Genomic DNA, 144,179 nt, shown 5'->3' on the forward strand with positions numbered 1-144,179 from the left:
CAGGATAAGGCTGTTGTGCAAGTGTTCTCAAGTGCAGGACAAGCAATTCTTAATTATAGTTTTTCATACTGGTAGACTTCTCTGAAGTCCAGGGCACACACTCATGAATTAATCCTCCTACACTGCCTGCCAAAAATGCAAGCCCTAGCAATCTGGCTTCTCAGATGAAACAAGTGAGGTAGAGAAGTCAAATGACCTGATCAAACCACGGATGCAAGTGGGTGTTACACTCAATTTGAAAAGGCTGCTCTTTGCATGGCAATAAACCAGATGTCTCTCAGTCCCTACTAACCACATGGTTCAGTCCCACTGCAGGTAGTCACATACATGAAATTAGACAGACACACAACTACTTTATAAAACCAGGACCAAAATATCACATATTCACATACACATTTTTAGACACTGGTCAAGAACTGTGCTGACGAATGAGCCCCAGTTCATTTACTACATCTGAAGTGGTCACAAAATAGCCCCAGCCCAGCTGCCTCAGGAGTGAGCTCTGCGGAACTGAGACATCAAGGAGGGCCTGAATTTCCCCAGGTTGCCTGATCCTGAGCTGTTGGAACTGGGTGGAAAAAGAAGAGAATGATATTCTTGAGGCGCTCAGGTTTGTTCCTCTGTTCTCCTACTTGAATGGGGGAAACCTTTCAATCGGTGACCTCAGATTAATAAACCTGACTCACATCTTGGATTTGAGTTTGAGGGGATTTTCTGGGTTAGATGGAAGATTTTTGCCTCTTTTTGCAAGTCAGTATTTGTCAACGTGTTAGCAGCTTCCTTGATACCAACAGAAGACCACTGTTTTCTGTAAGTAAAATATAAAGGTTCAGTTTCTCCAAATAATTCATTCAGCAGTTCTTTAGACACACCTATGGAAGGCAGACAGATCTGCACTGGATATTAGTAACAGCCAAGGCTAGAATGGAAAACCCTCCTACTTCCCATAATGGAAATGTGATTATTGCTAAAATAGCTTGCTTAAATAATGGACTTGCTTAAATAATGGCTTTGATTTCTAAAGAAAACAAATACTGCAGTCTTATGATGACACAAAACTACCATAATCATCTGGTGGCATGACAGTGATCCTTTTTGCATTTCCTGCATTCTCTCTGTATTTCCTGCAGGGAATGCATTTTTTGAATGGAACATGTACCTCCCAAAGGTAATCTCTGTACTGAGGCTATGGGCCTCAAGCCATACAGCTGCATTTGATGCAGCCTGAGGATTTGCAAGTACCTCACCAAGGGTCTCTTCTGGATATGAAACATTCAAACACGTGGAAAGACTCGTTGTGCTATGTGCACTGAGGTAACCTGCCAAAAAGAGATTGTCTGAGGTCTTTTTTTTCTCTTTAGGAAGCCATGTTTGAATTGAATAAAGCCAGAAGAGCTCTGGGACCCAAGGGATACTTTACAGGAATTGGCAAGGGTTGGGCATAGACTCCAGCATTTTACCTAGGTGTGTGGCTACGAATCTAGTAGAGGAAGATAGTGGAATTGAACAGAGTGGCACAATCTGTCTTAACAGCCACCACAAGCTTAAGTTTTCCTATAGGTCAGAGCCCATAAAAGGTGTGGGAGATCACAGTAAGCACACCACACAACTATGTCTACAACTAATGGATCTCAAACCACCAAGATCTTCTCTAAAGATGCCAAGACAAGCCACCAGTAAAAAGCTCCCTGCGAGATCTGTGATCATCCTTAGGGGATGGCACTGTGTAATTCAAATGATGTTGCAGTGACAGACTGGATGGGGGAAAACGCATATCCTTGGAGTGGACTGGATAATGAAAGCCATCCTGAAGATGAACACAGTGGAATGCTTTCAAAGGCTGGAGCATATTGCAGAAAATAAGGTACAGTACGGACCACCCAAAACTGTTAATATAAGTACTGCTTATCCCATGGGAGAGACCAGAATGTGGAAGATGCTTTATAAGCATTGCTTCTTACTCAGAAAATTCACAGTTCAATCTAAGTGATATTTTTTTAAAAGTTGATATTCAGCTTTTAAAATATCGATGAATCACATGACAAGGAGGCTAATAAAGGTGCCCTAGAAGGAAATACTTTGTAATGACATTCTGTATGTGTTTCCTCAAGCAGTCTGCTTGAGGTGCAGGCTTTCTCTTGAGTGCATAACTTGACCAACTCACAGGCAGCAACAGTTTGATTAAACAGTTCTTGGTTTACCTGAGTTCTCTAAAAAAACAAGAGCTTACAGAGTTATGCTACATGTTATCTCTTCGTTTATCTCTATTCTTCCCATTAAATTTTCTGAACCAGTTAGCTAATTTTTAAAGAAAAAGTAGGACAGAGGTCTCAGGGAAAATTAAGGTATTGGAAACCAGCACCTTATTAATGTTTGTTCCAAGGGAAAGACAGGGAGAAGCACATCCCTTTGGGCAGCAGTCAGCATTGGCAAGTGGTCCACTCATCTAGGTACTTTTTAAACCTGCCAGAGGTATCCACCAGGACACAAGTGGGAGATGGAAAATACTGATATGAGTGCATGAAGCATGCCCAAAAAAAGTGAATCTATAGGAAGAGAGACTACACAAAACATTGTACTTTTTGTTACCATTGGTGGAACTTCCTTGTGATTCATGTGCCCTGCTAGTAGGCAAACAAAGCCACAGTTTTCTTGGTGATTCAACAGTAACACAGTTGGTCCCTTTCAAATTCCGCCAGCTCTAACTAGAGCAGTCCTTCATTTTCATTTTCTTTTTCCTTGCTAGCAGAGGGAAGAGCTCCTGATTACCAAAGGGTAGCTCTTTGGTGAACACCCAGGGTGCTGCATCAACATCACAGACAGAGAAGCAATTATGAAAACAACAGCAGAGCTAAGTTATGACATGGCATTCACCCTTCTCCATCCTTTCCTGAGTCTGGATCATTCCCAGAAAGAACTCCTCTGTGGTGTGTAGGGGGCAGAGCTACATTGCAACATTTAATCCTGAGGCATCCTTGGTTGTTTTGGTAGTCACTCAAAATGTATAAGACTCAGGGAAAAAGGACTGGCTATTGGCAGAAGCTGCTTATCAGCCAATCTTCAGGAATAAATAAAAGTTACTTTCTCACAGAAATTGACAGTATCTTAGACAAGATGTCTGAAGGAAACCTGCAAAGTCAAGTAGTCAAAAATGTCACAACCTTCTTTAATTAGGAAAGAAAAGGCTATAAGCCATTAAGCATTACAGAATCTGAAGGTGATTAACAGTGATTTTTAGTTCTGTGTGTGGATAAAATGATGATGAGAATAGATAAGGCAAAGGATCCTAGGTATATTTTGATCAGTCCAGTGTGGATGGTGGTTGAGATTTTAGTTGCTTTGAGTTGAAGGGTTGCTAGTCCTTCGAGGCCTATTTTTTTGTATCCAGATAAGTCAATTAGGTGGGATGTGATTACTTAGCATTTGGTCAGTGTTGATCAAGGTTTTACAAAATGGTATTTTTGCCCCCAACAAGTCAAATAATCCATTGGAGCAGGGGTCAGAGGTCTGCCACATCCCTGCTGGGTGTGGACTCAGGGGTATCTTCAGATTGTTTTTCCATTGCCCTTGCATGCTGCCCTGTATGTGTTATGGACTGTTAGTCTGTGGTCCATATGTCACAGGTTAAAGATGCTAATCTAGCCCATACCAGCTGTGTGAATGCATGAACACCATTTGAACTGTCCCTATTATTTTCGAGCCTGGGTATTCTACTTTCTTCTGTGGACTCTTTTCAAATGTTTCACTATCTTAAGAAGTGGAAAACATACAGTCTAAATTTGCCTTCCTGTAATTTCAGCCAGCTGCGTTCATCTTATCCACCATGGTCAGAGAGAACAGATTACACCTTTTTCTCCTGAAGCACTCCTGTAATTACATTAAAAAGGATCGTATGACCCCTGAGTTGCCTCTTCTCTAAATTAAACACTGGCTTTTGTTCAGTGTTACTTGTAAGTCCTGCTGCATGTGTAACTTGTTTGTTTTGAGACAGGCCTACCAGCCAGATAAAGCAAAAATGCAACAGCCCACCTTCTCATTGGAACTGAGCGGTGATTACTACAGCTACCTGTCACCAAGTGTGAAGAAAATGTTCTGGGCTTGTAGACCATAAATGTCTGGGACATGGAGCTAGGAGTACCTAGATTCAAACCCAAGTTCTGCTGCTGCCAGTCTGTCTGATCCTGGGCAAACTGAATCTCAGTTCACAGCTTCTTCTCTTGACAGACATGCCTAGAAATAACAACAGGTCTAGAAACAGCAACTTGCTTTACTTAGCACAGGATGGCCAAGGTAATATAAAGTTGGAGATTGTGCAGATGTTGTAAAGTCTGGTGGAAGAGCTCACTGTTATGACAGTCTTCCATGTGAACAGGTGTCCTCTCTTGGAAGTTATTTTAAAAATTTTGTTCTGAAATATTCCAGGTGTTTTTGAAAATCAAAGTTTTTCAAGAGTGACTACATCAAACTTCTGGGATATCAGTAGCTTCCAAGTAAACATGGGAAATTGCAGGACTTCAGAATACCAGGAACCCCATGTGTAAGTATTGACATTTGAAGCCCTTCAAGTGAATGATTAAACTGATCTGCCTAATGTTGCTGTGACCCACAAGTTTCCTGATATCAAGCCATCCGAGCCTGCTGAGAGGATTCTCTCTACAGTAGGTGTATTCCTCCTTCCTGCAAGTTGATTATGAGTAACAAGATGCTTTCCACTTCAGGCTGTTGTTTTTATTTTTGTATCACTGTAGGAGAGATATACATGGGATCACTCAAACACTTACTGATAAAACATTTTCTCCAGACTGGACCGTCTATAAAATCACCTTCCCTTAGTTGTGTTAGCCAAGAGAATCTGTGTCAAAGCTTTGTACACACCTTTATGGGCTTCCTAACTTAAAAAGAGAAGGATTTGGTTTGTTCTGGTTTTAATACATTAAATTCTAAGAGAGCTCTCTCTGCAGAGGCATTCACAGAGAGCACCATTTCAGAGTATTTTCTGAAACAGTGTGGGCATATTAAAAGACACCAGCACTGCTTGTTTTCACTCTTTATTGAAAGAATGAGTCCCACGCAGGTAGATGTAAGCAAGGAAGGAGAAGCCTCTATTTTTTTGTAAAAGGCAGTGGGTCCTGATGTAAGTTACAATCTCCCTGTGAGCCAAGCTCCCTTGCAAACATTCTTCACATTGCATGTCCACTCAATTAATATCTGTTTACCTGCAGTTTATTTGGGCACTACAACCACTCCCATGTGGTAACAGGAGTGCCGAGGTGTAATCTCACAGCTCCTCTGCCTAGTACCACTCTAGGGATTGCTTCGAGGAGCAAGGTGGCAGAACTTGTCTGTTCTGCTCCCAGTCTCCATCCTCTTAACCCCTTGGTTTATTTAACTGAGCTATACCCTGCTCAGCACGTTCAACCTGTGTTAACCATAGCTCACTTACAGGTAGATGAAGTAGTTCAGCCTTCAGCTGTGCTTGTTGCACAAGGATTCAGATCAGAAGGACAGAGATGGGGCTGATGCCATGCCAGACGATGCTGAGGTAGCTGACAAGTAATGCTGCAAATCTGCCCTGTGTGAGTAGCACAGACCTGCAGCTCCTTACCCTAAAGACCAGCAGTGCCTCTTGAATTTTGGCAAGAGGCATTGTATAACAGGGGAACCTCTCATCTTGCAGTACCAAGAAAAGCAAGTTTTGTAGAGCTTGAGGGAAGAGCAACCAAGGCAGAAACAGACTCCTATTATCAGTACTCATTTCAATGCAACTCCAGGCAAAGTAAGCTTTGAAAGAAGTTATTTACAGAGAGTGGAAGAAGGAACAACTTTTCTAGGCAAGTGGGACGAGACTGTTTTTCTACAGGAAAGAGATGTTTATCTAAGCAATGCATTGATAATTAGGAGAGTTGAGTTACTGGAGTTATTAAGCCTTGCTTAGAAATCTCACTCATTATTTTTGGCTTTTCATTTTTGAAAAATCTTCCAGGGCTTTAGCCCAAATCAGGAGCTGAATTATGGCAGAGGAGCTTGCTCACAACTGAAAAGCAACACAGCTTGCTGCCTCTAACCCCAAGGAGGCCAAGGGCAGCCATGAGGGAGTTTCTTTCATTAACACAGCCACTGGGACTTCGGCTGCAGGCTGTGTGGGTCAATGTCATAAGTAGTATTACTGGTATTACAGTAGGTCACAGATAAAGCGATAAAGAACAAAATACCTAGAAATTAGATGCTTACTATGTGCCAGCATTGATAGTTCTCCACCCAGCTTAATGAGTCGCACAGTAAACCAGCAGTGCTCTCCTTCGACTTGGGGCACTGCAGGGTCAGCTCCCCCACCCTCCACCCCTTCTCTTATGCCTGCACAGGTCCATGTATTTTCTCCACTTCTGGGCTGGGCCCAGCATGGCACTGCAAGGTTACAAGATGCTTTCCCCAGTTAGCTGCCTTATGTTGGACTTCATTTTCCTTCATAAAAATCTGATGCAATGGGTACTTTTGCTTGTCTCCTCTATCACGTAAGGCCTCAGACAGATTAGGAGGTTAGGAGGCACAGTATTGTTCCTCAGCTGAAATCATCCAGGATTTCTCCAAGTTAAACATGTCCAGGTCTGTGTGTAGAAGACCAAGTAGAAAACACAGAAAATACCTGCCCAAGGAATGGTGGAGTGGCCCTGAAATAATGATCTCTGCCACATAGCTTTACCTGCTTTCATACTTGAGAAATTTTTAGCCACCAACGTGCTTGCAACAAACGTGGGTAGAGCCCTTCCCAAATCTTCGTTCGCGAAGCCTAGCCATGATGACTCGAGAAATTAGAGCCTGCCTTAAAGCAATATTTAGCTCCTATCTTACACTCAGTTCTCTGCAAGAAAACATAGGTTCAGAATGATGTCCAAGTGTTAGAAAGATAAATTATTAGTTGGTAGAATTGCCTTGTTAAGGTTTAGGGCTTGACATGTTTCAGTGACCTCAGACCTGGAGGGAAGTTAACAAAGCTTGGGAAGAAGAATGCACTGCTGATAGCGGACACAAAGAATGCAGAATTTACAGGCCACAACGACTTTTGGCAGAGCTCTCAAGATAAGGAAGAAACTGAAAAAGCCAACTCAGCAACTGTGCTGAAATCAGCTCCAACTGCATAAAAGGTAATTCTGGCAGAGGGAGATTGTGACCACTGACTCAAGAAACCCACTGACTCAAAAGAAGAGGACAACTGAGCATCCAGACTAATTAGCATGAGAAGCGAGAAAATAATTTAACCGGTAGAAGATATGATATTAATTAGTAAGAGAACTACGTAATTCGTAGTCAATGAACAGTGATTTATTTGTTTGTTAAAATGTATAAATAGTGTAAGGTTTTGATGACTGGGGAGACAGCCTTTTGTGGGTTACCATTCAGCTCCCTACTTTGGGCAAAATGGAACAAAGAAATAGAAACGCCTTTTATCGGTGTGTAAATTGGCACTGCACACTGGGCAGCAAGCCCGCTTTCGGGATAAGAAGAACACAAGTGCAACTTTGGCTAAATCCTAGAGAAAATCTCACTCTCCACCTCCAGAAGACAGCTTATCGTACACCTAAAAGAGAAGCAAATAAGAGATGCCTGTAGACAATTTTAACTAAGGAAAGAGGATCTTGGCAGTTTATCACCATGCTTTCAAGTCTTACTTTTATTAGGGAAAATGTTAATTGAGCTACTTTAGTTAGTACCTGTGAAGTAAAAAGTCAACCCACCCAGGGCTTCTTTGTGTAAACCTCCATCTCATGTTGTCTCTTTCCCGTACTCTTTGTAGCCTTGACTTCCCAGTTCTTAGCTGAATCGTGCTTTAAATATCCACAGTGTCAGAAGCTACCTTATGTCACCCCATCTGTGAAAACATGCAGGCAGAGCATTTGTTTTTTGCCTAATTAACTAAAAATGGATTGACTAAAAGGAGTATTTCACTCTCAGCTTTTAAAAATATAATTCACAAAGCCCAAGTAGGTACTTGAGAGGAACAACTGCAATTACAGTGGCCAGGTAAAAAGTATTAGCAATTTATACAGTTTTTAAATACTGCAATATTTCTGGCCTGTTGACAGGAAAGTGTTTTTTTTTTAATTCAGAGTTTTTGAATAAAATCATTTTCCTGTACAGAAATGATTGATGATTTCAGTCTGCGTGTGTTACCTTTAACATGTTCCTTCTTCTGGAATCATTAAACTATTACAGATTTTGCAGGAAAAAAAAAAAGGAAAGGAAAATCCATTAATGAAGATTCTAAGAAACAGGTCTTCTAAAAAAAGAACAGAGAACATATTTGAATGTTTTCTTTTGAACTTAATTCAAACAGACATAGTGGCCTACTACCACGTTTGTGCTAAAGCTACTTGCAAGATGAGCAGAGAACATTTTGATACAGTAGAATTTATCTCCTTCAAGGGCTGATAGAAGCACTGACACAAGGTGTCATTAGGTCAAACTTGAGGCCTAAGAGTTTAAAAAAACAAGCAGTATGAAGCAGCTCTCTAATTCCCTTCCATGTAACCATAAGCACCTGCTCTGCCCTTTATCTTCCCACTGTGCAGCTTTGGAAGCTGGCAGTCTCTCAGCCAGGCCAAATCAGCTGATGGGCTCCATGCTGGCGTGGTCAGGGGTTGCGTCAGACGTCAGCACGTATTTGAGTGTGGAGTGGATAAATCCAGAGTGAACAACATAAACCTGCCTCTCAGAGCTGTGTTGCTCTCCCACTGCCTTCCCCAGCAAAGCAAAAACATGGAACCAATTTTCCTGAAGCTCATTCACTGCTTGGTAGGGCACCTGAACATGACTGTGGTTCAACCATGTCCCGAGGCTCCAGGTACAAAGGACACTAACGTGATTCTTACCACTGGTAAACACAGAGATGACACCGGTTCTTGTAGGCATTCTAATCAGTTCTACACAATAAATATTTATACACGATGCAGATTGTTTTAATGAGATAAGGAATGCAAACCGGTGAGAAAAAACAGGGAAGAAAATACCAAGTTTGCTAAGTTGTTATCCAGATTTTCATATGGAACAGCTGAGAGAATGGAAACAAGAGGATATTTACATGTTCTGGCCTACTGGGAACATACCAAGAGGCTGCATTACATTCAGGAATGTTGCCTTGTGTGCAAAGCAGGAAACCACTTGTTGCTTGCTCACCCAGCAGAGGAAGGGAAGCACTCAGTATGAGAGATCTGTGAAAACCTAACAGTGGAAAGCTTGTGTCTAACAATTTCACTGAACAAGCTTGTTGCACACCTTTTTTAAGCCTATAAACAGCACAGCACTGTGTAATGGAAACACTACTGCCATTGAAAGAAAATGTGTGGTGAGCTACACCCTCCTGTACTTTTGAAAACTGCCTTTCTGAGAAAAGAATTTAAGCCAAAGGATTTATGAAGAAATAGAAGGAAAATTCCTTGTTTTATCATTCATGTGATATGAAACTGAAAGCTGGGATACATAAATGGGAAAATCCCCCTAGCAAAGGAACAGGTACTGTTCTTCCCCTTTTCCAAAACTCTGAGTCACTGTCTCTGTGTTTAAGCAAATATGACAAAGGAAGTTTAAGCTGCTTTTGAAAGCATTAAACCTTCTGGTATAGATGGTTACCTTTCTTTCATTATCACCATCTCACTTAGAGGATAAAGCAAATTAAAAAAACCCTATCCAGTCCTTGCCCACATTAACAAGACACATGCAGATAAGATTAAAAGTGTTTCCTGTTCCATGGGAAAATGAGAATGGATGAAAAGGTTTCATGCAGGGAGTACAACACATAAATGGACTAATGCACACAAATCACCTTGTTACATTTTGCCTCCATGGAGCTTTGGCTTCCAACAGTAAGAACAGTTTTTAATAGACAACTTGTACTCGGGCAGCTCTGCCAGTCTCAGCTGCATAAATTGAAGATTTCATACGATTTATCACTTCAGTACCAAAATAAAAGCTTCCCATCAAAAAGCATTTGTAACAGATACTATCTCTATGAGTTCTTCTACAAGATCAACACTGCCATTCCCAGATGTTCAGTACCATCTGTGAATACCATCTATAAAACACAGCTCCTGTTCACCTGTATTGGTAGGCAGACCTTCGAGTGATAGGCAAGAATTGGAGGTGCAATCCTCTCACTTCACCACTCTTTGGCACATACACGTGGAAAGACAGAGATACCTCTAGACTTCTGGAAGAACATGAATGAGAAAATACCAGGAAGTTAAAAGTGAGCCCCAGTTCCAGGCAAAATTACCGAGCTGAAAGAACGTTCTGCTCAACAAATTTATCTTAGTCACTTCCTGAACTGCAGTTTTGTCAGATTTACTTGCTGTATAAAATAATTTGCTGAATTGTTTCAGGGAATCATTTCACGCCTTCACTGAAATCTAGTGCAATTTTGGACATTTTAGCTCTGTGCTGTCATCAACTGTTTTGCTCCATTATGAAAGTCACGTTCACCTTTCTATTCCCTGACTACACAACAGTAAGGATAAAATCAAAGCTTCTTCTTGGCTATTCAGGTTAGCAAGAACAAAACCTGCTTTTTATGACTACTCAATTCAAATCCTGGCTTGTGTGATCATTACTGAGAAAGCAAACACAGAAAATGTTCAAAAAATAAAAATAAAATCCTTTACAAATGTGAAGGAAAATTCCGGTACAACAACTTTATGAAGAGCATTACTTTATCTATGCAATAAGATAAACAATGGAGAACCTTAAATGGAGAATGCCGTCTCATTCCCTACCTTCAGCTCATAAGTGCTCATAAGTGAACAAAAACTCCATGTTAAACCAATTTTAAACCAGCAGCAACTGCATCCATAATCACACTACATGTGATTCTGCTGTAAAAACTATGTGAAATATTAATGCCACTATAACAAATGTAACCATTTGCAAAATAACATGACATATGCAGTTTAGATGCTTCATTCTTTCCACACCACACTTTTGTTTGTTACGGCTCTTTCTATCTCGTTTTAATGGAAAGACAATCCTTCTTCCTGAATTTGTCTTTAACAAGCAAAAAAGTTGTCTGTTGTGAGAAAAAGCATGAAAGCTCCATAGGCACAAATTCATAATTTTCCTCTTCACATTTAATTCCACGCAGAGACCCTCACTTTGGTGTGCAGGAAGGTATGTGCTGCCCCTATTATGAGGAATCATAAAAGATGTCGTGTTAGTTAAGGTTGTGCTCCATAAACTATCCTTTGCTAGGAGCTGATTTGACTCCTGCCGGTCAAACACTAGATTGCACTGACTCCAGAAGAAATTTTACCTTTACATTCGCCTTAGCCAATAATTATCTCCGCAAACATATACAGTCTCAGCCATCGCATAATCCCACCCCTTGGTAACTGTGTGGCAGGAACAAGTACGCACTTGGGCACGGAGCTGTAATGGGGTGACAGCGCTTGCCCTGGATTTACCCAAAGGAATACCTCAGAGGAACGCCACGGGGCTTTCTTATAGAGGTGGAGAGTTTGTGTCTGCACAAGTCGGAGTTTGGAGCCCGCAAAGGAGGATCAGTTTGATCAGACTGAAGTTTGATCCTGGGCGGCGGGGGTGTGTGTGTGTGTGTGTGATTTCCTGAGAATGACTTGTGCCAGTGCAGCCTGTGGGGAACAAAGAGCCCCAGGTCTCCCCAAGCAGTCAGGATACTTCTTACTGCGTTCCGGCGCACGGGCAGAGGCACAGATAACACGTTTCGGGCATCGATGCCTGGTGTTTTGGACGAGTAATTCTCCTTCGCCGTTCGGAGTCCGTGAGGGGGCGGTCGGGCGGCTGAGGCGCTGCTCCCCGCCCCCGGGAGGCTCCAGCGCCCCGCCCCGGGGCCGCCCCCGTCCCGCCCTCCGTCCCGGGGCCCTCTCGTCCCTTCCGCCCTGCCCCTGTCCGTCCACCGCCTCCGCCGGGCCCGCCATGTTACCCCCGGCCTTGCTCCGCCGGCCCCTCGCCGCCGCCGCCCGCCTGGCCCGGGCCCGGGCCGGCCCGCAGGTAGCGGCGGGGGCGCCGCCGGGGGAGCGGGGAGAGGGTGGGCGTGGGGCCCGCGCAGTGCCCGGGGCCGGGGGTGTGGTGTGTTGTGGTGTGTTGTGGTGTGTTGTGGTCCGCCGGGGGAGGGGTGGGGGCAGGTCTCGCCCTGTCACTGTCGCGACATCCACCCGGGCCGACTGTGGCACGTCATTTGGGTGGGAGAATCGGAGTCATTTTAAGTTGGGGGGGAAAAAAAAAAGACCTCCGAGATCATCGAATCCACAACCTGTGACCGAACACATCGTTCGTGTCAGCCAGACCGCGGCACTCAGTGCCACGTCCAGTCTCTTTCCTTAAACACCTCCAGGGACGGTGACTCCAGCACCTCCCCTGGGCAGCCCATTCCAGTGTCTAATCACCCTTTCTGTGAAGAACTTCTTCCTAATGTCCAACCTAAACTTTCCCTGGCACAGCTTAAGACCGTGCCCTCTTGTCCTGTCGCTGGTTGCCTGGGAGAAGAGGCCGACCCCCACCTGGCTACAGCCTCCTCTCAGGTGGTTGTAGAGAGCGATAAGGTCACCCCTGAGCTCCCTCTTCTCCAGGCTGAACCCCCCCAGCTCCCTCAGCTGCTCCTCACAGGACTTGTGCCTCAGACCCTTCACCAGCTTCATTGCCCTTCTCTGGACAGAGCTGGTCCTCCAGCGCCCCAGCATCTCCTTGAGCGGCAGAAAGCATCGGGGCTTCTCCTCTCTTGGAGAAATCCGGCGTGGGATGGGTCACTGCTGCAGGCTCACCACTCGGTCAGGATCCCGTGGGGGTTTATAATGGCTCCAAGGAGTTGTGACACACGGGAACCAATACGAGATGTGTCATGCTGCAGAGGGCCATTGGGGAACGAGAACCTTTGGTCTTGGCCATCTGTATTCAACTACCTGAAAGGAGAGTGTAGCCAGGTGAGGGTTGGGCTCTTCTCCCAGGTAACAACTAACAGGATGTGAGGAAGTGGCATCAGGTTGTGCCAGGGGATGTTTAGATTGGACATTAGGAAAAATTTTTCTTCACTGTAAGGGTTGTAAAGCATTGGAACAGGCTACCCAGGGAAGTGTTTCCACCATCCCTGGAAGTGTTCAAAAACAGGTGGGTATGGCACTTGAGGATGTGGTTTAGTGGTGGACATGGTGCTCTTGGGTTAATGGTAGATAAAAGGATCCTAGAGGTCATTTCCAACCTATATAGTTCTGTTCTGTGGCTTGAGCTGTATGGTATGCATGCCTGCAGATGCTCGTGAAATAAGACATGTCCAAAATCCATCCTGCAGCCACCTCTGTGCAAATATGGGCTAAGGCTAGAGATGTGTTTTGGCCTTCTTTTTTCAAGTTTTATTTCTAAGGTGAGTAGAGGTTATTGAGACTGTTGCAAAAATACTCTTAGTCTGGGACCTCCAAAGTGTTACATGAATACAAGAACTGTTCTTGACCAGCCCTTGGGAAGCGGCCAGTAAGAGGCTAGGATGCAGACTTAAGAAATCTTGTGGTGGAAGGAATCACTCTTTTCCCAAGTGTTTGTATCTTTTCCTTTCTTTTGCCAACGATATGTAATTTGCTAATACTGATATAAGATTGTAATTAGAAAACACAGTGCAGTGGTGTGAGCTGATGAGGTAAGGGCAACAAGGCAGATGTTGATGTTGCTCCTGCTTCGGTGGCATCTTGGCAGCCTTACTTTTGAATAATATGTTTAGTCAAATATCTTTTTATTGCTTTGACTCTTTGCTGCTGACTTCCTGAGGAAGGGGTTGAGAAGAGGAAAATGCTGCTTTGTTATAAGCTAATAATTAAACAATTGAGTGCAACAAATAAGAGACACATCATAGTCTGTTGCACTGCTGAAAGGAGGGGCAGCAAATAATGCACATGGGAACTATTTCCGAAGAAAAATGTCACAAGAAACTTTTTGGATTTGGACATCACGAAGTAAGTACCCCTCTCCCAGCTTGCAGTAAAAAATCCTTCTGTAACATCTCACTAATTAAAAAAAATTAGAAGACAACTTTCTGGCTTGATAATTAGTTTTACTTATTTTTCTGACTGTTTTCTTTCAGGCGCTCCTTGCTACAGGGCCCAGACAAGATACCAGCACTTTCTACGAAATTCGCACATATGATATTAAACCATCGAAGATGAAGGAGTTTCTGGAAATGATCAACAAGTACATTCACTTTCGCACAGCTCACTCAGAGCTGGTGGGATTCTGGTACACGGAGCTGGGAGCGATGAATAAGGTGTTCCACATTTGGAAGTACGGTATGACCAGCAACCCTTTGCACTGCCCTGCTCTCTGGGTGTTCCCTGTCTCGTAGGCAAGAAGGTGAGGGGGATGCTTACCTGGCTTTTGTTTGTTGCTCTCACTGTAAGGAGGTGCCCCCAAAAATCGCTCTTGTACTGATTAGTGAAAAGAACAACTTCAGAGCCTGTCAGGACAACTTTGACATGCTGGGATGAGAGAGTTGGAAATGTTCTAAAGCAGCAGTCTCTGCTCAAAACGGTTATAATAGAGGAAGAATGGTAGAGTGTTTTGTTCATGGTAAATATTTTTAACTTGTGGCCAGCTCCACAAATGCCTTCAGAATTTCAAAACGAATGGAAAAAAAGGAAACATGCACATATATGCACTCTGTGTGTGTTTGTATGTGTGTATAATTGTTCACAAATTTTCGCTCAGTGTAATTGTTCTCAAATTTTAGCTTCCTTAAAACAGTGAGCACGCAGTTTGCATGCTTAAACTCCTTCTGCAGTGGGCCTGTGCTGAGATAGGAAGACAACGCACCAGTTCTGACTTCTCAAGCACACAGTGTTTTCTTGCAGCTTTAGCCTTGGTAACAATAGGCTTTTTGCAGTATAATCAACTTTTTTATGTTGTTGGAGTTGGTGCTGACATGGAAGGTGCAGGTGAGCCAAGAAAAGCTACACTTAACACCAGAAACTAGGTGTACTGGCCATGCTTTTTGTGGAGACCAAAGGAAGTCGGTACTTGGATAACGGAGAGGTGGGAAGGCACACCAGTATCATTTCCTTGGATACCAGCTGTAGTCCAGGGTATATCTGCACATTGAGACAGTGTGCTCATCGAAGTCCAGCGTGTTCACAGTACCTGTTTAGAGTAAAGGATTGCCTCTTTTGTTTTGGAAGGGTGAATCATAGAATCACAGACTCATAGAATAGTTTGGATTAGAGAGGATCTTAAAGATCATATAGTTCCAAACTCCCTGCCATTGCCAGGGACACCTTTCTCTCAGTCCCCCATTGCTCAGGACCCCATCCAACCTGGCCTTGAACACTTCCAGGAATGGGGCGTCCACAGCTTCTCTGGGGACAGCTTCTCTGTTTCAGTGTCTCACCACTCTCAGAGTGAAGAATTTCTTCATTATATCTAATCTAAATTTTGCCTGATCCCTGGAGGTGTTCAAGGCCAGGTTGGATGGAGGTCTGAGCAACCTTGTCTGATGAAAGGTGTCCCTGCCCATGACAGGGGAGTTGGAACTAGATGATCTTTAAGGTCCCTTCCAACCAAAACCATTCTACGATTCTAAATCTACTCTCTTTCAGTTTAAAGCCATTTCCTCTTGTCCTGTGACTCCATACCCTTGTAAAAAGTTCCTCTCCATCTGTCTTGTATGCTCCCTTCAGGTACTGGAAAGCTGCTCTAAGGTGTCTCTGGAGCCTTCTCTTGTCCAGGCTGAACAACTCTCTTAGCCTGTCTTCATAGGATAGATGTTTCGGCGCTTGGATCATTTTTCTGGCCTCCTCCTCTGGAGTTGCTCCAACAGGTCCATATCCCTCTTATGCTGGGGGCAGAATCACCTCCCTCGACCTGCTGGCCACACTGCTTTTGCTGGAGCCCAGGATGTGATTGGCTTCCTGGGCTGCAAGAGCACATTCACGTCGAACTTCTCATCCACTAGCACCCCCAACTCCTCCTCAGGGTTGCTCTCAATCCTGGCCTGATCCTGTAACTGGGATTGCTTAAACCCACATGCGTGACCTTGCACTTTGCCTTGTTGAACTTCATGAGGTTTGCACAGGCCCAGCTCTCAAGCCTGTCCAGTTCCCTCTGTGGCATCCCTTCCCTCCAGCATGTTGACTGCACCACACAGCTTGGTGTCATCAGCAAACTTGCTGAGGGTGCACTCGATTCCTGTGTCCATGGAAGATGTTAAACAGCACTGGTCCCAGTACTGAGCCCTGAGGGGCACCACTTGGACATTGAACTGTTGATTGCAGGTCTTTGAGTGCGACCATTCAACCAATTCCTTATCCACTGAGTGGTCTGTCCATCAGATCCGTGCCTCTACAGCTTAGAGAGTAGGATGTTGTATGGGACGGTGTAAAATGCTCTGCACAAGTCCAGGCAGATGGCATCAATAATTCTTCCCTCATCCAATGTAACCCTATGACAGAAGGCCAAACACCAAGTTTGTCAGGCATGATTTGCCCTCAGTGAAACCATTCTGGCTGTCACCAGTCACCTCCTTGTTTTCCGTGTCCCTTAAAGTGGTTTCTAGAAGGGTCTGCTCCGTGACCTTCCCAGGCACAGAGGTGAGTGAGACTGACCAGGCTGTAGTTCAGCAGGTCTTCCTTATGTCCCTTTTTAAAAATGGACTGCCATAACTTCTCAAACGTGATGGATAGTGGCTTAGCCACTTCTGCTGCCAGTTCCCTCAGAACCCACAGATATACCTCATTGAGTCCCGTTGGCTTGTGCACCTTCAGGTTCCTTAAATGGTCTCAGACCTGATCTTTTCCTACAGTGGGTGGTTCTTTGTTCTCCTGGTCCCTGCCTTTGCCTTCTTTGACCTGGGTGGTCTGGCTGGAGCACTTGCCACTGCAGATCAAGGCAAAAAAAGGTCACTGAGTACCTCAGTTCTTGGTCATGACCAGGCAGCCATGTCTCCCCTTTCTTCCAGAGAGGGCATGCATCTGTCAACAGGAATATTTTGAGTTCACCTGCATCTATGATTAATAAATTGTCCTGCTTCTCAGAACTTTTAAGACCTGGCTATCATTATTATCTCTAAATTAAAAAAAATAATAATCTGTGAGAAACTTTTAAAGTGCAAAACAAAAGGAAAACCCTGTACTTTTTATTTGTTTCCTAACAGTGTTTTACATGCCTAAGTTACAACATCCTTTCTTCTTGATTCATCAGACCCCTGCTTATACCTTTTCAGTAGTTAAAAGTAATTGGTATATTTACCTCTTAGTCCCAAAATACTGATATTTCTTAAGGTTCTTCCTTCCCCTTCTTAGATGCTGGAATTTTCTTGCATAATATTGGAAACTGTCTGCATAAGTATATTGCTTAAGATGCCACTGTAGACTAACCAGTTGAAATTCAGACACTCTTAATTAAGTAGTTTTGGTTTTAATTAAGAAAAAAAGTAGAAAAGGTTTAGCTTTTGAGGATTTAACAACCTTTTTTGTAGCTGAACACACAAACATTATTTCTACACTTTTAATGTCACTTTATATAAGCAAAAAACCCATACTTTTAATAATTTTTTTTCTTGGTAGGCTATTAATCTTCAATTTTTTTTTTTCCACTTCACTTCCTTTCCACTGTGCTTTCTCTGAATCTGCTTATCCTTGGTAACTGTTGCCACATCCAGTAGTGCCTGTGGATGCCATATGTAAATGTCCTTTAACTGTAAAATTGGTTAGCGGATTTTGTGTTGTAAACTTTCTTGGCTTGAAACCATTTTAATCTGAGACGTAAAGCAAAATTTAAAGGTGGTTTTTTTCAGAATTTAAAGGAAACTTACCACATCTGCTTCAATCTAATATTCTGTTTAAAAATACCAGTTTCGAAATTAGATAAGTGCAGCTTGCCTTCTTGTAATTATACATTTTGATTGAGTCTAATGTGACATTAAATGCATTTTTTTCTAGGGTTTTTTTTTGCTTTCTTACAGATAATTTTGCCCACAGAACAGCAGTCCGGCAAGCACTAGCCAATGACAAAGACTGGCAGGGAAAATTTATGTCTGTGGCCCTCCCCTTGATGGAGAAGCAGCACAATGAGGTCGCTTATCTGGTACCTTGGTGTCAACTTGGAAAGCCTCCAAAAGAGGGGGGTGAGCTTATCTTTTCTTCTGGTGATTAAAGTTACCGACAGTAACAAAAAATGGTTTAACGTTTAAACCAGCTGTTGCATGGTTTTATAACCCCTTATGTAACAAAGGCACGTACGTGCACCCATGTGAAAAAGGTGACATTACACAGACAAGGGACAGAGTTTTTAAGAAGGATTTTACACTAACATCAAGAACGGACTAGAGCCTTGCTCATTAAGGTTATTACTGGTCAGGGTTGTGAATTGCTAAATGGACGTGCAAAATGGCAGTGGCATAGTAGCAGTCATCCCAGACCTCCTTTGTCTGTCCATCAGTGAGAGGGGATTTCCTGGAGATACTGGGAATAATGATTGCTCTCTTTCACAGAGATTCTTCTCTTTTATGAATTTGCTTTGTTACTGATTGTTTTGATTCTTTTGCATAATAGTTTAAAAAAAATTCCCTACCTTTTAAAGATACACGCAAGTCAACCATACTTTGTTACAGTCATAGGTTAGGTGTCAAAGTCCTGTCCAGATGTATTTTAACTCTCTCTGTAGCAAAAGCAATGTTAATAGTATTGACCTTTCCCCAGTTTACGAACATTTGTAGAATTTGTTGCATGAAGTGGCACGGAACAGGCCTTTCTTCAGCCCTCAGCATGTGCATACACACAGTAATCTTCGTTCTTTATTTCCCCAGGATTCTGAATTTTATGCTGTTTTAGTTGAATTTGAAAGCAGTCCAGTTTTCTCCTAAATCTGGAGAGATGACTTTTCAGACGCTTTGCTCCTGTTGTAGTCCATCTCCAGCCCATTGCTGGAGAATGAGACCAGACATATAACACGTGTCTGGCTTTCTATTACAGTGTCAGCAATTGTGATCTGAAGTAACTACCTGAACGGAAAGAAGACAGGTAACTTTTAGCAGGACTGGAGTTTTCTGGCAAATTATGCCATTTCTCTACAAATAAGGGAGATTGTTTGGCAGAGCAGAGGTGCTAAACCTAGTCCTAGTGTGTTGGTTATGCCTTCAAATCTTGCTGTGACCAACTGCCAGGAGTCAAAGGGGTTTGTAATGCCATAAACAACTTCAATACCAGGAACATCACCAGTCTTAGAAAAGACCAGCTGGCATTGCTCAAGCAGCCATCCAGATCCCTCAAACACGTATGAGCACTTGTGATTTCTGCAAAGTAGTCTGAATCTCCCAAAATTTCCAGGCAACACTGAAAATTTGCACCAGGTGCTGGCATGAATGGGCAGTCTCCTGCTGACCCCAAATGGCAGGGAAATGCAGTACTCATTTCACAATAAATACATCATGGCCATAACACACTGTTCCAGAACTGACATATTAACTTGTATTTCCTTCCCTGTGGTGGTGTTTGCCTTCTCTTCTAGGGGTATATGAATGGGTTACTTTCCAGATGAAGCCTGGTGGGCCAGCGTTGTGGGGTCAAGCATTTCGAGCTGCAATCAATGCTCACATCAACACAGGCTATACTAAGCTGATTGGTGTTTTCCATACAGAATATGGATTACTTAACAGAGGTACTACTCAATTTCTGCTACACTTTGGCAGGGGAGGGGGCAGAGGATAAGGGGCAAGCCCTGGTCCTGCATCAGGATTGGCCAGCTTGCTGAAAACGTTGGTGTGGATCACTAAAGTCCTGTAAACAGTCCTTGAACCCAGCTTTGTTTGTTGAGTTAATAGGCTTAAGCTCGTTGCCACAATCTTAAAAGTCTCTCAGATCTGATGTTAAAGTCAAACTGTGTAAAGGCTCAGTAAAGGATCATCCTACCACTGACTTGCCTGGAGAATTCTTTCTGCTTACTGCAAGGCTTTTAACAGATGAAGGCAGATTGCTAGGACTTACAGTGCGTGCTGTATTGCAGCATAACAGTATTTAGCTGACTTTATTTGTACTTTCTCAGTCCATGTGTTGTGGTGGAATGAGAGCCCAGATAACCGGGCAGCGGGAAGACACAGAGCCCATGAAGATGCCAGAGTCGTAGCAGCTGGTAAGAGATGATGCATCCAGAGAACTCACTCATGTTACCTGCATGCATGCTGAGAAAAATATTACTTCTCATTGGAAGTTATGTCTTAATTAAACATGCGTTTAATTTCAGTGCGCGACAGTGTCAGGTTCCTGGAGTCCCAGCAAAATGCACTCCTGATTCCTCTGCAGTGCTCACCACTGAAATAACCCTCTTCTAAAGGGTGTAACTGACGGCAAATGAGACAAGATGGAAGTGCTGTCAGCAAGTGACATGGATCCCCATACCCAGTGAACTGAGCTGTTCTTCAGTTGACCAAAAATGGATGCAAAACGCTGATCACTAGCAGTGTAAATCAGCACGCTGCTAGCAGTTGTTAAAAAGAAGTTTATGATGTTGTTCCTACCTCTCCAGGAAAGAGAACTTGAGCCCTATCACACGTGACATGAGCCACACTTCACCAATCTTTAATTTTAACCCCTAAGTTCTTAATACTTTTTCAAAGAGCTAGATCCCTTATCAAACCTACTAAGTTAAGTGTTCTTTTCCAACACTGCAGTCAGGGGTGGTATCACTTTGCTAACATATTTTGGTGCCTCTTGTCATTATCACATCGTGGTTATTCCATACTGGTTTAAGAAGGAATGCTCCCATCTATACCTTACCCAGTTATGTTTTAATCAGACATCTCATTAGGATACTCTGTATTAATTCTGAGCAAAGTAAAACATCAACGTAGCTGGAGTTGGACTTGGGTGCTACAGTGGAGATGGTCAGGTGGTGTGGAGCACCCTCTTCTGCAATTTATAGGTACTAACTATAAACTGCAGAGCACTGGGGAGTCTGTTCCACACATTCATCACAGACCTGCAATGAGCAATTGATTTAATATCTCTACTGAGGTATCTTTGTGCAGTTCACCTAATTATTATTGCTTGCTTAAACTGCATTAAGATCTCACAAAAAGCACTATAAAACAACCATCGGCCATTATGCTTATGTCCAAAGTACAACTTACATTTCTGTAATGAAAATTCAGAGACAGGTACTTGAGTTGGGATTTAAACATCCAGAGAAATTTGTTATGCTGTGCAGCTGGATTTGACAAATAAACCAAACACTGTTTTCATGACTTGCTAGAGACCTGTTTATTTACTAACTTGAGAAGCTTAAAGTAGCATGTACCTTTCAAATCTTGTACCACCTTGCTTGCCTGAATAGTATGTACTCCATGCTAAGTTGTAGAGATACTGGAATGTTATGCATCAAAATTCACAACAAAACAAAATTCACAAGCAAAACAAAAGCTGCCATGCTCCACAAAAGAACAAATGCAAAAATGACACTTGTGAAGACCAATGGTGCTAAAACAGCTTTATTTTTTACTTAATACAAGGCAGAGAGCCTTTTAATACTTCACATAACAGATATTAGCAAATACAAATATATATACTTTTTTTTTTTTGCTTTTAATGAAAATGTCCACTTAAGGATTTAACTTAGAAATTTCAGTTGTGAAATCTCTCTAGATTTTTGCAAAGTTAACAGATATTCCAGTGCAAAAATAGATCCCATTACAGATAGCATAAAGTGCTTGGAACGAAGGGCCAACTACAATTCAGGAGGGAAAGATAAGCACAAAGTGGTGGTTTAACCAAGGGGAAAATCCAACAACTCCTTACTGAAATACAAATGTACTACAAAGAGAGATGCAACATGTCAATAGTACTGAAGTTTAAAATAAGTTAACACCTCAGTGCAGTTTCATTATCAAGAGTGGTTCATATACTGCGTGTCTCTAGAGTGATTTTTCCCCAACACGTACTTGAACAAGTAAATTAGTGGCTGTCTGAACTTACTCCTTGACAAATCTTCATGCCAGTGTTGCATTATGCTGTCTGTTCAGTACAAACAAGGCAGATCAGAGCTGTGAAATAGTTTGGTTAATATCCACATTTACTGTAACATTTTAGCACAGATAGCAGACCCATTAAGCATGGCAATCACAGGGCAACAGGAATCAAGAATCTTTGTTTGGCTAAGGAAAGAGGATGACGATGTAAGTGTCGTTTCCTGATAAATTAATAATTTAAATGAGCAGCTACCAAGAGCAAACCACAGCCCTTTCAAGACCAAATCTGAATCCTCCTAGAACTCGTTCTAGTTCTACATGCACTAGTTTGGTGCAGTGCAAAACTTAAGCCCTTCACTTCAGGGACTTGATGCTGCTTCATAACAGTGGTTTTTAAGCAGTGGTAAGCATCCAGTACATGCTACTTGTTTCAATGATACTGCAACATACTTGCAGCCTGTTACGGAGCAATGGCTGTAACTCAGCTGTTTCCGCACCTGGAAGTCTGATGTGTTCATCACCCTGTACTCATCCCCATAGAGTGATGCTATAAAGGTAATCACAAACTATGTTTTAAGTGAGGTATACCGATCCCCTTTACACTCCTTTCTCAATCCCCTTAGCAATGTATTATACAGACTAAAAAAAAAAAAGGTATGAAAAAGGCACTTCTGCAGAGCCTGGAGTAAGCTCTAACTTTACCTCAAGACAGGACATGGAGGGACTGGGAACTTAGTTTAACTGTGTTTTAAAAATGCTGAGTTGGTCAGTGTTACCATGTGTACTTGGAAATAGGTCATCAGCCTTCTTCAGGCTCATGCCAGCCTCTTCATTGTTTGCTGGGCTGCTAGGGACATTCACAGAAGAAAATGGTCCATGATTGATTCATGGAGTAGCATCAAGAACAAGTGCAGAAACTGTGTGGGTGTTTAAGGCAGAGACATGACAAAGGAATAGCCCAGGAACTGCACTTAGGTTCAAACCACGTTACCAAACCCATTTCTGAATGTAAAAGGCAGAAGGGCCCTGAAAGCATACTCTCCCATGACTGTTGTACAATGTGAACCAGAATTCGTTGTTCTTACTATATAATTTCCCCTCTAATATTATTCTGGCCTTGTAAAACTTGAAAAATTGATTGATGAACTGCAGTGCTACTATTTTGAACTATCTTGTTCTCCAAGGGGATTTTTACTGAAGCAGTTGTCACATGTATAATGATGATGAAAATGGTATCTACATTTGATATTGTACTGATGGAAGCCTATTCAACCTAAGGCAACTGAAGGCCCACACTAAGACCTTAAATTATCTTGTCCAGGAGCTGCTTTATCCTGATGACACTGCCCTCGTCGCCCACAGAGAAGTAGCTCTGCAGCATTTGACATCCTGCTTTGCAGAGGCTGCTGAGCTTTTTGGGCTGGAAGTCAGCTTAAAGAAGACAGAAGTTCTCTATCAACCTGCACCTCAGAAGTCTTCCCTCATCCCCATCATGAATGCAGCTATCCACCAAATAGACAGAAAGAGAGCATAGCATTGGGCCATAATGTGAAGAAACAGTTTGGCTACAGAGATCAACTGAAAGTGTTGTCAATCCCTAATTATGCTACCTACATATTTAAAGTCATAAATAATACTGTTAAAAAAAATAAAAAAACCCTGTTGGCGGGGCGGGGGCCAGGCAGGGCTGAGGGCAGCAGTCCCTGTGGTTTACGAACTATTTCCTTTACTTTGTCTCATGGAGAGGAGAGAAGCTTCCACATTGTCTACTCCGCTTTTGGAAATAGGTTTAAAGGTACTTTTCTATTGTGATTTTTTAATAATGAACCCGGTGATTATTATTATTAAAAAAAAAGGGGGGGATGGGGAGCCCTTGGGGGGGACAGTGCAGCGAAGCGGGATAGGTGAAAGCAGGAGGAGGTAGAGCAGGTGCTCATTCTGCTGGGTACAGAGGGTACGGCCCCCACACTTCAGGGCCACAGCGATGAACTGAGGTACGGCAGTGGGGAAAGGGGTGCTGGGATTTGGGGTGCCCACCAGCTTGCTCTTGGCCATCTTGGTGTTGGCCTTGGCTAACTCCAGCCGCAGCGTCTGGGGGATCTCTGGGTCGAAGTGGATGCTGCTCAGAGCATTCTTCACCTCCTCTGCCTCAGAGCGGCTGTCGAAGCTGACGAAGCCCAAAGGCTGCTTGGAGGTGAGTTTGAAGAGAGACCCCTCGTACCCCTTAAAGGGCCTGAAGAGCAGGTAAAGCGTGCTGAGCTGTGCCGAGCGTTGCCCCCCGGAGCCGCCGTGCCCCATGTTGGCGCCGTTGACTTCAGTGGGGCAGAAATTTCTGGAAACTACAGCAAAGGAGGACCAGACTTTTCTACTCTTGAAAGGTAAGCTTTTTATCTGTGTTCTTTTAGAGGAATTACATGTTGCAGTTAAGGACTGGAATCGCATAACTGGTGAAGACTGGTGATCTCTTCAATGGATTGTTGTCAAAAGCAATTACTTCAGTGAAAAGAAAGGTCTCTTCCAGCAGAATGAAGATAAAATAATTTATAAGCTGCAATTACCTTATAATACTAAGGAACAAATTATAGGCAAAGGTGTACATTAAAATCTAACATCTTTGAGCAGAATGTTTGGTTTGGGTATTTTTTTCTTATTAGAAACACCATAGTAAACTGGTCAGTTATAAATCTACCACTTGTCTTTATACATCTTATTCTTGATTATCTACACCTGAGGAGGAACAGCCCGAGGCACCAGCACAGGCTGGGGCTGATCTGCTGGAGAGCAGCTCTGCAGAGAAGGCCCTGGGGGTTCTGGTGGACAAGCTGTCCCTGAGCCAGCAGTGTGTCCTGGGGGACAAGAAGGGCAAGTGGATCCTGGGGTGCGTTGGGAAGAGCATTACCAGCAGGTCAGGGGATGATCCTGCCCCTCTGCTCATCCCTGGTGAGGCACATCTGCAGTGCTGTGTCCAGGTCTGGGCTCCTCAGGACAAGAGAAAGCTCCTAGAGAAGGTCCAGCAGAGGCTGCAGAAATGAAGGGACTGGAGCATCTCCCTTATGAGGAAAGGCTGAGGGAGCTGGGGCTGTTCAGCCTCGAGAAGAGACACTGAGAGGGGACCTCATCCATGTCTGTCAGAGGATGGACCAGGCTCTGCTTGGGGGTGCCCAGCAAAGGGACAAGAGGAACAGGCAGGAACTTGCGGGAGGTTAAAGAGCAGATACTACAAATCTGAGTGACAGCTCATGACTTAGAATTTGCTCTTGGCATTAGCAGCTTGTACAACTACTGAGTTCGCTGCTGTGGTCCAAACCCTAGGTCTGCTTCTCACCCACTTCCTCCCACTAGATATTCATGCAGCTGCTGCAGTACCTCAAAGGAACAGTAAAGTACTTAACTACAAAAATACCTAGTCAGAGCGTGTTATTGATTGTGATGCTGGTGGGACAATTGTATGCATTTGGAGGGTACACAGTTCTGCATATCACAACTTGCTGATGAAGATACACGGTTATGATGGCCCATCTCTTGCCATCCCACCTCCACAGTACTGCTCTGTGGCCTCAGATTTGTCACTACTGATCTATACCAGTCTAGAAAAAGCAGCTGGTCAGGTGAGTTTTCTCACTCTAAGGCTACAACACTGGTGGTGACTTTTCTTGCCACTGACTGTTCTGGTACATTCATTGCCAGCAATGGATGTAGCACCAGCAAATTCCCACTCCTGACATGAATGTTCTAAAAACTAAAACATGCATGTCTAAAATACCTGTAAATAACCACTGGCCCTGACTCCTCTGAATTATTTTAGCAACCCTAAGAAAAACATACTGTACAGAACAAGATACAGTATGGTTTAAAGCCCACAGCATCTAGTGGGTGCTTTACCACAGCTTCAGAGTTATACTGTAAGGAGCTAAGTTCAAGTCTTTCACTTGAGAACAGTACAAGACGACTCCATGAGGCACTGCCCCTGTAAAGGAATTGTTTTCATTGCATTGAATTGCATTGCATTGAATGGTTATCAGTAGAGTGTCCAGTTTCTTTTCCTCTAGCTTCTTCTTTGGGAGTATCCTATCCCAGGGAAAGGAAGTTTGCATTCTGCTCATCATTTCTTTGATGAAATTGGCTCACACACAACTTTCTTTTACCTTCTCATCTTGCAGGAAGGAATTAAGGATTGCAATGTCTACCACAGTCTGGTTTTTGTGCAATGACAGGTCCTTGCTATGGTCGTCGTCACTTTGGTCCTTAGCAAAATTTACAAATACCTACAAGAAAAAAAGAGCATTTCACACATCTGGATTTTCATTAATTCAGGGCATTTTAAACAGTGGGCATCCTGAAATAGTCTTGGGATTCAGTATTCTGCTTTGTTGAAATGCCCTTAAAAGAAAGGTCCAGTAAATTAGTGGATTTATTCCTACCTCTGCACAAAGAAGCTTTTGGCATCCAGGCTACTAAAAACTTACTTGGTCAAGTGTGGTCTGAGAAACGGAGTAGTCTTCTATGTGGAGTCTCTTTTTGTTCTGGGAGAGAATACTGAATATTTTGGCCAGGGAGGATGGTGAAGAAGGAAGCTGGTACTGCAGCATATTCCGATGCTTTTCCTTCAGGACACTTCCAGGGAAGGCATGCTTAAAGAACTCCTCAACAGGCTTCAGGTCTGGGTTTGCCCCTGCAATTCTCACCACTATGGTGTAACCATCTCCAAATCTACAAACAAGGACACCAGCACAAGGCTTAAGTGCTTCGGAAATACAAGTGCAGCTTAAAATCCATCAGCACTTCCCACAGTCAGAATAGCAACGGGAATGCTGCACGAGGAATTAAGCCTGACAGTATCTCCCTAAAAATGCAGACAACTCTTGTGGTGTAAGTGAAAAGAAAACAGGTACCTGTTCTTTAGATGCTGGACGCTGCCCAGACACCTGAACCGCCCATTGACCATTATCGCCATTCGAGTGCACAGGGCTTCACATTCTTCCATGCTGCAGGCAAGAGTAACTTCATTAGCACTGCAAACAGCAGTGAAGGGCAGAGCAGCCAAGCTGAGCTTAGCATCCAGCCCTGGCAGATGCAGAAGCCAGGGCACCACACAAGTGGGCTGCTACGTACCTGTGAGATGTGAGTACCACTGATCTCCCCTCCTTGATTACACTCAGAGCACAGTTCCACAAGAAACGACGTGCTTTGGGATCCATCCCTGTCGTTGGCTCATCCTGCAATATGTGTACAAAAAACAGATTACACTGCTACATTCCACTGACAAATACCTCGTCTGCGAAATGACCTGTCCATTCTGATTAAGCATACTTGAAACACCGAAAATAAGCAAGTTTGACTTGTTTTCTAAAATGAGAAAAAAACTTATGCTCCAGATTTTAAATTAGCAAACACACCCTTTTCAGAACTGAGAAGTACTGCTTATTCTGCAATTACAGCATGTTGAAATAGCCAGTTCTAAGACAAGTTGAAGCCAATTAGCTTGTTTAAATACAGCACAAGTCTACTTTCTCATGCACTCTGAACTTCAGTAATTCCAGTATCTGTCCTCAATTTTAATCTAAAGAATGGCAAAATATTTATTCCCAATTTTCAGTTGATTATTAAAAACACAGATTTGCTCATGTCTAGCAGGAAGGATGCAGTTTTTTGTAGGCATAGAAATCTTGAAGCTGCTGACGGTTTGGCATCATGTTCGAGACCCCCACTTTGCAGAGATTTTCCAGAAACAGAAGCCTGGAGGCCCTTTATAGCTTGCACCTACATATGGAATATTTATTTCCATGTGCTATTTGCTCATGATGAAATAGCTAGTCTCCATTTGAACCCGGTTTTTCTATTCTGCAAGAAAACTGTTAATGAGCAAAGGTTGCAGACTCACCAGGAACACCACGGGTGGCCCTCCAATGAGGGCAATGGCCGTGGAGAGCTTGCGTCTGTTCCCCCCGCTGTAATTCCCGGCGTATTTCTCTCCGTATTTCACAAGGCCCAGTTTCCGAATTGCCCACTCACCAACCTACGACAGACAGCACATCACCATCTTGAATTGAGCACAGCAGCATCCACACAAGGAGATTTTCCTTATGAGCTTTGGCTTTGAAAGCAGTTTTTAGAAGGGCCACTCATCCAAGGATATGATGTGCACGGATATGGCTTTTGAAGCACCCTGTTCACCTCTAGAGCAGGATATGTGCAATCCTGTCCCTGGGAGGCCTGAAAAGTCAAATGGCTGCAGCTGATCAGCCAGTGAGCATGAGTTTAACACCAGCTGAGCCACATTAACCACCGGTCTAGTGCTCTTAGCAGCACCAGCTTCAGAGAGCTTTCCTACTCCTGTGGGCTTACAGCAGGGATATGGTCATTACTGGCACACAGCAAATCCCACTGTGGTGCATCTTAGCCCTTCAGACAGATGGGATCTGTCTGTTATTCAGGAGTATCCCTAATGGTGCCAGCAGGCAGGCATTGTTGCCCTGCAGACTAAAATGGGGAAAGGATCCAGCTGCTATTCGAATCGTATGCAGACCTGGGTCCCTTTTTTTATGGTAGCTGGTGGGAATATCAAACAGAAGAACTCAGCATCAACCTTAGAAGGAGCTTGCAATTTTCACCCATCATGCCTACTCTTACAGAGGGATTCAAGTTACTTGGACATACCCTATATAACATCTACCTTCAGCAGTTCCTGTTTTGTAGCACCCAGGCCTCATACAGTGAAAACTACTGTTAACTCAAGGAAACAGTGCTGAGAAGAGTGCTGTATGGTACTGGCAGCTGTGATTAATTGCCTAAAGACCACTGGTGTAACCCCATGTCTGAATGCTGAAATAGCAGCACTTTAATGATGAAGCATGACCAACTGGAAAGCTGTAACAGCCAGCATGAGGCTTCTGTTAAGTTGTAGAGTTTGGTTCCCGGGACTTTGAAGAACTAACCCTTCACAGCAGGTGAGGTTCTGCAAGACCTGCAGCTCCACAGCCCTTAAATTCTTAAAGAAAGTCATTCAGTGGAGAAGGGCTTCCACTATGAGAACGCAGGACCCAAATTATCTGCCCTTCCATTTAGTACACTTCTCTAGGCAACACTGAAAAAAACACCACAACTTTTGGGTTACTCTGAAGGAAAGGGGGGCAGATTTCACCATACAGTACACCTTCAACACCTTCACATCATGGCACTTCATGTCTTGCAGTGAGGGTGCACATGACAACTTGCAAATTGGTTACTGGGGTGGGTTCTATGGTGTTTCATTTACCTTGCAGACTTCTTTCTCTGGAACACCTCTCAGGAGCGCAAAGAACTCCAGGTGCTCTCGCCCTGTCAGCAGTTCATTAACAGCATCAAACTGTGGGCAGTAGCCCATGTTCTGATGGACTTCTTGAATGTTGGAGAGGATGCTATAGAAGAAAAAAAAACCCCTTTGTTAGGATTTCAGGAGTACATGCTGCTATTTTAGATGTTAACAGGAGGAAAGTGAAACAGCAGTTTTGGAATCACTGAACTAATGAAAATACAGGATCCTCAAAGTCCATCTTGGCCAAGATACATTTTCTCTCTCCCACTCTTCCAGTTCTTTTTTCAAAAAAAGGACATTTAAATGTGAAAAAGCAGGTATTTAGAAGTGACTACCAGACCAAATCAGTTTTCTTAAGGCCACTGAAGACCTTTACCAGACTTGAACAAGGGCTGAAACAGATGCCAGGAGTTGTAAAAGGAAAAAGTGAAAGTGAGTTTAGATGTGGAAGTGGAACAACAGCTGCAGTGGAACAAAAGCTGGAGGAGAAGGCAGTAAAGGACCTATTTCCACACAAAGCAGAGAAAAGATGCAATGTGTTTCACCTGTTTCCTTTGAGGAAAGCTTCTCCTCCTGTCACATCTGTATCACCAGTCAGCATCTTAAAAGTGGATGACTTGCCAGCACCATTTACTCCCAGGAGTCCAAAGCACTGCAGATATAAAAGAGTACAGTGTGTTTGAGAATGGGATTCAGCTGCATCCCTTTCAGCACTGACAAGAGGGGAAGGAGCAAACTTGATCCTCAGGACAGCTGGAGAGACTCTTCAGTGCATTTTCAAAAAAAGTTTTCTGGGCTTTTATTTTAAGTATAAACCTTTAGGCTGGGAAAATGAAGGAACTGTGGTGTCACCTTGGTACATTGTCACCACAATGTATCCATGCCAAACCCTGGATACTGGAGCTTGGCCTCTGGTCCCAGAAACAGAGTTCAGTATTTTCTTCAAAGGCAGAGACACACAGAATCAGAAACTGCTTCAGTTTCCAGTTTCTTCTGACGTTATTTGAACATTCATTTGGTTTTGATCTTACCCTACCCTGTGCTGTCTTGTGGCTCTTAAAATGCTGCAGTAATAGCAAAACAATGCATTTGACAGATAAGCTTACCTCTCCAGGGGGGATTCCAACACATATCCTATCAACTGCTGGCTTTCGCTTCATTCTGTAAATCTGAAACCAGAAGAAAAAAGAATGAGAAGGACAATGTCAAAGAACTCTCACAAGAGCCATACATACTTAATGCTCCATACTTGATCCAATTTTGACCCCACTAAATTCCTCTGATAAGGCATGGTGAACTGCATAGTTTTGTGTCAACAAGTAGGAATGCAGAAGTTCTCTGTCACCTTGGTTAGCTCCTTGATTTCCAAGATGTCACTCTGTCCCCCTCCACTAATTATCCTCTGCCTCTCTCTGGTTACATCCTCATCTTCATCATTCACAGGAGGCAGCTTGGCATAGACAGGCCTGGAGAGAACAATGTGACAAAGGCTTAGCAGAAGATGACAGGGCCTTCACAGATAATATTCTCTCCATTTCACAGGGGACACCAATGAAAATGTCACCTGCCTGTAGTGGAGCAGTGGAGAGGACAACTTACCTGGGTTTTATGAAGAACCTGTACTGGATGAGCACTGTGATGAGAAAAAAAACAACGCCCTCTACTGCCATGGCAAAGAGATTCCTTCCCACCAGGTCCCACGACAGAGGGGACACAAAACGGTTCTCTCCTGCCAAAAGGAGACGAGACACACAATCACTTTTCCAGAGCGAGGGGAGTGGGCTTGCATTCCTTCCCACAGAGTTCACCAAGCTGGGCACTGGGACAAGTGGTGATCAGCCAGGTGCAAGAGGGAAGGGATAGACCACAGAGGGGCCAGCTGTGGCTGTGTGCACATTTCTTACTGGGACTTAGGCCCAGAGAATTCAGTCTGCCAAAGAGCTGAATCACCTTTTCAAAAGGTTAGTGAAGCACAGAAAGACTATGACTCAGGCCTGGCATCTGCATGCCAGAAAAAAAAAGATCCAGCTTTCTAGAACCTCAGCCACTCATCACACTTGGCCTAGTGGTCATCTCCATAAAATTGTCTTTATGCATTTTTATTTAATTCCCTTAACTCAAAACACTGGGGTTCTGTCTCTTCAGTCCTTGTAACAACCTAAAGTGGATGGCTGTGGACACTTGCCACCTTTGATCAGATCTGTGCTGCAAATTGTGCCCTTTCAGTTCCTGAAAAGTTAGAGAAGCTCACCCAGAGCAGATTCGAGATTTCTCTGTTCCTTTCAGGCCATTGTCCCTGTGATACATAATTTCACTCACCAAACCTCTCCAGAGCATCAGCCATGGCCTGGTTTTTCACCATGTCAATGAGTCCCCTCCCCAGGCAGAAGTGGGGGAAGATGAGAAAGACAGACTTCAGAATGTCATTGATGTCCTTCAGCTTCTGCTAAGACAAAATCAAATGCCCGTGAGCCACCTGAGAAGAAAGCAGCCACCACCTGCCAAAGGTGACCCATGTTATGCCTGACCCCTCCCTCCCTTCCTCAACACTGCACTCCACAAAAATTCAAGGATTAGAAATGTTCTCCCAAGGGCCAGTGCCTTGGCTCCTCTGAACAGTCAGTGTTGTTGAGTTGCTCAAGATTCTATTAACACAAGCAAACTGCAACAAAAGGAGAGATTTCTCCAAACACTCACAGTTTAAAAGGCACTGTCTGCAAACATCTAAAAGGGCTACAGGTTGAGGAGACAGGGAAGTTGTGCTTGCACAAACTGGTTATGTCAGTGGCTGTGGGCAGCTCCTCCCTATCCCATATTAGAGATTCTAAGACTTCTCCTTTGTTGTCTTCCAGTTGGCTTAGCCCACAGATTGAACTGATAGCAGCCTGAGGAGGGGTTCCTGTTCTGCCAGACACTTATCTCCCAGCATGTACTTATTTTTACTGAGCTGAAACAGGCTTTGTAACAAAAGGAACCATCATCAAGGTTCCTTGCCTCCTTATGCCCACAGGAAGAGGTATAATCGACAAATAACTCCCACAGGGTCTCCTGAGCTTCCTCCCACAAGGAACACTTCACACCACTGTGGGTCAAATGGGGCTGGCTAAGACATCTTGTGTTGTATACAAGCAGGAGAGGAACTTGCACCTTCCCCAGTAGGCATCTGGCTTTGAAAAACTGAATGGAGGTGTGTCAGTTCCCAACACATTTACAGAGGTATCTACCACAGGAGGCAAAATTGAGGGCAACTAAATGCTTGAGTGATTAAACGGCCTTAGTAGATGGAAACTGCCCTTCATTAGTAACGTACAAACAATTCCATTCGAACGTAAGAAAATTGTTTGAGGGATTCTTTTTGTTTGGGTTTTTTTTTGTTTTTTTTTCACTTGTTTGGTTGTTTGTTTGGGTTTTTTTTGGTTGTTTTTTTTTGTTGTTTTTGTGGGTTTTTTTTACCCTAAGAGTGATTGAGAAGCGAAAGAGGTTGCCCAGAGGGACTATGGAGTCTCCATCCCTGGAAATGTAAAATCTGATGGCCCTCAACAAACTGCTGTAGCTGATCTTGCTCAGAGGTTGGACTAGACAATCACAGGAGGTCCTTCCCCATCTTAACCATTCTGTGAACATTGCTGAACCCATTTCCACCAGAACCTGTGTTTAAACTGCTGCCAAAGCTAACGGGTACAGGCCATGGCCTAGCTTTTCTGGAGAACTGGCTGCTAAAGGCAGTGTGGCACCAACATGGAACTAGATTGCAGCAGCACAAGACAGTGAGGGGCTCCTGGGGAAACATACGTTGTTGGTGAAGAGCTCCAGGACAAAGGTGGCCACACTGCCATTGATGCCAATGAAGAGATTCACACTGGTCAGCACAACATATGCTGTGCTGGGGATTTTGAACACGAAGGAGGCTGGATACATGAGAGGGGTGATGGACCACCTGGCAAAAAGAAAGGCAGCAGCGTCAGGTAAGCACTTGCCGAGTCTAAGAGCCTTCCCAGTCATTCTCTGAAGAGAAATCTCTTACCCATAGAGAAACAGAAGGAGAGCCAGCACAGGCAAGTTGGAGGAGGATACATAGGACTTCTGTTGGAAGCAGATGAAGATGATGACGACTAGTGTGGCTGGAACAATGTAGTTGCACTTGAAGGGAAAAGCATGACTTTAGATTTCTTTCCCAATGACAAAAAAAGGTGCTTTCCTGCTCTAATCCAATAGTTCTCAAAACTCTTCAGTGTTCCCAAAGCCCTTTTCAATGGGAGACTCTTAGAAGTGTCGTATGTATGAACTACAATGAATTTACATTTCTTGGTCCCTCTAGAAGTAGCCAGGAGACTCTCAGAGGTTCCGGACACGTGTTATAAAAACCTGCTTTGGACAAAGCAGAACAAGGGGCTACACAAGCAAACATTTTGGGGCAATTATTTAAATGTGATGTAATAAATGCTGATGATTGAGCCTATGGTTGTCCTCCCATCCTCTGTTGTGCTTCTTGTCCTACTGAAGTGAACCACTGCCCCAAGAGAGCAAACACAAAAGTCATGGTCACAGTGGTTATAACGTGTTGCCTGCTGACCCAAACTGCACTTTGCACTTCAGTACAAGACACCATGCAAAACCAGAAGAGAGCACAGTTTAGCACATTCAAAGCCCTTACCATATCCCAGACAAAGTTGGCCACCCAGTAGATCACAGGCTTCACACCACTGATGAACTGCAGGTGTTTAGCCTTGCTGACACGTTCTTGAATAAGGAAAACCACAAAGCTGGCAGGAACAAAGGACATGGCAAAGATCACACAGATGGAGACGAGGACATCAACAGAGGTGGTCATCCTGGACAAAAAAAAAAAAGGAAGAAAACAAAATGCTTGTATGCTGGTGCTGGCTCCTTTGAGATGAAATGAAGCAGCTCATTCAGAGCAAAGCAGAAACTGTTCTTATTCTGCAGGGTAGAGGATGACCACACCAGGCTGTCCTAACTGCACAGTTCTCCAGCCATATAACACAGGGAACACACACAGCCTGTTGGCATCTCAAGGACAACACCACAACCTGCAGACTGGTTAGAACTTCAGTGTAATAGACTGCTTTCTGCTCTTCTTATCACCATCATTTTGTTTCCCACCTAATGCATTTCTTGGACTTGTTTGGGGGTTTATCTTTTTTTTTTTTGGTGCTGTTTTAAAGTTCAGAGATACCTGCCTGTCACCTGCCACTGCTTTATAGATTTGAAGATGTACCTGCAGACAGGTCCTGACTTGGACAGTGGTAGGAGTGGACTAGTCAACGCCTCAGGGAAGTGAACCCTGCACATTACTGTGTGCCCCCCAGGTTGAGACAGTGGGCAAAACTGAACAGGATCTATCAATGATTCCTAGTCAAATGGTGGCACCCTGGGACAAAAGAATGACCATATTCATGGTGAGACACGTTTCTGAAGGCGGCTGAGAGGAACTTCCTAAGTGGCAGAAGATCTGAAGATCACACTGGTTCTTAGAAACTGCAGCTACCAGGGACTCAGAGACAGAGAAAGTTTGCACAGAATTGCTGTTCAACACCAAGTTCTCAGCAGCACATGTTGCCACCTGCCCAGACTAGAGAAAATAAGGCCTGCATGTTAGAGCCTAAATGCCACAGGCCACTGAGTGTCCACCAGGGAGGTTAAAATCTCCCATGTTGCCTGTTTCCAAGTAATCAGCAGCTGATGAGCCCAAAACCACCCATGTTCACATCAGGACTTACAGGGCTACTTCAGAGAGCTGCTGCTTGGTGAGGTTCAGTGGGTGATTGAAGGCAGTGATCCCGTAGGCACTAGGGTTTTCACCCTGCTGCAGGTTGGCCCGAAGGATGGCATTGTTGATCACATTCAGGAAGGATGCAATGGCATGCCAGCCCTTGTTGTTAAACCACACCTGCAAGAGACCACATCGACATCAGAAAGGCACCAGCTACATCACCTACCCAACAGGCTCCTCAGCCCTGCAGAACATCCCTTCCTCTATTCAGGCCATATAATTTCTTTCCTCATCTTTCCAGCTAGCATGCTCAGGGACAGAACACAGGGTTTAATCAGTAAGTACAAAAGGCTGCTGGAAGACAGCAATGATGCAGCACTGAACTCCTTTCAGGACTTTGAAGAAACAGATTTTGAGGAAACCCACACAGGAATGCAAACTACTCATGTTCCCACAGGGAACTCTGTTCTGCACAGTTGACCATGGCAAACTGCTGTGACGCCAGGTCACCAGAGCTTCAAACAGCAGGCACAGCAGTGAGGATTGGTTAATTTACCTTCACATTGTTCTTTGTATCCAGGCCTTTCATGAAACTTGACAAGCTGTTGAGAAATCGATCTCCAGAACTTCCCTGCAAACAGAAAAGACAGTTACTTCCCCTCTGAGAGTATTCTTATTTACATCCTGGGGTCTAGCAGGGTTTACACAATGTTTTTCACAGCTCTGACAGTTTTCTTCCCATTCAAAAGCCTCTCTCCACCAAGCTGGAGGTGGTAAGAATGCTGAGAAACTTCAGCTTTCCTCCACCCTTTCCTTTCTGGGGTCTCATCGGTAAGAGGTCAGCCTCATGCCTGTTTTTTTCCCTAAAAAATGTATTAAACAAGGTTGCAGGCAACCTTCAGAGACACTGCAGCCCACAGGCAAGCAGTCTCAGAGGAAAACCAGGGACCAAATTCTCTTCTGAGCCAAGGCAGACTCAGTACAGGAGGGCTCAACTGGGTTATTGAAAGAAGACAGCAACCACTTGTTAGTTCCCTGAGACAGCCCAGCCTGTCCTGCCACAAAACACTCAGAGGTGTCTGCAATCCCCACCAGCTTCCAACTGTGTTGGGCAGAACCCACATCAGCAATGTGGGCTACATAAACTTCAGCTGAGCATGTCTCCAAGCCTCCTGCCACTCCCAGACAACTGCCTGGGAGATCCCAGCTCAGAGACAGTGAGGAGAAGCCACTGGACACAGGTGACATACACACCCCCCTCATTTTATGGCTTCCAAGTCCTCTCCCAAGAAACAAGACTGATATTACTGCATCCTGGGTTTATGGGGGATGGTTGCTCACCTGTGCTAGCTCCAAGATTTTCTTCACCTGTTTAATGGCATCGGTGACTTCATGGCTTGGAGGAAGCACGAGGGAACTGCTGGCTCCCAAGGAAAAGCCACCATACCTGAAAGTTCAGACAGAAAGTGATGCTCAGACCTGACTATTCACTGACATCCAGAAAATGCCACCCCTCCTCCCTCCCTCTCCAGATGTCTCCTCTTTCTGCACTACATCCAACACAAGTGTCTCCACTCGTACAGGAAAGGATGACTTCGATTTTCCCTACATGGCTGCTTAGCCATGGTGTCTTCTGCTCTTTGTTTCTGGGGTTAAATACCCATATTATGAATGCTGAGCATGCTGCCCATTTAATAAATGCAACTATCCTCTGCTGCCAGTGCAGACAAAGCAGGACATCTCCCTGCTGCCCCTGGTTGGAAGGATAGCACCTCCTAGGACAGCGTACCAGCAGGCTGGTCATGCAAATCTTTTTCAAGCCAATACTGCACTCTGTATAAGGCAGATATGATTTTCAGTACTCTGGGGTTGTCTCCCAGTTTATCCTTCAACATCTTCCCTCAACATCTGGCAGTTAGGAGTCATAAAACAAACTGCAAAGTGGGGTGGATGTGTCAGGCTTAATACAGCGCTCAAGGGTTAGTGGACACATACAAGCTAAAGAAAAGGCAGTAACTCACCTGAACTCATTCACCCAGACCTTATTCTTTAGGCTGTAGAGACAGAAAAGAGAGTTGATGTATAATGTGTAGAACAAGAGAAGAGACAGACCCATCACTGTTGCAGGCACATGGCCAAGGAAAAGAGTGCAACAGCCACTGTTGTGACATCTGTCACATGTCCCACCACTCCTCTTCAGTGTAATCCCTAGGGCTGGTGCCCAGACTTTCCCCATACTCTGCCTACAAGGGTCAGGACACAGCATCACTAATAAAGCAAAAACACCACTTGAGCTGAGGATCAGGGTAATGTGAGGAGCTGAGTGGATTTGGCTCGCTGCTGAAGAATTTGGGCTGCCCAGGCTTATTTGCCTGATCTGTGCACCCCCCCGTAGAGCAAGCAACATTTGGTGGTGAGGGAATGGAGACGGTGTGTTTAGCAGCTACCTTTTCCCGATGATCTGCGCGTAGGTCTTCACTAGGTAGTCTGATATATTGCGGCCTGTCAGGTTCTGGAGGATGTCAGCAGTGTCTTGCTCTCGCTGGTGCCACCGGTGAAAACACAGATAAACACTCATCAGAAAGCACAGACACTGAATCAAACAAACCTTGTGCAATGCTTCGCACACAAGAATCACACCCAGCCGCTCTGCTCCTCATTGCAGTACCACCGAGCTCCCTCCTACCTGTGGTGGTGGCAGCCCGCCTGCACCAGGGGGGCACACAGGCAGCATCTTCTTGATCTTCTCATTGCTGCACTCACAAGATGGGGAAGGGTTCTCCATGCTCCAGTTGCCTTTCAAGAAGATGTCCTGGACTGACTCTGGGACCAAAGCAGTGGTCCATTCGTTCTGCCCCACAGTGCAAGGAGTGTCTCTGTGTCAGGAAAGAGGGAAGAAAAATGCAGTTTTAAAAACAACTATGATGGCCTTTGCTTACAAGCCATTTAAAGATCAAACTTCACAGTCCTCAGAAGAGGCAGAGTGTTTCTCAAAGGAGCTTGACCTCACTGAGACAAACAGCTCAGAGTGACAGACCTGGCTCTGCAGCTTTTAAGAGATCCCAGTGCCAAAGAGACTGAGGCTGGCCAACACTGAGTAGTGTCAGACACTCCCTTATTTGCATTATAATTAAGTGCTTTATTTCAGTCAGTCCCAGCATGCACAGTGTCCAGAGTACAAGGACAATGCTCTTAGTCATATGGTTTGATTCTAAGTAGTCCTGTGAGGAGCAGGTATTTGGACTCTATTCTCATGGGCCTCTCCCAACTAGAGATATCCTATGATTCTAAGATCACAGCAGACACTCGCTTCCTCGATCGCATTTCTGCCTTTGGGGCACCAAAACACCATTCTTCCCCTAGGCAGCATCAGTGGGCAGCTTTCTCCCCATGCCCCATTGGTGGAGTAATGCAGCTCCCACGTCTGTTATAAAGGATGCAGCTTAATTTCCACCCTTAGCCAGTATATTGGACACCTTGCCTCCCTCCCCATCATCCCGTGAACATCATCTGCAGTTCTTCCAGGCTAAAGACAACCATCTCAGACTGTGTACACCCTCTAGAGAATACCTACAGTCAACAACACAGAGCAACATAACCAGGTTCTTTACAATGATCAGGACCAAACAGTAGTCTGGAGGAAGAGACTATTCTCTCCTTTTCATCTCCATCAGCAAAGACTTGCACTCAAACCTCACTCCCTCACCATGCTGAGGGCTGGCAACTATTTAAAAGGTCCTGAGCAGAAAAACTGAATGTAATTGCAACTCTTCTGGCTTAAATCCTGCTCTGGCCGCACAGTACTATAATTCCCTAAAGCCAACTAAATCTACTAGTGACCAGAACCTGGGGTTGGACTTACTCTTCCCAGACCAGAGTTCTACTTACGGGATGGAATGCCCCTGCATACAGCGTGTCCCAAAACCAGGCTTATCAAGAAGGGCATCCAAAAGCTTCTGAGTGCCTGCATCTTCAGGAGCATCATTGCTATGGGTACAGCAGAAAAACACTGTCAAGTCAGTGTGTTAACAGGCACACAGCAAAAGCAGCAGCAGCAGAGCAAGGCCAAGAACACAGTGAAAGGATAATGGGTGGGGATTTGCCTTTGAAGAATGCTTGGCCTAGAGCACACACACACTCCCAGTCTCTGTACACAGAACTGTTAGAGACATAACACCATTCAGAAAGGGGTACGGCCTTGCCAGTAGTTCAGAGATGGCATTTAAAGGTCCAAGAAGAAAATAACAGGACTCTCTTTGAAATGTGCTTCTGAGATAAGCACAAACCCCAAATTTAAATGACCTGTTAAGGAACTCAGTAACATAAGTCTGCAAAGAACAGAATTTGTAGGCCATAAGAAACATACCTAATAAAAGTGTATTGCTCATCGTACATCCAGGGTTGTAATTCCAGGCTGGGATACTTCCCAAAAGGAGGAACAATCAGGCTGAACATGAGAGCAATACACACAAAGACAGCTGGCAGCACAATCTGAAAGTGCAAGGAAATTTTTAAGCAAATATTCCCAGAGGCATCAGGAGTTACATGTGAATCACTTACTGGATTACTGGATTACAACTTTTTCAAGGAATGTCTTCGCTGTTTTCACCAAAGCAGTGATAGACACCAACACAAGACTTATCTTGGCATTTAATCAGGGCACTGACTTGGGATGCAGAGGATTCAGCCTGCAAATCCTGCTCTCAAGGCCAAATTTAGATTTGAACCTCAGCTGCATCCTCGCTGTGCAAGAATACTGTAACCACTTGGTTATCATGCAATTCCTCTCACTTGCACAGGCCTCCTTTTGTTCACAGGTGCAGTGTAGACCAGTTTTGGTTATCTGCATTCCCTTGAGGTTTTCAGCCCACCACCCACTCAGACTACAACACACAGTGCAGAGCTGTCCCTGCTGAGGGACTCTGCTCACGTTGGGTGCTCTCACCTGGGCAAAGAAGCCCTTCCGGCTTCTCCTGGCAATAAGCATCCTCTTCCACAACAGAGCCATGAACTGCTGCTGGGTGAGCTTCCAGCCTTTCATTTGGTAGGAGCCTTTCCCATCCATGCCACTGAGAAGGTCTGTCTCTCTGGATTCTGCTAAGAAGAAATGACCCTCATTCAGAAGTTCAGAGATGCTCTCTGGGTACTTCTGTACTGGAGGCACAAGGTGATGGCTGGAGCAGCCACTCTCCAAAGAGCACAAAAGAAAGAGCACGGTGAGCAGAGATAACAGAAATTTACATGAACGTATTTTCTCCCTTATCTGTCTGAGCCTTGATGGGAGGATTGAACAGACTGTGGATCCTGCACTGTTCACTATTCCTAAAGGCAAATATGCCACCACTCCTTTTGCAGCCTCAGCCTTCAGACTTGCAGTATTTATAACAGCAAAGAGTATCCACAAGAAAAGAACAGGCTTAAGACACAGCAATACCTGGATCTATGTCTGAATCATTAGGATCAAATGCATCATCTTCTGTAAATGGACGAAGGCAGCTCTGTCTATCTCCAAACACACGTCTGTTCCTTCTGGCTGGCAATGTCCCATCTGAAAATAATGCAGTTATGGTTAGCTGAACTGCTTCAGGTAATCTCCAATTAGCCCCAGAAAAACCACAGTAATATCATTTTCATTTTACATGTCTCCTATTTGCAAAACAAGGAGCTGATCCAGAGTGACTCCAGTGCAGGTAAAAGTAAAACCAAGACCCTCACTCTGCAAAGGGTCATGTTTTATGCATCATATCTTGTGTGATGTTCCAGAAACAACTTCTAGTGCACTGGACACTTTTTTTTTTTCCATGTAGGCAGGGAAACAGCATTATAATAAAATTCTCATATGATACGTATATGACTACAAGTGCAATTTGCTAGCACTCATTTATCAGGAAATGCTGTTATGAGCACTTAGTGCACTGATTCGCTCTCAGAAAGTCATTTGGTCCCTACTGTGGTCTGACCCTGTCAAGAGCTCCTCAGAGTAGACAGTAGTGCCAGTCAAGTAATTTTCAATACACTCAAACAGTAGAAATTCTTCACTATTACAAAATAAACATGCTACCACTGAGTCAATTGAAGATTACAGTATATAAAAGCATGCATTAAGTATACTAAGACAGCTATTTTAAGTCATTAAAAATACTAGCACACCAGAGCTCCTGTTCAGTCTCAAACAGGGTCTGTCACACCTGCAGGGGATGTGTCACTCCTGCAGGTGAAAACTAGACCCACCTGAGGTTTCTGCATCCACACCACTATCATCAGCCACTTTCAGGAAGATCTGAAAAGCAATGGTAAGTTTTAGTGAAAAAAAAACCAAAGAAGGAACAACAATGTGGGGATTGCTTCAGGAGATGCCATGAGAGAGCACAAGATTGACAGGTGCAAAAAAGAAAACAGAGGATATAGTTTATCCCCTGCATGACAGGGACATGGACTTTGTGGCTTCTCTCCAGTTTCCAGGAGCCAGTCTGTTACCACATACCAGCTGTTCCCCCTTTCCAGTGGCAGTTCTCAATGCATCTCGAACCTGAGATCTTTCCTATGTCTCAGAAACAGACCTAGTTTTTAGGGCACCCCTCTATGAGCACACACTTAAACAGGGCAGAAGACAATCCATTTGGAGGGGAACACAAAGCAACCTGTTCCACAATAAACTTTTACAGGAAGAGGTAAGACTACATCTCATTCTTAGTTCTGACACGATTCATTTTGCCTAGTTTAAGACAAAAGAAAATCGTCAACTCACTAACCTCTTCCAGGGTAGTTTCAGAGATGCCATAGCTGGAAATGCCAAGATCAGAAAGACGGTCATCAATTTCATGGAACAGCTCCACAAAAGCTCCCTCCTTAGCAGCCTTGTATGGCAAGACATAGGTTAATTCGTGGCCAATGTCCTCCACTAGTCTGGCCTCAGAAACATGTTTTGTAATGAGATTTGAAATCGCAGAGACATCTAGAAAAAACAAACACAAAAGACAGTTTTCTTCTGGTTACTACTCATTATGTGGAAAGAAGAGCTCAGTCTGAAAAATCTTGCCAGAAGGAAAGGAGGGAAAAGGGGACATCTCTGAAAAGCAGCTCATTTCCATGGAAAGTCTTGTTTCTTTTTACATTTAACACTGGATGAAAGCCTGGACCCAAGCCTAGCTATACTTTCTATGTGCAGAATTTGGGAGAGCTTTTACACGCTACTGGAAGACCTGCGAGTCATCGACGTACAGTCCACCAACATTACAGCCCTAGCAACTACATAATCTTTGCTTATTAAGTCTCAAGAGAGCTTGAATTCAAAATGGCTCACTCAAGAAAAACATTCCAATATTTACAGATTTAAAAATACCATCTCTGTAAATTTAATAATTGTCCCAAGACTGTAGCTACATAGGGGCACAAGGTTAAGGCAGCTGTCCAAGGTGAACTATAGAGCAATGTCAGCACTGGGACTGAATCTTAAATTCTCTTTCAAGCCTCACCTATTGTAAGTGTGTCACTTTCATGGTCACTGCCAAGGCCAGCATCAGAGCTGCTCTGGGAAACACTGTCATCCTGTTCAGAAAAGAGAAGACAAACATTATTTTCTCCTGTTTAATCAAAACAGGGCCCACTAGATGCTGCAGACAGTGACGTACCACTGCAAAGGGCTAAAATACAAGTAAGAGGTCACAGGTATAGAAGTGAGTGTTACAAAAGCATGCACTTCATCTATTCTGTATCTCTCCAATCAGGTTTGCACCATCGACATTGAAACAAACTACAATGTAGATGTACATCCCATGCAACAATTTAACCAGACATGGTCTGGCATAGTACCTATCAAACGTGTAACACTTCTGCTGCTTCTAATAAGCCTGAGATTTCATGAAGAAAAAATAAATATAAGCAGAAAGGGTCAGCTGCACCTTTTTCAGATAGGACACTGTGCTGCTGCTGTTTCTGCAGGAGCTCAGAGAGGAATCCACATCCTTCTTGACCAGGGTCAAGTAATAGCCAGTTCCCAGGTGGTTCTTCAGGAAGAGAGAAGAGCCAACACAGCAGAGCTTGCCATGAGAAATGATGGCAATCCGGTCCCCCAAAATGTCTGCCTCATCCATGTGGTGTGTGGAGAGAATGATAGTGCGACCTGAAAGAGAGCAAGGAAGATGTTGCTGTAAGTCAAACAAACCTATGTTCCCACGCCAAAGCCACAACCATCTGGATCTTGCCGTGAAGTTGGATGGGAGGTTGATGCCACAAGCTTGGCTCCTTTGAACGAGACTAGCAGCATGGAAAAGGTTCACAACTGCTGTCACGTGTTTATTCTGCTGACCTTTGTCATGCTCAGCAAAGGCAGGTTTAATTTCATGTCAGCAAGGCTGGCTGCACAGAGCAGAACAGAACACTGCTCAACACCAAGGGTGACTTTCAGACTTTAAGTGCCCTCATGACCCAGTAAAGAACTTTGTTCTGAGCTCTGACATGAGTAGGATGAGAAAGGAGGACAGGTGAGAGATCAGAACAACCTTGTCCTGCATGATCTTTGTTCATTCCTCAGTGCAGGCAACAATAGATTTGCAGAGACACATGGCTATTTTGAGAACAGCCATGAAACAGACTAATTTTCTTTTGCCTTCCACAACACATTCATTAAGAGTCAAGAAAAAGACACAGACATACCTTGCCGATACTTCAGAAGCAGTTCCCATATCCCTCTGCGAGAATAAGGATCCACCCCAGCTGTAGGCTCATCCAGAATGACAACCTTGGAACCACCAACAAATGCTAAGGCAACAGAGAGCTTCCTCTGCATGCCACCTGTCAGGCACAAGAAGAAAGAGGTGTTCAGGCTGATGCAGTGACGAGTGGAACAGCAATACTTGCAGCACAGTGGATAATGAGCTCTCTGAAATAAAGCAGACTGAGAAGAACAAGTACTGCTACTGTCTCAGGCCTTCAGGGTCCCACCACAGTGGATAATTGGTCTGGGTGGTATTCCCTCAGTGGATGTAACTCTCCTCCTGCTGCAGGAAACCATGCCTTGCATGCCCTTCCATAAGTGAATCATCTACCTCAGCACCAGTGGTAGCAAGTCACCAGCTTGGAGGCCTAACCATATTAGGGGATTTGGAGCACAGGTCTCCAGAGCTTGAGCTGCAGAATTAGGTCCCCATGAGACCTCATGGAAGCATTCCAGAGGCAGAAGCAAGGACTTACATTGCAGTCTTCAATACTAAAGCCAACTGTGGTCATCTGCTCTCCCTTCCCAAACTCAAATGTGCAGTCTGTACTGACAGTTGAGTAAGACAAAAGAACCTCAGTCTCTCAACTATCTGGTACAGAATGATACAGGAATCCAGCCCCCCTTGAACCAATGAGAAGAACACTCCAGGTCACCAACTGAAGAAGCACAAGTCAGCATAAGGAATGCACATACCCTTTGGAAACAGCAAGGGACTTGGAGATTATGGTCTAAGCCACTCTCACCCAAACTCATAAAACCCATAAGCATTCGGAGAACAGATATCATGTGCAGCTGGACTACATCATGATGGAATCAAGTACAAAATACTTAGAAAAAGTGAGTTACTTTTTATGGCCATTAGATAGCTTGAGACAGTGCAAGATTTTAAAGTTTACTAAGATACACTGATTAGGTACTTAATAAACAACTGATTTCCTTATGTGCTTAATTGTGTAGCAGTCTATATCTAATTACAGGATCCAATCAAGGTCCATAATGCGGCCTCCACAAAAGCCAACAGAGCATTTCTGGGGGTAAGTAATGTAAAAGAGCTGAACCTACCAGAGAGTCTGCTTGTCCTAGCTTTCAGTTTGTGAGGCAAACCAACATCTGTTGCCATCTGCTCCATCTCTTCTTTCACCTTCTTTTCTGGCAGCCCTTTGAGCCGAGCATAGAACCAGATGTGCTCCTCCACAGTCAGCCTAGGGAACAGGAGCAGCCTCAGGGCAGGGTTGAAAGCACCATGCTGGGATTCATCCCTTACATTAGCATTACACAGGCATATGTTTGCTCAGAAAAACATTTTTTAAGGCTGAGGTCTCAGGAGGGACCTACAGACTGGGAGTGCTCGGCTTGGGCCTGACTTCAGGGTGTGGCTCTACTCATCACCCATGTAAATAATCCTCCTTTAAGGGCACTTGACAGAGTAGCCCAAACATCCCAAATCACTAAGTGCCAGGGAAGCACTCAGCCTAGTTGACTTCAGTGGAGTAGATTATTATGAGACATGAAAGATGAAAGTGTAGGCTCTTGCTGATCATTCACAGGCACATAGGAACATGCTAGTAAACAAAACATTCCCGTACCAATCTCACACCACCACCCCACTGTGTCACACCATGCACACATTAAAAAAACGACCATCAAAGCTGAAAGCCCACTACTGTATTCTAAAGAACCCAAACGTCTGTTGGATCTGTGTGTCACAGATGCTACTCACAAGTCAAACAGCACATTGTGTTGTGGACATACACCCAGGTTCTGCCTGATGGTGCTGAGCTCAGAGCGGATATCTTTGCCCAGGATGAAGGCTGTACCCGAAGTTGGGGGGAACAAGCCAGTCAAGATGGACCTGAAGGACAAATAGAACAGATTAGCAGGTTCCTAGGTTCCGCCAGGAAACAGCTGCTGTGCATGCCAGGATGGCTGAATGAAGAGTGGGCGGAAGCCCTGGGGAGCTCCCACATCAAGAAAGTAGTCTGAAAAACATCTCGCTAATGGATTAAGAAAAAAAAAATCATCTCCAATGGTTTTAACTGATCAAAGAACACCCACATGGCTGCTTGAAGGAAAAATTTTTTCTTCTAAGAGCTTCTCATTCTTTCAGTACCAACTTTCTTCCTTACACTGGTAAGTCAGAATCACAAATGGTGTTACTACAAAATGCTTTCTCCAGATTCATTCGACCCATTCTCAACCAGAACTTCCTCTAGTTTCAGCCCCCTGTAAGTCTCCTGAGGCAGCTCACAACTGTAGTAAACCACCTGAAGCACCCTAGTCTGCACCAGCTTGCACACTGCAGCTGTATGGCTACTTCTACCATATGGGAAGGAACTGCAGTATGCAGTTGCTTCCTCCACTGTCTTAAAGGATTATTTTGTTCTTACATGGTAGTGGTTTTCCCTGCTCCATTATGTCCCAGAAAGGAGGTGATTTGTCCTTCATAGAAGTTCAGTGTGAGACCATCTACAGCAACTTTCTTGCCATCACGATAAACCTTGACCAGGTTTTGGATGGAAACACCAAGACTCAAATGCACCGGCTCTTCCTCCTTGCAGACTGGAAGAAAACACAGCAATAGAAAGATATGATAGGTTTCAACAGAACTGCAAGTTCTAACAGTCATCAGATTCTCCCCAGACTGTGGAGTTCCAAGAAGAAATGACCTATATGAAGAACTGACCACATTTCTTCCCCAGGAACAGGAACCTTCCACAGAAATTGTCCTTTAGTCTTTTCTCTTTCCTGGTCTCATCTGAGATCTGGAGATCTCCACTGTCATCAGGGTCAGCAAAAGTGGGAGGACTTTGCAATTCCATGAGGCTGGAGTGCACATCTGCATTCAAGTGGGCAAAGTACTTTGGGTTTATCTGGATACACCCACCTGATACCACCCAAACTGTGATAACAAAATGACAATCAATTTCATCTTAGCCATGCCAGTCCCGCTGTCCTCAGAGTCATTTAAAAAAGGCAGACCATAACACTTCACTGCAGAAAGTCTCTCTGTCCAGCCACTTACCCTCTGAAGACCCCTTCTGATCAGGATGAGGCTGCTGCCTGTCCTGTGGCTCCTCACCAAACCAATATGACTTCGTGAAAGGAAAGTACCAGGGTCTGGGAATCCCATACTGACCTAAAAAGAAAAGCATTACGTGAACCTGACTGCATCTGTCCCTTTTCTTTTATTAGCTTTCAGGATAAGAAGGGAAGTATTCCACCCCCAGTAAGCCTCTAGGTGAGGCAGGACTAGAAGAGATCTTTCTTGAGATCTTTCTTGATGAGGACCCTGACAGACTTCAGGTAAGAGACATCTAACTTCACTTTAGGGTTAAAGTGCGCTGTGCTGGAAGGCGCTAAGTGGCACATGTGGCACTGATACTCTTAAATTCTCCCTTACAGCAGGGTCTGTGGATTCAGCAGTTCAGTGAAGGGAACAGCTGAAGTACAGCAAAGTTCCTGGGGTTAGCTCAGCTGTGGCCACAATGGGACCACACTTCAGTGGTGGGCAACATTCACCACCAACAGCAAGCAACAACCTTGCTGTGGTGCTGGTCTGTGGTTTTCCTCCATGACCTTTCTGCAGCTCTGCTTAAAAACGGGCCAAATTTGCACCAGGATTTATTTAAAAGCCTGAAGACACGACCCTACCTCAGAAGCACACCTCACCTGGGAAGACAGATTCAATGTACCAGGTCATGACTCCATATAGGAACGTATCGAAGAGCATCATGACGGCAGATGTGGTGATGCTAAAGCCATCTTCTTCCAATGGGCTCTCAAAGAAGTTGTCCCACTGAACACCAACACCCTGCTCCTCAAACAGTGCAAAGTACTCACAACCAAAACCAAAGGCTACTGGAGACAGCAGGCTCTGCAAATGGGAAGCACAGACATGCATTTGAGTTTTTCACATCTACTCTCCAACTAGGCAGCTCAGCTTTTGTACAAGGCTAAGGGACATGGTCCCTGTGAAAAGTCAAAGTTCCAAGGAGCATCACTGTATTTGCAGAGAGGGAATGGCATATTTGGTCTTGGTTCCAGCAAGTCCTGAAACCTCTGCCAGACCTCCCTCCAGAACTGATTGTTTCCCTCTCTTCTTTCTCTTCCTCTTTGGATTTTCATGCAAGGGAGTAGGGTCAGGTCACTAACAGTCACCTTCTCCAGACAGGTAAGAAGTGCTGTGCAGAGGAAAGGAAGCTGGTTCCTTCAGCCTGCATATCTGGTGGTATAGCATCACAGCATACAGACATCAAGGGAATTTAGTCCAGCTACATTACTTCTACTACCAAACCCAACAAAACCCTCCCAGAACCTTCTAGCAGGTTCAGTGAACCACTTCATCAAGCCAGCCCTGGTAGTCTCTTACACTGGAAATTATCCTGCCATTGCTACTTTCCCCCTTCAAACAGAGTCCATCTAGAGGGCTGCTGAGTGTCACACTGGTGGAGGCCCAGTACTCAGGATTGTTTCATCAAGACTTACCGCAAAAATCTTGAGTGAGAAGCTGATATGGTCCTGCCAGGCAACACAGAGCACGTAAGGCAGGTACAGCGTGAAATAGACAATGCCCCCACAGGCAGCTGCCAGGTTGGCCCTGGAGAACACGGTGCTGATGAGGAAGCACTGCAGGATGGTCACAACGGCGAAGATCGAGAGGAAAACAAACACCACACTAGGGTCGCTGTAAGGCAGCAGATTCCCCATCTGGCAGGAGAACAACAAGTGCATTAGGCTTTAAAAGGGCTCTCCAAGGCAGCTTTATTATAAGCAAGCCTGCAAAGCCGCTGTTCAGGGGAAGCTGGGCTTCCTGCAATTTGCACAACAGCTTTCCCAGAAGTGGGGCAGTACCAGAGGCATCTTTTCAAGAGCGCTGAATCTACTACATCCCCTCCTGCTGTTTTCAGCCATTCAGTCCTGTTTTGCTCCAGAACATTGTTCCCAAAAAGTGACTGGTCAACACACACCATTAACTCCTCTCTAGTGTGTCAGTGCAGACCACTGCTTAGCAGGTTCTAAAGGCTCTAGGGTCTGCTGTCACAGGAAAAACCAGACAACTCACCTTCAGGATCAGCACCAGCAGTCCTGCACTCATCAGGAGAGGGACGAGGCTGCTAATGAACCAGCTTAACCAAAGGATGCCGTTGTCAAGTCCCATAATCCTCATTGTCTCTTTTAGCCGGGCTTCCTTCTCATACACAATGCCCTTAATTATCACAGCCACTGAATAGATCCAGGCTAGTGTCATGAAGAGGGGCATGGAGCGGCTCATGACACGCAGAAATCTAAGAAAGTAAAGGAAAAGGGCCAGGAGAGCACAGTGAGAAACATCACTGAAACTGCAGCATCACTCAAGGGCTACCAGAGCATGGTGATAGCCAGGGCTTCACTGCACACAGCAGCTGATGTGCAGAGCCTGACACAGGATCAGTGTGATCACCATGAGGTGAGGCTGATGGGTCTGGAGCACATCGCTAGTTAGGAGTGGGAGCTGGAGCTACAACTGTCACCCCGTGGAAGAGTGGGTGCAAAGATCTGCCTTGCCTGGGGTGGGGACTGCTCTCAAGTGTCCTCTTTCCACTCTCCTGTGCATATGTGTCTGCTTTTTCCCCAGTGCTATTTTTGTTTGCATCAGGTGTGGGGGGATATAGTCACACCTCAGGAACGTACTTTGTACGCCCTAATTCCGGGGATTAGGAACGCTATGGAGACTGCCTCCTCACCCATAATAGGGACATAAACCATGCCTGAGGAGTGACAAAAGCCCATGCCTCCCGAACTTCTCCCCCGCTGGAAGGTTTTGAAGCAGCCTGTATACATACATGTCATCCACGTAACACGGGTAGGGCATCTGCTGCACATAAACTCCTGTCTTCTTCTCCGTGCCTGTCTGCACCCTGATGATAGCCTGTTCCACCACATCCTGCAGATAGGCAAAGCCTCCCCAGACATAGCGCATGTCCTCAAAGGGGTCAGCACGGGGACCAGGATCCCAGTACCTGCACCAAGGGAACAAGACCTTTCCATGAGAAATCCTTATCACCACATCTGTCATAAGAAATCATTCACCGGGCAGGATGTCAGGGCTCACCCATCCTTGATCTTGTTGGTCCTTTCCACATTATCAATGTCCATGCGTATCTTGTATTTCACATGTTGAGGGAGGTCTGTGCTGTCAGGAGCTATTTCGTTGAAGACTATGCCAGCCCAGAACCTCCTTTGATCCAGAAGTTCCAAGGACTTGTTTATAAGCCGGACTTCTGTGGCCACAGGCTCCAGTTTGTCCAAGTTGACGCACTAGACAGGAGCAGATTGAAAGCATTTACCGGATACATTACTAAAAACCAGAATGTACTTTGTTTACATTTGGAATGGAGGAAAAAATGACAGCTCTGTAATGGTAATTCCATGCCCAAGAAAGAGACATCACTGGACTATTTTGCTATGGGTTATAGTATCCCAGGAAGTTGCAAGAAATGTCACTTCTGCCTGCTTGATGGTCACCTATTAGTGAGAGATACCCCAGCAAAGGTATTTTCTGTACAAGAGGTTAGGTAGCACTAGCAGCATTACCTACAGGACCTCATCCAAGTATCAGTTTCCATACACAGTCTTAGCTCCTCTTTTACCAATAAACCAGTCATTCAAAGCCTCTAAATATCATAGAGAGACCTGAAGGCTTTGGATCAGGTCCCTGACAGACCACAGCCTGTTTCTGTTTGCACTCATCTCCCAGGATGATCAGGCAACAAGCAGAACTAATTTTGCTACTCACTGTCTTTCCTCATTTAAAGCAGCTACTGGCTTCACTGTGGTCCCCAGACCAAAACAGGAGCTGTTACACTGCCAGAGACAGCAGCAACTCTCAGTCACCCAAAAATAGGAGGGCAGGAAACCACACACAGGAGCCAAAGCAAAAGCTTCAAGAACAAGGCCTACAGCTAGGTCCCTACATCTATATTAGGCACCTGAATAAATGATAATTTTCTCACACGCTGTGTACTGAGCCCTGCTAACACCTGGTAGCGCCCAGAAAATGGACTGAGGAACTTCCCTTTCCCGAACACCCCACTGCATGGGTGGAGATCAAGCTCCTGCCATCCCCCCAGCTTCTTTCTCCCAGTAGCAGGATCTCACCTCCATGAAGCGGGAGATGGTCTGGATAGCCCGGTCTGTCTCATTGAAGGCATCCACCCAGGTATACACAGAGCCATCTTCTGTCCCAAAGTCCTCCGGATGGTTTGACAGGAAACGGGCGATGTCCTCCACTGTCCAGTTGGACGCTGGCAAGTGCAGGTCCCAGAGGGCTTTGCCTTTCAGCAGCGTCTGCAGATATTTTGTTTTCAAAGGAGAAGCACTTATGAGAATTAATGTTAGATCTCCTCTCTCATAATGAAAACATGTGCTACCATGGAAAACACCTGTTAGAAAGGTGCAGGGAGAGGCCCTCTGTCATACTGAGAGGATCAGCAGAGTGGGGTCCTTCCTCTCACTCTCCCATTGTGAAGGACATTCCTCCCTAGGTATAGCTACACCATCGGGTGTGCTTTGCAGGCTGGTTGGCTGCCTCCATGTCCTGCCACCCCTCTCCCAAGGAGAGGGCAGCAGAGAGCCATGCACAGCTCTGCACCCTACAAATGCAAACCAGGGAAGAGGAAGATACGTGCTCAGCAGAAACCCACTCAGTTTATGCTGGTTGCCAAGCTTCTGCTCCTAGCTGGGATGGAGAGGGACTGTGGCATGGAAGAAGACTCAGCCGTCACAGTGCTGAGCAGAAATACCAGCACCAGGGGCCAGGTGATTTTCTTACATATTTTGCTATTGTGTCACCAGGGCTCCCTGAAGCAGTCCTGTACAGCCATGATGTACTGCCTTTGTTCTCCTGGCTGGGACAGTGCTTTTTTCACCTTGTTTAACTTTAGTTTTCTGAGGATAGGCTATTGTATGCTCAACACCTCACACAAGTGCAATTCCAGGTAGAAGCCCTGTCACTGAAGCAGACACCAGTCCACTGGGCAGACAGTATACTGCCAGGCAGGAAGGGAGCATTAATTGCAAAGGACATAGTTGAACTGAAGTCAGGGAGATAAGAAAAAAACAAAACCAAGCCTGCACAAGAGAAAAAACTGCAAAAATCCATATGAATGAAAACAACAAAAATGCCCCAACAAAAAATGAAGCAGGGAGAGCTTCCCCGTGCTCTGCTGTTACCTGCAAACCAGAAAGTAGTAGGTCATGCACTTATAAAAACAGCACTGCAAACTGGAGAAACAGAACAGACCAAGCTAGCAAAGGAAAAGATACAAAAGGGAAATCCAAGCAAACGGGGATTGGATATGCTCTCTCTCTTCTCACTTAGCCTCCCAAGGTTACCTTGTGCCACCATCCGCAGCAGGAAGGACACCATGCCTGCAGGGAAGTGGCTGAGCCTCATCTCGTTCAGTGCCCACATAAAAGCTCCTTAACTCTTGGGGCACATATTGTCCTTCCTCAAGTGAGCAGCCACATTAGCATCAAGCTAGAAGTGGCAGAGATGGGCAAGCAAAGCACATTCCTGTACTTCAGCAGGAAGAAATACGCCAAAGAGATTGTGAAAACCCAGAAAGTTGAAAGATGGTGACTGGTCAACCCAGCAGCATAGCAGCCTCAGTGGCTAACAACCAGCAAAGGACCTACCTCCCTCTTGAAAGCACCCACAAACAGGCAACTGTGTTTCAGTTTATTCACTTGTTAAATCTGGAAAACATCTCTATGATCACTGAGATCAAACGTTAACCCAGTGCTGCCAAGCCCACCACTAAGTGATGTCCTCAATTACCACAGCCAAGTGCCTTTTGAACACTTCCAGGGATGGTGATTGCACCACCTGGACAGCATGTTCTGGTACCTGACCACCCTTTCAAGTGAAGAAATTTTTCCTAATATTTAATCTAAACCTTTCATGGCACAACTTGAAGTCCTTTTCTCTCATTCTTACTACCTGGGAGAAGAGACCAACCTCCACCTGGCTCCAACTTTCTTTCAGGTAGTTGCAGAGAGCAATAAGGTCTCCCCCGAGCCTGTCTTTCTCCAGAATAAACAAACCCAGCTTGCACAGCTGGTCCTCACAAGACTTGTGCTCCAGTCCCTTCATCAGCTCTGTTGCCCTTCTTGGGACATGCTCCAGTACCTCCATGTCTTTCTTGCACTAAGGGGCCCAGAACTGGACACGGGATTCAAGGTGCAAGTGATCCATGCTGCACCTCTAAACTGAGTGGGATGCTGTCTGGGAGCTGCCTGGGCACTGACAGTGAAGTACTCTTGCTTGTGTGATCATCAGCAGGTGACAACAAAGGAACCCCTGTTGCTACACCAATACAGAAGAGAAATTGCTGGGAAGATCAAGAATTAACTACCAGCGACAGCAGGGTTAACAGGCAACACAAAACAGGAAACCAGAAAAGCACAGGGCCTATTAAAAAAACACCAAAACAAAAAAACCCCCAAACATTCATTTTTCAGAGGACATGACTGCAAATCAAAGTTTTGGACCTTGACTTTCCACCTGAACTCTGCAACAAACTGTTCAGCTCACAGTTAGTGGTCACAGTTCTCACCTCCGATGCTACCCATCTACAGCACTAACTTTCATAAAGCCAAGAGAGGTACAGGAGGCTGACACTCCAGTATGTCATGTTCATGGAAAAGTACAACAGGACAGGTCATAGATTATTCAGCACAGCAACACACTGGAGTAAAAAAGGAAAGAATTTCAAGGCTTTTAAGACCTGGGGAGCTCTCTGTACACAAACAGCTGCACTGTGATACCCAACCAGCTGCCTTGCAGAGACTGCTGGAAAAGCTCCTCTACAGTTGTCCCTCATTTGCTCAACCCCAGTTTTACACTGCTGAGCTTCCAAAGACATCAGCACAGGGTGCAAAGCTCCACCCCTCAGAGCTGCACATGAGGGACCACAGTGATGTATCCACAATTTGTTAGGGCAATACTGTGGATGAACAGTCCATTTCCCAACAGAGGCAGATTAGAAACAGGTGTTAAACGTGCACTACTCCCATTTGCAGGAGATTGTTACATGAAGGAAGGAATGTCAAGCATAATGCAGGATCAGTACAATCTGTTTCAAGAAGCGGTCCCATCCATACTATTTATCTGCCCAATCCAGCACTGAAGGACCATGAAGCACCATCTAAAATAAATATTTCATCACTTATTGCAAAAAACAACAGTAGTGGTTATGGCAAGGACAGCATACTGACCCGAATGAGATCCATTTCCTGACTACTTTCCATAAATGTCCAAATCTTTGGGCTTATCTCCTCCCACATTCCCCCGAGGTCACGAAACACACCCAGCTCCTGGAATGTCCTGTTCACCTGTCACAAAGAGGAGAGGAAGTTTATTTCCAAAATCTGGCAGAGACCCACTGTGGGCTGAGAGGGTGCATTGAGCTTTCAAGAGTAAGCACATGGAAGGTGAGAGACTAGGGAGGCTCTGCTTTTGCAGGCAATCCTTTCTAGGCTTGTGTTTGGGCCCAATATAACTAGACCAGATCAGCTGCACAGCCAGAGGACATAGTTCATGCTACACATCAGAGGACAGGGCTAGAGTTACCTCAGACATGACCTTCCTTACAGCTGGTGTGTCTGGAGTGTACAAGATCTTCCCAATCAGCAAGGGTTTCAAAGCCCTCCAGATAATCCTGGAAAGCGGGCTGGATTCCAGGTTCTTCATTAGCTCATTGCAGTAGGGTGCTGATTAAGAGAGCACAAGAGTGAGTGGCTGAAGAGCACAGTGACAACTGCAGAAGGCATAAACCCCACTTGCGTGGGCTTCAAGGACAGTCACAACTGAAAGCACAGAATTTTTCAGACACAAACCCCCTCCTCTACCACAAAGCTCGGCAAAAAGCCCCTTTCAGCCCAAGCCTGCCCAGTGAACATGGAGCAACCAGCTCGCCTCCATCATTAAGAGCCACAGTAGTAGTTCTGCAATGCTCCCAACAACCCCACTGCACTGCACAAGCAAAATCTGTCCAAAAAAGGACAGAGTTCCAAAGGCTGCACATGACTGTGCTCCCTCTCCCCATGAAGGAAGCCCACTGCACAGCTTTCTGTGGACTCTCCAGAACGGCCTTGGGAATCTCTGCGTGTTGGCACCTTCACTGAACTTAAGGGCACGTGCAGGATGACATGCACATGCCTTTCTGAAACAACAGAGTATACTGTCCCTCAGGACCACCTGCTTTCGCCTGTGGCAGTTTGGGAAACACCAGTGGTGACAACCATGAAGTAGACGGGACCGTGGGCCACGCCAGGGTTACACTTACTTGTGGAGTTATCATAGAAGTTAATCACATCATCTTCAGTGCTGTTGCCTCCAAACAGTGCTTTGTAATTGTTGTCCTCATACCAGTTAAGGGATTTAATTTTGAGCCCTCCACCTTCAGGGTGGCCGCACACGATGCGTGACACAGCCTGGTAGATCTGTGTAGAGGAGTCTGAGGCATTCACTTTGGTCAGGAACATCACCTCTTGCCTCATGTCGCTCCAGCTCCTCATAGTCAGCAACTGGAGGGGAAGATGGTAGAAAAGAATGGAAGCAAGTACAGAACAGGATTAATGAAAGGAAAAGATCTTGCCATGCTCCTCCAAATCACACATCTGGTTTCAAACAGATGAGAATGCCCTTGAACACATCAAGGGTAAGGACCAGGGATAACATTTCCCCCCCTTCTACAGCAGGAGAATACAGAAGGAAGTCTCTTCTGTGCAAGCACTTGGAATGCATCCTTGCCAAGTTCTTTACTCTTGAGTTTTCTCCTCCAGTGCTTTGGGTGGTTCCTGCCCTCCCTGTCCTCTCACATGGAAGCTGCTTCTCCTCCCAGTTGCACAATGGTTCACGTTCCAGTGGAGTCCCCTCACAAGGACTGGTGGGGTGGGGTGCATTGAGTCAGAAGAGGGATTAAAGGAACAACACACAGTGAGTGCAGCTCACGGGACACAGGCTGGGTGAGCTGCAGGCCACAGCAGTGTCACCTGGCACAATTCCACAGAGGTCAGCAAGCCTCCACTGAGTTACACCTGGCAGCCAGTTTGACCACTTAGATTGGTATCGCTTATCCCTGCCCCAGAAACTCCCTGTCCCATCGTCAACAGCATTCCCAGAAAACCCCTGAAACAAGCCCTACTGCAGCCTGAAGCCTGATTACAGTGCAAGCTGTGCACACAGCCAGCCACAGCAAGGAGTCTTCTGCCCAGCTGATCTGGCACCAGGCTTGGGGTGACAACACACAACCAGCCAGGAAAATTGGTACCTCCAGACTCATTTGTCTGGCATAAGCCAGACAATATGTCTGCAATGTGTCATGAATAAAAGCACCGGGCCCTCAGTCTGAGACACTCGTTGCATTAATGTGGCCATACTTGGGTATGGCTAAGCTCACCACAAGAGGAAAAGCAACCCACTTCCCTGAGTACTGGTTTCATGCTACACTGGAGCATTACTCTCAGACTCCCTGTCTCAAGATGTAAGAACATCACCTCTGTGATGGTGACAGTAAGTGGGTGTTATGAAAAAATAAGAAAAAGGCAAGAAAATGGAGGATACTTCCCCCAAGTAACCTTCCAGCTTCCATTTATTTTCAGCTCCAGGAACTTTTATTTCCTAACCCTCAATGAATTTCTTCCATGGTCAACTCCTAAAGTTTTGAACATCCACAAGTATTTAACATCCAACACATCACCGCATCACTCGAAAGAACCTTCTCTCCCCTTCCTTAATTTGACTATGGTCAGCTCCGTTTGGTGTCTTTTTTGTGTGTTTTTTGTTGTTGTTGTTGGGTTTTGTTTGTTTGTTTTACTGGAAGAGACAGTTAACATTCTATTCCTATCTCTTTCATGTGCCACACAACTTTATAGGCCTCTGTCATATCCCCAGTTCGTCTCTTTTCCAAGCTGTCCAGTCTCAGCCTGTTCCCTTGTTCTTTGTGTGAAAGTCATTCCACTTCTAAACATCCTAACTGCCCTTTTCTGAATGATTTTTTCCAATTCTGCTATCCTTTTTTGGAGATTAAAGGCCTACATCTGTGTTCCATATCAAGTGGTAAAAGGCTAGAGCTGGTTCTCTATCCCATTTTAAATGTTTTCTAGCATTTTAACTGATTTCTTGACTGCTATGAAATATCAGGTGACATTAACTTGCATGTTCTTACTGTGCTGCCTGAAACAGCCACATGCACTAATAAAGGCAAGGAGAGCTGCTGAGACACCTATTTGTAACTGCTCATCAGCTGCATTTTAGAAACAACTTTAGATGCTGTGGTCCAACAGTTACTGCCTCCGAAAACAGGACGGAGTCAATCAAAGACCATTTGCCAATTTTACTCCTTGTGTATTGGTTCTGTCACCTTTGTTTAAATAAAATGCAGGTAACCCAAGTCTAAGACAGCTGGTGAAGCCAGCCAGCAACAATGCTGAAAGCAGCAGTGTGCCAGAACAACTTGATCCAAGATCACCCAAGGAAAGTGCACTCAAGTGTCTCTGGCCTTACAGTGGGAAGCAAACCTGACCCTTTGTGTTCATCTGCAGTACTGCGCATCCTCTGGATGTGCCAACATCTGGACAAAAATTCTTTTATGCTAAACTACAGCTACTATGTGTCATCTACACAAGGAGTCTCTATTTTTAGCTGCCTAAAAACACATGACACACCGATCTGATGGAAGACAGCTGTGAGAACAGCTAAAGCCTGAGGATTCAGTACGTGTGTCCAGAGTGACTGGTTCAAGTGTGCTTTCATTTCCTCACTGCTGCCTTGGTCTGCACCCTGGTGCCACTCAACCTGACTCCACAGGTTCAGGGTGACTGACAGGACCCCAGCATCATGGGACATTGATGGAAAAAAAAGTGTCACATAACAGCCTTTGTTTGTTACACACGCTCATGTGGACTTTCGTATTTGATGATTCCCTACCCAAGAGGCCAAGGCTGCATTTCAGGCGTGTTACAGTTTCAGAGTGTAATTCTTGAGGAGTATTGATACCTTAGGTAAAACAGCTCATTTTAGATCAGCAAAAAGTCAACTGCTTTAGCTAAGTGCCATAAACTCCGAAATATGAGGAGCAAAGGTGCACAAATAGGAAGTGCAGTTAATTCCCATGAACATACGAAGTGTTAATTATCTTCTAGAGGGAGTGCATTGGCAAATACATTTTTACACATAGTTTTAAAACAGCCTGAGCGAGGAGCTTTATTTCATCTTTGGCACCAGCAACCTCACAATCTACACGCAGAGTTGCTCTTTTTATACCACTGGAGGCAAGTATCTCATGCATGAAGGGTTACTAAGCTATTTCTTTTCCCAGACATCAGACCTGGCTCCGTAAGTGTTTAATAGTTGCCCTTGCTCTTGGTGTTTAATCTGCCTTCCTGGACCTTGATTTGAAGAGTCCAAGGACACATATCCAATCAACCCCCACACTCCAAGACAAATATTTTGTTCAGACCATTTTCTAATTAAAATTCCCTGCTAGAAAGGCTCCTAGACATGGCACAAACAATAGTTCTCTCAACCCCCTCAAGCTGCTGCCCTTTGAAACAAGGGAGCAAGTCCCTCCTTTTCACACAGAAATCCGCCTGACAGACAATAAGAAGTAACTTTCGGTCAAGCCATCTGGAGCAGCTCGTGTTGTACACAGGGCAAAAAGCTGCCTTTGTTTGCAGAGCAGCAGGGCAAAATAAAAGGTAGTCCTACCCAAAGCAGCTGCCAAGCAAAAGGCACGTTACTCTGGGACGTTTTCGTCCACATCAGCAAACTGAGTATCACATGGTTTCAATTACTTCTATCCCAGACAAGAAAAAAACGCAAGCTGAAGTGACGTAACAGGAAACAGCTGTAATCAAACTCCCAAACTCCGAAGGGCAGCCTCGCTGGTGGCAGCAAAAGCTCTGCCATGGTCCTAGCTGAAGCTGATCCTGGACTAGTCTTTACTTCTATGCAAATGGGACTCAGCGGCAGGTTGGAGGACTCGGGGAAGGATGCGTGCCAGGAATTGTTGGCTGGCACGGCGCAGGCTCCCGGCAGCTGCCCCTCCGTGGGAGTGAGGCGCATGCTAACCTGAAGTGACCCGCTCTTGTGCTTGCTCTCAGAGGTTACTGCCGTTCACGGCCGCTGAGCTCTCCTGCTCTGATGCAGAAGACGGAAGACTAGCGAAGGGGAGGAGGAGGCGGCGGCATTGTTTAGCTTAGATGGAGGCGGCAGCATTGTTTAGCTTAGATGGTTGTGATTTCTGCTCCAGGGAGAGAATGTTTTTGACTAATAGCAGCACTTCAAAGTCAGAGCCAGCCGAAAAAACTAGGATAAGTTTCTGGCTCAACAAGCCCCCCCCTCAGATTTGGGCTTTTAACTCACACTAAGGTACACGGGGCTTTTTTTCTTGATCCATCGTTTTACCTGCAAAAACAAATACTTGCAGTCTCGAGAATGTCAGTTTGGCTCTGCAAATCTCTGTTAATGTTTAGTGTTGTGATGTCGTTGTGCCGAGTGCCCCTCAAGACTGGAAAACAATCTCTGCCCCAAAAAGCTAGTTAGACAAAGAGGCAACAGTAGCCTATAGCTACTATTTTAGATTAGAACAGCCACAACATCTTTTCCACATGCCATACCCTAACCGCACCCAAAAACCAGTAGATACAACCAAGTAATAACCCTGACATGGTTGGCAACTGAGTGAAAAAAAAAAAGCCAGAGTGAAAAGCCTCCACATACAGCTTGTAAGGCACTGCTAGGCAGCAGATGTACTGCAAGGGCAACAGTTGTGCCACTGCTGAGAAGGCAAAACACTACAGAAAACATCTGAACTCCTGCTATGGTGTTTGTAACTTGGGAGTGCCAAGGGGTTGCAAAGAGAGCGCTGCCTGTACTGACACAGCTGTAGGATGGCAAAACAGCTGTAGGATGGGCAAGTTTTCGAAACAAGCCAGGGATTTGACTGAAAGAGTTGCACCCGTGCCTCTGTGCTCCATGGCAGGCTAAGACAGCAACTTCATCACAATGGTAATGTGTTGTGACACAAAGGTGCTCCTTACCTCTTTAACAAGCTTCCCAATGCTCTCTCTCAAAGTTTCCACAGTTTCTGATAGATCCCACAAGGACGAATTGAAAGAAAGTTGTCTCTGCAGGAAGACAGAAAAGGAAACTAAAAGTTACTGCAAGGCACAAAGATTATTAAACTCTTGCAAACATTCTTGAATAGAGTAGTAAGGACTGCTTACACAGCAACTTTCTTGATGGGGAAGGCAGAGCTGGCTTTCTGTGTAACCTTGAACTTAAAATACCTTGGGCATCTGCACCCTGCACTGTGATAGGATCACTCCTTTCCCTCCTCACAGGTTTAGGTACAGATGCCATAACCAGAACCATACCAATAAAATGTTATATGCATACATTATACATACACTTAACAGTGCAAAGGATGACTTGCATTCCAGGTCACAAAGCAAGCACAGCATGTGGACTGTGGACAGACCTGAAATCCTGCAAGCCAGTACTAAGAAGGGGATGTAAAGTCAGTACAATGGAGGATATTGTCAAAATGATTTGGTAGGCACAAGTTTTCAGTGAGACTACACAGATATCAGCTCATATACAAAGAACTCCTTACTGCAGTGTATATCAGCACTATTCAAGTCCCCCATCGGGCCTTGATGTTTTTTATCTAAGCCAGTGGCCTATTTAAAAACAACCAGTTTCCAGGAAATAGCTGACATGCACCATCACCAAGAGCAAGACTGACAGGTTTCTGGAAGTGGAAGGCATAGCTTTCAGGAAATTATTTGCTCTAGCAGGGAGTTACACTGAAGACAACTCCTTGTTTCCAGTTGCTCTACATGTAACTAGTGGGCCTGGATTTCGGTTTGTGGGGTTCTTTTGCCCTTCTGTTCACATATCTGTATTATCATGAATGGAAACATTTGGACACAATCTTTGTTTCAAGGGAATGAAGATTAAAGTAATTTCCTAAGATTTCACATTAGTAGCTACATGTTGTAGCATCTGAAAGCATACTGAAGTTACAGCATTGTGACACATTGAACAGCCAAGGCCCTTGATTCTAGCACACAACTTTTGAGCTGAATCTTTTCCTTCTCACATCTTTCCTGGAGTAACTCCTGGAAACAAAGCCTGGAAGCTTTCACTTATTCTAGTTGATCTGCTGGAGGCTGGCAAGATCTGGTCAGCATCAGCTGGTGTAAATGGGCACTGCTCTGCTGATCTGCTGGACATTTAAGACTTAGATAATTTTTCTGAGTGCACAGTTAGTGTTCGCTCCAAAGCCAGTAGCAAAGTCAGGGAGGGTCTCTCTAACCTCTGTGGATTTCTAATAAACACAGTCCTTAAAGTTTGGATAAATAAAACCCACATCATTAGGAGTAGAAGAAAAGCAATTCAAAATCCTCACAGGCTTAGACCTCCAAGACACATTTAAAGAAATTTAGCTAGCAGATACCAAAGCTACATATCTGCTCTCTACCACTTTAGCAATGACATAGAAGGTCCTAGGTTCCTGCATAACAATAGATGTGTTTGTTCAGCTCCATATACCTCATCAACCTACACAGTTTTGTGTTGGTCACTGCATTCAGAGGTGATTCAGGAACAGTGTGGATGAGGAAGAGTTTTCTAATGACACTAACTGGTTCAGAGCAGTGAAAAGCCAAAATCCAATTGCAAAGGATTAGTGAACAACTTCATGCTGACACACTGTTACGAAGTGCCAAACAAATTTCGGTACTGCAAAGTAAAGTACATAGGGAGAAGACCTTAAGATACCCTTCTATGACTCTGACTGAGCTAGTGCCACTCAGAAAGGGAGATCTTAGAATTACAGTGATAAAACAGATCAACATCAATATAAATCCACACTGCAGTCCTGGTTCTCAAGAACTATGTGCAACTTTAGGTTCTCCATCTCTGAAGGAACAAAGGCCACAAGTATGATTCAAGGCAAGAATGGTTTTCGTTGGAAGAACAATAGACCACAATTCTCCCAATGGGATCTGTAAGGACAAACACAGGTTATGACAGAGGTCTGTAGAATTACAAGTGGGATGGAGAATGGAAACTGGGGATGATTGTTCACTGTGCCTGACATTACAGGACTGGAGGACTTCCAGTGAAATGACCAGTCTAAAACAAAACCAAAAGAAGCTGCTGCATATGCAACTTAGTCAAAACGGAAAAAAAAAAATCAGTAGCTATTATGCAATGCTGAGGGTATTGTACGTTTGAGAAAGGCTTAAAAAAACTCATTAAACATAAAAATCTTACCAAATGCTATTGAACACCAAGATCCCAGCAGTAGCTGACAAAGTCTGAGTTGCAAGCTACCGAAGAACAGGACTTTACACTGAGGAAATGTTATTACACATTTGCCCCATGGCTGCATTCTGTCACATGCCTCCATTAAGGGCTATCACTCGATGACACTGAGCTTAACAAGACTTTGTCCTGACTCAGTATGTGAGTCTTAGGAGATTTAAGGAGCTTGCAAACCTTACCCTGAAACATGAGGAGCAGTCACCTATCCTTTCATACCACAGTACCCTGACCTTTCTTCCCTAACAGATTCACATCACTTCCAAGTTCATTTCTCACCATAACTTGCAATGGTATCATTGACATGGAGGAAATTTTATTTTCTTTACCACCTCTTGCATGCTAAAGCCCACTCAGGAAGCCTCTCACAAGTCATCTCCAGAGACAATAACAAAAATCAGTCACAGGGGCCAGTCTTCTTTGAACAGATGACCACATCATTGATTTCCCTGCAATATAAAACTTTGTAGGGGCTCATTAAGTAGATCACTCCATAAATAAGAAACCTCTAGATGGTTCAGGGTAGCTTCAGTAAGATTGGTCCTACTGTGAGACTGGCTTTAGCAGGTGTCTGCACTAAATCCTGGGGCTGAGGGGTAATGACTCGTATTCTGGTGAAGCGCTGCAAAAACATCAACTGTCCATTCTAGACAAAGCTCTAGCAGGTTTTGAGCACAACTGCCCTGTATGATTACTGCATTAGTGGCTAGCAAGTCACTGGACTTGTCTTCTGGGGCAGCCAACATCATAATACTCTTGAGGCACAGAGTGCTCTGAGCGGACTTTGTGTGCTCGTATGTGCACGCTACAAGATTTAAAATAGTGAAAAATACTTGAGATGACTGGGGTTGACTGCACAATCAAGACAAGCCTTGAATAAATCCACCTGAGACTTACTGGGGATGGAAAAATCCAATTCTCTAACATACATGAGAGTGCATATGTTTAAAGTGTTGAAAAGTCATAACAAAATACAACCAAAATTCAGTCTGCATCATACAGCTAACTGTTTCTGCTTAATAAAGACCACTCTGCCATGTTTGCTTTGAAATAGTTATTGCAACTCCATACTGATCTCAGCAGAAACTTTTTACTGGTCTCTGCAGAAAAATCATGTGCTTTAAGCTTCTGCTTTTGTTTCCCAGAAGTCCCAAACTACTGCTGCTTAAAAGGATGATATCATTGTGCTTGACTGAAAACGCTCTCAAAAGAGCAAGGAAAGCCACAAGTTCAGTTGCAGCACATATTTACATTAAGAGACCTTTTCTAAAAGCCATTTATTATCTAACACTTAGTTCATGCTAACCTTTTGACAAAATACCACCCATATTACGAAGGGAGAAAAAACAACTGGATTTTCATGTGCTCACCCACACTCTTTCGAGGACCACTACAGTGCACAAGCCACAACATATTTATGGCTTATTACAGACCCATACCACTGGAAGTGAGTGTGGCAAAGCCCTTCTTAGGCAGTGCTGCAGAGATGAAATCCTACAGGATAAATTTGAATTGTCATTAAACCTTCCCCTTCCCCTCAAATCATATTCTAAACTGGGGAGAATTTGCAGAAGGAAATCTAAACAGGTATTTCTATGATATAAGACAGTCAGAGGTGTCCCACTGGACGGCGTTGGGATGGGTGGGGACTTAATGCCATTGCTCCTGCTAACCTTTCCCAGACTGTGTAGTTCTTCCACGGGACAACTGGTGGCCTACCACTGGGAGAAAGATGGAAAGGAAATTTGGAGGGCTTGCAACCTTACTGCTTCACTGTTGTTCTCAAACCTGCTTCTCCTACCTCAGTCCCACTCACTACACCCAACACACAAAGCAAACCTCAAAAAGAGAGAAGATGTGTCCACATCTTGTACAACACGTCCCGTGTCCCACAGTACTTATTGTTGGTCAAAAGGCTTCAGAGAATGAATGTAGATTAAGACGTGGGTCCTGGAAAAAGGAATTTGACTCTTTGAAACACCCAGAGTGAACACTCAGAGAAGAAGGAAAGGTGATCCTCTGCCTTGCTGCCTTGCAATCACTTCCAGATATTTTGCTGGGTTTTGATCTAAACAGCCTGCCTCCAATAGGTTCTTACATAAAAAAAAGAATAAGGAGACACCCTTTAACCCTCCTACTATGCCTCCATATGCTTGGCTCTGTTTTCTCATCCTGCAGAGAAGGCTAAATTGAAGTAATACAAGGGACGAGTGACAGAGCTAGAAATCCTAGCGGAAAATTTTAATTAGAAGTTCTTCTTTGTCTTAACTGTACCGCTGCACTTGGGGCAACACTCATGGTGTTCTGGATAGAACTGATGAGCAGGTATATAAAGTGCTTATTTTCTGCCTCTCTTTTTTAAAAAAGAACATCATTAACAGTGCTGTGACATTTACAGCTCAAGCATTTCACCAAGCGAGCACTCTTCTTTTTTAAAGCCATGATCAGTCCATAATTTGTTAATAATTACTGGGTTTTCAAGAGTTACCTAGAACACCTGTAGTTTCTCTGAGGCTTCAAATGCACACACACTTTGAGCCAGCAGGAGTCATCATCAGGGTCACAGGCCACGCACACACTCCCTTATCACTGCGCTCTCAATATTGCACCCTCCTCTTCATGTTTCAGCACAAATGTTTGTGTAAGCACCCAGTCAGGTGCCTCCTGGATCAGTTCCATGATGTAATTTACTGCCATCATCTTGTAGGCGGAATAACTAACAGGAATGCACAGGGACAGAAACAAGGAGGTGGATGCCAGTTGAAGTCCTCAGGATTAAGACAGTTCAAGAAACCACAGCCACTTTACTGCGCAGATATCTGAGGGGCTCAAACTCCTGGTTTACTATTCAAGCCCTTGGTGTTGAATTTACACAGTTCCTGCACACAGCTTCAAGTCCTTGTACTACCCTACTTGTACTAAGACGCTGCCACTCCATAAGTCACAAAATGGTGCAACCAGTGAAGCCCAGGTCCCATTACACAAGCTAAAAACCTGCCTCCAAATTGCTGTTGTACCTGCACTTGACTTGGCTCTTACTCTACTTACTGAAATGACTGGCTGTGAAGTACATCAAAGAGATTAAGGAAAAAAAAAAATTAATCTCTGGGCAAATTGTTGTCATTGGTTTACAGACTCTGCAGTAGATATGGTACAAGCTATCTTCAGTGTGCATGTCCAAGATTTGACACACAGTGCTTTCAATAAGCTGTGTCAAAAGCCTCCTTTGTTCATGAACAGAAAGTTCTCTCTTTGTTCAAAGATGTTACTGCAGGTCAGCGCACATTTTAGTCTTTAAAGACACAAGTTTCAAACGTGTTGGTCGTGATCCTAGAGTTAATTTATTCGCTTTGCCTGGCCACATTGAAGCCAATTAGTTTTTATTTCACTCACTGATGCATTACAGCAGTTTAACTGTGACATTTTTCTAAGGAAAACTGTGGGCCTTTACCAGACAGTAATAAACAGCAGGTTTAGAATTGCTGGCCTCTGTACTCCAGCTTTTTTTCTCCTCTGTAGACAAGATAATGAGCCAGCTTCTCAGAAGTCCCCCACAATTGCACATAACGTCTTAAATCTATATTGCTGTTGCCAAGTGGCACAGAGGGGTTTATGACTGCTTTATCTCACCAACAACCAACACAGACCTAATGGCATAGACACACTCAGTACCCACTTCTGTCAGCAAACCTGCAGGAACTTCCATAAATGAGAAAAGCAAGACTGAGTCTCCACAGGGCTCAGAAAGCCAATACTGAGTGGTACAACAGCTGGCTGTTTTCATCCTCTTCAGACCCCAAAATTTTAGCATCATTGAATGGTTTAAAGCAACATATGTATAGATGTGCACACATACATATAACTGAAGACAAGAAACTGCTTATAGCCATTCCTCTCCAAACAGCCCATCTTTGTTATGGGGACAATTTCAGTGCTGTTACCTCATCTTTTCATGCTTATGATTATCTTATTCTTCCAGAAGGAAAGAAAAAAAATGCAGATGGAGGACACACGGAAAACAGAAGATGAGCTGTGGAGAGAAGTCACTGACCACTACATACTGCACAGAAGACTCACATGATTCCAGTACTCAATAATGACCCTCTTTGACTGGGGACAAAGCCAAGCAAGGGGTACATGACTTTCAGTCCTGAAAGGCTCATCAAATCTGAAAACTCACACAGTCAAAGTGTTTATTTCTTCCACAGCAGACAACAGAATGTTTGTTTTAGTGGGTAACAGAGTGGGTTCTGTGGTCCCTTCTTCACTCTACTGTTGTTTCCAGCACTGAATTCCTCAAACTTCTGTATTTTCACAGATATTGTGGATCTGTAGCAAAACATCACTAGATTTTCCTAGTCTGCTCCAGCCTCCAATTACCCTGTAAATAATATATTTTCCTTGAAGTTTGACGAATTCTTGATCCAAAACCCCTACAGTTGGTCAATTTTTGAAACAGGACTTTAAAACTTGACTCTAGTTTCTACAAATTAAACCTATTTAAAGGTTGTGGCTTATCAGTGGCTGGAAACTTCTGCTCTCAGTGGCCTCATGCTAAGGGCAGAGAGCGATGGTTTTAGCACTCAGCACAAGGTGGTCTAATATCCGGGCTCATTCCAGTCAAGACAACATCTGTCTAAAACACAGGGACAATCAAGAGCCTGTTTGTTACTATGCAGCATAAACACTTTCCTCTTGACAAACTGAACTGCAGACCACACACATTTATGCTCCACAAGTAGCAGACTGCAACAGGAAGGGTAAGAAAGACAGGAAGAAGCAATGCTCTTCACACTCCAGTAATAAAGACAATCTTTCTTCTTTCTTACTGCCAATGAACAGTTCACTCTGGAAACATACGAATGAGTTCCTAGACTGAAAGCCCTGGAAAATGCCACTGTGTCGATGACAGACTCTCATGGGTAGGACCAGTGAACTCACCTGAAGGGGCTTCAAAGGATTCAGGTTAGCACGGAAGGCTTGCTCAGCTGCATGGAGTTTTTCCTTTGACAAGGCGCAAATTAAGGCTTCAGAGTCCATGGCCACCGTCTGATTTTGGATTTTAAGATATTCAGATGATGTTGAGTTGTTGCAGAGATCTCGCAATCGCATTCGATAACCAGATACAATGACCTGGAAAAGTGGGGAGGGCATGTCAGTCTCCCTTCATCTAAGACTCCAAGCGAAAAACTGGTTATTACCTAGACAAAAGAAACCACTCATAACATTTCCAGATAGAGGTAAGAGGGCATTCTTCTCTACAGGTTGAGCAGCGCTGACTCATACACAACTCAGTTCCAAGAAAAACATTTCCCCACTGAAGAACATGGGAGAGAAGTCCTGGGGGAGGAAGGTCTCTCTTCACTTCTCCACAAACGTGCACAGAGCAGCAGTGATCCTGTCCTCCACAGGAGCCATTTCCTCCAGCCAAGGGTACATGCATTGCCTAACCTTCAGTCTTCTGGGAACTGAGCCACAGAGACAAAAACAAGGGTTGTGACTAGACACAAGTCTGGCAAATGTATGCGAAGGGCAAAAGACCCATGTCCCAAACTCCTCAGACATATCTGCCAGCCACATTTGCTGTCTAGTTCTGGATCAGAACCATCTTCTCCCTTAGCTCTGAAATATCTCTTCACTAACTGCTGAGACAAACCTTTTGCAGTGTTTTTGAGCAGATAACATATCAATGAAAAAAGTTATCTTACTGGCTGCAACAGACAAGATAAGATTCTAGAGTCTTCCCTCACAGGCAAATTCTACTTAAGGTAATGGTTTGCTTATCAATAATGTTTCTTAACCCACAAGTAACCACCTTATTAACAAAAGAAATTGATAAAATCCCTCTGTGTTACCATCAGACCCTTTCAGACCTGGTAGCCTAGCTTCTTTTAATCAGGTTAGTTACAGAATTTAGGCTTGCTGAAAAACAAACAGGTCTATGTCAAAAAAGCTGCACACTTCATAAAGGTGATAAACAAGGAAAATGCAGAATCTACCGCTGGCAAGAATTTTTTGTTTGCCACAGGGCTAGACAGAAGGAACAATTTTATTGTAAATGCACAGGTAACAATAGCTTTAGACTTCATTTCTTCTTTCTATTCTTTAATAATACCTGGCATGCATTGCCCAGTTTCCAGTAACAACTCAGGAGGATTGATCTACATCCCAGAAGAGTTACCAGCTCCTGAACAGTGCTGGTAAGTCTGAAAACTTTCTCATCTTTCAAAACCAAAGGGGCATCAACCATCTAGGGGTAAAAGCACATTACGTTCAGAAAACAAGCAAATGGAACTGACAGGAGAGGCAAAAGATTTTTAATGCAACACTTGTGCAAACATTTAACTCTGGTCTGTGTCCATATGCCAAAAATAGGATATTTCAGCGCTGCACACTCAGCTGAATAAATCAGCGCTCTCTCATCAAAAAGGCTGGGTTTTTGAAAAATTCTGGAGGTTTGGGGGGGGAATTTTTTTCTTTTTTTTTGTGGGGTTTTTTTTTTTTTTTTGTTATTTTTTTTTTGCCAGCAGAGATACTTCCAGTGTTATAGCCATGCTGAAAAGGAGATATTTATGGGGTATGGAAATAACACTCCAGAGACCTGGAATTAGTCTAAACCAGCTTCCCTGCATGGACATATAGAAAACCAGTGTCTCCTAGTGTCTCAGCGTTCACCCACAAAAACTGAAGGTGACCAACCCTTCCACCATCCTGAGTATGCCCAACTTTTTCACTCAGATTTTAAACTCTTTTGGAGAGAAGCTGCCCCTTCCAAATGCTGAGGTCCACAGCACAAGACCTTAAACTAAGGCTCTGCCTATCCACCCCAAACTAAAACACCCAGTCACACTAAGCCAGCCGGTTCTCTAACCATCTGCTGTCACCTGAACTCATGGCATCTTCAACAGGCAAAAAAATACATCCTATGAGACAGACTAAGTCCCCCAACGACTCTCAAAATGCCAGGGTCATGTCTGAAAGTAGTCACAGGTCATTGTTTTATGTTCACAGGTCACATCATTCTCTCCTGGGAGCGTGCCTGCTTCATGAAACAGGGAGATTTGCTCCAAGCAGAATATGCACTGGCCATTGTTATTTACTCCTCATTGCTATTCAATACATCATGCTGCAGTCCTGGCCCAGGACCTCACTGTGCCTCCAACTTTTGGGAGGGACAGGACCTACTCCCGCCTCCAAGCCACATAAGAGCTGTCTGGCCACACCTGGACAACAGCAGCATATTAGACTTGGTTAGACAGCTGCCTGCCCACTGCTGATCCAGGAGCCTTCCAAATCCCACAGCTGCCACTACTGGAGAAGCACAGTTTTGAGCCACTGGAAGCAACATGCCCATCAAGACAAAGTTTTGGTGGCTTTTATCTATTTGCACTTATTTCAGCATGCTGGACACACAGCCCAGCTTGGCATGTTGGAGCACTGTCATTACAGTAACACCAGTGAACAGTCCCATCTCCTTGGTGACTTCAGTTCCTTACTTGCTAGCATATCATAACTTCCTGCCTTGTTGAACAACCCCAGGACACAAACAGACCACAGAAGGCAGCTATATTTCCTGTGAGAGGTTTGCATACTCTGCCTAGGCCCTACTATATGACCCACCCATACAGAGACCTAATAACTACTGCCTATTAATACTGAAGTCAGCTCAGCAGTGAGGTCAGATCTCCAACCCACATCTCCCACAAAATCAAAGGGGTCCATTTCGTGACTCAGATAAAGTCATTCTGCAGGAGGAGAGAGCTCTACATCTCTAGTTATTATCTGTGTTAGAAAAGTGCTCAAAGAGAATCTGGTGGGCCACTGCTCTGCAGCTTACTGCCCTCTTGCCCTGTTAGCTCTCCCTGCCATCCCTCAGCACGAAACACTGTTAAGACTTAACAGCCTCACTCCCAGTGCCCTAGCAGAATGAGCTCAAGAATTACATAAACAAGAACACAGCTTAAATCATTCAAGGAAGAACTAGCTGACCAATCACCCCTTCACTGCCCTTCAGACATGTTATATAGATGAGAGCTAAGCCTTTTTCGTCTTCCACTGGCTTGGCCAGTGGAAGTCACACAACATAAGTGTGAGAGCTGGATTTTTGCATGCTTTAAAAGCCTCTCCACCAGCTTAGGAAGAATGACTATGTTGCTGTTGCTGAAGTCTTCCGGCTATCCTTCCAGAACTATCCTGCCTTAATCTAGCTTGAATTTCAGGCAAATTGGTTTCAAATAAAACAAAACTTGCACCCTAAAATGGGTAAGAAATTTTTTCCACTTTATTTTAGTGGAACATATCCTTAACTTACAGGATTAACTATCAAACTGCACTAAAACAGATGGCTTGGTAGAATTTACTGAAGAACAACACAACCTCTGCAAAGCAGGACAGCATCTGTAACTACATGAAAACAAAGACTAAAAGGACTATTAATCCGCCCCACTTCAGTGAAAAGATCTGACATGGAGCTGGGAAGCAGAATGGATTTCCTTCTCCTTTTGCATACCATCTTTTGCACTGCCTCAAGAGAACCATGGGTCTTCCTTTGAAGTCTCTTCTGACTTCTGCATTGGAAAGGATGCTGGTGGACTAATGCATCAAGCCTAGCAAAAACCATGTTATAAACCTGACAATGGCAGACAGCCATCATAAGACAGGGGCTCTAGCCCACTGTCACCACTAGCTGTATTTATGGCTCCATGGGAGCACTCAGGAGTTTCATTTGATATCAGGACTCCTGTAGTACATAATATAGAATGTGCCTGTCTTGAAGAGTTGGTCACAAACCTAAAAGCATGCCTCCTTCTGCTGCACAGGACTATAAGGCAGAGCAGCACATAGAAACCCTGCTCCAGTCCAAGCCGAGTGACTGAACAGTTAGAACAGCACAAGCAACCTAATTAATGTTTTACTTACATTAAAAAAAAAAAAAAAGGAAAGAAGAAATTCAGTTTAGCCTGAGATCTCCGGCAGCCTAAACATTTGCCCATGAGTTCCCAGTGTCCTTTTACAGCTTACAATCAAATAAGACAGTAAATTGAGAGGGCAGGATGGAAGAGAAAGCAGGGAATACATTTTCCTCTGTGTTTGTACAACATCTAGCTCAGAGGGGTTCTGCACTGTGGATCTTGGCACTATGGCTAAACAAACAACAGACAAGCATTATGTTAGTGGTTGAAAGTGCTCTTTACCTGCTGGAGGTTGACCCCTGCATTCAGTAACTCCTCTACTGCAGATGATGGCATGGACACATTATGGTGGAGGAAGTCTGAGAACGTCTCATTGTCAACCAGGAAATCCCGAAGTTTCAAGTCTGGAAAGTGACAAAACAAGCAGCGTTCTGGTCATGGCAAAGCCAAAAGGAAACTCATGTGAGAGCTCCGAACAGGAAAAGCAAAGCTGACAAATGGAGGATGGGGAATTACACAAACCATGGCACAAAGGGAAAAGAGGAGTTGCTGGCAAAGTGTTGTGAAGCTTTGCAGACTTCAGAAATGTCAATCCACGATGTCTTGATCTCAACCCCCTCGCCCCACCCCCCAATAAAAAAAAAAATAAAACAAGAAACCCCCAAAAATCAAAACTCCAACAAAAAACCCCAACAACTCACCTTTAAAAACAGCTCCCTTTAACACCATTAGTTCAGCTCAATTTGAACATATGTACACAGAAGTAAGATACACCAAGCTTCTCCCCTGATCTGGGCTGAAACCCAGCATTAGCACTTAATCCCTGTGTTGTTACAGAACATGAGACTGAGCTGGTGCATGGACAACCAAGGGATTTACCATCCCTGCAGTCAATTACGTTAATAGTAAATGTACTCTACCACAAATTTCTAAGTCTGACATATGCAGACACACAGGTATGATACAGAATTGCACAAAGATATAGCAAACAATCTTAACCACTTGGAATTAAAAAACATTTGCAGGATTTTTTCCATTTTCTCTCACAAAAGCTTCACCTTCTCAAGCCATTGGTGTTTCACCTCCCAGCTTTAAAACAAATTCGTATCTTCATCACAGAAGAGGGGAACCATAGGGAAATTATAATCCAAGCACACTACTGAAGTCACAAACCTGGATCTTAAGAAACTGACCCTCAAACACTGTTTTGGGTTTTCTTCTTGTGGTTTGGGTTTGGTTATTTTTTTCACTTGGGGGAAGGGGGGTAGTCTTGGTTTTTTGTTTGTTTTGGGGGGGGTTGTTTCTTTGTTTCTGCTGGGTTTTGGTGGGTTTTTTTTGTTTGGGGGGGTTGTGGTTTTTTGTTTGGTTGGTTTTTTTGTGTTTTGGTTTTGTTATTTTCTTTAAGAGAAAGAGGACACTATTACCTTCATGATGGTGCTAATAAAAGCAAGATAGTAGGCTTGACCCCCCCCATGGGCCTCACTTAAGAGCTGGACACGACGATCCCCGTGGGTCCCAAAATTTCAACTCGGAATATTTTGTGATTCTGCAAACAAGCAGTGATGAGCGAAGCAGCTATGCCAGGAGGAGGCAGAGAGAACAAGCGCCACAGGATTTACCAGGGTGAAGATTTCCAGGCTGAGCTAAGACAAAACCATCAAGGTTTTTTGTTTGGTTTTTTTTTTTACCACTCTAGGAAGGGAGGACGCGCACACAGCCCAGAGCAAACAGTGGGAAACAATGAGCCCTAAAGAGAAACTAATGACATGGGAGAACTAAGAGTTTGCACTTCCCCCCTCGTCCTATGGAGAACAGCTGTACCAGGGGGACCGATGGTTCGGGTGCCATTTCTGCTTCCCGGTCGGAGCAGCCGTCGGGGGGAGGAAGCCACGCACTCCGCTCCTGCGGCACGAAGCGCACGGGGTTACTGACGGTCATTGCTCCTTCATCCACATATCCAGTTACAAATTCCCCGCTGCCTTTTTTTGTTCCACAGCGAAAAAGTAAATTGCCCGCCTCTGCGCTGAGGCGGCGGCGCAGAGGTTACTCCGGGGCGAAAAAAAGTTCCTCCCTTGCCCTCTCCTCTCTCTCTCTCTCTCTCTCCCCCACCACGCAGCAGGACCCACTCGTGAACATGCCGTGCAAACATCCCACTGAGCCCCATAAAAAAATCAACCATCACCCCCCACTCCCAGCCCGGGGAAAGGCTGGGAAAAGAGCCGGCTCCCGCAATAACAAAAACGTCCTTTTCTTTCCAGCTGAAGCACCCTGCTTTGCTGTAGCTGGAGGAAAAATTTCCCCCACCCCAATTCCTTGGTTAATTCCCAAATGCGCCAAACTCCCTAAGCACTTCTGCAGCTTGTTTGTTTTTTGGTGAGATCATCTACTGTTCAGAAACTCAGATGGACAAAGGGGTGGCTGGCTGAAGGCACACTGGCATGCAGAGATCAGATGTTTGCAAGCTTTTTCATTTAATCTGTCCCCATTTAAGATATTTTTCAAGTTTCTCTTAAAGGGCCACACCTTTCTTTTTTTTTTTTTTTAAAAAGCAATAATTTCCCCACTTTTCTGTTTCCACAGTGTTTTGCTGCTTTGGGGGTTGCCGAGGCTATTTTGTTTGTGGGTTTGGTTTGGAGGTTTTTTGCCATACAGAAGCAGGATTTTCTTGGTCGGGGACATATTCTATGGGCAATTGCAGGAGAGCAACCTGAACTACACTGAGATTCCTGCTGGCCGGTCTGTAATCATGACAGGGAGTAACAAAGAGCCTGCCATCTTCCACAGCTATAATTAACCAGCCCAGAATTAACACAGCACTTATCCCCTGCCTTTTTTGTCATGCCTAGCATTTTCAGACTTGCTCAACATTAGAATTTGCTGAAAATCAAAGCTGCCTTCCAAGGAACGCCTACAAACATCTGAAGGAGTTTTCATCATCATTTGGAGGAAAACACGAAGGAAACAGAACATGAAGTTACCAAAACTGCCGGACAATGCTTGGCTTCCAGCCAGCTGATCACGAACCTGTGCTCACTAACCCAAGGCCACACTTGAAAGCTCTGCGAGACCAAGGAGCTAAATCCCAACACCACGGTCCCAGCTGCAGTGCCCTAAGCAAAATGCCTTTTCCTACCATGCATTTTCCTCCCCCACCCCATGTGGTCCTACTTCCATGACTTGTGGGTCAGTGTCTTATGCAATCCGTCTCAATCACGGAGGCACGCAAAACAACTTGCACATGAAACCACAGAAGAGTACCGAACGCTGGAATATCTAAATTCCTTCCCAGGATAACTCAAAAAGTCAAGAGTTAATAAAGGCTTCCTCTTGAAGAGAGCCATTCCCCTCCGACGTGACCGCCTGCCCACTAGGACTTGAGGAAATACAAGAGCGCTATTTAAAAGAACTCCTCAAAAATTAGAAACAAAAGAAAGAGGCAAGTTTTTTGAAGGCTAATACCAAGCTTACCTAATAATGCAAACACCTCCAGTGGAAGAACTCATTTTACCACCACGAGCCTACTACGGCAGTATTTTCCTGCCAAAAAAGTTCAGACACCCTATCAAGTTACTCAAACGTGAGGCAAAATATCTCAGCTCAAACACATTTTAACTCACATGTCTGCCCAAGAGCATCCTTACGGACGGTCCTTGCAAGGTGGTGGGCACAGAAAAATGCAGCTGCAGCATCCAGGCAGCACATCAGAGAGCAGTCTCTCCATGGACTTCCTGACAAAGACATGCAGCCTTTCCTTCCCTCTTGCCTTCATCTTCAAGGGGAAACCAAAGGAGCTGCAGTCCTGCAGGCTCCCCTCACCACCACCACCACAGGGTATGGCCTGTGGCTGTAACCACGGGTCCCAGCAAGCAAGCCAAGCCCCAGGCATAAGCGTGGAGATGAACCTCAGGTCAGACTGAAGAAACACACTCCAGGACTGTCAGATCTGATGTGAACCATCATGCTTATTCAGTGGTGGATAAAAGTCTGCAGAAGTAATACTGAGACAGCTTTTCCCCATGGCAGATTACTTTCACAGTTTCAGTCCCAACACCAAGGGAGCAACAGCAGAACAAAGAACGTAAAGCAGAGACTTTGCTTATAAATCATGCAAATAACCCCCAGTGCCAGCAGGTCTGGCAGGGATGAAGTGCTTTTGTTCTAACTAGTTTGGGCACAGTATGGCAACACAACAGTAGACTGTCCCCATTCACATGAAACAAGCAGAAGGAAGTCCAATTCCCATGCAGGGCAGAGAGAAAGATCCTTCATATGGTCACATAAGGAAGCTTCCAGCAGAATTGAGAGCTGTTAGATTCTGGAGGTCTTGTGCCTTAACCACAAAACCTTCCTTCCTCCCTGAAGTCACCGGTCAGGATTAGAGAATCACACGTGGCAGCATTTCACGGATATTGTCTTCATGAAAGGCACAGCTGTCCTTCATTTCCACACAGTTCAAAAGAACCTTGGGGGCTGCATTCTGGGCATTGAAATTAGAAACTTTTGGACTTTCAGACCGCGGAGCATCTCCTATGGGACTGTAACACTGTTTTAAATATTTTTAAGATTTACATTTTTCTGACAGCCTAATTTTTTCCAGCACCTTCATTCCTGAGCACAGTGGTAGGCCAATCAGTCTCTGCTCGAGAACCAAAACTTTGTGACAATAGAAAAAAAGAAACAAACAAAACCTACTACTCACATGAATTAGCGAAGAAAAACAACCTCCATGCTTTCTAAATTATTGATTACATGGAACATCAAAACAAAAATGTGCATTAAAGAAAAACAGCAAGTCAGTGCTATGTGAAGTCTCTGTTCCATGCAGGCCAAAACTGAAGCACTGACTGTGCAGTGAAGAAAGTATCTGTGGTCCAAAAGCCACAGGTTTTTAGTGTCCTCGTTCCAGAAACACCTCCCCAGTTACTTCTGCAAGCTCAAAAGGTGGCTCAAGGAGCAAGAGAAACCACGGCTAGGAACAAGTTTTAATATGCTGATCTTACTGCAAGGATGACCATAACAGATCCCACAGTAAGCAGTGACAATTTCCAACAACACTGGGAAGATCCACAGACAAGCAGAACAAAAAAGCTTCCAGAGGCAGGTTACAGAGCAAGACCTTTCTCCTCAAACTTCTCTCTCATTCTTTCCTACTTCACTTCAAAGCACAGAGGGCCCATACCTTCCTCCAGAAACTTAATGGTGCACTGTCAGTTATAATGAAACAATAGGGTAGAAAAACAAAACCCCACGGAAATTGTGGCTACGTTTTTCATATCCTGAACACTGCCTTCTAAAAATAAAAGGCATGCAAGTGGTATTTCAACATATCTCAGTCCACTGTAGAGTACAAAGTTCACCAAGTCTGACTTTAATTCATGGGGTTTCTGCCCAAAGGGTTTGCGCCCATAATCTGCAATGTACCAAATTTCAGGCAGTTTCAAGCTAACAAGCTCAGTGAAAACTGTGACAGTCAAATCTTCTTCACAGCCTCATATATCTTGGCTTCCTACAAAGAACTGGGTGAAGGAAAAGGGAGAAGGGGCTTCATGCTGAAAGATAATTCAACAGCCAAGAGGAAAGCAGGGCAGTGTGTGTCTGATCTACAGACACGACAATTTATCACAGGGGATTTCACTTTCTACTGATGGAACATTCAAGGCTGAAAACAGCTATGTTATTTTCTTTAAATTCATTCCTTTGGCTAAGCCTGCATTCATTATAGCCAAGTATCAAGGCAACAGAGAAGCTGATGTTAAATTCTGACCCTTATTTCTCACCACAGAGACTGACCATAGGGTAACCCAATCATTTTTGTAAAAGCAACATTAAGGCATCACAGCAAGATGAAAAGCGAGACAGGATGAGGCATGAGAAGCTTTAGTTTCATTCTTTAGAGTCAGCAGGTTTCAGCTAGTACCCAAAGGAGACAAAAAAGAGAAGTGGGTTCCCAGCACAGCACAGTCAGAGGCACCTGTCTCCACAAGTTAACAGAAGGAGCAAAGCAAGGAAGAACGTCAAGTGAGCAAACAAGGCGTTTTCTTCCCCCTTTTTAAAGAGTTCATATTCACAGTTCCCCACTCAGGTAAAGCCACACTTCTACAGCAAGGGAAGGCCCAGCCTGACTGCACAGCTGGCTGTCAAGCTTGTGCAAAACTATCCCACAGTGCCCAGGCACAACTGAAGAACAAGGTCACGAGGCACCCTGGTCACACAGGCCTGCTTCACCCAGGGTATTGCTTGTTCACACTTCCAGCAACAGGAGTTTCTGCAAGCACATGAAGAGGTTGAAGCCGAGACCAAGAGCTGAAGCTCCAGCTCCAGCAGCTGAGAGCATTTACTGGTAGCACATACGACCACTTCAAAGTCTCTGGCTAGAAACCCGCCTTATCTTTCAGCAAACCCTCACATGGCAAGAGGACCACGGCAAGCAAACCAAATGCTGTCACACAGTTACCTTGTACACTGGAATTTCGTATTAACTTTCATTGTCTGAGAAGTATTCCTCGTGCATAGGTGAAGGGTGCACTTGAACACCTGGACTGATTGTCACACTCATTACCCAACACTGATTTGTAGACAGAAGGTGTCTGAAGCTACTTCCCATTAAAAAAAAAAAAAAGGCTTTCAAACAACTTCAACAGGAGAACCAAAAACTGAACAACTTGTAAATTGACGATCATCTGCAGCAAACTGACAACCATCCAGAGGACACAACCATCTCCTAATGGTGAACCATGTTAGTGCACTGTACCCTAGTGAGCCAATGACCCCGACTGACAATGAAAAAAGCAAACCTTTCAGATGGAACAGTTTCACCTGCCTTCATCATACTCCTAACCTTGGACAACACATCCAGAAAGCATGATAAAGTAACATCTCTTAAGTTGGTTTTTTTCTTTTTTAAGCAATTACTGTGTTTTAATTGCTCTTTTCTTCTAGGGCAGAGCCTTCCCCCTGCGTGGTGGGAACAGCTCTCAGAGCTGCCTGTGTACCTACTGATGCTGGCAAGAGCTAAAACTGTGTTCTGAAAAAGTTGGACAGCCATACCCTGATTTGCTGACAAGAAATCAAGCCGCTCAGCAGGCCTGTTGTGCAGGATTGACTAGTGGGAAAATACAAGCCTAATTTGCTCACAGTCAAAGTGCTGCTCTTTGTGCAGCCATGGCTTGCTCCGTTTTTACAGTAGGCTGCAGCTCTCTGCTCTGAGGCCATTAGATATCCAACAGTGCTGCCTCTGCAGACATGAGATAACACCAAAGTGAGCACCCCCTTAAATGAGCACCCCCTTAACCAGAGCCCATTGTCTTCATATATTTGCCATGCCAAATGGTGATCTGAGCAGAGAGGAGGCAGCCTGCCATCCATCTCCAGCAGCTGGGATCTCTCCCAAGAGAAAGGGAAACAGGCCCAGGTCTTATCTCTCATCTTGGGACTGCAAACATTGGGACCACCTCCATTCCTCTATAAGTCACTATTTCTGCTTAGAAGAGCTTTAAATCTAGTGGCCAGCACAATGACTCTGGCAAAAGCACAGCTCACAGCCTATACTAGTCACATACATGAGACAATCCTCAGTTAGCCTTCACTGGGGGTGCAGCGCCCATTTAAGCCAGCTGAGATCCTATCTCTTCCCTCCGTGGAAAGCCAGCAGCTAACACAAGGCTCATACCTCCCTTTGTGCAGTTATTTAAGTCCCAGAAGCCATCAGGCCCTCCTCCAGTATGACACACACGACAACAGAAAGACTCTGCATCAGAAAGCCAAGACACAAAGCACAGAAGCAAAAGCTGCAGGCTGGGCACCAGCAGCCCTGCCAGCAAACACAGCCTGCAGACCTCCTGCCTATGGAGGGGCACACCCAACCACCTCCCTAAGCCCCATGTAATGCCACAGAAGAGATATTCTCGTGGCTTTCCCTGCTGCAAGCCAAATTCTGTTATCAGCACAGACAACTGTGAAATACAGCTTGCCAATGAAAAAAAGCAGAAAAAAATTATGCAGGCTTCAAACAGTGCAAAAAATGAAACAGGCTTCAAGGAAACACCTTAAGTACATTCATTCTATCACTTCAGAAGCAAGTCCTGAGCAGAGCTCCAAATCATGTGGTGTTATAACTGGATGAAAATTCTCACGCTGATTTTCACAAAATAAGGATAAACTGCAAACTTCTCAGCCTCCGAACTGGCTTGTCAGTCACAGAGATGGCAGACCACAGATGTGACCAGATACAATACTTCATTATTTCAACAAAATTATTTCCAGGAGTGGTAAACAGAACACATTTAGGGATGGTACAGGCTGCAGAGAAGGTCCTCTGAAGGTCAAATCCAGCTCAAGGTAAGATGGATCCTGGTAAAGAGGCAGAAAGTAAGGCTTTGCTGTTAGGACTGGATTTTCATTGCACTAGGAGTATTATGCCTTAGATAATATGCAGCTTTTAGGTGTTTCAAAACATAAACTCAGACAGTAAAATACATTGGGGGGAAAAAAAATAAAAATCAACAGAAAGACTGAAAACCAAATGCCATGGTCACATCCACCCACATACTGCTACTCTAATGGCAAGCACTGGTGTGAGCACACAAGGAATGGCATTATGCCACTAAAAAAACATGCAGCTAAATAGAAGTTGAAAGAATAAGCTGTGACCAAGGAGGACCCTGTCCAGAACTCCTTGTACTTGAGCAAGTGACCTTAAATTTAGTGTAAATTCAAGTAACAGGAAAAAGCAGGGCTGGACATTTTAATTAAATGACCATTACTAACAGAAGTGTTTTTGAAAGCTGTTTATGTAAGCATGCATCTGGGAGACTGCTGGTTCAAATGTAAACAGAAGACATTTATATCAGAACCATTCTGAGTCCCCTAAACAAGCAGGCAGAACCAACCCAGCAGTATCTTCCTACTTGGAACTTATCACAGCACCAGCTGTACAGCTGGAAGAGCCTCCCCCATGAAACTGGCATGGTCATGGTGAACCTTAAGCAAAATGGCAGGCAGAGCTTCCCAGGACTGAAGCTCCCTGACTGTGCTGTACTTGTGTTTGCTTCTCCTTACACAGAAAGGCTGACAAGAAGTGAAAAAGCCACCTCTCCCTTGGGTGAGAAGACTCATCCTGCCAGATATCCCTTCCTCTCACTTGCCACAAATTTGGGCAACTTGACTCACACCTGACACTTCTAAAGTTTAACAAGATATCAAGCCTGCAGTGAGCAGATCATAGTGGTTCTTGCTTTTCCTATCTTCAGGAAGACCTGTCACTTCCAGATTAAGTGCCAAGTCCTAATGCTCCTCATCTAGCACACTAGAGTAGAAGCCACCTCCAGAACAAAGAGTCAAACCAATCCCAAAAATGCTAAAGATTAACAACAATAAGCAAATTATTATAGTGCAACTGGTTTAACCAGAACAACTGTTTATGTCCACTGAAAATATACCTACATCTAAATTATTTCAACCTCCCCTGATTGCTTCCTACATTTCAGTTTAGCTGGTCACTGCAAAGTTACCCTTATGGATAGTAATTTGGGGTTTGAGCCTCAAGTCCAACAGAAAGGAAAAACCCCTCAAGCTTTAGCACTAAAAGAAAAGATTATGGTTTCTCTGCCTAGTTTAAGGCAACCTTTACAACCACTCAAACCCTTCACTACTACAAAACAGTCTGTTGAGCAACGGCACTTCAAAACAGTTGAAGAACTTTTTCAGTCTTTGGGAAAGACTGAAAAACAGATGCTTAATAGATAAGGATTGCCCAAATTCACATAATGGCTTGGCTGGAGATCGTGTCTCTTATATCCTCAGTGCGATGCTACATTGCTGTTCACATCAGGATGCTCCCAACAGACCCTGCCTCGGTAGTCTCAGGAGCTCACTCTTCAGGTTGGTTTTCTTCTGCACTGTCAATATACCAACCATTCCTTCCCTTCAGTACTGACATAACTTGCAGCAAGCTGAAAATACACGTTGGATTATCTGCACCACTGTGTCTCACACAGAGGACTGGAACATTACTACTAGACACAGAGAAGAGCAGTGCCTCCTGGTACTTTAGGAACCTGATTCTGTGTACCAGAGTCAAAAACCAGCACAATTACCTGAAGAAAACTGAGTGTGTACTGCTGGAGAGGTCTCCTGCATTATTTCTATGGATACACTGGTAAAATTCTTTGCACCTTCTTAAGGTAGAAGCAGAGATAACATGAAAAAGAAGGAGAGAGACCAAGCATGCAAAGACACTTGTGGTCTTGAAGGGCTATTTCATTGTCTTGATTTGTGTTCTCTGGCTTTACAGCACACTTTTCTCCACCTGCTAGGCAGTGGGCATGTGAACAGAGCAGGGTAATAATACAGGCTGCTGACCATGTTGTCACACAGCTGTGCCTTTGCTATAACAAAAGTTGCTGGGACAAAGAACTTTGATGTCCCCATCTAGTTTTAAGTGGCAAAGCACTTTTTTTCCCCTACTGTTCTGAAATAGCACTTTTGGTGGGTAGGGAGCAGCTGCTGCTTTCCTAAGGAGCTGGCTGGCACAAGTCAGAACAAGCACTCAGACTTCAGATATTGCTATCTTTGCAGTAAGCTTTGTCCCATCAGCAAATCTCCTTCTGGCACATGTGTATGCTCAGTCAGCCTCAGATAGGGTCCAGTTATGTTTCAGCCGCACTTATTAAAATAGATTGAGAAGTACAAGGAAAGGACCTCCTGAGAGGTCACACAAACCTTCTGACAGTGTCTAGCAAAAATACATGTAAATACTAACTCAGATAATATTTGCCTCTAAAAAGACACATTCAGAAGAACAGAAAGGTTCAGGGAGGGGAAGACACCCACCACAAAACATCAAAACTCACAGCAAAAGGTCCTATTTAAAATTCCTTAAAAGAGTCTTTTATTGCACCATCCTTAAAACTAAAGCTAAATTAGAAAGGGAAGGAAACTCTGGCTGTTTCCAGAGGATGTGTGTCACAGCACAGCCTGAATCTCCTCCACATATAGCATATAAGAATCCTGCCAGATCAGCATAAAAAAAAAAAAAAGCTAGGGCAAGATCTTCAGCTAACAGATGAGCTACATTCCACTAAATTTTCAGAGCTACACCATTTTTTCATCAGCTGAGGATTTGACGCCACACAGGCCTAAGCAATATGCAGTTTTTACAAACTCAGTTAATTATTAACACTTAGTAAATACATAAGGATGTGCACTTTTTAATTCTGCAGCTGTTGCAAATAATTTCAAAGGATTTTTCCACATTTTTGGAAACAAAACATATGCAAAGTATAAGCATAAAAACTGTAAAGTGAACTAAAAATGTATCTCAAACAAGACCCAACCAATACTCAATACAACACAGCAGAACAAAAAAAACCCTAGGGTTGGAAGTGAAGAATATTGGAGTTTGTTGAAGCTGCAAAAAAATTCAGCAACAGGTGGTAGAATAAGCCAGGATCCTGGTATTAACACTTGCTCATCTAATGACCAAAAATATTTAAATAGAACAGCATCTGTTTCCCACGAAAAAGGCTGCCCACAAAAATTGAACTGACATGGGTTTTCAAAAAAATTCAGTGAAGCAGTGCTCTATCCTCTTGCCTGTCTAAAAATAAATTTGATTCAGCATCAACATTTCAAAGCCATCACCTTTTATTACATCCTGACTGCACTGAAAACTGCCACATCCCACTGTGATTCAGAATTCCTTAGAAGCTGTTTATTTACTTAGATCACAGGAATGCTGTAAAAATTAGGTAATAAGAGTTCGTACTGCATGCTCAAGATAAAATGTATTATTACTAGAGATGGCTCCAAAGCTGAATATTAACTTGAAAGATATGGGAGGTCAGACCCAGATTACACACTCTGGCCTCAGTACCAATCAGACACAGAAGTGGACAGGGCTTTTTCCAAATGGGGCAATTTCATAATCACCACTCTCATGAGAGCTCAGGCCCATGTAAATCCCCCGAGAAAGCTGAACTTTTCACCAGATAACAGTGTTACAAATTTCCTAGGGGACTACGAACACCAAGCTCAATGTGAAAAGTCTCTACCCTGCTGTCTCCACCAACTTCAGACTGTAGCTTAAATAAACCAATTGCAATTTTCCACAAATCAGGCAATTTATTGAGAATTCTGAGATTAGAAGTTAATGAGAACAAATCTAGAAATTTTGTCAGAGTGGAAAACATAGAAAAAACTGCAAATTGAAGTTAATCCATCTTAAGTTTCAGCAACATAATCCTGGTATTAGCAAACTGTACCAAAAAGGCTGCATACAAAAAGAGGGAGATAATAGCAAAATGTGAAAGGTGTAATTGTTCACTTAACACTCTCCATTTTATTTGCTGGTTTAAAATAAAAGTCAGTGTTAAGACTAAAAAGTCAGCTAAAGACTAAAGAAAGCACCCAGAACTTTTTAATACTGTCCTGCTTCTGCAGCACATACTAATATTAATTACTGACAAGTACAGTAAGCAATTCTTGCTTTCTTTATCGTTGTGTCTTTATCTAAGGCAAATTAACGGCAAGATAAAGATGGTGCCTTTAAAGTAGGGCAATTGGGTTTCTGTTGGAATAGCTCTGTTGCTAATTGTAGTTACAGGCACTGTTAACTTCCTTACATGCAGTCAAGCTATTAGCTGGCACCATCAGGTTAGCCAGTCCTAAAGTAACCTACTGTCAGCGCAAGCTTATGCTGACAAACTTGCTATTCCACTTGTGTGTTTTTAACAGGGTTCACACAATATTCTGTGATAGGATTCTCAGAAATGTTTTTCTCAAGCTCGTGTCACCTAGTAAAGTGCAAACACTACAGCAAGGCCAGATTTAACATAACACTACATGGCTTTTTTTAATTTCCTACTCAAAGAGATTGCAGTCTTGCCCTTTCACATCCATAGACACCAACCTAGAATCCAAGCTGGCATAATTCTAAACTTCTCACTTCAGAAGTGTCTCAGCAGCAAGGATGTTAGGACCAAAAGCAAGCACCAAACCCAGTTCTACAGAATCAGAAGATGGCAATACACATTATCACACATTTATCCATCTCAACCTCTAAGTTAAGTCATGTAGTAAAAACTGTTCATGAACAGTCCCATGTGAAACAAGTATGATTCTCCTGGGAACAGATTTAATGCTACAGCAGACCTTTGTACCTTAATCTCTACCAAGATCATTTTATTAGTTAAATCTCGTCTTTGACCTCAGAACATTAAGGAAAGCAGAAGTAGGCTCTGTTGAAAATGGTGACAGCATATGCAGTCATATTATAGTTATACTATGATATTTTCTGAATTATGCCAATATCATGCCACCTGATTAATAAAAGCTACATACCCAACTGCCCAACAAAAAACCTGGGACTAACACTGACGTTGGAAGTCTCTTCTACCTTTGACTTGATTATCTCTTGGCTGTCAGCCTCCCAGTTTCAGTTTAGAACAAAATCAAAAGAAAAAGAACAGACCCATTGGATTCACACAGACTTTGTCCACTACCTGTACTAAGAAACAAAGTGTCCTTCCTACCTTGACCCTGTGAGTCAGGATCTCTCTACTGATACCACAGGGCAGCATTTTTGGGCAATGTTTTTACCCCCCCCCCGGCCAAAAGGAAAGGAAAGGATGTGTATGCCACTGTGGAGCACAGTATCAGAGAACACAGCTGTGTATTTATGTACAACAACAGGAATGCCACCCTGCCACAGCTGGTGTTTGCAGGTGCTTCCAGGGGTGAAGGCCACCTGAACATATGATTTGCTAGTCCTCATTCTAGCCTGGGTGGTTTTTGCTAGGATTCTTCCCAAGGGAAGCCAAGGAGGAAACCAGTTCAATTAGGGAGGTGTAGGCAGGTATAAGACTCAATCTAAATGTTTAGCTTGAGGGTGTGGGGTCAATTTTGTTAGGGACACGACACTGAAGAGGGAGTTAGCCATCACCTTAATATCACCCAGTAGACAATGTACAACATCCTGTTTCCCTGAACACCCTGTAATCATACAGCAGGACACAGCCACCAGAAAGCCTCCTCCAAGGCTGCTCTTTAGCCCAAGCCCTCCATCATTCTTTACCTGTTAAATGAAAGAAGCACTAATAGCACTGACCAGACAGGCTGCAAACTCCTTCAGTCTCAGCATCGGTCTGTGCAGCAAGGTGCAACATAAGCAGAGAAAGCCACCCAGTTATGTTTCTCCTCTGCCATGAGCAATACTAATCCAGCAAACAACTTGAGACAGGCAGGGCACGTGTGGAACAATAATCTGAGATCTGATGCAATTTCTTAGGCGATGTTTGTTTCCTTCTGCCTATTTCATTGCTTCATTTTTGTTTGGTTGGGTTGCTTTCAAGAAAAACAGAAACATTTCCCTTGGGATCACTGAAAACCGAGAGCAATGAAGTAAATACCAGCCAGACTGGCTTATATGTGCAACTGTTAGCAACAACCAAAGAAGGTGGCTTTAATTATATCTGTTGATTTATTACCCTGTGGCACTGCAGAACAAAGTATTTGGGAGCCCTGTAGAGGGAACGAAGAAATAAAGAAAGTGTGCCTCGGAATCAACAGCAAGCTGTATCTCCACCTTTCAAAACAGAACAAAAGCTTATTTCTTGCAAACAATTTATCCGCTAAAGTGGTACTGAGGCCAGATGCAAATGCAGTGCCTGCAAGCAGTGATCCAAACCTACTGCAGCTGGCAATCCCGGTAGCCATGCCGTGCTCTTAGAAGCGCCGTCACTAAGGTCTTTGACTCTCTGTTCTGATTTGCACTCTGCCCTTATCATGAGTGTGGAAGACCTTGGTTGATATTGCTGGACAGAGATGTAACAAGTGCTGGGACGGAGAGGGCACCTGGCACCTGCCTGCAAAATTGATTATGTTAAGGTATGTGTGTGCCTGCACGTAGATTTCACCGCTCGGGTCTTGCTGAAAGCGGCCATTTAACTGTGCTGAACTCCTTCACACCACCGGTTAGTACTTCATCCTGGCCACAAAAGGTGCTACATTAAGCAACAGTGGATTGTTCCTTACTGATAACACCTTCCCCTCTCTCCATGAGAGAGCTCTTCCCTGCTGCTCCCCCTCAAACTCCTGCACAAACAGCCCTGTTATGAAGGATTACCTCGCACCTCATCGAGAAGTGCCTGAGACACAAAGCATGTTGGCATGGGAACAAAAACCTTAGTGACCTACCTTGTCTTTAATGAAGACAAAACACTCACTTGCACATACTTGTGCAAGCAACCTGCCACATTAAATAAATCTCCCTTCCCCAGGGCTCAGTGCATGCCTAATTTCAGATCAGACGACTCCAAGAGTCACACCTTGAACATTAGTTTGTGAAGGCTGTTTGAAAGAAGCTTCAGGTGAAAGGACTTTGGCAAATGCTCTCTGAACCGATTCAGACATCAGAAGCCAAACACAGACACACGTGTTCTGTATGACTAGTGTTAGAAAAAATATGTATACCACAGCTCCAGTTTATATACCAGCAACAGAAGATCACCTCCTGGAAACCTGTTTCAAAATCATCAGGCTCTAGTGAGAGCAGTGTGTGAGGGGACGAGGGAGCTGCAGAGACTCCAATAGAGCCCAGATCACAAAGCAGGGAGAACACAGTCCCTTCTATAGGGGAAGCTGCAAAGCTGCACCCCTGAGCACCACCGACTGACACAGCTTCAGGTCCAGGCCAGAGCTACAACACAGAGGGTATCACAATGTTTTCAATTAGGCTCATCAGGTAATTAGCCCTCCTGCTAATTGGGGAAACAACTGTATAAAGACGGTACTTTGAGGTTTGGGGGTGTTCTTACAGCTGACATCCACTCCAGCTGTCTTCTTAGGTTCCCAGAGTCACTAGAGCAAATGCCTCAGAGTGGAGAGGATTTGCATCTCTCACACCACACTGTCAACAGCAACTGAAGGGCTGACCTTCCTTGCACATGAATCTAAGCACTACTAAGTATAAATACATAAATACTTTTAAGATTAGAGGATGCTGTTACATGCATTCTGTCAGAGAACAAATCACACAATAGGAAAGGGCAGCAGGGACCCCCAAGTTGGAGGCTTCGTAGATGACCGTAAGAAGGACAAACAGGCTTTGTTGTCCATAAGCCTTACCAACAATGGGCATTCTGTCATTCTAATGACACAGCGGTTTGATTTTCTGATTACACATTTGAAATATTTTATTATAGAATTATGATCTGTGATGACTGGGTCTGAGTCTTGTTTTTGCAATTTAGTCAGCTAACCTTTACAGTACAGAGAAACATGAGCCTTCTGACTTTCAACTTGTACAATACTCTGTGTGCAAAACGTTTCTCAGAATCACTACCCCCCTCAAACCCTACCAGCAAGGAGATCTTCAGCTTATGGCTTTGCTAGTTTCCCTCTAAATGTGCATGTCTGATATTCACTGTATGTTTCAATACAAAAAAACAGTATCTACTCTTTTTGGAAGGGTTACCTGCAGATGCTGCTACAAGCACAAAGTGTAAAATCCACTAACAGCAGTATCTGTCATTCTGATGGAGAGAGCTTGTTCCCACCAGACAACCAAATCAAACCAAGTGTTTGACGACATCCATGAAAACAGTATCAAACTTCCCCTCAGCAAATAGCCACCTTAGCTCATTTTGGCTGTGTTCATTATGTATCCATCTCCACACAAAGGGTTCACTCTGCAGGCTCTCCCCCCTAAAGCTGATTTAGATTTCAGTAAAAGCATGAGGATGCCACTCGCCAGTCCCCCGAGGAAAAAGAGAGAAGGCCTGGTGACATGGTATACATTCAACACGTACCTGCTAACCACTAATAATACAGATTATTTCAAAGTGACCTGCAAGGTACTGAGCAACACAGGAAAGGATGTAAAAACACCATCTTCTTACTTTAAGTGTGCTCAGCACACATCAGACTATATGGAACTATTCACATTACATCAAGTCAAGTATTTTTCTTCCTGCAGCCTGCCTGAGACATGCTCAAATGAAAAGAGCTAGGAAGAACAAGAGGCATAAAACCAAGGACAATTTTCACACAAAGCACTAAAATAATAACCACATTCAAAGAGCTCCATATGCCTGGATAAATGCTGTAGAGGAAGACAGTTAATGGTTGTTCTCCCTGCTGTATTTTCCTGCTGTATTTCCTTCTAAACCATTACTTTCCATCACTTCCACGAGACTCGTGCAGCACTCACACAGCAGCCAATATAAATAACCTTTCAGAAAAAAAAATCCCAAAAAACTTTTACAAATTGACATATCAGAGACTCCTGGCAACAACAAGCAACCTTTCCCAAGACTGGGTAGAGCTCTTTCATGTCCCAGGTCTGGTGCAAGCTTCCCATGTGATCTCATACTGGTCATTCATTCATCTGCACAGTACAGGAAGGAACACCAGATCTTATCACACAACATAAAAATGGGAGGATTCTAATTTTTCATGGTAAACAGGGCTGTGCAAAACAAAAAAATTTTCTTCTGTACTTTGCCATTCAAAATTCTGCCAGACAATAAAAGAGAATGAACCATACTACATCAAACAGTCATACAGAAACAAAAACCCCTCCAACACAAAATACAAGAAGGGAAATGGATACTTCATTGTCAGACAATAACCAGCTTTAAGTTTGTAAACTGGAGGCCAACATCATCTGTGTTCTTCCAGCACACTTCCCCCTGGAGCTCAGGGGTTAGGACACCAAACTGCAGCTACATTGTGTGCATTGCTTGACAAAATATCAACATAACTTTCCAAAAAGAAACACTACTTGTTCTCCTTGAGAAAGCCAGCATTTTGACTAACTTCAGTGCATTGAAGATTTTAATTTCACATCCAGAACAGCTGCTGTTCTTGGCATTGCACACCATCCCTTTTCACTTCCACCAAATAAGCTAAGGAGCATACAAAGCTCTGATGCAGGAGAAGCTTAAGGTACTTCTACAGGATTGGAAAGGGTTTGATGATGAGCTGTAAGTTATAACCACACACATTCCCATTACGGTATCTTTCTGAAATTTACACACATGCAGAATTAACCAGACCAAGAAATGCCAGATGTAGGTGGTTCTTTTTTGCCATTCTGTTACCTAAGCCAGAGGAGTTTCCCAACTTGCGTAGTTTTCCCAGGACCTTCTGGACATCCTTTATACTTGTGTCCTGTTGGCTGTACAGCAGTAACCTCTTGGCATCTGAGAACAGGCGGGAGACACTGGGGATGGGAAAACAGAAAAACGCAGCAGTCATCAGCTCTGTGAGCCAGCATCCACAGACACAGTTTTACATACCAATTCCAAACTTCAGTCTTTTTCAGCTATGCCACTCCAGCACAAAAAACCCTGTCTCCACTGGGACAATCCAAGGAGCCTAATAAAAGATGTCTGCTAAAGCAAGGACAAACTAAGTTACATTGGGAACATCCTTGCATTTTAAAGCATTTTAAGACTGAGACAGAGAGGGACTCCTGCTGCCTGCAAACTACTTCTCCTCAGAAGCACAATAATTTATGTCTTTGCTCCTTTCAAATGTTTCTCCAGGTTGCAGACACATTATACTCTGCATCAAGCCTAACTCACCTGACAGTATTAATGTAGCAAGTAAGACAAGGTATAGGGAAGCTGGCCATAAACTCTGTTTCACATTAGCCAGTAATAAATGACAAATGCCAGGGAGTATCCCCCAGACCTGTTCTTCAACTGCCTCTTACTCTGCATTGTTCAGAGGTTCATTAACCAGGGAAAGAGATGCTCTGAAAAAAAGAGCATCTTAAAAAGCCATACCTTTTTATGGGCCAAATTCTGAGTCCAGATAAGCAAATAGACTCAGTTCTCACCAAGGTAGAGCTTTTCATTCACCAAGAGCTTCAACTGCTTGGACTTGAAGATACTGCACACCTACCAGCTGTCTGCTAGTCCCTGTAAACTTGGTAGCTGAAGAATATGGTACTTCAGTGGTGGTAGAAACTGTAAACCCCTTGATATTGTATGGTTTTACAACTAGTTGGTGACTTCCAAATATCCCTTTTCATTATGTTCCCCCCAAGAACAGAGTTGAGGCAAAAGCAGAGAGACTCACATGGAGGCATTGAAGTTTCCAACAATACCAGGGGATTCCCCAGGAGTTGGGTAGCGGAAACAAGGGTTGTTGGCATTGCAGATGATCCCCTGTATCCATGGCAAGGTGCCTGCTGAAGGCATAGCTTTATTTGGAAAATGACCTAGAACAGAAGCAGGGGAGTTAGGAAACAAACACATGACACAAGGCTCTACTACACACCATTGTATCTGAAGGGCAGTGTTAACTCTGTGCTGGTTATTGCCCCAAAGTGCTCATGAGAGAGCAGAGCAGCCAACACTAAGAAGGGCTGAGCTCATGTTAGGTTCTCCACACTTCTCTAGCCTCCTCAGCTGAAAAACAAAACCTTGTTAAACCTGTAGGAGAAGCTCTTTGCTGCTCTCAGCTGTGCATCATTGTTTTTGGCCGTGCTGACGGGAATAAAGTACTTCTTGCTGATTAATGCCTAACAACAGGCAACTTCAAAGATTGGCAGTGGTGAGCTCATGCACACATTCATGCTTCCAAACCAGCCATGCTGCTCTGGATTTACAGCCTTAACTAACATGAGGATTTGGTTTGAGGCCACAGGGACAGCCCCAGCCAGGGTCTAGGTTCTGAAGATCCACAGTATTTCTACTCAGTACTTTTGGTTTTCAAAATCTGCTCACTCCAATTACACACACAGTAAAGACCAAACAAAGGGTGGGTGCCTACACTGTTTCCCTGAGATAAGTATGTCCCATATTGGCTTGACTTCCAAAAAGTCTTAAAACTTTTAGAGTCTCTAAAACATTTAGCCACCTGCCTGCCATATTTCAAATCTTTTTGCTCAAGTCTGAATCTTTCTACTGCAGAACTACTGAAGTCATAGGCCAGAGTTTACAGCCTGTTTAAGCACAAAGCAGGAACATCCTACTCACGGCAGGTCTCCACCAGTACGTGGCCCAGGTACCTGCGAGTCACTCACCCGCCAGTGAAGGGGAAGAAAGGCTTCCCTTATATGATCCTGCACCTTAGATGAGCTGTCTAGCTACTTTCTGCCATGAGCTCCCTTCCTCACCCCCACACTAGGGAGGGAAGCCTGGAGGAAGGTTATCCCCTTCCTCAGTATCTCAGAGCTCAAGACTTTGATGATGAGATGCACATTCTCCTCTCTGGTGCCCATCCCGTCCTCCCAGCGTGCCTCGATCACTCAGGGGGCTGGTTCCCTACCTCCACAGCCTCAATTGAGGTACCAAAGCCCCAGGAGGAAGAAATATCAAAGGTGATGAATTACAGCAAGGCTGGTTAATGTACATGGCTGAAGGAAGATGGGAGTATTATCAGCCCTCCTGGGAGAAAGCCAAGGACTCTGTCTAGGAGAAAGGTGGAGGAATCAAAAGTTCATTTTTTCCAGTACCCAGAGAGTTCTTGTTCCTAGTTCTCTGTTTAAAATAGAAGAGCTGTTTACCTGATCTCTCTGGCTTTTGTTTTATTTTGCTTTTTTGTTCTTCTTGGCTGAGGGGCTTGGGAGGTGGGAGGGAAAAAAAAAGCTAAGACTTTCAGATCCTTTTTTGTAAAATTTCCCAGAGAATCACCTTCTCTCTCCTCCATGTCTTTCATTTTACATGGTTAGGAACTCCAAGAAACTATTAAGAGCAATATGGAAAGAAATGGTGCATTAGAGTTTATGGTAATTTTTTACACATAGTGATGCATGTGACAGCAGTTTCTCTAAGAGTAAAGCAGGAATCTGCCAGTATTAAATCAGATGAGTTACACAGAAAATAGAGTGCAACAGCACACCATTTTCAATTACATTGCTTCAAACATCTAGCTTTTCAGTAGAGATTGAAGTCTCTTGTTGTCAGTTTCCCTCCCCCTGCCCCCAGTAAAGTGCATTTCAAATACCTTAAGGGGTCACAGGAACAGAAAAGCTCTAGAAGACACAAGTCAGCAATCTGGCTCAATACCAATGTAAGAGATCTTCTCTGATTGATCTGGTGAAAGCCACATAACTATCACTTCAAAGTTAGCAAAATTTTCCCCCGTGTTTTCACAGAAAAGTTCCTCACACTAAGCCAAGCTGCTAGAAATAAGAAATCCTGAGAAGATAACAAGTCCAATCCTTGGTTCTTCTCACACAGGAAAAGAGAACTGAAAATTTTGCTTGTTTGTTGGAAAAGACTACCATTAAAATTCTGAGGCTATCTGCAGGCTACAAAGCACTTGCATGCAGCTCTGTTATTGTCATCACCAGGCATTACCTCAAGTGATTTCATAACAGCATACAGCACTGCTACTACAGATAGCAATCTTACTTCCCTTAAGGCATCCACAGAGTTGCCAAAGAGTTTGCCATAAACCCAAAGCTTCTTTCTATCTCTGCTCACAGTTCAGCAAAAACTGTTTTACTTTACAACAACACATCCACATTTGTCAGAATACGAGTGAATGTTCAGTGAAACCAATCCAGATGCCAAAAACATAATTTAGAAACCTATTCACAGAACCTTTTAGAAAAATGAAGAGGACTTAATCATAAAAGTTAATTCAAAAGTTACCAGATGTCCTATACTCTACAATTCCTGGGGACACTAAGAAAGCAGACAAAGCAATAACACTCAACAAAAATGGGAAGGAAAAAGGGGTGCAGGTGGAAGACTTAAAACTCTGCTTGTGACACCAGGGTGCCAGAGCAAATGATTTACAAGGAGGCTACTGACTAACAAGATCAATCTAAATAGTTCTGTGAAATTGCAGCTCTTGCTAGGTTTGAGTTTATATACAGCACTGCCACAGTTGAAATGAACTACTGGTTCGTAATGAGTTGCTGGGTTTTTTATACCAGCTGAGCAGACTGCTTATTGCTTCTCTTCAGCTTCATGTCTATATTACAGGTACCTCTCCTAATGTCACTGTAACATTCAGTCAGAAGAGGCAACTCAAATGTCATGTAAAGTATGAGATTTAATTTAGAGAAGGTTCAATTACCCTGCTGAGCACTGAAGAAAGTGAGTTAGGCAGTACATGGGACCAGCAGAGTCCGAAGTTTAACGGGAAACTGCAAACACCTCAGCTTTAAAAGGACCCTTACTAGCTTGAACATCTAGCAAACAGCACATAATGCCCTGTTTTAAGAACAAAATGCTTCAGAGTGCCCTTCAGAAACATGTTTTGCTGACCCTTAAACCTTACCTTGCAGCAATCAGGCAAAGGAAAGATAAACAAAGAGCTCTTCCAGAGTCAGCTAATTGCAGTATGAAGCTGTCACCAAACACAGTAGAACAAAGCATGTTGCTAATAAACAAGTCATGCTTCCTAAATCAAATGCCAACCAAATAAGCCTACAGATTGTTATTTATAAAGAACAAGCATCCTTTGAAAGAAAAGCAGAATTGTGTCCATTTAGGGTGTAAAGAAAAAAGCAGAACAGTTTTTCCTCAGCAATGTATGACTGCTGAATCTGCTAAACGCAGAGCTGACACTCTGATGGTTAGATGGAATGGAATTGCACTTGTGCTTTTTATAATACATTAATGCACATTACTGCCTGGAAATGAGATTGATTTCTTAGAAATCAGAACACTGCATTCTTTCATGCTAAGTCACATACAGATCAACAATGAAAAATAAGATTTGCGTTCTATGTGGGTTTTACAGATCTGTCACAGTTCTACAGCAAATTCTCAGGTAATTCATTATAAATGCAAAAAATAAGAAACAGCAAGAAAAAGAGCAGCAATGTACAGTCCTGGAGCAACATTAACAAGCCAGAAGACACTGCAGTCCTCGAGGGGGAAGCAAAGGAGCTATTAAGACCTCCCTACGGATTTCTAACTGAAGGAGAGAATCACTGCTCTTTGCATCTTGCCAGCTGCATTATTATTACCTTCTAGCCATGAAACAAAAGCCATTCTGGGTGCAGCTGCTGTGTTTGGTACTTACATTCATGCTGCTCGTAGGGCGGATATGAAAGTCTTACAGAGATCAGGATGAAGAAGATAAACAGAGGCCAGGCAACTTCGATCAGCAGCTGGAACTGGAAACAATAAAGACAAAGTATTAAGACATCACATTCAAAATACAGGTCAGAACAGAGGTTCCAGGACAATCCACTTGTAAGCCAGAATAGTTTTGTAAGCACTGTCTCATTTTGATTTGCCTATGCATTCCAGGATCAAGAAGTTTGTTCCTCCAGCTTCAGAGGATAATCTGCAGAGAATTATGGGCTTTTCTCATTAAAATGTGCCAGTTATTGGACTAAACTACATATGCTTAAAGGGCTATTTTTGGCTTCTTTTTATAGTTCTTTTTGTCCCCTGACTGAAAAAAAAACACTTTCCAATGAATCTTCCCAGCAAAGAGTTGAATTTTTTGCCTCATAATTTTGAGGTAGTGGGAGGTACTTATATCCCCTTCTCATAATAAGCCACCAAGCTTCTACTCTAACACATCAGGCATGGAAACTGTGCTGATGCACAGCTACGCCAAATCTTTCAGTGCTGCAGAAGTATATTGGTATCAGGAAAGAAAAACTATTAAGCTTAAGCTCATATCTAGTTATTGTTTTGTCCTAATGTATATGTTTGTTGCCCAAGGTAGGCACCCACTGGTCCAGGTTATCTACAGACATGCAGGGAGTGTCAGGTAAATAAAGAAATAACTGAGTAATTTAGAGAGACTGGACAAGAAAAAGAAAAGCCTGTTATTAAGTGCATAGCATTTTTTTAAACAGAGAACTGAAGTGCAGAAAAATTCACTGATTTGTGTCACATCCCACAGAACCATGCAGACAAAGCAACTCTTCAGCCTAGAGCTTCTGAGATACAAGCTGAGGCTTCCTAGACTCGAGCTTCTGCAGCTACACCCCTCTTTTCCCACTCCAGAAAGACTGCCCAAACATGGATTTTCGGAAAGCCATGAGACAAGGAAAACCCAAAAGCTTTTTATGCTGCCACTTCTTATACTTATCAGTCATTGGAAGGAGGAAAACAGAGTGTTTTCTTGGTCAAGTAAAGAAAACTCTTTTCCTTTTCTTTCCTGGAAAACTCACTCTTTTCTAATGAGAGATCTACATCATTCCCCTTTAAGAGCCAGACCTGCACCCCAGTAGGAGACAAAATCCCCCATAAAAACACCTTTTCCCATGTTCCATCATTAACAGCTAAAATTGGGCTCTTGGTACTCAGCACAAGGCACTCCATGCAAATGCTGAGGTGAGGCTTCTAGGTGACTACTGTACCTCAAAATAAGCTCACATTGTAAAAACAGAGCATTCAAACAAAGGTCACTTGATCCAGCAGAGGAAACTATGTAGGATGGCTTTTCACAGATACCCTTGATGGCTGACATCAAACCAAACAGCAACCCTATCTGAAAAGCAAAAATTGAGCATCAGAGTCTCCCAGGCACTCCTGATAACAGTGTCAGTCTCTGCAAGATAATTTTGAGATATTGTTACCCACTGGACCTCGAGATTAGCTCAATTGGTTAGAGCATGGTACTAGTAACACAGTGTTGCAGATTCCATCCCCGTATGGGCCATTCGCTTGAGACTTGGACTTGATGATCCCTTTGGGTCATCTGAACTCAAAATATTCTGTGATCTGTTATTTTCACGCACACACTGTATGACTACTGGATAAGAAAGAGAGCACACTAACAAAGGTGCCAGGAAGATGTCTCAGCATCTTTGGTCCCTCCTATTACAATAAACAATGTAGTGGCAGGACACACACAGCCATTAACATGGACAGCCTCCTTTGTTCTGCATTAAACAGTGCTCTGGCCCCCAGAGATCAAAGATGCTCAGAGCTAGGGCACTGACAACTTGTCTACGCCTTCTGTTTTCAGGATCCCCTTACAGCTGCTGCCAGGATGGCATAGCAGGACTTTTCCTCCTCCTGACAGAAGGGTGGCTATGAAACCAAGACAAGTCCACCAGCATCAATGGCCATGCCCTGGCACAAGTAAGAGCCCTCTGCCACCCAGGCTGTAGGTCAGCAGCATGTACCCCAAGAAACTGCCACTACACTGTTTGGGGAAGGGCAGTGTCAGCTGGGCTTTTGGGGGCTTCTGGAGGTGACCAGTGAAGTCAGAGCCTCTCACAGCCCTGCAACTGCTAGAGAACCAGTGAGAAAATGCTGCCCTTGGGTTCAAGCCCTGGCTTGCTTAGAGAAGTACCAGCCTCAGCCACACCACACTGGGTGGGACATTTGGGACAGCAGTGCCCAAATGGCCCTGCTGCTGAAGGGGGAACTGGCCACCTGTACACACAGCTCCTCTGCTGCCTGCCTGGTTATGGGCAACTACAGAGTCATGCTCAGGGCTGTGTGCCTCCCCACACACAACATGCCTAACCTGGCAGGCTCAGAGAGGACAGAGAAAGGAGGGATGCAGCTTGGGCTGACCAAGTTGCACCTCTACAGCTGAAGGCTGCTGCATCATGGCAGAGACCAAAGTGCTACTTAATGACAAGGAGCTGGCAACTGCCGCACCAGAGGCTTGCACAGAGCCAAGCTCAGAGTGTCAGCAGCATCTCGGAGACTCCTCGTCCAGCCTTTTGTGCTGTTGAACAAAACCTGAATTACCTTCCTTTGCTTGCAGAGGTCAGCAGCTTCCTTCCTGATCTTGCTGTGACAGCACTTTTCATCCACTGTGGCCTTTGCAGATGAGGACACAAAGATACTAAAGGGACATATCTCACTGATGTTCCCACTAAGTAGATACTGAAAAGCCAAGCCTCCTCACCAACTTTTGTGCTGCAACTACTAGAGAAGCTTGGTTAATATTCAAATCAATCTTCAAGCACCCAACCCCTCTGCTATCCCTGCTCCATTGGGAGTTGAAGCAGGAACATCCCATTTGCACACAGCAGGTGAATTCAGCAGCAACACTCAGCCAAGAATAAACTACTCCTTATTTTACCAAGGCTAATCCCTGAAGCACACCGAATTTATACCAGTTGCTGATGATGCGGGATGCCATCAAATATTGAGCTCTACACTGTGTCAACAGGAAATCTGTTGAGCAAGAACTAACTAAGCTATCACCCCATCTACTGCCAACCCCCCTCACCACCTTTATGGTCCAGTTTCAAATGCAGGGAGCTACCAGCAGCTGACCAGTCTTTCCATGCAAGTTTGAGGTGTCCCCTCATTTGCAAAAAAAAAGCAGGGAGAGAAATGTTTTTAAACAACGATCCCTGAACATGATTTTTCTTTCCTCTCTCCCTCCCCCATCCCCGGTAGACTCCTTCCCCCCACTCCGGTGGTGTTGGAAGTTATCCAGTACAAAGTAACGCTTGAACTGCACACGTCAGGCTGAGCTTTGGACCCAGCTTTCGCAATGCAGCCCAAACTCACAGCAGCCAACAAGGAGGTTCAGCGGGAAGCCAAGGCTGGCGTGTGGGAAGAAGGGCAAGGATCAAACCACTTCTGGGCTACATCTTCACTAAGTACAAATGGGAGAGAGCCTTCATCAGCACACCCAGCTCAAGGACAACGGTGTCCTAACAGGAAAACAAACAGATGAACAACTGTGCAGACATGATAATAGTACGGTGAGAAGAGGTGTTCTGCTGCTTTTCTGCAATTTCCTGTTAAGTGGCCTTCTCCTGCTGACACCTTCAGGTAAAGCTCAAATGGCAACTGTTAATGAGAAAACCCCCACAAATACGAGGAATCCCAGGAAAACAAGCCACATCCTAGACCTTCATTGTGAAATTACTAATAATGGCAGCATGGAATAGAGTTTCAGGCCCTCTGGGGTACTTGATGGGAAACTGGTACTGAAGCTGCTGGAAGGTACCAAGATATAGCTGAGCAGATTCAGAATGTTTAGCCTATTGTGTTGTATCACCAAAGGATACAAATGCATCTCTGCTGCTCAGTAAGCTGGCCTACACCTACCTTCACATGACATCCATGCTAAACTCAGACCTCTTCAAGAAACCTTCAAACCTGGTGCAACACTGGGGCTATTTAGCCTGGAGAAAAAGGAGGCTCAGGGGAGAACTTATCTGCTCTTTACAACTATGTGAGAGGGGGTTGTAGCAAGATGGGGGTTGTTCTCTTCTCCCAAGAAACTAGCAACAGGACAAGAGGACATAGTTTTAAGCTGTGCTAGGGGTCAGGTTGGACATCAGGAATAATTTTTTCACTGAAAGGGTGGTCAGGCACTGGAACGGGCTGCCCAGGGAGGTGGTGAAGTCACTGTCCCTAGAAGAGTTCAAGAAATGACTGGACGTGGCACTTAGTGCTATAGTTTAGTTGGCACAGTCAAAGGCTGAACTTGATGATCTTGGAGGTCTTTCCCAACCTTAATGATTCTGTAATTCTATTATTTTCAGAAGATCCTGACACAAAAAAAAGCCATCATCCTCAGTGTAAAACTCAGCTCCTCTGAAATATCCTCCTGGTTTAAGCATTGCTCCAGAAAGTCCCACAACATCCTAGAGTTCCCCTACATTCTAAAGGGAGCTTTGGAGGAGTCAAGAGTAAGACCTCTAGTAGTAAGGGAGGAAGGATGTTTTTAGCTCCAAGAGCCTAGGTTACATAGGCAATAGCTGAGAAGAGCCAATCTTAAGGGACTATAGCCAATTATAGACTGCTTTCTCCAGCTCATTTGTAACTTTTTTATAAACTAAGAGGCTGTTCACAGAGTCAGGATGCCAGCCCACACATCCAGAGAGCAGATAACCTCATTCCTTGCAGATGACACAGTCCATGACCTCTCTGAGGGGACAGTTCTGTCCTGGGAGATCAAGACTCGTGAAGCAAGGGAAAAAAAACATGCAAAACAAGAACTTTGTCATCACTGTCAGCTCTCTAACCACAGAGGTATACAGGAAAAGTCAAAGATGCAATGAGGCACCTTTGTTTTATTGAAGAATGGACTAATTCCAGTACTAAAATGACCCCGAAAAACAAGCCTCAGACACCTGAGTGAAGACTTTTGGGACTGTCACCGTCCCCAGTGGTGAATATGATAGCCTCCCCTCGCTTGTGACACTGAGTTCCTAAAACAACCCAACCCAACCAGCTGGCAAGCACCCTGACATTTGGAGGGTTCAGAAAGCTTATCAGAGAGACCACTTTTCCACTCACCACCTCAGTGCCTTATGTTCCTTTCACATTCCCTACTCATGTCTCCTCAAGGTCAGATCTAACATTCTGGATCCTCTGAACAAGCCTATTGCACAGGACATGCCCTTATCCAACACAGCTATTCCCTAAAAGCCTATGTCCAACAGCATGTTTTCTCTGGCTTTTAGCTATCTGCAAGAGTCACAGCATTCTGTGAGGTCTCACTAACCTAAAGGCAAAAGAATTTTAAGAACATCAAGCTGAATTCATACTCCAGTGCCCTTGTTATTGCAAGGAGAAACTCTTCTTAGGTATTGTCTATCTGAACAGGTACATTTCCACACTGTTAACACGTGGTGAGGCTAGCACTTAACACTACTCAGAACACACCTTAGTAGAAAAATATCAGTTGCCTAGGCTTATCCCTGTGCCAATACAAGAACATGCTTCATGCCACTCAATCTATATCTCCTGTTGTAAAGTTACATAATGGGATTCTCTCTCTGGTTTAAGTGACTGGAGATGCCTGCTGTTGTCTCCACCATTTCTGCCATTAGGAAATGGCAGAATTTTGTTGCTGTTGCTGCAGCTTGCAATATTCCAAAGCTTTTAGACTCATCGGCACATCCCTGCAGCCTGGGAATGCCTCACCCACGGAGTGGAGCAGGTCACAGCACAGGTTTTTGTTTCACATCTTCCTTGCTGCACACAGCAAGGATGCACACACCTCTGCCTGATCTGACATGAGCAGTTCAGTACTCCAACACTCTCTCACACTGGAATTCAGGACAGAAGTCTTGAGCTCCTTCAAGCCCTCTGGTTTTTGTACACCCATCACTCTCTTCAGTTTGAACTGGGTCTTTCCAAAGTCAGATCAGTTTGCTCAGTCAGGGAACACCAGAGGAAAGACAGTAAGTAAAATACAGGATGTTTCCCCATTTTGCTTGAAAAGTAAGCTAAAAGGCAACAGCTTAAGATCTCAAAACACCCTTTGGTTAATACTTACAGTCTGTCTTCTTCTGTAGGTGAAATTCTTCCATAGCAGCAATCCCAGCTGCGTCCAGAAAGCCATCTTCCCTAAGCGAAGCCTAGAAGCTTTCTTTGTGCAGCAGCAGCAGTACACAGCACAGATGTTTGTGGCCAGGCATTAACTAAGGATAGAAAACAAAAACAGGAAACACATTGAAAGGGAGTCACAAGAGAAAAGGCAACAAGATAGGGAAAGACAAGAGGGTGCACTCTGTGACCTTGGAGCCCCCACATGGTACTCCCCACTGCCTTCTTATCCCATGCACTCCAGCCAAATCTCATGGGTCTCAGTAGGCTTAGATCGACACACTGTCTCTTACCTCAGAGCTCCAAAGCACCACTCTGCAAGGCAATTTTCTTCTTTTCTGCCTCAAGAATTCCAAGAGCAAGAATAGCCCAGAATAAGAAAAATACTAGTATTTGAAAGCTGATTTAAAGACCCCTCTGAATGAGACAGAATCATACATTTCAACCCTTTTTCTTAATGCTTCTTTCCATATTTACTTTTATAGTGGTGAAAAGCCTGCTGCCAAATTAGCAAAGTCTTTGTTTTGAAATCCAACCAACATCACCACTTGTAGGAGAAAGTGTTTTGCATTTAACAAACAAGGCAGAAATGTTCATTTCCTTGAAGATAAGTGACTAAGAATGACCCCAGACTTGTTAATATCTGGATAAAATGAATGGAAAATTGCTGTTGAGTCAGTGTTCAGGTTTTGCAAACACCTGGCCTCCAGCACTATTGAGAATCAGCTGCATTAAGCATGCATCTTGCTGGAGTATGAGAGTATAAAGGGTTAAAAAACACATTAATCTCTTTGGTAGCTATTAATAATAGCATGGTATAGGCTTGGGTACACAGCCTTCCAGGAAGACTCAATCATATGGAAAGGTGAGCTTATAATACATTAGTTAAATGTCATTAAACCTTTCTTTCCAGAATTAATTTGGTATAGTTTAATTTACTTTTGAATTTAAGGCCACTTCAAATTAAGAGTAGTTTAATTCTGAGTAAGTGTTCACACGGGAATTCAGTTAATCCACATTAAATTAATTCTGATTTATGTACCTGAATATACTCTGTTGACAGACTCAGTGTTAACAAGACAAGTAGCGGCTGATCCAAAAACACAGCAAGAGAACCATTCCTTCAAACACCTGTTAAACTGGGAACACACATGCTTTTGATTTTGGTGTCCCACATGCCAGTACCCTAGTGCTATGATTCAGAGTTGCCTCCCTGACTGCAAACTGCTTTGAGAAGGTTCCCAAAGTTCACAAACGTACTAGGAACATAACACTTCCTCGGGAAATGCTCTGACCAGCCCTACACTGGAGTTAAGATTATATGTTAAATGGCAATTTGAGCTTTGATGAACAATTTGTGATCTTTAAGTCTCATCCAAAAGTAAATTCCATTATTACAATGACTTGCGGAATGAAAACTTCCCTTAATAATACAGGCCTGTGTCACAAAATTATTTCCTTAATGTGACTAACAAAATAAATTAATCCCATTACACTGAGTTCTACAGATAATTACACTATAGTATCACAACAAGACAACAGTGCTTCCTACTGCCAGCACAGAGAACCAAAGAACAATAACAGATGCCTACAAAACCCTACAAATTGAACCTCATGTCAGCAAGCAGGCAGCTGAGTGGACAGTCAGCATGGGCTCATTAACTTCTGCTAGGTGCTGCTGTAACTCACTGACATGACCTCTACAGATGCTTCTTCACAGAGGGATGCCCAAAACTAATCTGGCAGGAGAGCCAACCTTCCCTGCACAGTGCTTGCTGCTGGCTGGAGCACCCTGACAGTAACACGTTCCAGCTGCATGCACATCTGGCTGATAGAATTCTCAGACATGCTTAGAGTGAGCCACCTGACAGGCCACAGCAGGGAAAAAGACCCTGCTCTTTGTGGGGAAATCTTAGAGGACAAACCCTGGCTGATGATGACTGCACACATGCTCGTAGACCCAAAGCACACCTTTGCTCACAGGTTTGGAAGGGTTGCAGCACCTCCTCTGCATGTCAGTACTACACACTTCAAGCTGCAATTAACATGTAACCTAGCAACAAAACTAAGCAGGGAACATTATCACCTCTCCTTTGTACCTCCTCCACTGTCCCATTTCAGCTCAGGATTTGGGGGATTTGGTAACACTTCTACTCACACTACTGAGAAACCTGGATTGCTACTCACATAGTACACAAACACGCTGCGACCACTAACTTGGTGCAAAATCACTTTACAAAACACTGGGAGAATTAATCTTTTCAAGCGTTTTTCCACAACGATGCTGGTACTGGTTTGCTGTGCTGTCCAACATGCCAGGAAACATAATCCTTTCTTCCTGAATCTGATCCTGCGGCCACTGCAAAAGTTTGGCATACAGGAGTAGAGGACAGGAAGCGACTGTACGGCCTTCTACAATCACTGGTACTTATGTAACAGGGTTTTTTTTAATCTTCAGAACAGGGTACCCACTCTATATTTCAACCCCAGCCCCCCAATATTGTTAACTCTCTGCAATAAACTGATTTCCAATGCTTCCCAACAACTAATGATAAACACCAAAATCCCTGCGTATGAAGTGCCACGGGAAGAGTACAAGAAGGATCCCACCAAGAGTCAAAGAGGCCTTTGGCATTCTCCTCAGTGGAATTAGGCCCTACTCCTGCACCTTAATACTCTGCACAGAGGCAAAATAAAAGTTGAAGCGGTCTGTGGGATGTTTGAGCAAATGTCAGGGAAGTCGATTTAATGCCTATCAGTGAAAATCCAAATATTTATCCCTCGCAATCGCAGTCAGCCCACGGGATCCAGAACACGGAAATCCTGCTTTATAGAGGTTGTAGCATTCCCATCACACTAGCAGACTGTAGTGAGAGAGGACAAGTATTTGATTAATCAGCTCATCTCAGAAGCCTGCACAGCCAGGAAGACTCAGCTGTGCCACCTGCTTGAACTTCAGCTCTCTGGAGTTGGGCTAAATTTACTGGGAACACAGCAAAAGTCCTGGCCTTCAAATAAGACCAGTTTGCCTGGATATAGGTTTCATATGATGTAAAAATACTGACTTTTAAAGACTGTCCAGTCTGAGCCATACCAGCTAAGTCCCTGCATTAAACCAGGCCATGGAGCCTAACACTGGACTAATCACCGAGAGCACAACACCTGAACCTGAAGCATATCCAGTTCTTCTTCCAGCCACGCTGGGTGACAGCTGCAATGACACTGTGTGCCCCAGTATCTGTTACAAACTGGGTAACACAGGTTTGTTAATGCCTAGAGCTGCCTCTGATTTTCATGTACAAAGGCTGACATATTTGGTTCACTGCTGACACAAGTTAACTAGGTCCACTGAATTACTAATCCATCAGAAAGTGCTCTGCAAACTAAGAATATCATTGCAAAATGGGTTAGCACCCTTTTAGATGTTCTTCCAGCTCACAATAGGCAAGAACTGTAAGACAGAGATGCAGAAAAAAGTGATAGACCCAACATTTCCAGCTCAGTTAGAGCTGAAGTTCGTCTTTATCTCCATTTCAGACCAGCCTGATAAGTTCAACATAGCTGGGAAATCCAACTTGCCAGTTAGCACTGCAGTGCCAAAACACAGCTTGTTTCCAGGGCATGCTTTTGTGTCTTACCTACATAAAATTTTGAGCCAGCAGTAGCTATCAGTGATCACTCCTGACACTCACCCAGAACGCTCTGAAGCAGAAATACTGTTTCTGTCTAAGGTAAGAAAAGCTTCAAGAAATCATCCCCACAGCATTAGTTTTCTGTGGTGTAAAGTACCACAGTACAACACGGACTGGCACAATTAAAGCACAGAGTCCACACACTTGTCCCTTCCTTGCAGAAGACTCCCTGCACATGACATTTTGCCCTGCTGCAAAAAACCTGCACAGCCTCCAGACCTACAGGGCTGCAATTTCAACTCAGTGTGCAATTCAGAAAATTGCTCTCAAAAGAAAGTTAGGCTGCAGGGCAATCTCTGAAAACAATAACAGAGAAACACAGTCTTTGGTCAACCCTTTCTTTCTAGAGCAGTGCTATCCACTACTTAGAAATACAATGGCTGTAGAAAAGTCCATTAGGTGGTATACCAACAGTCTTCAGATCTAATCCACCTTAAATACACAGAAATGTATTTTTACAGCTGTAGATTTAGAGAGGAAAAACCTCAAGTGGCAGAGAATCTGTTCTCCACCCCCATGCCTGGTGTCTGTACTAAGTAAACATAAAATGGCCTTCAAAAGCAGCTTTCTGCAAACAATGCAGCTGTTTGCTTTCTTGGGGGTGGGGGGGCAAAAAACTCTTTCCCCTGGAGAGAAAAAAAAATTAAAAAAAATATCATTATTTCAAGAGGGAACAAAACGAACTTATCAAACTTTTAGACTGGAACATTTCATGATTCTGGCAAGAGACTATGGACAACTTTAAGTAAGTCCTTGTCAGCAGAGCTAAAAAGCTTTTATTAGTTGAAGAAGGTTCAGTGGCCTCTGTGAAATCAGTTAGCAGCCTCTGTCCTCTCAGATTTTCCACATCACAGAAGCTATCACCACTGGCGACTCTCCACAGATCAAGTGGCCATGGAGAGTGCCAATCTGATGGCTACATATGATTTTTGCCTTTATGAGAGCAAAATAGGCATTATTTGCTGGACACAGCACAGGTTTGAGCTCCTAGAGCCAGTGTTTTCTCCTGCCACAAGCAGACATGATCTGGCACTTCAGGCTTTCTGCCCCAGACAAAAAGTCGTACATCTGCTTAACTCCAATAGATCTTGTCTACATAAGTATCACGTCAAGTGAGACCCACTTTCAAAGAAAGGAAGCAACTAAGGCACAAACATCATACTTCAGCAGAAATACAGTCCTCTTTGTGAAGGCTGATGGATGTCTTATCAATCAATTTCTTTTAGGTAGAGTCAGGCTGCGTTTTGTGAAGGAAACAGGATCATGAGCCATGTGAATTCTGCAAACCCAGTGATCCATATGTCACCAGTTGAGATCAGGTCCCCACGAGGACTGTACACACAAAGACAGGATGGAAGTGTCTGCCTTATGAACTGACATTCTGACTCTCACAAGACAAATCACCAAAGAACTAGCAGCCTGGATGGGGATTAGTGTAACAGAGGTACAGATTAAGCCAAGAGTCCAGAATCAAATCCCTGTCTCCCAAATCAAGGTCTAGTGTCTTGGCTACTTCTCTGCCAAACACCAGGATTTCCCTTCTTCCAGCACAGCAGTTGTAACCAAGAGACTTACTCTTACACAACTGCATCCACTTTGTAGAACTTAAAACTGTGCAAGGCCATAAAAACTCTCAAGGCATAAGCACTGGGAAGATGTTTTCATTGTAACTTCCTTAATTCCAAGAAAGTACTTCGCATGTATGCAACTTCAAATGAGACTAAAGGAAGAGGAAAAAACAGTATTAATCCAGATTCTGTTAAGATTAGGTCAGATAAAGAGCAGCTGTGGATAAATGCAAATAATTTTTTATCCTGCTGCTAATCATCTAGTTGGAGCTAATATCCACAGGAGAAACAGGAAGTGCATAAAGAAACAGAAGTAATGTCCATCATGATCAAAACTCACACAAAGCTTGCAAAACCCAAAGGAACAAATCTGACATTCCCATCTCTAAAACTTTCGAGCAGTCAAAAAACTTACGGCACCTACTGGGGGGCTCTAGGAAAGAGGGGAAACTGCCACCTAAATAATCATAATTTTATATAAATAACAGTATTGACCTTTTAAAGTAATGTTTTAAGCCAAAGAGCCTGAACTAGGTTACAAAGAGGTGCCATATAAAGCATTAGCAGCACAGAGTTCAAGCAACTCACCTGGGGCCACAAGCACACAAAAGCAGAGATCAGAATAAAACCAGCAGATCTCACACGTCCGTCTCCTGGGTTAAGCACGGCTGGACTCTGTGGCAATCACAACCAATGCAGGATCAGCAGTGGAGGTGTGAGCTTTGAACCTAGAGCCTTCTGCCTGGGACACAGGATCGTTATCAGTGGAGCCACACAGACACTAAAAGCAGGTCTTTCATAACCTCCCCACAGAGGACACTTCTCTCCCATTTGCCAAATGAATACAGGACACAACGTTTCCTATTCCATTTAAAGAGTCATTCACAGAGAAGTGCTTTCCTCTTCAAAAATCACCTAGGTCATGCCACAGAGTTTACACCAACTCCTTGTTCCTAAGAATGTGCTTCTGGGTCAGCAGGCAAGAATTAGGACAACAAACAACAGCATTTTAGTGGCAATTCTTGGCAAGATCCTCTACTAGTTTGCATCAGTTCACACACTGACCACCTGCTCTCAGGTTAGGTAGTAAACAGGTTCTGGCCTTGTTCTCCAGTGCTTACCAATACTGAAGGCAACTAATATATTGCTTTCAACATGGCCATCCACATCAGCCCTCTAAATAACAGTGATTTGCATGACAGGCACAGTTTTAAGGATCCATCTTTGTGATAATTCACAACCAGTTTAACTCATTTTTCCTCCTTGAGGAGCCTGTCAAATTTTGTAAAACCATCATTTACAGAATAAAGCCAAAATACCAGGAAGTTGATGGAGGAGTCTCATGGAATACCTCCAGCGACCTGCCACCTCTGGTCCAAGACAAAGAGCCTCTCACTCATCCACAGGCTCCTTAAGGCAGCACACACACAGCTATAAAACACTAAGTAAATTACTTAATTTTTTAAAGGGGCTCCAACCTCACAGAAAATTGGAGCCAATCAGTGGAAAAGAACTCCTTTTAGCAACAGGCCAACAATAAAATACTTATTCACAACCTGCTTGAACTGCTGTTACTAAAGCAACTAGTGACAAAACCCAAGCCCTACATTAGGTTCTGCTTGCTGCACTAGGTACTACACATTGAAGTGAGCCTGGATCTCACTCAGACAAGACTTGGGCTTAACATAATGTCATGTTAGGAGCAGAAACCTGACTTCCCAACTCTTTAGGCAAAATGGCAAGTGGTTTCTAAAGGTATTTAGCCTTGGCATGAGAACTGAGAAAACTGATTTTTCGTAAGTCAGTATTTTGTGTGCTGAGCCCTTTTGAATGCTCCACTATGAACATATGAGCAGATGATAATTTTGAAAGACCTTGCCTAGATTTAACACAAAGAGCACTGACATTCCTGGCCCTAAACTCTTCAGAGTACTTAACCTGCCTCTCCTGCCAAAGCCAAACTCCCAAGATGTATTTCTGGGACACTGGTGAGCCTTATCCTTACCAATCAGAAACAAGCCATATGGGGCAATTCCCTCCAGAGTCAGCACTAGTTAAAGTACTCCATAAATACAAGCCTGACTATATTTTCCAGAGTCCTCAGTGCCTCCTTACACATTTACACAGATACATATTTTCAAAAATGGCTGTTGTTTTATAAGGTTTCCTTTTGACACAACATGCCAAGTCATTCTGAAGAACCTGTCACAGCTCAGCCTCCCAGAATCACCAAAACAGCTGGTTCTCATTACTTCCAGCACGCTTAAAAGGCTCGTTGATGAAAACAAGCACAGCTCCAATGTAATGGAAGGTGTCTACTTTGCATGCACCACAGCTGGACTGACCTAAAGGAACGCACATGCAAGGGAATGTGGCATGCACTTAGGCAAGAGGAATTGCTTAAGTGTCAAGTATAAGACGCAAGATGAAATGCGGTCATCTATTTTACCAAAAAAAAAAAAAAAAAAAGCTTCAAATAGCTAAAAAAAATGGGAAGGTTGTGAAATTCGTGAAGCATTTCAACTTTAAACATTACACTGAATGTCCCCTACTTTCCCCACGAAAAAAAAAAAAAAGGCAAAAATCTAGTCCATTCCTTGGCAAAAACAAACACAAAATGTGATTTACTTTATCACGGCCAATGTCCAAAAATCCATAGTCCAAATTAGCAGATGATTTTTTTTTCCCTGGGCTCTCAAAGAATGGCTCTTTTCTAGTGGGCTTTAGAAATAACAGAACATCCTGCTAAAATAATAATTGCGACATCTGAGCACAATTCACGCCATTAAGCTTTGATCTCTGAGCAAGTATAGTATTGTCAGTACACACTCTGCAAAAAGCTGTGTTACACAGTCTCAGTCACTTTTTCCAGCTGTTGGTACATCCTGTTTAAGGACATTATATCTGCAACTAGGAGAAAGGGTAAAGAATTTCACATTGCAAAAGGTACTTTTCTGCTTGGCAGCAACCTCAAAGGGGAAAAGAAAGGCACAGCTTCCCCAAGAAAGCAGCTTTTCCCAAAAGAAATTCACAAGCTTGGATGGCGTTAGGACAGAAACACTTTTGACCACCACCCCTTCCACAGCACATTCTGGTCACTGAGTCATTCACACTAATCAGCCACAGATCTGGTTTAACAAAGTGCAATGCTGACAGGTGCTCCACCATCCTACTGCAGATCTTCTATCACTTCTGTCTGAGCAAAGACATCAAGCCTTGCAGCTTTCCCATCACATTCTTTAGGATTGGTTTGGAAAGGGGTGTCTTCTCCTGCATGTTGTGTTTGTAACTTGTTCCTTCATCTCAGGAGAAGACAAGGACACAAACTGTGTCCAGTACAAGATTAAGCTGCAGTTTGAGATGTATGCCTGTCCTGTAACATCAAAAGAAATTGTACCTTTATTTTCCTTTTCATCTTTGCTATTTGGAACATCATGCCATAAACCAGTGCATGTATTCAGTAACAGAGCAAAAAACAACATGGCCTATAATGTCGAAAACATCCCAGTGGTGCCCTTGAGATTCATAAGCATAAGTTGTCTGTTAAGCTGGATATCTACACAGATGCACTGATATCTGTGCCCCAGCTTTAAGTAACAGCAAATGGAACAAAAATAACCCTGCACTACACAGAAAAACAGCAGCCAAGAAAAAGCCTCTAGCACAATGCAAGGAAATGACACTGACAAAAGAAAGCAATAAACTGGCAAAGTCAGTACTTAGCAGCCACTGTCAGCTTGAGCACAGTTTGAGTCTACAAAGCCTACAACAGATAGGGCCACAACAGGACCTCGGCTCCCACATGGCTACCATCCAACAGTGCTGATATGGAAGCTGGTAATTCATTGAAGTGATAAAGAGATGCCCAAGTACTTATGAAAGCAGTGAGTGTCGGCTATGACAAAGAACAAATTTATGATCAATCTCGGCAACCCATGCAGACTTCAATAACCACTTATCTCTAAAGTTATTCGTAGAAGAATATGAAAATAGCCAGCACGTGATAAGGCAGCCTGAATACCTGCTGTGTCAGGTGTGGCACAGCGCAGTTAGCTGGGCACACTGCCAGGAAGTGTGTGCCAATCTTCCCGTTTTGCCTGACCCACAGAGCAAACAGCTGTTCCACACACTTTCTATTCTCCAGCTCCAGCTGTACAGCCCATACCCCGCTGCTGGAGCTTCAGTCCCTGGGGCCAGCATGGCACTTAGCAGGCACACAAAGCAGGCTAATGCATGCCTAATTTAACATCACGCACACACCATATCCAGGAAAGAAGGATGACAGAATTTGTTCATGTCCTGAGGTACGTTTCAAGATGCAGAAAGATTCAGGACAGAGTTCCATCAGTTTTCTCCAAGAGGTTCAACGGACCAAGCACAGAGGTGTTCACCTAAATTTCAACCAAATGGCTTGGAACAGAAAACACTTCAGGCAAGTGCAGAAGTAGCATGAAATGCTAAAGGGAAAAGCAATAACCTTGCAGGAGAGGCTAGGTGAGCAAAAAGAAGCTTTGCAAGTTTTTAATGGATATAGGATTCAAAACGCATTTTTTAGGTTGAGTTTAAATATCCTTAACAGTGCTGGGAAAGTTCCACTGGAACCAAAGCAGTGTTGCTTTGCATCAGACAACCTAGTTTTGCAGTTGTGTCTTGGTTCATATATAAACACAACTGGGGGGATACATTTAGTGATGTGGAATATTAAGACTATGTCACAAGAACAGGGAGACTTGGCAATCAGGAGAATGAAAAAATTACCGGGAAAAATAACATCTGAAAAAGTCTGAAACCAGCGGGTGTACAGGTGATGGTATCAGTTTGCTAGAAGAAGGAAGCAAGTCCAGATCTCTCCAAAGATAGTAGAAAAACTCCATTACTTTACAATGAATATTTAAATACAGGTTTCAGAGAGCTGGGAAACAAAGCAGTAAGAATTGCTACTCTGATTTAATAGAGCAAAGAATAATTAAATATCTAACATACTTTAAAACAAATAAATTAGATTAAAAGCACCTTTGGTAGAACAAAAATACAATTGAAGGATCAATTTAGTTTATTAAATAGGAACACTGCATTCAGGGTAGGAGTAGATTTTGAATTTTGACTCCTGTACTGAACCAGAATGAAATGTCCATGCATCTGCACTCAGAAAAAGTCAGTGCTACTTTATTGTTTGGATGAGGAGAGTTTGGAGGTTTTTTTTAATCCATCCAAATTTGGTCCACACTCTGCTTTTACTGTCAGTCATAGCCAAATTCTTGTTATGGGAGCATAATTAAAATATGGGGAGGAGAAAAAAACCCCACCAATAGATCCCCAAAATATCAATATATTCCTCATAAATACAGCTCTCAGCCAAAAAGAACACTTATGATTGTTCTTGCTTGTTTCTTTTTAAGGCACAAAAATCCACCTGTAAAAGCAGTCATACCTCTGAAAACCTTGGACTTAAACCCAGGCTGCTGACATTAGCAACACAGCCTATAGTCTTTAAGAAGAAGTGTTACCTGCTGCTGGTGAGAAAAAAAAACCCAGATGCTTTCATTTCTACCATAGAGAGTATAAACTTTGGTCATGTCATTATTATAATAACGCTGAAAGCAGATAAGAGGAAATGCACCAAGTCATTAAAAGATGGGTACAGGTGCTGGGATCCAGGTTCTCCTGGTCCCCAGCCCTGCTCTTGTCATTTAACCACCAAAACTGCTGCTCTGAGACCTTCCACATGGCTTAATTTGGAATTTTACTAAGCTAACAGCAAACTACTGTGCTAATAAATATCTGTTGCATGGTTTGATTGCTTGCCTGCTCCCAGGAACAACCATTCCACTTGAAAATGGGCTAGGAAAACTGCAAAGTGTTTCAGAGAGTCAACCGAGCAGAGTGGTAACAGGTCTTGGCCACCTCTATCTTCCACACAGCCCTGGCTAAATTTGCTACAAAGGAAACCAGATCCCCAGAATTATCTCTGAACTGTGCGGCCAAAGGCTTGGACTTTGTTCTTTCACAGAGAATAACCTTGCTATCTAGCCCAAACCAGAACAGTCTTGTAAAGGCTCTTTTGCTCTCTTTTTTCTGTCTAACTCCAATTGTTCTCTAACAAAGTCAGCATAAGGCAAACCAATCTCATTGAATAAGACAGAGCTCTGCTAGGCAACACTCCTCCAGAAAATAAGAGAAGAGGAAAAAGGTCAGCTTGTATGTGAATATTTATGCCATTCAAAATGACGGGCATCTTTATTATCTATGATTAAGCTTTTTTACTAATAACCCAATGAATAAAGACCTGAATGCTCCCATTTTTCCTGCCATGTTAGCCTGCTGTGTCGGGAAAGCTGCATCAACAGTTTTCCATCCTACTCTGTCTTGCTCTCAGTCTGAGGCGAGCTCATATGCTTTTCCTCCCAACTACAAATGCTAAAAAAGACAGGATTAGCTTTGCTGCCACCAATTTTAAAAAAAGAACACAGTGTATGCCAGGTACTCCATTCAGTAGTTTTAGTCATGGTAGTTCTTCTGAGTGGATCTGTATGACTTTTGTACAATCAACAGAAGCTAAACATGCAGCTTCAGAATGTGAAACTGTTTTTTTGGGGTGATCATCTTTTGAACACTACAAGCAGAGTCTGACCATGGTATTTTTTATCTATACTCGTAATAAAAGTAACTGCAGATGTGCATGCTCATCAACTACACAAAAAACTTTCAACTATTCATAATTAAAATCCTCAGCTGGCATAAATATGAGATAATCGCAGAGAGAGTGAATTTCTAACACATCAGACATGGAGAAAGTGGGCAGAGTGCCTAGCAGCCTCAGATGATCAAGAAAAATATATTTAATGTATGAAATGTATTTTACTAAACATTAGGTTCTGACTCTAGCCCCTCTCACAGGAATCATCAGGAATAACCAGCCTAATCAAAACATGCTGGTGTTTAGTCAGCCATGGCCTCTGGACTCATTCCAGGATTTGGTGTGTTGCCCAGCCTAGAAGATCTATATAAACACCATGGGTGCTTGCTTCAAGGTTACTTAAACAAAGTGGTGGTCTGGTTCCCTTTCTGCTCCCCTTCTGTCATCATCTTTGTGCATGCACCAGTGCTCACAAAGCCATGAGAAGATGTTGAGCACAGGATGCTGGGGTGAAAAAAAAAAATAAAAAAAAATCACCAAACAAAAAGAAGAGTTAGTTCTCAATTACTCACCCTGGGCTGGTGAACTCCAGTGCCAGCACAAAGGATGAAATAGACGGGGAGAGAAAAAAAGAGCAAGCAGACCAGGGAAAATAAAGCAGGTCCAGTACTAGTTCACTGGTAACCTTCAATTACTCTGGATTAAAGTTCTGAAGAAACCACACCCTAAGAAATATTGTGCCTGCATGGTGCAATGCACATAATAAACACTAGCAGAGTTGATCATATTTAGCCACAGATGGATGAGTTAGTACCAATCCTCCTCCTGCCCTGTCTCTGTGGGTCTAATTCTGCCAGGTGAACTTGCTGGTGAGACACCAGGCTTGCAGAGATGAAGGCAAGGGAGGACTTGCTTTCTGAAATGTGTGTATTACACCTGATTAACAGGTGAGAATGCTCCAACCCAGATTCTGCATAGAAGACCTGCTGTCGCTTTCCCAAAGCCACTAAGGATTATTCCTGAATCACAGAAGCCTGGTTTACCCACACACAGCCAGGGAGAAGTTCAGCCTAAGGAATGCTAGAGAAAAGGCCACTCCAGGAACAAAGGCCAAAATAAGTTCATTGACCCTTTTTTAAGCTCGTGGTGTTCCATCTTCTGTAGTTCAGCATTTGACCAGGAGCTACTCTTTATATAACACCATGATGGTATATGCTGAATTTGGCGCCAGATCAAGTCTCTGATCACACCACTGAATGAGACTTGGGTTTGAAAAAAATTCAGCAGTACAAAAAAAGGTTTGCCAGCTGTTGCCTGTGGCAAACTGATTTATAAATGTGCCTCAACTTCATTGTGTGAAGAGACCATTAAGAAACGTTCAATGTACCTGCTTGCACTGCTAAGCAGCTCTATTCAGAAAAAATTTTGAACAAATATCCAAAAGACTACCATGACCCCTGGAAATGCCAGAACCTTATATATAGCTGCACCCCAGGTGTTTATTTCACCTATCAAAAACCTACGTGTCCTGCAGCAACTTGTCAGGGGACAGTTATCATGAACAGTTTGGGCTAGCTGCTGAATTATCCCATTCTAACCCCAAATCACAGCAAGTTGTCATCTCTTGCAGTCCAGAGGCCAGCTGGTAACACCTCAGAACACCTAAAGTGAGCATTTAAAAAAAAAATAAAATCAAACTTTATTATTTAATGCGAAGTATTCTCAACTTCACAGTTTCAACCTAAGTTCTATCATGCAACACTTGTGTTCCATGTGATCCAAATTTCTTTTGTTAAGAGCTGACTTTAATTTTTACCATAATCAGCCCTACCAAATGGGAAACAAGGTGCTCCATGTCATGAGTGAAGGCATCAAACTCCTGCCCATACTTGTCCAGACCATACCAGATACAGACTCTATCACACAACTCTTACATAAACTAAACTTTAAATTTGCACAATGAACTGTGAAGACCCACCAACACTATTTTTATCTATTACATCAGTAAGACACCACAAAGTCCCAGGTACTATCCATTTAGCTTAATAGCCAGCTGGGGCATCACACACTGATTTGTGTTGCGGGAAAGTCTGAGCACACACTGCCATTCCCACTTGTTAGGGAGGCAAGCTGTGCCACAAGGGCCAAGAACAAAAAGCATTTGCACAGAATGTTTACTACCATGACCCCCTTTCGAAACTGAGCAAGACTGCTCAATTACAATAGCCTTTCGGCAGCAGGCTTGACCATCTGTTGTCAATGGAACATCCCCAAGACACTGCTGTTTTCTGCAGTACAAGCACCAACTCATTTTCAAAAGCACCTCCAAAACAAATTTTAATGTGTTAATCCATATCCTTCAAATACATTATTTGTACAGCCTTTAAAATATCCAAGGTCAACAGCTGGGGGAAAGGGGGCACTCCTGGTTAAAAACAAGCAAAAATGACGTTTAATATGAACTTTGAATTTAGAATCAGAATATCTTTCCAGGCACGTTTTAAGCATCTGGGCTGCCGTGCAGCTCCAGCTTTTTGTAACAACAGCCTGATAATAGATTGGAGTGTAGCAGTCCAGACTTCACAACAGTCTGGCACGCAGCAGCATGATTTGTTGCATGCAACTGAGCCTCTTGCCCATCGCAAAAGCGGCCAGATAGATTTTTTTATTATTATTTTTACGCGCCCCCTCATCCCACGGCCGTCCCCTTATCCCACCCCCGCGACTTAATAGGATTCACATAGGGGTGAAGGGGATGAAAACCCTCCCGTTATCTTCTGGAGCCCACCGGGGCAGGGAGAGGCGGCAGTAAGGTGAGCGAGTGCTGCCAAGTCAGAGTTGCCTAGCTCAGGATAAGCTAAAATAATATAACTATTAAAAAAAAAAAAAAGGAAAAAAAGCACACACAACTCACACACATGCACTATCAGCCCCTTTCCGATCCGCCGCTACGCCGAAAAACCATCCTCTGAGCCGCGCTCCCGACACGCTGGGCACAGCGAGTGCCACCACGTCGGAAGAAAAAAAAACCCTCAAAACAATATATCCCCTCCCCCCCACCAAAACAATAAAAAAAAAAACCACCCCAACCACCCTACTCCCTTTTTTTCCTCTCGCTTTGTGCCGCTTGCTCCGGGTGGAGCGGGGACAAGCGGGAAGCCTCCCCGCCAGCCGCCCGCGACGCGTCCCCCCCGTCCCGCAAGGCTCCACCACCTCCTATCCTACCTCCCCGGCCGGCAGCCGCCGTCGGTCCCGAGGGAGCCGCCGCCGACGCCGCCTTCTCCTCCGCGCACCCCTCTCGCCCCTCTCCCGGCCCCGACTCCGGCCCCGCTGCCGCTGTCGGGCGCCCCCGCCCCGCAGTGCCTCTTATAGGGCGGCCGCTCTCCCCTCCTCGGCGCGCCGCCCGCCCCTTCCCTGCTCGGGGCCGCCCAGGAGCCTCGCTTTTCCCCACCCTCTGAGGTCCTCTTTTCCTTCTTGCCTTTTTTGTCCGCTCTTTCCCTTCTTCTTTGTCCTTCTTCTCCCCCTCTCCTGTCCCCCTCCCCACTGCCCCCCACCCCTTTTTTTTTTTTTTTAATTTTATTTTCCCTGCTCTGCGGCTGCTGTTGGAGGGGGCGGGGACGCGGCGATTTGCATGTGGGCGTGCACCGTGCAGCCAAAAACAAACTTCGCGGCAGGGTATGTCCGCTCCGTCCTCGCACGGCGAGAGAGAGGTCCGTGGTGTAGCTGCACTCACTGCTTTTAGCGAAACTCCGCGGTCCCAGGTGCGTGAGAAGCATCGCAGCCCTTCGCATCTGGCTCCTGCACCTACCCCTCGGCCGACTCTTCCTGAGAACCGTAAAAAGAAAGAGCAGAAACCCGGGCACGGAGTGACCAGCGAGGTCACTGTGCTCCAGCCGCCCACGGCTCCAGGCCCGCACTGCTCCCCGCATCCTCAGGGCTGAGTCGGCACAAGCTGAGCGCAGATACATCCTCCGCTGCACAGCTACAGAGCATACTGAGTGAACCAAGAGTGTTGGCCTGAAAGCAGTCAGTCAACAATGAACAGCTTCCACAGGACCAGATGTGCTGTCCTCCCTGTCACTTACGGCAGTGGAAAGGCAAGGAAATGCGAAAGCCAACACTTGGATACGTACCCAGAAATAATGCTGGATTCAGTTGTGTCAGTTCCTGGAGAGACTGGCAACCAATCACAAACTTTAATAAAAACAAACCTTAATTTATTTTTAACAGTTCACAGTGACCAACCTGACTTTCTCCAAATACAAAATCCATAAGTGATAATGTATTTTAACTACCAGTGATAATGTGTTTTATCTGTGTCTGATGGCTGAAGGTGTCCTCCCAAATGGGGCCCCTTTTAGAAACATCACCCATCATGCAACCCCTTCCAAATTTTTTGCTTGTTGCATGGCAGGAACACTGTAAAATCATGCAATGCAGTCTGTGAAAGTGTAGCAGCGCATTTTCAGTGCATAAAATGCTCTGTGGCTGAAAAGAAATAATGCACGAAAGACAGGCAACTCTAAATTATGGTTCACTCTACAGACATAATGCACTGCCAGTGCTCTTCTGCAGTGAAGTGGTTGATGTTATCGTTCATATTGTTAATGCTTTGCCTTATTATGAGCCATCTGGATGATACATGGTTACTGAGGGAACCGTATCTTCGAGTTTCCTGGCTTTTATTTCTATGCTCAGACTGCCACCATGGTATTCTTTGAGTGGCACAGAAATTCAAACACCTGAAAGCAAAGAGTTCAGACTGATTGTAATTTGAAATAATGCACTGGAGTGTCACAGACAGCAATAAATATTCAAATTAATGATGTAGACCCTTCTACACTGAAGAAAGCCATCTCATCCATTTTGTCAGTGATCCCAGCTTCTTCCCATAGTCCCTGTGTGTCAGCATCTCACAGACAGGCTCAGGGCTGAACAAATGAAAAGGCTCCTGATTCTGATCATGGGCTCCCCAATGTAGCTGCTACATAACATCACTGACTGCAGCAGATTGCCTCTGTTTGTACCTTCATTTGGCTTAAAACTGAAATAAAAATTAAGTCTTTAATGTATAAATGCAGCTGTGTGTTCTTCACCGTATACTAGAGTTTTCCATCTTCACACATTTCCAAAGATTTACTGGATTGTGATTTTAAATTCTGAAACAAAGAATTTCAGCATGGTTACTCAGGGAGAAGGAGCACATTTAGTTTACAATAAACAGAGTGTTATGGCTCGGGTCACATAAAAGGGAGTTCGAAAGAGAGCAGTTTATACTGGATGGGATTTTAAAAAGAATTGGTGATTTAATTTCAGTGGAAACAGAGCTATGTTAACGCAGAAGAGCTGAAAATTGCCCTGCCACTGGTGTCTGTTTAAACTTAGGTTCCTCTAAGAAAAGCGTGAGTTTTTGCAATATCATCAAAAGGCTGGGTTTTTTAAATTCCGGAAGTTGGTGCCAACTGTTAAAGCATTTGAACAACATTTTCCAATAAGACAGCTAATAAGACAGGTCATGAGAAGAAAATGGAGCATTTGATTTAGTTTGTTCTGTTAAAATACCTGTAGGATGTTGGGAAATCCTCACAGAGGAGTTCATGGCCTCCTCCTTTGCAGTTCCCAGAAGTAAAAGCCTGCCAGTCACACACAGTACACAGTTCCCATGGCATGCACTTTCAGATAAGGCCGGTCCCTTTTTCTTTTCCAAAGGCTAGTCTTCCTCTTCAACCCATTCCCTCGCTAAAATGGCCTTTTGCAAGTATGAACAAGCAGCCCACACTAAGGTCCAAGGCTGGATGGAAGGGAAGAGCTACAGAGCTGCAAATGGACTGTTAACTGCACAGTTACCTAGGGGTCACAGGACATGTAAATTGCTGTTCATGGAAAAGGCATTATGTAGTGGAATGAAGGGGTGGAACTGAAAGTAGGAAAACAGGCTGTGTTCTCACAGGAGGAAGTGAGGAGGAAGTTGTTTCTTTGTACTTGTAACTTCTACAAGGCAAAACACAGCATTGTTAACCCTGCAAGATTGATGGTTCTTAGGGTCAGGACACTCGAGAAGACCATGAGCTTAGACAAGCACATGAAGAAACACCTTGGTATAAACCAAAGATATCCATGACAGGTTTCAGCAATAAGGAAAGCCACAGTTTAATACACATTTTCCAGTCAGCTGTTGCGGTATTTCCTCTGGAAATCCAAGCTCTTTTTAGCTCTAGATGACCTAGTTTGGATTAAGTTCAGGAAGAAGGAAAGGGCAGATTAACAATCCTTCCATTCAGAAAATTACTTTTCAGAGTTTTTCTCGCCTCTTTTCTATTACTTATCATTCTTGTAAAACCATGGCTTCAAGACCCTTCACTGTTTTATCTTGGGACACACATTAAAGATTAATCTGTATTTTGAGCATCTGTTCTGTCTTGGTTTACTTTCCGTTGACTTGAAGTATCTGAGTCAGAGGATGGTGACAGCTTTCATAAGTCTTCCAGGAAGCAGCTTCCTAGTTCTTAGTAAGAAATAATTGCCTTGTTATTATTTTTTAGAAATCTAAGCTCTCATTGAACATCCTAGCTTCAATTTATATTATTTTAAATGGGAGCGTTAGTCACTCTAGCCTGGTTTACAGCCACACTTGTGAGAACAAGTGACTACATCACACTGCTTTCTCCAACCTACCACCCTCACTTTTCTTCCCATCCTTCTATTTACAGACAAAAATAGATAACAGAGTTGCTGTTGCAGAGTTATTACACCTGGAAACAAACAGAATGTTTTAATACATCCTCCACTGTGCCCTGCAGTGGGGATGCTTTGACATGCTTATCTGTGCCATGTGAAGAAGTGGATCTGGGAAGTTACTGCCCTCCAATCAAAGAATATTGCAGGACTGTCCCAGTGCCTGCTGGGGACAGATGTGTTTGTGCTCATCATCTCCATCTTTCAAGATAAACACAGGCTTCAGACTAGCTGCAGTCATTAATAAGATTCTTCTAAGTCCTTTAAATAAAGGATAAATATATTGTAGATCAGATGCGAGCAAGCCACGATTTAAGCAGTTCTGAGTAACACTTCTTAACCTTATCTCGTGTTTAAGAAGGGTGATTTAAAAGCCATCTCTCATGAGGGTTAGTTGCCAAATGACTGATGTTGTTTTAAGAAGAGAGACCATGGTTATAAGCTAATTGTAATTTCTTGTAATTTCTCACAAACACTTAACATTAAATATAACTAAAATTGCATCTTCAGTTATCTATATAAACCAGGGTGCTGTGAAGCTCACTGTTAACAAAATTACTATTTTTTGGATATAAAATATACATGCAGCCAAATACCTAGGTGGTAAAAATTCCTTGACTTTGCCAGAAATAAGCTGATTTTCCCAACCATGGATCTAACCTATAGTTTGAAGGGCAAAGAAAATATATAGAATTGGCAGTTAAAATACTGGAAGTTTATATAAGGTAGCAATTTTAATTTTATGTGAATTTTTTTCCTTTCTCAGATTCCCCAGAGGTATTCTTTATAATGGCATGCAGCATGCATGTATTTTTAACATTTCAACCTTCCTCTGTCTTCTAAAAATTAGCCTAAAATAGGACTCCAGCAGAAATATTTTGGTGTGCATTACGTATGCCTTGCCAGACAACTTTTACAGGGATAGACTGGCCTGCATGAGCCAAGGTTTCTGTGCAAGCCATGGGACTGGATGGATAGCTATGCAGAATATTGAACAAAGGCCATGCTTCAAAAATTCTGCACTTCATCTCCCACAATAAATGTATATGCTGGTAACACCCCCCGTGCATGGGACAGGGAAGCAAAACTTCATCGCAATACAGAAATGAAGCCTAGGACACATAGAACCTCATCAAATGCAAAGAAAGCCAAATAAAAGGATGCAATATGTTTTTGTCTAACCTCGCTTCAGGTACTGATGGACAAACCTTCATGGACCAACCAGGATGTAAGCTTCACCAAGTTCAGCCCTTGAGATGTAAGTTAAAATCATAGACTCACAGAATATGCTGAGTTGGAAGGGACCCATCAGGATCATCGATTCCAACTCCTGTCCCTGTGCAGGACACCCCAAGAATCACACCATGTGCCTGACAGTGTTGTCAAGATTCACTGGTTAGAACAAAGAAAACATTTGGAATCCTCTCTTTAAGATGCATCCATAAAAACTTCACAAAGTAGAAAATTTAAGGATGTAAGTTGCCTAATTTGAAAAGAAACAGCACTGAATTTGGAGTAATTTTTGTTCCTTGGATGGATTTACAAACATGTTTTTTAAACAATGAGCTATGGTTTTTCAAAATGTACATAATGTTCACCTCCTGGTGGAACTAGACAATCGGTAATTAAAAGCACACACTTCCAATTTGCAACTTCAGCTGTTCCCTAGGCATTATTACTTGATGCAACATTGACTGTCATTAATCTATTTTACCTCAATTAGACTGATCTTACATCAATTCGAATCATATATATTACTGTGAATTAGAAATCACTATTATACACATCTCTACTTTCCTAATCTTTATTAGAGCTTCCAAGTGCTGGCTTTGCAAAGTTTTAAATGCAATCTTAATTAGACATACAAAAAAAATTATTAGATATATATTAGATATATAAAAAAAATACAAATGGAATTTATCAAGCACCAGAAATTCAAACAGCACATTTTTACACAGCTTGAAAATGGCAGACACTGCCAGTCGCAGGATCTTTAAAAGATAACAAAATCCATGATTGGGATGCAAACTCACTTCTTCCCCCTATTTTTGCTGATGGTAATAACTGAATAACTTGCAGTATGTATGCTCTGACTCATTTGTTATTTCTGAACAGTCCATTGCCCTTCTGCTACTAATTAAGCTTATTTTCACAAGAAATTCTATCAACAACTTTAGCACAACATGGTTAATTACCAAAATTTCCTTGTGGTCAGCCCAACCACATCAGTTGCAGTACTCTAGTTTCTTAAACTTTTTTTTTTTTTTAAATAAAGATCAAAAATTGCCTGTTTAAGGTCCTTATCCAGTCAGTCCTCAGGAAACTCAATGCGACTTTTGCCTGAATAAGGACTTCTACAATGGGTTTATTACTACAAAACCTTCAGCCTTTTACACAGACAGCATATATTTGAGTAGCTCCATTAAGTCAGTGGAGATGTGCACCTGGGACTTTGACTGCATGTGCTGGCTGTAGATTTAAATGTAAATACAGTCAGTCCCTGATTAACAAAACTTCTTTAACCCACAGTTTTAGAGGTGCAGACAACAACATTCAGTGCAAATCTTAGTGGCAAGGGGATAAGTTTTAGGAAGTGATGATTTTCCTTCACTAGATAATGACACTGCAGAAGGGAAGGAAATGCACCATCAAGTGTTCAAAACCAGCCCGTGAACCAGAAGGAAAAAGAGGACGGAACTACTCTATAAGTTTATTGCCTGCTTCAGGGTCAGCATGACCAGAGGCCATGGAGGAAAGTATGCTGTCCCTCACCTCCCCTCTTAAAGGTTAGACTCAGAACAAGCCATCCTCAGGCCCTGAAAGGTTTTATTTACTCAGCCTCACTGCAATACGCGGTCAGTGGAGTGCTGTGGCCTTCATACAAGCAAAGCTGTGCTTTTAGGCTCTCCAGCAGCTTCCCCCAGCTCACACTGTATCCATCAAACCTCCAGCATGGGGCTTGGAGAGTGCCTCAGTCCTTCTCCTGACAGCATCTCACACAACTGTGGAATGGGTCGGCTTGGAAGAGACTACTGGAGGTCATCTAGTCCAACCTCCCTTGCTCAAGCAGGGTGTCCTAGAGCATGTCATTCAGGATTGTGTCCAGATGACTTCTGAATACCTCCAGAGAAGGACTCTGCAACCTCTCTGTGAAACCTGTGCCCACTTTCATGAGAAGGGAGGATATAGGCTCTTGTCCAGCTAAGCTGCAGTGCCCTCAAAGAAAGAGTCACACTTTTTGTTGTGGTTGTCAGAACCATTTCCTCCTCTTTTCCCATCCCGGCCTCTACTGAGCTCATGGGTACTCTGCATTAGTGAGCTTTTCTGCATCCATGCTGTCATACAAGGACTTGCTTTTCAGGAGGCAAGAAACACCTCTTTTACAATTCCTTTTCCAGGAATGACTTTTTCCAGAGATAGGACTGAGTCCAAGTTTTGCTTTCGTTCTCTTTATGTAGCTGCAGAAGCACCTTCAGAAAGTGAATATTAGAGATGTCTCTTCAAATCCTTAGTTCCCCCAGACATCAAGACAAATTCATACTGCAGAATGAAGGATGTCTATTCAAAATCAGATCTTTCCAGAGCTGCTTAGCCAGCCAAATTTCCACACTTAGAGACACTGCATTCTCCTCTGTAAAGCCTAACTTGTTTTCCTCTCACTTGGTTTCTCAGTTTGGGGTTTTCTTTGCACTGTCCTTTTGCATAAAAAATTAAGCAGCTTTTGTATTCTGCCAGCTGTTACATTTTGCCCTGTTGAAATATCTTCACTTTCTAATATTTCCAGCACTTTTATCAAGGCAGCAAGTTTGACCTTCACATTCTTTAGCCGCTTGCAGGCATCCAGGGCTGGATCTAGGCTGTAGCCCGCTTGCTCTGCAGACACAATCTCCTTCTTGGCTTCAGGGTGGACCAGTTCCTGCTTCTGCTCATTTTGTGTTAATCTGAAGAACAGGTATCTTTCTGTGTCTGTGCCTATCTGTCTGTTAATTATCGCCCCAGCACCTGCAGCTAAAGGACAAAGTCGAGTTTAACCTTCCCTGATGCACCTTCATCCCTCCCATCCATTGCTGTCTTATCTCGTTAGGTAGTTGGAGACACTAATCCTGTTGCTGCCTTTAACCAGCCTCCAGTGTTGTTGCCAGAGTCTGTGCAGCCACTGGTCAAGATATCAGCAATCTCTCTGGGGATTCAATGGACTCACAATCTACCTTTGCACTTCCACAGAGGCCTCAGTACTTAAGCTGTGCCCATATAATTTTTGGCCAGTTTCCCTCTTTATCCCCACGTGACACACCCAAGTGTGAAATACTGTCTCTTGCTTGTTCAGCATCAAAACTCACTGACTTCAGTATCCAGATCCTTCCTCTCCTTTGGAAGAGGTTCTTTCTGTTTCCTTCCAGCTTAGAAGACCTTCTTCTCACTTTGGTGCTTCCACTTCAGCATATTCCCACCTGCCCCAGTTTGGAGAAGGGCAATAAAACCAACCTTCATTTCTCTGTCCTCAAGTCTACACAGGCATTCTGTCCTGCTGCACATGCTCCTGCACATGCTAGACAGGCCTTCCACAAAAAGTAATAATTCTGGGCCTTCTTATTTCTCCTATTAGCTGTTTCCTCAATTTCTTAAGCGTCAGAGTATCACACATAATTGTACAGAAATTAGCTGGCTTTACTGACTCTATTACCTTAAAAGGGAAAAAACACTCTGGTCATTTTTTTTTCCTCAGGTCAGGATCCACTAGATCAGGCCTTTCCCAGGTAGCCATCGAAACATTTTCTTTTCCTCGAGGAAAGCATTGTCTTCAGCATTAGCCCCATCAGAATTACACAGCAATGAGATACTTGTTTGATTTTCTTGATAGCTGTAAAAACTTGCCCACTTTTTTATTGCACATTCAGGAAAGAATTTTATTGCAATTGCTGTATCCTGTGATCTCTGTCCAGGCTTCTTCCCTAAGCTGCTCATCAGTGTTGACTTTCATATCTTTCTAATGGAAGACATGATCAGGGATAACCTTTTTGACCATGATTTCCAGGACTTCTCTTTGGTGATGGGGCAGCTACTGAATCAGTGCAGCCTGCCAGGAAGAAATCTGCAGTGAAAATGATTCCTAGCAGTCAGCCCAAGACTGTTCTCAAAATAGATATATAAAAAAATGGAAGGCATGAGAAAACTGGGTATATAATGCTAAGAGGAGGGGATGCAGGGATACAGATAGATGCGAAATAAGTTTTATTTCTATGCTATCATATAAAGCTAAACATGCATTTTAGGTTTCGACACATTTTACTTTCTTCGTTAAAATCAGTGAAATATTACCTTGACAAATTCTTGGAGTGCCAGTAACAGTGTTACCTCGTAAGAAGCTATGGTCAAGAAAACTATATAGGAAACCTGTAAATCTCATTTCTGTAAAAACATTTTTTTCCATTACTGCTTTTAGTGCTTCATACAGCATATGTTGTGCTATTCTTAGGGAGATAGGAGTTAATATAGTTTTGTATGGCTTTTAATAAAATTTCAGTGTTCACACACATTGTAACACATGTGGTTGTGATCACTCTTAGAGATGAATCAGTTGGACTTTGGGTCTCATCCATTCCTGCAGGATTTTGTTCCTTCTAAACACATGCTGCTCTGATTAAATGGGTGTTACTTCAGTAGCTCAACTTCAGATCCAGAGTTTCTTCATAGAGAATATTTCATGTTGAACCAGGCCCATGTGGTTAATTAATTTTTTTTCCCCATTCCGTTATGACATTTTGGTCTCAATAAGTCAAGAAACTACATCAATTCCTGTAAACATACCGAAGGGTTCTCATTTACAATAAATGTTTATAATACACAAACTTTTTCTACCAGAAGTTCAGTCCTCATTGGGCTTAGTATGTTTCTCTCAGGACAGAAAGATTCTATGCAGTTCATCTGCAAGTTCTGCATTCCCTTTAGTGCATAAAGGTAAAGCAGTTCACTGACCCTAAAAATTAAATTAAGGCTGGATTTTAAATGCTGCCCAGTGATTTTAGTCCTCAGTTAAGCGAGAAGTGTTGGTCTCAATTTCCGCCACTTCAAAAAATACACTCGGAGGTGCAGGTTTAGAATTTCATTCTTGATCTCCAAGACTGCTTTGGAAATGTTTAAGTTCAGACATTCGGGTTTCGTTTTCCTAGGTTGTTTTCATTTTCAATGAATGACTCTGTAAACTTCTCACAGATGAATATTTTTGAACCTACTAACAATTGCTAGAATTTCTTTGGGACACTCTGGAGTGACAGCTCTGGAGCCACAACGTCTCAACTGCTTTCATCTTTTACTTCTAAATATTGTGCACAATGATTAGGGTGCTCTTTGAAGATAATATTAATGATATTGATTGATATTGATATTAATTATATTGATTGATAATATTAATGATGCATGATTACACATGCTCCAGTATTCATGATAAATAAATCCCTGACAGCAGGAAGCTTATGCAATATTCCTCCCTGTCCAATTACAGTTTAGACATATAAGCACATAAATAAGGTAATACTGTGCCCTGAACAGGTTCCTGTATATATGATCATATGTAGCAATGTGAGCTGTAGGATATTACAGCTGGGAACTCTCAGACTGCATGGATGGAGCTACTGGGTTGTAGAACTAACTGGGAAATTCACTGAGGTTTTTCTGTCCCCAGAATCAGCCTTTAAAAACAGAAGATGGATTTTCAAGCAAAGAATGAAAAAAATATCTGCTGTCTACAGAATTAAAAAAAAAAATTTTCTTACCCTAAACTCAAGTATAAAAAGGGCTCCACCTTCTCCACCTTCTTTGTCCTTTCCTTCCTTCGCCCTTGCTGCCACGGTTTCAATCAAAAAAGAAAAAGCTGGGAAGAGCTAGAAACAGAGCAGCACAAACTTTTAATTTTTTTGTATCAACCACAAATCAGAGCTTTCAGAGAACAATTACCAATGTCTATTATCAGTTCTGTCTGATTACTTTGTTCTTCATTAACTTATTGTATGTGGACAAATAGAAACAGCAGTGATTGGTAGATGCAGTGTGACCCTGACTACACAAGAACAAATTACTCCTAGAGGAAAAAAAAAAAAAGTTCTTTTTTTTACCAGAGTTTATTTGGGTCATTTTTCAAAAAGAACTGAGCATCCTCTATGCATTGGGCAGCTTAGCTACTTTTGACCCAGTGCAGGTGTGTCCCTGAAGGCTACAGCTGGATTATAACCCTTCTTATATACTGAAAAATGGACTGCAACCTACCACAGAATGACAATAAGATTCAGGAATCCATCTTGATTTACGCTATTACGTTTTACATCGATGGATCTTTCATTCCCTCACTGCGTCAACCCATGGCAATTTTTCACCCTGTACTCTCAGAAAATTTGGCCAGCTATTCTGTCAGGAAAAGTTCAAGTTGAGTTGATCCTAATTTGGGAAAACATGGTGGGGAAAAAAAATTACTTCTTAAGGGATCTCCCCACCCTGTTTTTCCATGTTGCTATCCCTACAAAGGAACAGAGTGTAATATAAAGTACACCTGCACACTGCTATATCGCAAACACGCTGAGCTGCACAGACTGCCACAGAGGAGCTGGAGGAGGTGTCAAACCAACTACAGTGCCATGGCTGGACACCCTGTTCTCACAGAAAAACATGTAGTAAAAAAAAAATCCTACTATGCTGTAAGTGCTTGGAGGAGGACCAGCAGTCAGGAGTTTTGAGGCACCTCCTCCTTTCGCACAGTATTTGCCACCTTGGGAATGTCAAAGTAAATCTACTGCATACTGTTGCTGCTACTAGAGCTTTATGCAAGCCTCTGCATTTCAGGTCAACATTTTTCAGCAGTACAGGAGCTACTGGCTCCCACACCAACTGGAACTGATTCTGGAGGCTTGAATGACCCTGTGCTGTACATAGATGCTCTTGCTGTTTTGATAGTTTACCTACCATGCACAAAAAAAGATGGAATTCACCTATTTGGTATAGCAAGTAATAGAAGTTAAACATACCTCTTTGCCACTTAGATTACAATTTTAGAGACCATCCTCACTGACCAGTTTTCTGGCATTGTGTCCAAGATTTGAGAACATGTGGTCTTGCATGCCTAAACCATTTGCTGAAGAAAACTGCGGTGAAGAAAAAGCAAGGCTGTTTTATGAGAAACAGCAATAAAGCTCTAGTTTTAACCTGTGTCTTCAAATATCAACAATAATATACATTGCACTTAACTACGTGTTCCCTTACACACACCAAGTTCTCACAACTGCATGCAAATCTCTCAGACGTTTATCTTACCCATGCTTTCCTGAGAATCTCAAAACCTGGTTCTTCCAGCCTTTTTTTTTCCTGGGACTGATTTGCAGACAGCCAGTTTTTGTATTTGCATCTTTTTTTTCCCCTTGCGCTCCCTGGCACCTCTTGGATGGATGCAATCTGCCGGCAGCTAAGCTTTGCCTTGCCGTGAGCATCCTGCAGGGTTTTGGCAGCAGCGGTGCAGAGCAGATGGCAGGCTTTTCTCCTTTCTTTAAGATGCACCAGCTGACTTGGAGCTGTGTATGGCCACGAAGCAGAGACTGAATGCAACATTGCATCCAGATAATGGTGCAGGAGAGAGAGAGGCTGTGAAGCAGCACACAGTGCTACCCCACTTCTGGCACTACCACAAATCACTGTCACTCACCTCTGAGTCAAGTTCCTCCCTGCTGTTCTGGATCAGAGGAGTGATTCTGTGATATCAGTGGAGACCAGCTACAGCCAAAGCAGAGTTGTGCTCAGCTGTACATAAACACAAAATAAAGGAGAGGCCCCACTCATTGATAGGAAAATATCAGCCTTTATCTTTTCTACAAAACCAGTTCAAGTTCATTTGGTAAACTGCTGGTAAACTTCATTTTAGCCTTTCATACATTTATGGATCAAGAAGACAGTATTTTCTGCCAAGTAACAGTCTCATCAGCTACAAGACTACAACTGATTTATATGGATCTGCATTAGAAAACCTGGGCCTCACATGCACATATTAAAGGAAAAATCTTTACAAACTTTTCTGTCAAACCAAACTAAGTGAAAAGCTTCCTTACAGCAAAGTTTGTGCTTTTTAAATTTTCACAAGCTTGATTAATTACTTACATGTTTAATGAGCTATAAATAAATGGATGAATCCTCATCCATTGGTGTTATTGCAACTATTGAAATTATACATGTGTGAGAATCTACTTGGAGCACACTGTTTTATCTCTTTTCTCTTTGACAAGTCTGGTTTCTAAACCATCTAATCCATATTTATTCTGAGGAAAAATGTAATACAAAAGCAAATATCAACAAGTGGACAGAGTGAATTATCTTTACAGAATAACTAATGTGATTTAATGTCTATGCCAGTTCAGACCTCACCCTCCTGCCTTCTTCCCTACAAAATGAACTTCATTTGTCCCTGTCCCCAGCCTGCACAAACATCCCTCACTAGTTAATTGCAGCACACAGAGTCGGACTCTGTGAAAGGATAAACAAGGGTGTACATCCAGTGCCCTCAGCTCCATCACACCATTCCAGACCAGTGTGAAAGCCTGGCTTAGTTACATGGGAAGTTTGCTTTTTCAAGTCAGCAAATCGCTGAATTGCTGGGACATGCTGCAAATATGTCTTAATTACTGGCAGACATTCCTCCATCTTCACAGACCATTATATCGCTGGTTTAAACACAAACTGACTTAGAGCTTATCTACGAAAGGAAGCTACTTCTTAGTAACAAAGAAATTTAATTTATAGCTGAGGACTATTCTTCTGTGGGCATATTCAGTATATACAAAATAAACTACTGTTCATTCAAGCTTTAAGAGAATATTTGCTTGGGATTTAACCCCTGAAGACTATACAGTTCAATGTAGATCAGACTTGTGAGACCTAGTCAAGACAAATGAGCTGAACATACTGAAATATACCGTTTAAAAAAAAAAAAGTGATGAACAAAGCTAGAAGAAAACCATAACGTTCCTGCAAAGGTGTGTTTATTACCAATGGCAATCCATTCTTGATATGCCTCTGCAGCTTACCAAACAGATGGCAGGTTAACTGCTTGAAAGTTAACTCCTAAGCAGCCTGGGCAAAAGCTCTTGCTAAATCACACACAAACAGGCACACATGAGGTGGATTCTGCTGTTAGTCAAACAGTTGTTAACAGAACTATTACCTTTTCAAAAGAAAAATAAAGCTCTCCTGATGCTTCATTTTCTCTTCCATGCTGTGCTGCCAAATCCTTTGTCCTTCCATCTTTCTCTTTCCTAAAACTCCTGTCAGGAGTTCTTTGTCAACCAAACACTTAGTGCATGTCTGGCTCTTCCATTTTCAGCTTAACTGTTCTACCCATTAGCTCTCCTCTCCCTCTTCCTCCCTTCTCCTCCCCTCCCCTCTCCCTCTCCCTCTGTCCCATTTGACATCCCCTCCTTTCTGACTTAACACTGACTAAGGTAGGCTGTTAAACCTTCCTGAAGCAACACTACAGAATAAGAGCTATACTCAGTGGGAAGGGGATAATTTCAAGACATGGCACCATGGTTTGAAAATATCCCTATTCTGGTTTTGTCAGTTACAAGGAAGATTCTCACCCAGAGAAACATATACATTACTAAGACATGGATATGTTAAATTAGCATCAAGTTTGACTTCACTTTTTTGGTCACTGTGTGGACACCACAAGTGAAGAGGCTAGTTCCAGTCCTAGCTAAGCTGCTGAGGTGGTCAACTTGAAATACATAAAAAACACTTTGAGTTACATAAATCCTATTTTCATATATATATATATATATAAGGGCCTCGGTTATTGTGTTTTAAAATAAAGATTTGGAGTCATGAGGACAATGGTCTGACGGCTTCAAAGTGTGTAGACTCAGATTTCATAAACATGTTGCACATGGGGCTGCCTTTCTGAGTGATCTGTAAGCAATAAAGGATACAGCTTGAGCACCCTTGTCAACACTAGACTGTGACTAATACAAATTCTTAAAGAGTCTCCTACAGAGCCCCTGTGATTCTGAGATTTGCCCCACCACATGCACTTAGATGCAAGAAGACAGAGGAATTTGCCTGGCATAAATTAGAATGAACATAATCTGATTTCCTCTTCCAGGAAAGCTATGTACAGGTTGAGCCTCATGCATAGTGCAGAGCCCTCAACACTGTGTAAAAGAAGATGGGATTTAAGTCTATCCTTTACAAAGACCTTCACTCCTCTACATCCTTACTACTGACAAACCCCCCCACTTTGCCTGGGCTAAACAAGGGAAATTATTAAAAATAATGTGAAGAGAAACTTGCAAATAACTTACATAAAGAAATGAAAGGATGTTATCTCCCTTCTACTGGATCTGCACATACAATTTTCAGCCTTGCAAAAGGCACTGCTTTTGAAGGTGGAGGAGGTGCCATTGGGAGTGTGTAGTTGTAGGTCCATTTTTCCTTCTCCCAGGGATTTCATGTGCTGATGCACTACAGTACTCAGAGCACAACAAAGGCTCAACCAGAGCAGACAAAGTTGAAGATGCTGCTGTTCTTGTGTGGGATGCTTTGCTTATTTTTGGCAGCCTTTTTTGTTGTTTTTCTGACAGTGCCTGAGCAGAACCATGTTGAGTGCTTTCTACAATGGGCAAAGACATGCAAAGCAAGGCAAAATAATTGCTTTTCTTCGGTCTATGGAGGGAACAAAATACGTCATGCAAAACATAACTGCCACCAAAAGTTTGGGCATCGCTTAATTCAAGTGTCCCTATGACATAAAACTGGACAGAACTTCTCTTTTAAAGTGCATAAGGCTACTACTGAAACAGAAATAAATCCTTCTGGCAGTGAAGAATCATCCAGATAACCTCTGTAACCACTATTACCCATATCCCCAGCCAAAAGTCATTATCCCTCTTTAGGTGGAGGAATCGGCAGAGAAAGCATCAGGCATGTTCAGTTGAGACAAGTTATGCTGGTACCAAAACATCCCCATAAAACTCTTCCCTTTTTTTCTTTCCAGGGAAAGGATTTTACCCTACATTCTGCAGAGTTCCCCGTGACTCCAAGGGGGACACAGCTGTGAAGGCTGCTTGTGTACTTTACTGTAACACTTCTTAGCACATTAGAGGCCAATTTAGACAAGAATGCCAAAAATCACTCATGAAGAGAGAACCTCTGCATTGTTTATCAAACAGGATCACAAGCGTGTGTGCAGTTCAGCAGCCAAACACTGACTTCTTGCATCCATTTTCATGGGGTTCCTATCTTAGTTATTATTAATATCAGGCCTGGAAAAATTTATATATTGCACCTTTCTTTTAATGGCACTGACATCAGCACATAAGACAATTCTCCTAGGCAAGACCCACATCCTGCATCTGAATTATGTCAAGCACCACATTTAAGATTTATATGTCATACAATGAGGTAAGGTAAAGGCAGAAACAATGTGTAGCCCCCTGCCTTGACAACTGAATAGAAAAAGGAGGAGGATACATTAAACCCACACATCTTAAAAATTCAAACAGTGCTTCTGTGGGACGGGCACTCTGCCTTCGTTTCATCTATCCACTATTTCCTTTAGGAATAGCTGAACTAATACAATTCCTGGTAAGAGATGACAAACTGTGATGACTTCAAAGTGGTGTCAAGATGACTGAAATCAGGGAAACAAAGGGAAGGCTTGAGACTGCTTGATGAAGTCTATATTGTATTGGATGAATTCAAAGAGCAGAGGTTCAGCCACGCGATTTAGAGTTTTATTCAGTTCAACACTAAAATGTCCAATTTATACTTTTTAATGGCAATCAGAAGAAAGAAAATTACCAGGCATATCCCAAGCATTTCTAAGTCCTAGACAGTTTCATTTATTGTCTGTTTATTAATTAGTCTTCTCAATCTGCCCGGGTTGTAAAGCTAGGTCTCAGACCCAGGCAAAGGCTTTAAGTTATTGCTAGCAGGCAACTACATATACAAAGAGAACAGCACTTCTTTTCCACAGAAAGAATTGTTATTTATAAAGTGCCCAGCGCATGCTACAGGCTCTGAAGCGATAGTTAAATAAAGAGTATATGATATAAAGCAATAATCCGGCTTTTACTGTAATAAAAATGAAAGTGCTTGCTTCCCTAAGTACAGGGATCGTCTCCACATTTCTTTTGATACTGAACTGTGTGTTTTTAAATTGCTATGCTGCAGAGATTTGTTTTGTTTTGTTTTCTTTCAGTATTAAACCTCTCAATTCCTCAGCCATAGAACAGGAAGAGATTATTGAGTTCAACACAGTTTTTGAAGTCAAAGGGAGTTACTTCTCCAATAGGAGGGCTTTTGTTCAAAGCACAAGGCTGTTTAGACAGCGTAGATCTGTAAGCTGTAAGGAACAGTTCGTGCCGGAGAATTTAGCTTGTTCATTGTGCTCATCAGTGTGTGTTATCATTTTGGCATGAAAAAAGAAAAGCTGCACAGTATTAATAGAATAATTATTTAAAAGGTAGAACACTTTCATGGCCAAGCTTCCGCAGTTCACTGTTATTTCAGACCCGTGCAGTGCTAATGATTGTGCTGACAAACTTCAAACAGTAGCTGGGCATGACCAAAAGACATTGTTCGAAAGCTCTGCTCTTTCAATCAAATGCAAATGCATGTATGTTTGCAGGCTCTCAGTCTGCAGCATCTGGGTGTACACGGTGAGACACAGTGAGCATTTAAAGAAAATTTAAAGGGAGTTCAGCTGAGGAAGAATACTCAGATTTCTTGCACATACAGAGAAATGTTCACCACTTAGTTTGATCATATGTTGGACGCCCATTTGAAAACAAAGAAACAGAGACCCCCATTTTTCTGAGGAAAGCTTATGTTACAACATAATTAACTTCCACTTATATTCTTTTTGACTTTTCATGATATTTTGCTTTATCATTTTACCTCCAGCCTGATGCAAAAGCATTTATCATTTCATTTATCGCACATGATAATTGTCACAATATGTTTTATTGTTTGTACTCTGGTAATGGATAAGACTTCCATCTAGTAATCATGCACTGTACAAACACCAAATATGAAGACAGTTATTGCAGCATATTAGCATTTTTCACATACCTGAAGCACTGCATTTGCAGTCTGTGAACCCTTCATAAAAAATTAAATCTCTTTATTTCCATACCCAGCCTCATATATTTCATTAAATAATTTCAGAAATTTATGAATTTATTTATGAAATCACAATTACATGGCTCAAGTCTTAATCTAGGCCTGAAGAGGCTAATCAGGATATTCCTGCTAATGGGGGAAAAACTCTGACCAAACAATTCCCACATCTGAGATAGAAGTGTGTCATCCTAGTTCCTAATGCTAAATTCCTAATTCCAAGAGGAAAGGTGAAAATGAACACTTAAAGATCCTAACTGCTGTGATTACTGTGCAGGACTTCAACATGAGATATAATTGGAGTTCTTGCCTTTGCAAGCCAGATAATGAATATTCCATTAGAAAGGGCTCTGTCGGGGGTTGACAGAGAACCTGTCAGCAGCCTGGCACTTATCGACGAAGCAGTCGATGTTGACCAGATCAAAGTGTACCCCTGAGATGGACTGAAAGAGAGGACTGAGGCCCTGATCCTGACAATATACTGATGCATCCTGAAGAAGCTGTCCCGTGAGAACAGGAACATTGTCTCATGAGAACAGAGACCTGTTTTGAACGAGAGTGGTCGGGAAAAACATCAACATGAGAGAAAAATAAGAGCAGGTGCTCGGGACTGTTGTGGAAACCTTACAGGGCTGTTTTGAGAAAGAGCAAAGTTGTTGTGAGAAAGTAGAGTTTAGAAAATGCACCTATTAGCTGTAAGAATTCTGGTGTGAGAGTTTGAACTGTGTGGATTACGTGTGTTCAAAAACTGTACTTAAAGGGACTGCTAAGCAGCCCCGGTGTGCTGTCTTTTTCCTGGGAATAAACTTTGTTGGAACCTTTTTTATGTCGCACGGCCGTTCCTACTGCGACAGGGCTCCAATTACACTTGCAAGGAAACTGAATTGGAAATCTGTGCTATTTTTGAAGACAATACAGTTTACAATAGAATTCCAGCTCAACTGGCAGAGTTTCCAGTCTTGTCAGAAACACCATAGGTGCATGAGCTTTCTACCCTGGGGTAGAAAGTATCCTTTTCAAGAACAGCTCTCTTACAGTTTAAGCTGTCCAAATTAGAAATTTAAAACCATCTTAAAATACAGTAGGACAGGAATGCTGTTTGAAAATGCTGTGTGTCTATCTGCTTCTTAAAAATGATCACTGTGAGACAGATTAGGAGATGCCTTTGCCTGAAGCACAACATTTTCCACTGCTGCAGTCTGAGATTTCTGGCTGCAACTCTGAGTCACCGTTTAAGTGACACAAGGAGGGACAAAGGTTTCTGCAGTAAGGACAGATGTCAAGGAAAAATGGAAAAGAAGCACAAAAAATGTAAGCACTCACAAGAACAGATCCAGAAGACAGTCCATGGAAGGCAGGATCTTTTGGAAGGGACTGGAATACTAGCTCTGCTATGCTGTTCTTCAAAAGATTGTTTTATCTACACCAATTTAAGCTCATAATTCTGTCCTGCCAAGTATGCTAACACTTCTTTTAAAGTATAAAAACTGTTTCTTCACTGGTATGCAGGCAAGTCCACAGCTAGTACAAAATTCATGAGACAATAAAATTGTGTGAATAATTGTAAATAAGATACACTCATCATCCCACCGGGGAATGTTAAATGAAAAAAAAGTTACTTTGGTAAACTTTGTATTCATGAGGAAGTCCGAAGATTCACTTTTATGCTGAATGGGCCCCCAGACGGTTCAGCAGTTAGTAAACAGCAATTGTGCAGTTTCTCTTAAATATCCCTGGAGTGAAAGAAAACAAATGCAGGTGGAAAATCTACATCAACAGCTGTGGGCAATGCAAGGGAAAATAACTTCAAAGGCTGTAAAAGTGATCATATGGTTGGTTTCCTACCACCTCCCTCCATTTCCTATAGCAAATCTAAATATTTCCCCCTTAAATTATTTGTGCCTTTTTGCAGCATAGGGATGATCAGTAAACAACTTTATTCAGCAACCTGGTATCAGCAGAGTACTAGGAGGGAGAGACAGAGAGAGAAGCCTATCAATGCTTTAGAGGTGGAGAGAAGAAAACCTGTAAGGGGACAATGGGTGGGATTCCAGTGAAAAACATTAAAAAACCCCAAACAAACAAACAAAAAAAACACAAGGGGGAGGGAAAACAATGGAAGCATTTAATTCTATAACAAATCACAAAGCTGCTTCTAAAAGTAAGGAGACATTCTTCCTAAAATTTTTTATTGCCTAATTTTACATTGCTGTCCAATATCGTGGTTTGTGTGAGTGTATGCCACAGCTTAAGTATCTAAATAGGAGCGATCTGTGCTCATGAAAAAATAAAAAAATTTGTTCATCTCTTTTGCAACAGTTTAATGAGAGTTGAACTGTACTTACATTCCTCTCATGGAGCCATATACAAAAACAGGACATGTATCATATTACAAATTTTTACCGAGTTAAGTTTCCTTCAGTTTCGGTCTCTTCTAAACCAAAGGAGGACTTTTGTGTTGTGCTTTGAGAGCTTACCCTTTTGTTAAGACAGCTTAAAAGAAAAAAGTGATTACAGTGTCAGAAATATCTACACTCATTCCTGAAACTGAGCTAGAAGTCCCCAGGGATAATCCAAGTCTTCAGTTCAGAGGCCACTTAGGGTCATCTTTACTACTCTTTACAGCATTGTCCTTGAAATGTAGGAACAGTGTTGTAACTAGATACAACACTGAGGAACAAACTCCTCACCTGATTTTCCTGATGACCACAGAGTAAATTTATGGAATTAATACAAGAGATCAAATTGAGACTGGGTAAATATTACACAGAGGGAGTATGTATTTAAGCCTCTCCAAGCACAGAATTCAACCCAGCTGCAGGATTCACATGTCGCATCTACAATGTACTTATTTCAGCTCTTTTAAAAATTGCTGTGCATGCCTTACCACTGTGGTTTTAACACTGTAGAGATACCCAGCTCTTGCAGAGCGAGCAAAGATTTCAGTTTGCTCCTAGAAAAGACCTCAGAATTTTTTTTTTTCCCCCACTGTTTTCTCCATTAAAGACTTCCAGCTCAGAAAGAATGGTTTCGTGTTGGCCTGGGCGTTTTGTAAGTCTCTTTTGAGCGCTTACGGTTGATCCAAGATCAAAATTCTCAGTAGAAGTAAGCCTTTCATGCTAAAATCCATACAGTGCCGGTGTAATCTTTGTGCCCAACAGAAGACTCATTCAGAGGCAGCGTTACCGCTGGGACTACTGAAAATTACCTCGCGAGGTAATTGTGGCGCAGGACCGGCTCGCGTTACAATTTTGCCAGCGGCGTTTAAAGGAAAGGCAGAAAAGTACGGTTTACACGTTCGGAGGCACAACATACACACACACCCACTTCTCCCCCCCCCGTTCTCTGCGGAGGGCTGTGACCGGCAGTAACCCCGCGCTCCGCCACCCTGGGCGAGCGCCGAAAACACGCGCGGCCCTTGCCAGCGCTCGGGATGAGCAAGCTCTGGAGCATCCACAGTGCGAGAGCCCTGCGAAGAAAGCACATATAACCCTTCGGCTGCAAAATAGGAGGCGGCGGTGGCGGCTGTGGTGGTGGGAGAGGAGGGGAGGGGGATCTGACAAACGCAGCACGCAGCGGTTCCCGCTGCCCTCCCTACACTGACACTTCCCGGGGGGGGGGGGGGGGCGAGGGCCGGGGAGCGCGGGGGCGGCCGGCGGGCTCGGGGCGTGTTCCTTGAGGGAAGCGGGCAGCGGGAGCAGGGCGGGATGACCGGCAGTAACCCCGCCGGCAGCGCCGCCGCCAAGTAGGTGAGAAGTAACTGGGAGTCATCGCCCTCGGGAAGGGCCGCGCGCAGCCGCGGGAAGCGCTTCCCCCGCCCCGCCCGGACCGCGGGCACGGGGGGGGCTGCCCGGGTTGGGGGCAGGAAACGCGGCGGGGGGGGGGGGGGGGAGAGACAGAAGCGGGCGTGGGGGTGCTGGTAACGTGGCAGAAAGGGGCGAGTGCCCCTTGCTTCTGTCCGTGCCCCCTCCCCTCCCGAAACGCTTCGTCCACCGGGAAAAAAAGTTGGTATGTGCGTAGTGCTGGCGAGAAGGAAGGGGAGGGCAGCCCCCCTCTCTCCCGTTCCCTTTCCTGCCCCCAGCCGTCCCCGAGCTGCTGGCGGGGGGGTGAGGGGTGCGGAGGGAAGCGCTGCTCTGCTTCCACCGGCTTCGTACCAGCGCCCCGCTCCCCGGGAGAGCCGCTCTCCGGTCCGGGCTGCACGAGTGTGGGGTGTTGCCACGTCCCACACAGACACAAAGCCCAGCTTTGGTCGCATGTGCTGCTGCCGTTCAAAACAAACCCAAACCCAGTCCCAGCCCCAGCCCCCGGGCAGCCGCGCTCCGCACCGAGCCTGGCACCAGCTGCCGCCGCCGCCTTTCCCGTGCGGGTTACTCCGTGTGGACCCTTATTTGCCAACAGTAAGACTGTGTTTTAGTAGCTTCAACAAATTATCGGTACGGTAACAGATTTTCGTCTCGAAGGTGGCGAAGACAAGAGCAGAAACGGCCTCACTTTAGACTTACTTTTTAGTTGTTTATGATCTCCTTTAAGGAGGTTTGGGTAACTCACGCTGCTGCTGAGCCAGACAGGCTCTGACCGCAGTGTTAGTTTCCAGCATGTGAAAAGAGTCATCAACCCTCGTATACATGTATAGTGTGTCTACATATTATTATGTGTATCAGCAGCATCTGCAGGTGCTAGACTTCATAGTCCTAAGCAGCTTCCGGGTGGACTGTGGTTAATGACCGAAAACCATTCTGGGCCGAGGGTTGCCCCGGGCCAGCTGCTGTGCCGCCGCAGGGCCAGCCAGCAGAGAGGTGTGACCGGTGCGACGCTCCATCTGCCCGCGGCAGGACCGGCGCGCTCCAGCTGGGAAGCTGCCTGTTTTATAAACAGCCGCACGAGGAACCTGGAGTCCCACAGGGAAGCCGATAAATCCCCAGCTTTCTTGCTTTCTTCCTCCGCGCAGCGCTGTAGGGGGGCATTTGTTCTGGAAAACATCAGAAGGAGGGTGTTTAATGTCAAGAATGGCACGGCACAGATGCTGTAATAGAGAGGCTTGCGGCATCGCACAGTCTGTGTCACAGTCTGTGTTCATCTCCTCTGCCTCCTCTGGAATTTAATTCCTACAAACTGTGAATAACATGCTGCAGCTATCACAAGCTTCAAATTGTACTACAGTTTACAGAGCACAAAGAGCACCGGTGTTTAGTATTTCTCGAGCTTGAGTATGTTGAGAGATAGGCAATGGTGATTATTACAACCCAAAACCCCTGCAGTGCCAGGAACTCTGCAGGTGCTTTACAGCTGTACATAAAGCTATATGAGTGAAAACCTTGGTGGGTTCTTCCTACACCACCTCTTCCGCCTTTTGTAAACATAATGTAGTAGAGCTCCTCCGGCAGATTTCAACTCAAAATGCGCATTTGACTGAATGTGAGACTATTGCCTGATTTAACTGTCTTAAACTGAGTAGGTGTGGTGACCGTAACAACTGGTAGGAAGCATTATACCCTTGCTCAATACAGTGGGTTGCTAAACCTGTGTTTCAGTTACATCGATGTGAATTTCTTCTGTTTTCTGTTTTAAGTGTAGAGAGATTGTCTACATTTTTCCAAGACTGAAATGGCCATGTTTCTTCTAAAATGAAAGCTCCCTGTACACTTGGCTTTACTCTTTCCTAAGTCTACTGGTATTCTCCACAGATGCCTCACAAACAATTGTTCCAGATACTGCATGGCCCAGTCCTAAGGAACATAAATAATATTAAAATAGTATTAAAAGTATTTAACCTCAGAGAACAAACTGCTCTCCCACGACCTGAACATGCTGAAACAAAACACGACTGCCCAAGAGAACAGCACAGAGAGGCTGCAAGTATATTTCAGTAGAGAAGGAAAGATAAAGTTGGTATGAACCTTCAAAGTGTGCAGGGAAGAATGTATTATTTCAAAACCCCTCATGTTTGTCCAGGCAGTCGGACAATGGCATTCCTAAAAGCTTACCATTTCTGTTTTACAGCACCTTCAGAAATACTAGATTCCTCACAGTACAAATTGAAAATAAGTTCTGGCTTCAAGTGTTTACAATGCATTTTCCTAACACTGGAACAGGCCATGTTAAATTCAGTCCAAATTGGTAAATGGCAGACATTTTAGCATTTCATTTCAGGATGCTGATTCAGTGTTGGTTTTACAAAACAGTTGGGCAACCGCTTCTCCAAGTGTCCACCTTGCTTTGCTTCGCTTCCTAAATGCATGGTTAAATGTTTACTGAGGCCAGTGAGAGAGAAGTTGATCTGGCCCAAGTTACCATTGAAAATCTCAATTATTAGGAATTGAAGTTTACCGGTTGGATATCAGTAAAGTTGCTGCCTGACTTTACTGTTAGGATCTGTTATCCCTGATGCACACCAAAAGCCTGGCCTGATCTCTCCCATTAAAATCAGACCCTCCATTAAATATGTTTAGTTAAAGCAGAGCTTTGTTTTCATGACTTTGAGATGGATCACACCTCACTGCAGCTGCTTAAGTGTCCTGCTGCTGATTTTGCCTTCTGTCAAACTTACCTCTTTCTGCTATGACTTCTCTTGCTCTTTTGACTCTTAAAAGGCCCCTTAACTATAAGGGTGATCTACACTCACGTGCTTGTCCTCCGTGTTGACAACTGAGCCAGGCAGCCACAGAAGAATATTTGAAAAAGCATGAAAAAGGAAGGTAAGTGTGCAAGACTCACAAAATGGAAATGAAATTCAGGCCTCAGTTCACATCTGACAACTTAAAAGTGCTAAATTTTAGGCCTAGATCCTCATACCCTGTTGAACTCTGCTCACTGCATCACAGGAAGAGAGGGTACAGCTTTTCCACATCCCCCCAACTGTGCAGCTGTCTGTTGCTCAGTGGGGATTGAGCTGCAATGGGAAATCTGTCAATTTCATTTCTTTGGAGCTTCTTATTGCTGAGCTGTTAAACAAATCTGCCCTAGATAATGTAAATGTATTCTGCAACACAGCACATTACTATTGATGAAGTCATATGGATGCTAGGCTGAAAATTTGCCTCTAATTTGCTCTGTGCATACAGGCTGCTTTCAAACATAAGGTGAATGACTTACTGTAACCCCAGATTGGTTTCAACACCAAGTGATTAAGCCGTGACATCGAGACAAAGTAAATTAAGGAAGTGGTTTCACAGAACAGGCTGACACATGACATGCACAGAACTAATTCTGTAGCAAAAGAGGGGTGAGTCATGCGTCTGCTACATGTGCTTTGGTTAAGTTCTCGCGGATCAGTATCTCTTGTACATATAAAAACATGAGAGAAGGAGCTAAGTTCTCACACTTTGTATATAACAATACTACCATAGCAGCATCCACCTTCAAACGTTTCTCCTCATTAAACTACCAGATGAAATTGAGCAACACTCTTAGCTTAGGAGAGTTATACCCTTCCCCTCTACTGCTGTTTTCTCACCCCAGCTCCCTTTTGTTTAGGGAGCTGTATCTCCAAAGTCATGACAAGTTTGCGGTGGCTCAGCAGGCCAACACTTTTCTTTAATAGTCATCTGTCATATCCCAAAACTTACATGGATTCCTTGTCTTTTATGGTTGCAAAAAAAGAGGGCCAGATTTCAAAACCACACCTTGGTCACTTCAGCAGAGCAGATTCACCATCATTAGTTTTCAAATTTAACACACATCCCTTGAAACAAGAAAGATAGGTAATTCCATTCTGGAGAGATGCAAAACTGTCATCCTCTTGTTTTGTAGTGAATAGATGGAGTCTGATTGATATAAATAGGTGAAGTCTGGTGAGCACCTGCACTTATGCTTCAGCCCACCCCTAGTCCATGCTCGCTGAGACAATCACATTACAAGTGAATTCAATGTAGAAAGGGATTATGATACCTATTGACTAAATATCCCTTGAAAGTATCTGCTTAGCATCTGCTTTTGATTTTTTTTATTTTTTAATGTACAATGTTCCTAGCACTGCAGCTGTGTGGACACCTACCACGACACTTTAGGTGGGGAAGAGACTGGAATGCAAGTGACCAAACTGAAGTAGGTGGCAGTGTTAAGAAAAATGTCTCTATTACCCTGACTTTGCTTCTTCCAGATGCCTGCTCACTTGAGCATTACTCAGGAAACAAGGCAAAGAAGCAAGTCTCTGCTTTTTCCCTGAAGTATTTGTACATTAATTGCAGCTGCTCTGTTAGATTATCTTCAGCTCTTACCAGAAGGTCCTGTCAGACAGTCACAAAGTGGGTTGTATTAAGGATCACTGCACACTCAGAATTCTCCAGTTCCCTGTCTTTCACATGCCTGCTGCACTAAAAGCAGCTGTACTTTCGTGCTTCTCATTGATCTAATGTGCAAGTGTCTGCTCTGCTGGAACCACTCCTTGCGTTTTACATCTCTGATCTTTCCAAGTTCTTCCCAGAAGATTGGGAGCTCTCATTTGGACTGAGAGTGCTTGCTTTTACTGAACGGGCTTAGCCTTTCCTGATCCTTCCCTAGCAAAACCTCCAAATGCTAGCTGCTTTTAAAGAGATTGCCATTGAGCTTTTATTAGTTCTGGCTATAGCTACTGCTGGTTCGCTGTTGTTACACAAGCACACGCTACCCTTGTGCATACTTAGGCTATTTCTCTTTCTTAACCCGACTATCTTCTGTTCTCAGGTATCCTCTGTGCTCTGCTGTTAAAAAACTTCCTCCATTTCAGCCTAGAAGCAGCTGCACTTTGCTGGCTGATAAAGCAGCACGCTGCATTTGTGTCATGTCTCTGAACTCGAGTAACCCCGATGGAGAACTCTTTCATTATTACCAGTGCTGGAAGAGGCCACACCGCAGAACCAGATCTTCCTCCCTTGACTCACAGAGTTAGGGAAGTGCAGAATTCTGTTTTCAGCATTAAACAGCCACAAAAGGTGTCTGAATTGCTAGGTAATGTATGCTAGAGGGGGCAAGGGACAGCTGGGTTCTGAAACACGCTGGCATCGTTTTGGAACTACAATCTAGCTGCTAGGTGCAAATGTAAGGAATTTTCCAGGGGTGGAAGAGCCAAATTTTAAAAGCTATTTCAGTGTTATGGAAAATCTCCCTAAGAGTTTGTAAGCCTTTTCAGTCTCCTGAACGCTCTGCGCTTCCACTCAGAGGCACGTGTGGTTCTCCAGCCTGCGTATGGAGCTGCTCTGGAGAATGTGTTCCAGTAGTTCTCCCTGGTGTATTAGCAGTATCATCTCATGGTGCCCATCTCGAGAGCACCTTCGGCACATTGTGATAGGACCATTCAAGGAGTTCTGCAGTGGGTGAACCAACAGGACTTTACTGGCACAACAGCTTCTAGATTTTCATTTGCTTGTAAAGGCTGTCAGCGTCCTAAAGGCTCCACCTACAATGAAATCCGAAACTAGTTTAGTATCCCAGGGTTTTTGAAGTGCCTCCTCTGCAGTAGCAACACACCAGGTAGAAACAGAGGGGCTTTTAAATATGCCTGTCAACCTGATCTTACCTCAGGCAAAATTTTAGCCCTGGTTACTGACTGCATTTTCTAATAGCAATCCCGATGAAGTCAGAGACCTACCAAATAAAGGTAACAGCTGTTTCCTCTGGAGTTTTTTTTCTCACTGTGTGATTTTCCAAACAAACCAGAAAGATAGCCTTTTGAAATCTAAACAGAATTTGTGGTGAGAACTGTTTAGAGAAAGCTGAGTTGCTTTGCTGGGCAGAGTGATTCTGAAGACTGAAGGCACCCTGCAGTGAGCTGCCTGATCCTCCTTCGTGAAATAAAAGCTGTTTTCTCCAAGAAGTTCAAGAGTGCAACAGTCACAGGCACTGTGCCTTAAGTATTTTGAGGTTGAGGCTAAACTTTAGTTCAAAGACTCTGAACTCACAGTGGAAAGAGATTCAAACAACCATGGCACACTGTTTCCAGAGGAGGAGGAGGCTGGTTTAACCTGCTAGACTCATATGTGGCATCCCACAGTCACTTGACCTATATCCTTGCCTTCACCTCAACCAAAAACTGTCCTTCAGGATTCCAAACCCCCTTTGCTTTAAATGGTGCAAAGACAATACCCAGTTGTCCAAACAGCTGACTGCTTCCCTGAGTGCCTTTCCAAACTGGTCAATGGTGGAAGGTGAAGAGTCATAAAACTTTGAAGGGTGGGCAGTCGTGGCATGTTGTTGCAACATGAAGGCTATGAAGGACTCCTCTGTGCCCTTCGTCTTGAACTGCATTGGTACATTTGGTCATTGGTGCTGTTTTTTAAAATTAAATAAGCAGTTGAATCAGTGGTAGAGAATCAGGAGGCTGGAACAGGAGTAGTGGTGCAGACATCTCTTATGCTGATGATCTCTTATCCCTGATGCTGAGATGAGTAGTTAGTCTCTTTTTATTCCAAACACAAAGCAAATTTATTCCAAACTCAAAAAACTGCTAGTAAAGATAAGGGAAGATTTGGCCCTTGCTGCAGTCCCTAAGTACTTTTGTATTTCCCATAGATGCATTCTGGAATTACTGCACACAATATAACCTTCCTTTCTCCAGTATAATCCTTTGCAGCTGCCAGCACAGAAGCATGCCAAAACAGGGGCAGGACTTCTAGCTACATATCAAGGTGGGCAGAAGAAGAGCCACTTAACCATAAACTCCAGAGTTCCCATGAGCAACGGGTTCCCGTGGATTTTTGCTTTTCGTCTGTTCTGCCCCATCATGTGCTTGGCTTATTTCACAAGTCTGAAGCATCTAAATAGGTTTGCCCAACACACACGTATAATTCTTGGAATGTCTGTGAATACTGAATAAAAAGAATAGATTATAATCATTTCCGTCTCCTGAATAAATGAGTCAGTCCCCTAAAGCAAATTCCAATCACTCTTCATGTCCAGTTGCATTTATCTAAATGTAATATCTGCAGCACTTACCATGGGCATAACATTGTTCAGGGAGTTCTGTTAAAAAAATCTTCTTCTATTAGTGTCAGCACCACTGATATGATGTATGTCTATCATGGCTCATTAATCATACATTAAAGACATGTGGGTGCGGTCAAGTTTAGTCCTGGTGCAGGTTCTGCTTCAGTGGGTTTGAATGTCACCTCCCGTTGGGATCGTTAATTCCAAAGGAAAGTAACACCTTAGGCTCTTCAGGAAGTTTCATTATCTTTCACATTTTGCCCTTCATTCTTGTAAGTTTCAGTCGTTCTCCCTCTTCCAGTTACAAACGTGTTTTCCCTGAAG

General features: G+C 43.7%; 2 protein-coding genes and 1 pseudogene across 5 annotated transcripts; 1 reads left to right on the forward strand and 2 right to left on the reverse strand.

The window, feature by feature from the left end:
- The first annotated feature begins 11,937 nt into the window (after nt 1-11,937).
- On the forward strand, nt 11,938-21,232 carry NIPSNAP3A (nipsnap homolog 3A). 2 transcript variants are annotated; one of them, XM_027708624.1, is made up of 6 exons: nt 11,938-12,012; nt 14,090-14,291; nt 17,957-18,118; nt 19,501-19,650; nt 20,035-20,121; nt 20,233-21,232. In XM_027708624.1, the coding sequence occupies exons 1-6, from the start codon at nt 11,938-11,940 to the stop codon at nt 20,307-20,309; spliced, it is 753 nt and encodes a 250-aa protein (XP_027564425.1). In that variant the 3' UTR covers nt 20,310-21,232. The 2 variants fall into 2 exon arrangements, with proteins under 2 accessions (XP_027564425.1, XP_027564427.1); XM_027708626.1 differs by lacking the exon at nt 11,938-12,012 and adding an exon at nt 12,701-13,961.
- Nucleotides 21,233-23,419: 2,187 nt separating this feature from the next.
- On the reverse strand, nt 23,420-24,491 carry LOC113981311 (annotated as a pseudogene).
- Nucleotides 24,492-25,020: 529 nt separating this feature from the next.
- On the reverse strand, nt 25,021-115,404 carry ABCA1 (ATP binding cassette subfamily A member 1). Of its 3 annotated transcripts, none has more exons than XM_027708621.1 (50): nt 115,299-115,404; nt 100,127-100,271; nt 93,980-94,073; nt 90,071-90,212; nt 89,086-89,207; nt 71,270-71,391; nt 67,017-67,208; nt 59,786-59,872; nt 55,027-55,267; nt 54,312-54,451; nt 53,957-54,073; nt 50,837-51,025; nt 49,791-49,996; nt 49,522-49,698; nt 48,762-48,984; nt 48,185-48,406; nt 47,369-47,573; nt 46,722-46,835; nt 46,087-46,258; nt 45,420-45,551; nt 44,762-44,901; nt 43,636-43,773; nt 42,882-43,102; nt 42,456-42,528; nt 41,733-41,935; nt 41,212-41,260; nt 40,415-40,528; nt 39,926-40,074; nt 39,347-39,471; nt 38,869-38,967; nt 37,667-37,856; nt 37,428-37,522; nt 37,002-37,034; nt 36,322-36,427; nt 35,537-35,611; nt 34,988-35,157; nt 33,901-34,078; nt 33,271-33,386; nt 33,039-33,183; nt 31,566-31,689; nt 30,846-30,975; nt 30,592-30,712; nt 30,353-30,415; nt 29,792-29,898; nt 29,208-29,349; nt 27,834-27,968; nt 27,065-27,168; nt 26,845-26,937; nt 26,419-26,662; nt 25,021-26,217 (listed from the first exon to the last, which is right to left on the reverse strand). In XM_027708621.1, the coding sequence occupies exons 2-50, from the start codon at nt 100,190-100,192 to the stop codon at nt 26,077-26,079; spliced, it is 6,786 nt and encodes a 2,261-aa protein (XP_027564422.1). In that variant the 5' UTR covers nt 100,193-100,271; nt 115,299-115,404; the 3' UTR covers nt 25,021-26,076. The 3 variants fall into 3 exon arrangements, with proteins under 3 accessions (XP_027564422.1, XP_027564420.1, XP_027564421.1); XM_027708619.1 differs by having other exon boundaries at nt 39,926-40,077; XM_027708620.1 differs by lacking the exon at nt 115,299-115,404 and adding an exon at nt 106,025-106,142 and having other exon boundaries at nt 39,926-40,077.
- Between the last annotated feature and the right edge of the window lie 28,775 nt (nt 115,405-144,179).

This window comes from Neopelma chrysocephalum, unplaced genomic scaffold, assembly GCF_003984885.1.
Source record: "Neopelma chrysocephalum unplaced genomic scaffold, ASM398488v2 Primary Assembly neopelma1_96431, whole genome shotgun sequence".
Taxonomy (NCBI): Eukaryota; Metazoa; Chordata; class Aves; order Passeriformes; family Pipridae; genus Neopelma; species Neopelma chrysocephalum.

Excerpts from the sequence above, each read along its gene's own strand:
- ABCA1 (XM_027708619.1), bottom strand. The coding sequence starts at position 100,192 with ATGGCTTTCTGGACGCAGCTGGGATTGCTGCTATGGAAGAATTTCACC. Across the intron at positions 43,103-43,635 it reads GCTTCTGAAGTATCGGCAAG|GTCGCACTATCATTCTCTCC; the intron begins GTATGTCTGTGT and ends GCTCTCTTTCAG. Across the intron at positions 37,035-37,427 it reads GCGCAGATCATCGGGAAAAG|CCTAAAGAATAAGGTCTGGG; the intron begins GTAGCTGCTAAA and ends CTGTCTCTACAG.
- NIPSNAP3A (XM_027708624.1), top strand. The coding sequence starts at position 11,938 with ATGTTACCCCCGGCCTTGCTCCGCCGGCCCCTCGCCGCCGCCGCCCGC. Across the intron at positions 12,013-14,089 it reads GGGCCCGGGCCGGCCCGCAG|GCGCTCCTTGCTACAGGGCC; the intron begins GTAGCGGCGGGG and ends GTTTTCTTTCAG. Across the intron at positions 19,651-20,034 it reads ATATGGATTACTTAACAGAG|TCCATGTGTTGTGGTGGAAT; the intron begins GTACTACTCAAT and ends GTACTTTCTCAG.